The sequence below is a fragment of the Hyaena hyaena genome, unplaced genomic scaffold (genome assembly GCF_003009895.1).
Source record: "Hyaena hyaena isolate Hyena2069 unplaced genomic scaffold, ASM300989v1 scaffold_16, whole genome shotgun sequence".
In the NCBI taxonomy this organism is placed as follows: Eukaryota; Metazoa; Chordata; class Mammalia; order Carnivora; family Hyaenidae; genus Hyaena; species Hyaena hyaena.
Genome location: NW_024080650.1, coordinates 4,477,734 through 4,621,912, shown reverse-complemented (window position 1 = coordinate 4,621,912; position 144,179 = coordinate 4,477,734). Strand labels below are relative to the sequence as shown.

At 38.0% G+C, this 144,179-nt stretch overlaps 2 protein-coding genes across 2 annotated transcripts in view; both read left to right on the top strand.

Moving 5' to 3' along the window:
- TMX4 (thioredoxin related transmembrane protein 4) overlaps positions 1-18,473 on the top strand; it is a 43,280-nt gene extending 24,807 nt beyond the window's left edge. The window contains exons 5-8 of the mRNA XM_039224368.1: positions 558-603; positions 9,900-10,001; positions 13,644-13,707; positions 14,928-18,473. Of these exons, the coding sequence (XP_039080299.1) occupies positions 558-603; positions 9,900-10,001; positions 13,644-13,707; positions 14,928-15,286 (571 nt within the window). The 3' untranslated portion in view covers positions 15,287-18,473. The remainder of the gene's footprint in view (positions 1-557; positions 604-9,899; positions 10,002-13,643; positions 13,708-14,927) is intronic.
- A 36,688-nt stretch (positions 18,474-55,161) lies between these two features.
- On the top strand, positions 55,162-109,106 carry HAO1 (hydroxyacid oxidase 1). Its single transcript, XM_039224598.1, has 8 exons — positions 55,162-55,298; positions 61,626-61,777; positions 78,963-79,218; positions 93,438-93,613; positions 99,644-99,735; positions 106,247-106,405; positions 106,509-106,578; positions 108,432-109,106. Exons 1-8 carry the CDS (start codon positions 55,162-55,164, stop codon positions 108,500-108,502), a joined length of 1,113 nt encoding a protein of 370 aa, XP_039080529.1. The 3' UTR covers positions 108,503-109,106.
- The last annotated feature ends 35,073 nt before the right edge of the window (positions 109,107-144,179 follow it).

The following is a 144,179-nucleotide window of genomic DNA, read 5'->3' as shown; positions in this document are numbered from 1 at the left end:
AGAGCAGATAGGCTTTCTCTGCCGTAACAGGAGGAGGTGGATCAGGTATAACCAGGCTCAGATTTGATGGTGGGACGATGAGAGAGCTCACATAATGGTTTCTGATTTCTCAGTGACATACAAGGAGTATTTGTTAGCTGAGTATGCATGTGAAGGGGAGGGTGTGGAAGGTCTGGAGAGAGGGAAAAGACATCACCTATCATCTCAGGTAGAACCTAAAACATGCAGTATTGAGTGCTTCCTGAGGTTTGTGACTGGGAAGGGAGAGCAGCCAGTCGGTCATGTGGTTTTCCCCAGAGACATGCAGCTGCCCAGTGTTGGTTTTTTTGCCAGACATGTACAATGGCGGGAGAAAGGGCCAGAGGGGGTTGAATGTATTTATAGCAGAGAATTGACATGAAGGCTATGAAATCTAAGCTTTATGAGAATGGAAATGAATCCAAGAGAGAGAACAACATATTGCAAAAAGTGGAGGGGCAGATCCTTATGACCTGAGCTTTGTTTTGGTTTATTTTTTCGTAGTATACATCACCAGTGGCTCTTCTTCTCTTCTTTAGGATGTCTGGAATGGCTGGTCTTTTTAGCATCTCTGGCAAGATATGGGTGAGTAATCTTAAATATACCTTTTGGGATTATCTTTGCAGAGAGATTCTTAAAGAGTAAGAATGTAGCTTCTAAGCAATAGGAAAGTACACACTTATAAGCACTTCTATAATTTCACTTTTCCTCTTAAGCCACACAATTGCTTTCATGTGGGGTCCCCAGTAGAAATGTGTCTCTGTGTAGAAGGGCATAAATTGAACAAAGACCTGTAACTACTGTGTCAAAATCCTATTTTCTTAGATCAGTGATGAATCCCTTTATCAAAGCTGAAAGGGCTTATGTGGTTTTACTTCATCTTATTTTTGCATTGTCATAATCTCCTTACAGATCAAAGATTATCTATGCCTGAAAGTGATTCTGGTTTTCAGGGATCAGCAAACTGTATCTTGGGGGCTGGCCACCTGTTTTTATAAGTTTTATTGGAACACATTCATGTTCATTCATTACCTGCCATCTAGAACTGCCTTCATGCTACAATGGTAGAGTTGAGTAGTTGTGACAGAGACCTTGGCCCACAAGCCTAAGATATTTACTCTCTGGCCCTTTAAGAAAAACTTTTGAGTGTCCCCTCTATATGTGATTTTATCATTTCCCTGAGTCATTTCAATGAGTTAGAACTGTTATTTAGGTTAAAATTTGAACAATTATATAATCTTGAATGTGTTAGTAATCTTTTACTTCCATTTATGTGTGGGATGGGCTAAATCTTGCCAAATTTAACAAATTTGCTGTAGAATTAAATATATATCCTTAGAGTATTTTAAAAAACCTCTAGGAGTGTCCTTATATTTGTCTTTTCAGAGCTATGATTCTAAGTCATAATGTCATATTTGGAACTTTACATTCAAGGATTTCATGAAGACTCTTCTGTTTCTCATGCACATTGGTGTGTGTTTAGGAACTTTAAGAAGAACCTTTTGCATCCCAGTTTTTCAGTTATATTTTATTTTCTGCCTTGTGAGATAGAATAGTAACTGCAAGATTTTTTAAAAACAGAAACTAAGTTTGTCACTTGGATTCAGTATTTCTTAGTTAATGTTTGTTAATTATTTTTTTTGGCATTTGTGTATGATATTAAATAATAACTTGGATTTTCCATCTCTACAGATAGAATGAGTTTTATATGGTTTCCTTCTACTGTTTTCTTAACACTGGTGAGAAGTTTATTCAGGGTTTGAGAATTATGAATTGCCAACTGAGAGTTGAGAGTAAGGATTTCGCCTTTTGCAGTATGTTGACACTAAAGGTTGACAGAGTCATATATTCTGATAGCCATCTGAGAACCTTGTAGCCTTACAACATCTAATTCAACAGTGTATACATAATGGATGGATGTCAGAAGTCATGAGAGTAAGATCTTGGCATAGTACCTATACTAAGGGCAGGTCAAGAGATGAATTTGTTTAGTTGTTTAAGAAAAACTTAGAGGAAGTTGGTCATCACTTTAATACATTGTAAAAGAGGTGCATTTTCAAATACAGTGTTTGGGAAGAAAAACAATTGCTTTGACTTCATATAATTTGGCATTTTGTGCTTTGATAAGCAAGAGTTCAGGTAAAGAGTTACAATTTTTCATTTTATCATGCAAATAATTACGATGTGTGGCATTGCTGTGTCAAGGCCAGGAGTGGGTATTGTATCTTCATACACACAGCACTCCAGCCCTGGGCAGCACGGACAGATGCTGTGTGGATGTGTCAGGCTGCAAAAAAAAGGGCAGTTTGGAGAATAGAATATGACCTGTCTCGAATAACCAATTAAGATGTTCTTCTTAGTGATTGAGAAGTAGAGTATATATGATATTTATATACACATGTATATTTAGAATATATTTTCCAATATTTAACAGGAGGGCAAAAGAAGATAGTTTTATAGAATAAACCGTTAAATTTGACACACAGTTATATTTTACAGTCTACAGAGTTACTTTTATCTAATATTAATACCATATTTTTTTTCTTTTTCATCAGTATTTGCCTGGAATGTTTTTCCACTTTCAACCTTTTTAATTGTTTTTCTGTTTTAAACGAGTCTTGCAAAATGAATATAGCAACAAGTAATTCTTTTAAATGATAAATTTAGACCATTAATGTTTATTGGCATCACTAATGTATTTGCCCAGACTATACAGTGTGTGTGTGTGTGTGTGTGTGTGTGTGTGCAGGGGGATAACGTGACTAAGAGAACATAAATGGTAGGTCTGTAGATTATTTGATTTCTTCATGTGTATGTATTCATTACCTTAAAAATCTGTGATAGAAATCAGGTATCGCCCTCTGTATCAGTATCTAGGTTTCCAAGCCTCTTGATAACTTTTGTAGTTTCTTCTTTTCTTATAAATAAGAAATACCAGACTTGAATGAAATCTCTGGGAAGGGCTTTCCCAACCTGTTTCCAGAATAGAGCCCTGGCCCTCTTATTCACAGAGGGTATGATTTCCAGCCTGGTGAGGCCCAATCCTTAGCTTTCTGTTAAGTTCCCACTTCAACCTTCAGGTGTAATCTTGCCTTTTTGCACCCAAAGAACCACCTACTGAGCCAGTCCTCCTACCTGATTACCCAGCCCACTCAGCATATTTAGCCAGCCCATCTCCCTTGCCCAAGATCCTTTCATCAGTATTGAATGTGTAATCGTGGGGAGCATAATCTGTTTAGACAATATAAAACTATAGTGCAATCATATTAACAGTGAACAAGAAAAACGCAGCATGGAAAGACAGGAGAGCAGAGAGAAGAAGAAGAACAGAGAGAGAGAAAGAGAGGGAATGGAGAGACCTAAATGAGTATTAAGTCTTCAAGAAAGAAAATCAAAAGAAAATCAAACTAGGGAAGAAAGAAAGACACAGAGAGGCTAATACCAATGAGATAAGGTTGTTGATGCCCACCCACAATCTCTTATCCTACTGAGATGTTGTGGATACACAGATGATGTCTGGTTATGTGTAATACTTTTGAGGAGAGGGGGTGCAGCAACTGGATGGCTCACTTGGTTTAGCCTCCAACTCAGCTTAGGTCATAATCTCACAGTTAGTGAGTTTGAGACTCACATCAGGCTCTGTGCTAACAGTGTGGAGCCTGCTTGGGATTTTCTCTCTCCCTCCCTCTGTGGTCCTTCCCTGCTCACGCTCACGTGCCAGTACTTTTTCACTCTCTCTCTCTTTCCAAATAAATTATATAAACATCAAAATAATACTTCTCTAGGGAAAATTGCATGTTATTAAGTGGGGGAAAATAACAAAACAGTTTGTGTAATGTTATATTCATATGGAGTTTTTATGTGTATACAGGAAAATGCCTGGAAGGAGATTAATTAGATATCAACAATATCTATCTCTGATACTGAAATTATGGCTGTTTTTTTTAAAAGTCTGTTATCTTGCTCTGTATGTGTATTTTTCTGTAATGAAAAAGATAAAATAAAAAGAAGAGCAACATCTATAAGGTCAGAGCCTACTGAACTAATCCTTAAGTCCTTGAGTTTTGCTCTAGTAGTGACGCCAGCCTGCTGGGTCTGGCAATTTGGAAAGAAGAGCTTGTCCTCAGGATGTCAAAATTGCTTGGTGAGGAGACACCCACACAGCCGATTTCCTATGAACTCAGGGGTTGTGTTGGGTTCTACATTTGGCTTTCTTAACTCTACACCAACCTCCCATATGTTCTTGCTTGAATAAACCCTTGGTGAAGAAGTTCCTTGAATAATATTATAAGCCAGATCCTGTGAGCTTCCTGCTGTCCCCTGGAGTCTGAGGGATCCTTGGTGGGTAATTTGTGGGGAAAGGAGGGGGAATAATCTCAACTGTTCTGTCCAATCACTAAAATTCAGATTGTCTTCCCAATCCAGTGGTGATGGTATCCACCTATGTATTTTAATTTTTATATAAACTCCAAGCAGTCACCACCACTTTAGCTATAACACCTATCCTCATATGTAGTCTTGACATTTGTCTACCTCATAAGAGTCCCTGAAGCCTGGAAGATGTACAACTCCAGGAATTTCTCAAAGAATGGATAGACATCTTCTAGATACGGAATTGGTACTGAATATATTTGAAAATTTAAAATTTTCAAAGAAATTTTATTGAACTTATAAAAAGTCACTCAACTTAGTGAAAAATGTTAATAATATAAAGGATAGTACAAGGTGAGGCTAATGTCATGAAGGCAAGAGATTGAACTTGGGAAGCACTGTTGCTGAGTCTGAGGCCACAGTCAGGGGTTTGGAATCCTGAAGCGGGGATGTGGTCTGTGGCACATGTGTGAAGAGACTTTCCAGTCTTTCTTTCTTTCTTTTTTTTTTTTTTAATGTTTTATTTATTTCTAGGAGAGAGAGAGAGAGACAGGGTGAGCAGGGGAGGGTCAGAGAGAGAGGGAGTCACAGACTGAAACAGACTCCAGGCTCTGAGCTGGCAGTCAGCACAGAGCCCGACGCAGGGCCCGAACCCAGGAACCGCAAGATCATGACCTAAGCGAAAGTCGGACGCTTAACCGACTAAGCCCCCCAGGCGCCCCCCAGTCTTTCTGACTTCTCATCTCTTTTCACAGCTGGTGACAGTGGTTCAGGGAGGTATTATCTTTCTGTCTTCCAGAGACAACACATTGTTCTCCACCTTGTGTGTGTATCTCTGAACCCATTAGTTTTCCCTGCTATAAACTGTTGTCACTAGAATACTTTGAGTGCTTAGCATAGAACCTAGTAACTAATCAGTACTTTGTAACTGTTTCCTGTTAGTTGTGTTCATTAATTATTTGTCGTCATGATTTTACTTTTTACCTCTGACTAATCAATAAGGAATACTTTATCTTTTTATTCATTTATGTTTTAATCCAGGCTGATAGCAAGATTAAAATAGGGTTGTATGCCAGTTGTACAATGTGTACGCTTGTGAACTAGTTTAGCATTTACATGCATTTCAGTATTTATTTGATTTGGTGAATTTTTGCTGCTTGCTGAGCTAACATAGTATGTAACTTACTTCAGTGTTATGGTTGTTATGCAAAGATGCGGGCAGTAAGGTATGCTGTCCAATCTATGATGGAGAAGATTTAATGCTTTATAAATACCTCACAATGAGAATTAAAGGCCATGAGTATTTATACTGGAGAATGACGAGAGTGGTTTTCTTCAAAGTGGGAATACGTTTCGAAATTTTAATTCTAGTGTAATTAACAAATAGTACTATATTAGTTTCAAGTGTGCAATATAGTCATTCAGCCTTTCTATATGTTACTCAGTGCTCATCATGATAAGTGAACTCTTAATCCTCTTCACCTATTTCACTTATCCCCCATGAACCTCCCCTCTGATAACCATCAATTTGTTCTCTACAGTTAAGAGCCTGTTTTATGGTTTGTGTCTTTTTTTCTTTGGTTTTGTTTCTTAAATTCCACATGAGTGAATCATATGAATTTGTCTTTGATAACTTATTTTACTTAGCATTCTACACTCTAGATCCATCCATGTTGTTGCAAATGGCAAGATTTCAGTTTTTATGGCTGAGTAATATTCCATTGTACATGTGGAATTGTACCAGATTGTACCACATCTTCTTTATCTACTCATCTATTGATGAAACTCAGGTTGCTTCCATAATTTAGCTCCTGTAAATAATGCTGTAAAAAACAGGGGTACATGTAGCTTATCCAATTCGTGTTTTCACATTCTTTGGGTAAATACCCAGTAGTAGAATTAACTGGATCACATGATAGTTCTATTTTTAACTTTTTGAGGAAACTCCTTACTGTTTTCCACAGTGGCTGCACCAGTTTGCATTCATACCAGCAGTGCATGAGGGTTCTTTTTCTCCACATCCACACCAACATTTAACAAGAGTATATTTTAAAGCTCTCAAAACATTTCTCTGTGTTTTAGATAATGGCATCTCACCTCTTACTGTTTTGAGGGTGTTTTTCCTGGTAAAATGATCTAGAACCATATTACAGTGAGATGGTGTAAACCCACAAAGTACTTCTCTTAATGGCTATAAGAGGCTATGAGGTTGTGTCTTGTTGCAAGTGTGAGAGTAAAACATTGAAGGTGAAGTGAACGCTTGGCCATTACTAGAGAAAGTCTTTCTGAGCTGCTCCCATGCAGGGCAGATGTTTTGAGGATTCTGATCTGTGTTTGAAAGGGGTCTTGGATTTGTCCCCAAACTCCTCAGAGTATATCCTGTGACATTGAAGGGATCTAAATCCAAAAGGTTCTCTATAATTCAGGCCCAGCCTAGCTCTAATGAGACTGTGCAACACTAGGCTTCATGGGTGCCCTTGGGAAGCATCTAACCTGACCTGCAGTAGTTCTGATCCCAGATCAGTTACAGATCTCTCTATAGAGATAAGGCTCTGTCTCTGATCCATGGATGCCTTGGCCTTACTCTATTACTTAATCCATCTGACCACTGGGTAGAATGTTCTTCTCACTTATTCTACTGTAATGGTGTCTTCATTTAGTCCTCTCAAATCTGTATCCAGCCAAAAATTGGCTCTAATTCAGTTATCTATTATAATAGTATGGTATAATTCATCAGGCCCATTAGGTGATATTTATGTGCTTCTTTAGGAAACAGAGTAAGATGCTTCCTTATAGTGAGATATAATATTGAGCAAGATTAGTATTTTCCACAAGTGAAAACTGTCACTTTGGTGATTAAAGAGACAGAAATACAGGAATCCAAAACTGAGTTATATCAGTTTGAATCAGTTATTACTTAAAAACATATATGTAACAAAACTTCAAGTACCCAGTACCACAAACCCCAGCACTCTTAAGGTGTTCTAAAACTATTGTGGACTCAGACAAAGTAAGCAGATAAGGATTTATGTTTGCAGTTGTAAAAACACAACTTGGTTAATGAGGCTTTAATATTAATCAACTAAAAGACCACAAGATGGCAGGGTTTCTCTAAGAGGTTCAAAGAAATCCTTTAAAGAGTAAGGAAGCTCAAATAAATCCTTTAAAGAGTAAGCTGATACCAGAAAATTGAAGCAGAGCTTGCTACAATAAGAAGATATTTTGAATGCACTAAGAAATGTCTGACTCAGAATGCAATAATTCAAAGGCAAATAATTTACTGAATTCTAGAAAATAACTTAGGAAAATTCTTTAAAGTTACTTTAATCATTTATTTTGCAGAAAGGGCCTAAGACACTGTCCGGAAGGACTAATAACTGGACATTATTCTTTCTAGCCATATAGACAGATATTTATAGAGCAAGCTCCAGAATACATACTTCTTTTTTTTTTAATGTTTTTTATTTATTTCTAGGAGAGAGAGAGAGAGACAACGTGAGCAGGGGAGGGTCAGAGAGAGAGGGAGTCACAGACTGAAACAGGCTCCAGGCTCCGAGCTGGCAGTCAGCGCAGAGCCCGACGCAGGGCTCGAACCCACGAACCGCGAGATCATGACCTGAGCGAAAGTCGGACGCTTAACCTACTAAGCCACCCGGGCGCCCCCCAGAATATGTACTTCTATGGGTCAGCACAAAGCCAGACTTGCTTTCCATATTTTTTAATTCTTTGGCACATTTCAGAGTTTAATCCTGTTAGTGGTACTGAGTCATCAGGAAAAGCATAAACTATGAATACACAGAATTTGTATGATACATTTTAGAACTTACACTGAACAGAATTTGAATAAAGCAAACTTTTGCTATTCCAAATACCTCTTTTGCCTACTGGGCAGCACAATGTTAGATTGTTCTCTCCTTTTTTTTTTTTTTTTTTATGTTTATTTTTGAGAGAGAGAGAGAAAGAGCAGGGGAGGGGCAGAGAGAGAGGGAGATAAAGAATCCCACGCAGGCTTGAGCTCTGAGCTGTCAGCACAGAGCCTGATGCGGGGCTCGCACTTGCAGACTGTGAGATCATGACCTGAACTGAAGTCTGATGCTTAACCAACTAAGCCACCCAGGCACCCCAGATTATTCTTAAAAAACAATTGCCTTGGCTAAAGTAGAATGATGACCAGTTCTATCAACAGAGGATAGATGATAGCTTTACAAATCACAAGTTTTTTGCATTTCCTGTGAATAACTAAAGGATTTGCTAGTATCTTTTTTTATTCAATAATAATAATTATTGAACATTTTGCATGTATCAGTATGTAAAATGCTTCCTGGGTCTTTAGATCTATCTTTTCTAATGAATGAGAAATTGGGAGAGAGGAGATCTCAGATTCTTCTAGACCAATTAGATTTTTGTTTGTTGGTTTATCATTCAGAATTAAGCCAGAATAAAGTATATTATTTAATTGTATTGGCATTTATAAATGGAGAAGCCAACAGGAGATACTTGAGTAATTTGGATTTTGAGAAATATTAAAATAGAAACTAGGACTCATTGTCATAAACTTCATCAGTTCTAGGCAAGTCATTCAGTTGTTATCTCTGCTTGCTTGTGGCATTTAGCTTGGAGCCATTTTGTCATATGCCCAATAATTACTTGGATTGTAGTGAATGACTGTTTTGGAGCTGTAAGAAGCCTAACACAGCTGTAAGGGCTTCACTAAGCCATCATGGTGAAGCATGGCTCCTAAACGTCCACATTTAAATGGGCCTTGACTCCAAACTAGTAGGTTCATATCTATATGGCTTAGCATATAAATAATTTCTAGCAAAGATGGTATCTTTTCACTCATTTTTTAAGATGACTGACATCAAATAGGGTCCGAGGGAACAGTAAGCATGAAGGGATGTGATATCTACTCAAAAGACTGATGGAATCTCATTTGTTTGTAATGAATTAACTGGAAAAACTTTCTTCTGTGTAATATTATATTTTCAGTTTTATGGTGAGTTAGGAAGGTTGTCGAGGATGGGTGGAGTAGAGTGATGGTCTGATTAGAAAAAGGAAGTATTGAGACATTTTAAATGGTTGATGCTCTGTAAGTAGCAATTTAGTTCTACTTAAAAATTGGCAAAGGCCTAAGAAGTTTAATTTTTTATGGATGCCACATGATAAGTAAAAGTTGAGGTATAGAATTATTACGGGAGAATGACCATAAAGAATCTATCATGATGAAAGGAGGGGCTAGAAAAACAATTCTGCCAGAGTTGTACCCGATCATGAACGAAGAAATAGAACTCAAGAACAGAGGTCAAGATATGACCTTGATAATTACTCTTAGGTTTTCAGTGTTGTAAAAGTTGACTTGTTCTTGAAGAATCATATAGATGCAGGCTGGATGACCTTTGTGGGAACTCATACATGAAGAAATAATTTGCAGACTTGAGTTATAGCTAGAGGGGGAGATTCAAACATGTTTGGTAATAAGTAAAGATTTTATTTTTTTCTTCTGATTACAGCATCTTCACAACTATTTCACAGTGACCCTTGGAATTCCTGCTTGGTGCTCTTATGTCTTTTTCATCATGGCCACTCTGATTTTTGGCCTTCTCATGGGTCTGGTAAGGGATAATGCCATTTTCCCCCTTTCTGTAAAGCCACATGGATTTTATGCAAAACTAGAAAGCAGCCATGAAAGAAAAGATGCATAAACAAATGCCATTTTGTGTATAATCTAAGAAGTTAAGTAGCATTTACTTGTTTGATATTACTTTCAGTGGTAATCTGAGATATAATGGAAAATTCATTAAATTATTATCTCCTAATCCTGAAATATCTTGAAGATGTGTGCTACCCAGAATATAGCGGTAATAAAAGAATTGGAGACCTTACATGAATTCATAGTCAGTTTCCAAGACAACCGAGTCAGCTGTGATTTCACACATTGCCTACTTGATTAGAACACTGTGGTGATAAGGCCAAACCTGTGAATTTGTTCCTTGAGTGAACAAGATGATTTTTTTTCTTGTTCATATCCTCCAATTGAATCTCTAATCCTGACCAGCTGCTTATACAAGGATTCTGGTTATCCCAAGGTGGATTTTGTAAGATAATGTAGATAAAAAATACAGTCATTATTATGGGAAAAAATAATATGCAAAGCACATTACCATGTCTTCTTTTGGTGTGAAAAGTAGTATCTAGTAGGCATCTGTGCATTTTCTTCCTAGATGTTTTAAGTAAGAATTGAAATAATAAATGTATTTACTTAAGGTAAGTCTGTCCTTACATTGTATAATACATTTCAGGTCTTTAGCAAGTTCTTTTTATTTATTTCTTTTTTACTATATTTAAATTAGCAAGTTCTTTTTAAAAAAATAAGCTTAAAATGTTAGCAGTTGCTTTTATACATATTGATATATAACAGGGTGACAAAGTCATACTCCAAGAAGCTGAGGAGGCTTTTATTTGATTCGATGTGGTTTTGCCGCAGACATGTTTATTTCATTCTATGGCTTATATTTGAGATCTGACTACTGGTGTTAGCTTCACAGATGGGGATGGAACTCAGATATGTCATTCATTAGCTTGCATTAATCTTAGAACTAACATGTCCCTGATGGTCTGGCCTCAATGTATTTCACTTTGGATCTAAATTTGACTGGATATAAATATGCTTCTCCCATGTATGGTCTAGTGCTGGATTGTTCTAGTGGTGTCTTTTAGGGCCACATGAGTGTGAGGCTTTTGTAGGAGGAACACCATGAGATCCTGGGTGATTCTCAAGTGGAGTTACAGAGAATGTAGGTTGAGTGTGAGCCTATTGGAAAACCATTGGAAACTCTTCTCAGCATAAAGGGTTTTTGAATTTTATCTTTGATGTCAACTTTAAATTCAAGAAATGAAGTCACACCTGCCTACGTCCTAAGTTCATTTGGAAACTTAGATTCAAATAATCAGCCTGAAGAAACAAGAGAGTTGATTCTAGTCTGTTCAAGTGATTAAATAATATAGAATTTTGTTTCTTCATAAGAAATTGGGAGAATAAGGTTATTTAACAAAATAATAATAATTTCAAAGCAGTAGTAGACTCAGAAATTTTCTGGTAATTCATTTCCATAAAATACCAAACACATATCTCTGATTCCTTTTCTACAACTGAAATACATACTAAAAGCAGCACACAACAGCCAGAATTGTTGCCTTCAGGGAGGTCTGCAGGTGTGCAGTTCAGTCTTGTGTGTCACTTTTGCCACTAACTGAGGGCTGAAAGCAGAGCCCAGGCATGCAGTCATGTGAGGTTTGGTCCTATTGAACGTGGAAGTTCTTCCCTGTATGAATCTTTATGGAGTTTAATTTCTACAGTGGCCAGGAGGGCAGGATGTTTTCCATAGAGAAGTGAGTTCCTGATCAAGTCATTGTTTGCCATAAGCTTATTATATTTTCTGCTTTTTCCTAATTTTAAAAGATGGGAAGTCAAAAACAAGGCTGCTGGTTTAAATTTTTGTTTGTTTTCTTAATTGAGCCTCAAGATGGCAGAAATATTATACTAAGTGTTATTTTGCACATGTCAGCAAAGGGCCCAGTTTTAGAAATCAAGTATATACTCTATTCCTAGCCCTCTAATTGGCCCAGGGAGCTGTTCCTCTCCAATCCACAGAGCCTTGTGCATCCCACTGTCCTACCACATCGGTCTCCCCAGCCTTGCATTCAGGGCTTTCTCTGGATCTAGTAGCCCCCATGGTCTAGTTTGATGTAACTTAGACAAGCCAGGCAGCTGGTACTACCCATCTGCTCTGGACTATGCCCAGGTCCTTAAATTCTGTCTCCTTAAAGTGGTCATTCTTTTTTTTTTTTTTAATTTTTAATGTTTTTTGTTTTTGAGAGAGAGAGAAAGAGAGAGCGAGCATGAGCAGGGAGGGGTAGAGAGAGGGAGACACAGAATCCGAAGCAGGTTCCAGACTCTAAGCTGTCAACACAGAGCTGGATACAGGGCTCAAACTCACAGACCAAGAGATCATGACCTGAGCTGAAGTCGGACACTTAACTGACTGAGCCAACCACCCCTCAAATGGTCATTGTTTGTTGATCCTTCCCATGACTGGTTGTAATATCTGTATCTTTGAAATATCTGTCAAAGTGCTTTATTCATTTTTCTTATGAAGTTCATGTTCCATATTGTTTTATATTTAAACTGCTATTTTTTGCCCATTTTTTGAACTTGTCCTCATAGAAGTTAACATGATACCTTGAACCCAATGAACCAAATTTTGAGTAAAGTGATAAATGAATATATAGATGGTGATAATCCTGAACACAAAGTAGGGTACTCATATGATGATTATGAAATTGAATCAAAAGGACTATGATATTAGGTTCTTTAACATTTTAGAACACTTTAAAACACTAATGTATGAAGTATTATTACTATCTTATTAAGACTGGGCAATTATTCAAAGTAAGCCCCAGTCGGGAGGCAGCTATATATAAGACATACACTGCCCTTCTGAATGGGCTACTTCTTCCTGGTTGGATCTTTATGTTGTGTGGTGCTTCAGGGGAAAGTGTGAAGAATGGCAGCAGCTTATTCTGGGTCCAGCTAAGTGTACCCCACATCCCATAGCTTCATCCCTGTGACCCATGCTGGGCTGGACATGGAACAGAGATTGGGATGAACCTGCCCCTAAGGTGCCTGTAGTTTATCAAGGGAGAGGGATGTTTCTAGTAAGTAGAAAATGATTCATTCATGCTGCAGTATGGTCAGAGATGAACCCAAGTCCATCACTGTCTAAAATAGGGTATAGTTCATATCATTGATGACTTTTCTTGCAATTTATATCTGTAGAAATTTCTTATGGTACTCTTAACAGTTCTACACCCTGAAATAGCCTTTTACTCAGTCATTGGTGAGAGGCAGCCCTATATAGACTAGTTTTGTTTGTCCAGAGGAGTGTTTTTAAAAAGGCCATTTTAGACTTGGCCATTTTCTTATACCTGTTTGATTTACCGATTTTTGGTGGGCTCTCTATAGACATTTGACTTTGTGACCCCTGACTCCTGTTATAAATCAATAATATTTTCCTACATTGTTACATTTGAAAAATTGGATATTCTTAACTGTACCCTTGTCCTTTTTGAGGACTTTTGACCAACTGTTAAATATTTGTCTGTGAATATCTGATTATAGATCCAAGAACTAAATTTGAGGTTCTTTGGTAATAAATGTCATATCTATTCACTGTAAAATCACTTTTTCCCTTTAGGTCTTGGTGGTAATATCAGAATGTTTCTATGTACCACTTCCAAAGCATTTATCTGAGTGCACTGGTAAGTATGATAAACTCATGTGATAGAGTATATTTAGAATGCTGTGATAAGCCCTTTTTGTGCTCAGATAAACACTGGACTTTTTCCCCCTGGCTTGCTAGGTGACTGAACCATCACCACTACCGAATTCTTTGAAATATGTTCTCTGCAGGTCAGATTTGAACAAAAATTATTTTATTCTTCCCCTAAATAAGGAAATACTTCATGTTGGCAATTGTTTTTTTCCCCTTAGGTATATGCCCTTCATTAATTAGCTGACACCCTTTCCTTCATTCACACTGGAGAGTGAGGGAGAAGAACTCACATTTAGCGAGTCTCAACCATTTACCAGTAGCTATCCTAAATCCTATAAGAACAGTCTCCCCAAATCCTTGCACTGCTCCACACTGTGGGACTAAACAGTGCTGGGTTTCCATGTTTTTATTCCTAGTTTTGAGACTTTGCACGAAGACTTTTATGAGACCTTATAATTGGTTAATTTTGTGTGGAAGTTTAACTAAACTTTTTTTTTTTTTTTTTTAGTGTAACTAAACTTTTATTTCTTTTCAGTTCTTGAAGTTTTCAAGACTTGGAGACTTCCAGAGATAATTAGAAAATTATTAGAATAATAATAATTAGAATTAGAATAAAAATAATTAGAACATTATATACTGTTCCTTAGAAGTCTAAAAAACACCATAAACCCAGTTTAAAGTAACTTAGGAAAAAGGGGAAATTTTATTAATTCAGATAACTAAAAAAATCTAGGGATGTTCTGGTTGCAAGCTCAGCCCAAGGGATGTTAGGTTTCTGTTTCTATGTGGCTGATTCAGTGGCTGTCAACAGCCCTGACTCACATTTTATCAGTTTGACAATTCCTGTAGAAAGAGAGAAGGCTTTTCTTCTCCACTCTGGCCAAAGACTCCTGGGAAGTCCTGTGATTGGCTTGGCTTAAGGCACATTTCTGAACCAATCATCATGACTAGTGAGTGGGTCACTGAGTAAGCAGGAAGGAACCTTGTGCTCTACCAGGCAACACAGTCAGCGAACTCTCCAGAGAGGAGAAGCCCTGAATGGAGGCAGGGCACCGGCAGCCAGAGATCTGTGCTGTGTGGTAACATCCCTGCAGATTGGAGAAAACGGTCACGTGCCCCACCCTTCCGTTTCACAGCTAAGCACACTCAGCTGACTGCGGAACGACCACTTTATCCAGAGGACGTTCCCCTCTCTTCCCTCCACAGAGCAGACTCGGAGGTCAGAGGAGGCTGACAAAGCTGAACGCTTGCAGGATGCAGAGGAGGAAAAAGATGATTCAAATGAAGAAGAAAACAAGGACAGCCTCGTAGATGACGAAGAAGAGAAGGAAGACCTTGGTGACGAGGACGAAGCGGAGGACGACGACGAGGAGGACAGCGCGGCCGCTCGCGCGGATGAGGAGAGGAAAGACGCCCGCCACCGCGGGCCCCTGAGGGAGGTCCGGGAGGACGGCGCGCCCGAGCCTGCAGAAGACGCGCCTGCGCAGCCCGGCCCAGCCGATGCCGAGGTCGCGGAAGACTCCCTGAGGCAGCGCAGAAGTCAGCATGCCCATAAGGGACCGTAGGTCTAACGATGGTGTTTCCGAGAAGTCAGACCGAAGGACTGCGTCCGCTTCCCTCTGGTCTGCAGTGTAAATCAAATCCGTACTTTTTCCTGAATGAACAACATTCTCTTAAAAAACGGTCTCTAGTCATGTAGTGTCGTGGCATTAAGCCTCATGTATATTAATGAGGGTCTTTCAGGCATGACAATCAGGAAACAGAAAAATAAACATGGTGTTAGGATCTGTTTGAACACTTGGCATGGGCACAAATTCATTTGCTGGGGGCTAGAGAGTTTTGACCTTAAGCACCCCGCAGGCGCCATAAAATGAAGGCAGAGCAACTTGAGCGTCCTCACACGTGCAGACCCTTGTGGAAGTCTTGTGTGAAGTATTCGTTTTTGTCAAATATAAGAAACCTCAGCCACCACAGTGGAGGGACACTTTTTTAGAGGTAGAAAATGAGAGGGCCCTGGATATTATGGTAGAAAAGAGCTTGGACGTCATCCCAACTCTCCAAATCTCCTTTGTTATGATTTCTTACCTTTAGTATCTCCAACCTTCCCACCGTGGGCCTGCAGGCGCCCCACACGCTTCACAAAACTTCCTCAGTGATGGGCCGCAGACAGCGGCGGGTTGACGTCAGCTGCGTTCGTTCTTGACTTGAGGGTTTACATAATCCGGAACCAAAGCCCATGGAGCCGTGACTGCCAAGCATGTTGAATGAAGTGGTGTAACCTTTGGAGATTCAAAAGGAAGTAGGAGTTTTACAGGAGAGATTTTTGGTTTTGTTTTTTGCCAAAATGTAGTAATTATTTTTTTTTTAAGTTCCTTCAGCAATATTCCTTTTGAAGCCAGAAGTGCCCTAAGTGTTGCCAGTACAAGGTAGTCTTGTGAAGAAACTTGAATACTTTGTTGTTTTGCTTCCATCTCAAGGGGTTCCCTGGCTCTTGAACCACTTTATTATTAACTGCAAAACCATTTCTGGTTTTCTTTCACTGATGTCCTTTTGGTGAAAGAATTAATGAAAGTGAATATCTGGAAATGAAAGATTTGGTTTCGTTTCCTTCTTCCTTAATCTTGTAAAGAATTTTATCCCTGTAAATCTCTCAATACTCAATCTAGTAAAAGTACCCAGGGGGCCTGATTTCTTTTAAAGAATCCATCCATCTACTTCTGTCTTACCTGATTTATGTCTTAGAATAAATTCATAAAATTAGATTCCAAGCTTATGAAAGATGTCTAAAGTTGATCCTACACCCCTTGGGGCCAGACAGAAAAACAAATAGTACACGTTTATGAAATTCAAAAAGTTTCTGTCATCTTTATAAGGAAATATGCAGTATACTCCTACCTGGCTGTTTAGATGACCCTTACCTCATATTAACTTTGAACAGGGGCTCACTGAAGGAGGGGGAGGTGCTGAAACTTTCTACCCTCTGGTAGATGGATGGGTCTATTGCAAGCCTCACACAAAGGAGGTTTTTATTCTGACAGAAGCTAATTTTTAGAGATGGAAAGCTCTTTCATCTTTCCAACTCAGTTACCTGACAGGCTCATCCTCGAGTACAGTGAGGTTCATTAACAGTCTCCGATAGATTTTCTCTTCAGACAGCAATAGCGTCTTGAGTTTGAAGCCATCACAGAACTGAGAGACTGGGAAAACCTTGACTTTGGCTCTTCCTACTCCTCCTGCCATGTTCATCTCTGACACATCCTTACCCCACGCACCATGGTTCTGATGGGGCAGTTATGTCTCCCTAATACTGGGAAGCTTTTCTCGATCATTGCTGAGTGGGGCCTACCCTTCTGTCACTGGATTTCTTTCTCTGAAACAAAGTTTTCAAAGATCATTAAGTTCAAGTTCAGAGGTATAGAATAAAAAAGATTTCATCATTTGGGTTTTTTGCTTAAACCTCCCCCTTTCCCACCCACATATATTAAAACTTTTTTTTTTAAGTGGAATGTTTGACCAGAAGGGAAGGAATGAAGAAATAAAATCCACTTTGATTGTTTATAAATGTAAGGCCAATTTCCAATTGGGCCCGAAATAGTATTTAATTATATAATAGGAAAAATATACATTCTTTTTCAACAGTACTTTTAAAAATTTGGAGGAAGAGGAGAAAACAGTTTGGTAAAGAAGGTCCATTAAAAGTTGGAGCATCTGTGGCTACAGTAAACATTTTTTTTTTTTTAAACATCCTGGCAAAAGATGGGGTTTTTACTCAATGGACTGATAAGTACACATCTAATTTAATCTCTTTCCACTTAAGTCCTTTAGGTTTGTTTTCAGTATTTACTGAATATAAAACTAAAGGAAAAACATCAACCTAAAATAATTTAAAATTAGGTTAACATCTCAGTAGGATTTTATGGATTTTTCCTGTAGATAATATATTTAATCTAGAAGTTAAATCATGGAAACACGATTTTGATTTAAAAAATAAAAAAATAATCATGCTTCCTTATGTTGCTATATCAGTTTAACTAAATAATAGTGTTTTATATAAGTCAAAATCAGGAAAATTAAATAAAAGTGACTCTAGATTTTGGAATAGAAGTGCATTGCTTTATGTGGGAGCAGTTGGAGCGGGGTGCCTTTTCACTGATTAGAAACTTCTACCTTCTTCTTAGTTTCTTCATCATTCATCGCTTGCTAGACCTGCTAAACCACCCCAACTTGCTTAGAGCTCTGCTCCTGTAGCAATGAGTAGGCAATCCCACTTCTTTCTTTCCCTTTGAAGTGTAAGCACTGAATGGGGTCACAGGCAGGACTCGTCCACTTTACTGGTCCCTGCACCACATGAGTGCATACTTACAACCTGAACTGGTGCCTATGAGCCCTGTTAGCTACAAAACTCTTTAACTACAAAAAGAAATCCAAAATAATGACTGTAATAAAAAGTAAACAAGGTTTAGCCAGGTTGGCTTTTGACTGTAGAGAAAGCCAAATTTTGACTTTTTTATGGACCAAATCCTCACTGAGAGCTATGGCATTGCTACATGATTTGAGTGTTTGTAAGCCTGCAAAGCCTACAATGTGTAACGTCTTTGGGGAAGGATGATAAAAAATGTCTTCTGAGGTGAGCACTTAGCATATGACTTTTTATGATCAAGTATTTAAGAGTGGAGCCTATGTGCTGCTTTATTGGATGGCAAATGTTAAAGAGTCCAAAAAAAAAAAAAAAATAGAAACAATAGGGTACACCTAAGATTTCAGTATAAAATGTTAAATTAAGATTGGTGCTTTTGCTACTGTGTACCAACTTATCTCTGTCCACCTCAGTGTTGCAGTGTTATTTCTGCCAGTATTATAAATCTATAATTGACCCATCCCATCAAATATAACAACATTTTGAAAAGTATTCATGTAAATCTTTTGTGCCAACAGAAAACTTCCTTTTTGTTTAGTATCTTTACCTCAGTCCTACGTTTTGATCCTTTTCAGAAGATTAGTTTGTCTTGAAAACCCAAACACGGAGTCATCAAGTCTGATAACCCTTGATGGGGCAGCTTTTTGAGCAGCTTTTCCAAACCAGGAGGTTTGGTTGAAAGGCCTTTGGTAGTTTCAGACCAGGGCATGGCCTTCAGATGGCTGCTTCTTGCTCAAGTTTCATGTAAATTGTGCCATTCTATTTGTGTTACTTAGACCATTTTAACATGTTTCTGATGTAGTGTGATTGTATTTGTTCCTAATTAGTTCCTTTGTGCAAATGCAGTTTTTACACAAAAAAATACTGTTATTTGTATTGTAATACATTATAAATTTGTTATTTATATTTTTTGTAATAGTCTTAATTATTTAGCTCAGTGATATTTAACTATTTTTTTCATCATCTATGTGTTCTTTGCTTCCTCAGCATCTGCAGCAACTGGAATGGGAAATCAAGATATAAGTCTCAAGCAGTACATTGCTTGAATTACAAACCACCTTATCACCAAAAAGTATATAATCTTTGATCATATACCTTTTTATTTTATTGTAAACTTCTATTTGTATCCAACCAAATGATAGTAATAACTAAGTAAAAAAAATAGTATATGGCTTTCCATACAAGTATTTTCACAAAAGTCTTTTGCCTAGGGAGTGAAAAATACTGCTTTGTTAAAAAATAACTTTCATCTGTCCATTCTCCATCCAATCTGTTTGTAACCCCCCCCCCCCCCCCGCATTTCTTTCTTTCTTCTTGAGTTGGTGAAATGCAAAACATGCACCTTTTAACTACTCTGGAAAGTGCACAAAATCAAGGACAAGTGCAAAGATCCAGGACTTCGTCTTTGTTAACAGCCATTTTGTTGCCTATAGAAACTCATTATATTCACTTCTCAGGTCTCCCTTGGCCCAGCCCTGAGGTCTGGAGGTGACCAGGGCTGGTGAATATGGCAAAGGCTGCTGCTAATCCTTCAAGACACTGTGGACTGACCTGGTCTCCTATGGCATTCAAAAGGCTCTGGTCTACACCTAATCCTTTTTATCACTATAGAATTGGAAAAGCACAAAGGAGATGAGGTGACTTTTAAATGCCCTTAGGGACTAAACTATGGGTATTAGATTTTTCACTTTTGAAATTTTTTTTTTATGTTTATTTTTGAGAGAGAGAAAGAGACAGACAGAATGAGCAGGGGAGGGGCAGAGGGAGAGGGAGAGACACAGAATCCGAAGAAGGCTCTAGGCTCTGATCTGTCAGCACAGAAAACGCAGGGTTTGGACTCATGAACCATGAGATCATGACCTGAGCTGAAGTAAGATGCTTAACCAACTGAGCCACCAAGGTGGATTTTCCCTGGATTTTTCACTTTTGAAGAATGGTAAGGGGATGTGTAGTTAGAAGAAAATGATTAAATTTCCATACCACCAAGCTACTCCTTCAGAGAAACTGACTCAGAAGGCTCATTTGTCTATATAGAGAAAAATATCCATTATGTGGTGTCTCAGCCTACATGAACTTGGCCATACGTCCTTGGTGGGAGCAAAGCCTGCAGCTTTTGAAGGCAAAAACATTGTATCTTGAAGAATCTAGAACATATTCCACAATAATTGGAACTCTACCTTAGGACATGTGAATTTCTCAAGATTGATAACTGTATTAGTCTTTGTTAACAGACTCCCAAATTTCATAGACTTTAAGAACAAGAATTTTATTTCTGCTTCACTTAGGTCAGATCAGCCAACTCACAAAGTGGTCACTGCTTCATGCAGGTTTTTCTGGAACTCAAGAGAGTTCAAGAGAGGCTTTGCTGTCTAACATGTAGCTTTTAAGGTGGCTATGGTCATTTTCATCCCACCAATCTGAAGGGGGAAGAGCATGGAGGAGTGTTTCTGGGAGATTTTAAAGCCAGGCTGCCAGGAGGCACACACAATTTACTTCTTTTCCTATTCCTGTGAGGGGACTTGGTCATAGGGTCTTCTTAACTGATAGGGAGGCTAAGATGTGTCATCTTGCCACGTACTTAAGAAAAAAGGGAGATTAGAGAGCTGGCCTCTCTGCCACAGTGATGTCATTTTCCTACCTGTGCCACATGAGTGTCTCACAAAGAGCAAGCCCATGTGAAATGTTAGTCACATGAACACTCTGGTGGCAGGAGAGGGAAGAATGCTTGTCTTCCTTCTGGACTATGCTATATTTGGTCTTCAAGATACCAGACTTTTCACACTGTGAGTTGTGTGTTCTCAGAGAGTTTATATTTTATTTGGGAAGATGGACATTAATAAACAGGCTAAGCATTACAATGTGAGTTTATGAAAAAGGAACCCAATCTAGGTGAGAGTTCAGTGGTGCATGTGACCAGGAGGGCATGATCAGGGGTTGTTGAGGCAGAGATGGATTTGGGACCCCTCCAATATACACACAGAATCTTTACACTGCACATGTGGAAAAATAGGACTAGCATTTATCTCAATGAGAGGTTCTTGGCTGAGCTGTTGGGGTAGATTCTGGGCCTCTTTTTCCTTTTGTAGGAGGGGGTGATAAAGAAACAGCTTCTTATTCATCTTTTCATTAGCTTTTTCTCCCATTTTGATATCTTTGATATCTAATCACTAATTTATAAACTTCATAAATCTCCCTGAATGGGATTCTAGTTAATAGACATCTGGTTAATTGTGTTCACCTAAAAATTACACTATAGAAAGATTGATAATCTCAGAATTCTTTGTGTTCTATTGTTGCTGGTGGGGCATATAATTTCTAAAATTACTTATTATAATTAGTTACTTTGGTAGAGTACATAGGATATACCAAGAGCATATTTGTGTCCCAAAGGGGCAACCAGCAAGATTCACAAAATTACACAGCTTCCGCTCTATGGGATTGTCTTTAAATTCTAGCTCTCTATGCAATAAATTCTAAGCATGAGTCTCAGTGTAATAAATAGCATTAGAAGCCTGCAGGTTATGGGTTGGCCATTAGCTTTTGACTATTTTACTAGCAGAAGTTTTGTATAGAATATTCTAAGACTTCTCATATCCTTGACCACTCCATAGTATGGCATCAAGTCACTCAGCCATCCTTCAGAGCCTTTACTCTATTGATACTAGAAAAAGTAAGGATTACCTCTTAACAGAGAAATGTGTTCCATTAAACTGTATAGAAGAGGATGATTTCTTTTTTCTTCTATCATTTTAACGCTTATGAATAGTATTGGTATTTGTTTTAAAATGACAGTTCTGTTCTCATGCTATAGTAGAAAGACAGCCCCCCTGTCCCATCATTTCAACACATTCCTAATGACAGGTTAAAGTAGTGGCCTCGAGAAACAGTTAAGCCCATCAGAACTCTTGAGCAGGGAGAACTGCCTCATTTATAATATGCAAACAAAATGATGATTTAGGGGCAAACCCACCAAGAGAGATCTTAGTGTACATTGTTCCAAAAAGGGTTAAATTGTTGGCTTTTAACAGGCTAATGATGTGACTCCCCACGGAGTTTAATCTAGCATTTCCAAGATTTACTTAACAAGCAGTGTTGTGGAACAGAAAATTTGAAAACCCTCCCATTTTAAAAACTCAATATGTTGGCTAAAATCTAACTGATCTATTTTTAAAGGCAGAGCTGACTGCAAAAGAAAGACTTCACAGGGACTGAAAACCATGAGGTAAATAAACGTGATGTGGTCCTGGGACTGCCTCAGTAGGTGATGGTGGTGGTGGTGATGGTGGTGGCGGTGGAGGTAGAGAGCTGTAGTTCTAGGTAATCATGGAGCATGTTATTTTCCTGGCCACATAGGTATAGGATAAAAGGTCTTGACTATAGCAATGGTTGTAAGTTGAAACTGAAACTACATAAACTTCCTAGAGCTACATCCTCAGTGAAACAAAAAAATCTGCTCACTTGCACATGGAAACTACAATAAAGCTTCCTGTCTGAGCCTGGTCTGTGTGTTCAAAACTTGCTTCCCGGACAAAGCGTAGCCATGGGCCTAACCTTTACATATTGAAGTTTGAATTTACACTAGTTCATCATTTCACCAGGCCCCAAACCAAGAAATTCTAGTAAAAAGGCTAATGGGGGAAGGAGACATACTGGCAGAAGCAAGCACAAAACTAAGTGCTCTTGAAAACACCCTCAACTTGGCATTAAGATTTCCATAGACAAAGCCCCACTTAAGATGAACTCACAATCTAAAATTACAAAGTGCTCAGGGAAGCCATTAGTCAGCAGAATTAGATTTCCCCTAATCCTTGAAATCAGATAAAAAAATTCAAACTTTTAAAAAGGATTAAAAACATAAAAGAAGTAACATAAAACACAAAAGAATAAGGCCCCTTTTTTCCTCAGAACAGTATATTTTAGGTTCATTTGTGCTGCATGTATCAGTATTTCAATCCCTTTTACTGGTGTATAGTATCTCATTGTATATTATTTGTCCATGCAGAGCATTTCCAGATTTTAGCTAGCCCTTTGAATCTTCTGATTATGAGGCATTCCCAGACCTGCTTTCTTTTTTTTTTTTTTTTAATGTTTTATTTATTTCTAGGAGAGAGAGAGAGAGAGAGAGAGACAGCGTGAGCAGGGGAGGGTCAGAGAGAGAGGGAGATACAGAATCTGAAACAGGCTCCAGGCTCTGAGCTGGCAGTCAGCACAGAGCCCGACGCGGGGCTCGAACCCACGAACCGCGAGATCATGACCTAAGCGAAAGTCGGACACTTAACCGACTAAGCCACCCAGGTGCCCCCCAGACCTGCTTTCTAATAAGCTTTGGTAGAAATACTGGAATGAATCTTAGAAATCTATTCCTCAGGATTTTCCAAGATTTGCTCTTGTGTCACCAGAAAGCAGTTACATCACCCTTGCAGAGAACAGATGCTTGAGAAAATAGATGATGGTGCAGGTCTTTCTGGGCTGAATCCCAGGTCCACCATTTGCCAGTGGTGTGAGCTTGAGCAAATTACCTAACTTCTCTGTGCCTCATCTTTACAGTGGGATAATAAGGACTTCCACATCCATTAATAAAGTTCTAGACAATTTTAACCAATCCTCCTAATTAAGGCAACTAGAAAAACCTCTCTAAAATATACATGTATATGTGTATGTTAAGATATGAATGTAAATTTTAGACACACACACACACACACACACACACACACACACACACACACACACACACAGTGCTTGAAGGCATCAGAGTTTACAAGACAGTGAAGGATTACCAGGCCGGGATCTAGGGGAGATGGAAAGGTCAGGGATGCCATGCTGCTGTGTTCTGGGCTGCTTTTCTGGAGGCATTTGGTGTTTCTAGGAGCAGGGACAGAGAGTATGCCAAGGGGCTGAGTGTTACTTTTGACAACTTTGTCTGGTTGAGGGAACAGGGATTGGCTGAGGCTAGGAGGGCCTATGAAGCTCCTTGTTTGGGAGCTCCTTGTTTGGTGAGACCCAACCCACACTAGGAATAAGGATGAACCAGAAGTAGACAGGCCTCACAGCTCCACAACGATCTTCCCAACAACTGAAAACAGGATGAGGTGACCCTGAAAGCAAGCGCAAATGCTAGGAGGAATGAATTTGGTAATGACTGAGTTCTTAAGTTAACTGGTGGGTCCTCTTGCGTCTTTTACTTTTCTATGAGGTAGGATTACAAGGTCTAAATAAATCATGGGGCTTATCTAGCCTTGTTTTTGTGTGCAAAAAATCATAATCTAGCAACCCAAAATAAACATTGATTTCTTTATGTTATTTTCATTACCTGACTCTTCATCCCCAAAGCAATCCCTTCCCCAAGCCAGCACTATCCCTCCTTTTATGTCTTATATATCCCTGAAAATTTTGGTATCCCCAAAATATGGGTATTAATTGCTGTCTTTCCCCCTCCGTTTTCCACTTACCTCCTACCTCTCCATTTTTACCCTTTCTGGACAAAGACCTTTCTTCCATGGATCCTTTCTAATACAGATAAGCCATCTTGGCTTACAAGTTTCTTTCACTGCACAATTAGACCACAGAACTCTAGGAAAGTAGAAAATACCAAAATGACATTGCCAGAAATCTCCTTGATTGGGAGAAGAGATGGGAGGGAGGCCATGAATGCCCATGCGTATGTGCATATTAAATTTTCCATCTGTTGCCCCCAACTTCTCTGGTTTATTCTGGGCAGATCAAAATCCCTGTCAGGTATCTCTGACAGGAGGAACTGTCAGGTTCAGCTGCCTCTGCCAAAATTAATTACTGTCCTTTCCCAAACATTGGAGGCATAATGGGAAAACTCTGATGGCCAACATGCCAGATTTAGTATTTAATCCCTTCCTTCCTCCCCCAGGAATCTCCCCTCCTCCCTTCCAGTTCTCATTCCTCATATAATGAAAGATTACTCATCTAATAGACACCTTGAGGTAGAGGCTGCCATGAAAAGTTCCTCTTCTCCACAACAGAAGCAAATATTGGCTACTTCCAGTACTCTAAGTTTGACCAGGCCAAGAGGCTAAGAGGGATCCTTACCTACATGGACTCATCCATGCTGAATTCTTTCAAATCTCCTTTAGTCATAGGAAATCTACCTGCACTGGAGCAATTTGGTGCCAAATCTGTAAGAAGAGCTGTCTCTCAGGGCCCCTGAGATTGGGACTTTGGACCCTATTTATTCTCTCTTGGGAAATTTCAATAGGATGGAGTATCCTTGCTATAAGTCCTAGTTTCCTAAATTTGCTCAACGCCTCTGCTGCCAGACCCATTAGGTGATCCTGAAGGCCCTTAAAATTCATTCTTTATCCTCCTCAACCTAGGTCTGCTTCACCAGTGGTGAGAATTCAAGAGGTTCTTGCTTTGTGATTAAAACCCAGCAAACCATGACTCACTCACCTTCTTGCTCCAACCAGTAGATTTGCCAAGCCTCTTTTCATCTCTCCTGGCAGACAGTCCACTTTAGGAATTCTTCCAGCTACTTGCTTATTACAGGCACATCCTTTCAAAATCATCCATAACATTAATGGCAGCATTTTTAGCTTTGACTTCATAAATCACCCCTGGTGTAGAATGTTAGATGCTAGCATCTCTTTATTTTTGTGTCTGTGCATCTTTGTATCATTTTGGTGGATGATCAAACCACAATTCATAGCTTTTTATTTGGCCCTTTCTTGGCATGGTATTTCCTATAATTTTCTCCAGTTTCTGGGAGCTATTGTTCTGTTCCAGTGGTTCCAAACCCTCCTTGAAGTTGACTTCCACAGAAGTAGCCAGATCCTCCTGGAATGAATCTGTTCACCACCAGTGGAGCAGGGCAGCTTTCGACCACTCCAAGCAGGATTGAAATAGGCCTTCTTTCTCTGTTGAGAAAGGAATATAATTTCTTAAGAAGTTAGATGGCCATTGAATCTGTCTTAAAACTAACGTCCAGTTTACAATTTTATAAGGGAAGTTTTCTTTTTTTAAGATAATGTCAATTTAATTCATTATATATCCTTCACAAATCTGATTTCCAAGTTGGAGCTATTTTTCCTTCTTCCCCTTCCAATTGGAGTTCTCATTTCAGCAAAGCCTGAATCACATTGTTCTGGCTCTCTGGAGTTATTTCAAAAACCACTCTCCAGTTCCCACTTCTTTATTTCATTGTTCCAAGAGTTTGGCCTTCAGACCAAAATGCACCATTGACACAAGTGATTATTTAAATCAAGGTGCACTTGGAGATCACATCAGAAAATTCAAAGATTTGGAGATTCACTCCCCAAATGTAACCCGTCTAAATTAAGTAACTCTACATCATTCAGTCTTTCTAGCCAACACAATTCAGCCGAGAAGCCGAAAACATAAATGATCCTATCTCTGGAAAAATACTAAGAAGAATCCAGTTCATTATCCATAAGAACATTTTTAAAAAGCCACATCCCATCTCTTTGTTTTGGCTACCCTTCAATTTCCACCCCTTCACTCATTCTTCATTCTTTGCCCTACAAACTTTTCCCTGGACTCTTTTTATATAAGCTCTCATTTTTCCCCTCCTCTTTCCCTTTTCTTTCCATGTCTCTTTTTTTTCTTATTTCTACAAATCTCTTCTTTTTTCTGCTACAATCTTTTTATATTCTATTTTCCTTTGGCCCACTCTTTACCTAAATGCTTTGAATTTGTATAGTAGGGTTTAGGTGGGAAAAGGAAGGCAAAGGAAAAAATAGGATATAACTAAGCTGTTCCTCATTGAGAAGAAGGGGATATTATCAAATACTCATTAATTAATATGTTGTCTCTATCACATTACAATGAAATGATAATAAATTATAGCTGATATAATTTGTTGCCTCTATGGACCATATTCTCACCCACCACCTCCCCCTACCCTGCTTCCCCTTTTTGCTCTCTGAGTTTGACACTTTGAGTCTTTGTCTAAAACTAGAAATAAAACAATTGTTTTTTCTTTCTTCCACAACATTTACTTATAGCAATTTTCACATTTGAGTGAAAAATGTTCTAACGAGTTCCCGAATTAGCAGCACTAATTCAGTTCTTTTCGTTTGCTCAGAGGTAAATTGGGGTGTAGGAAAAGAAAACTCTCACATTTGCTGCTCCAGCACAAGAAGAATTTTGCCTTTGCCTCTGTGCTTCCCTCTCTGTTGCTGTCAAACCTCCCAAAACAAAGTGTGCAACCACTAATGTTTACATGTTTTTCTGTATGCAATTTAATTTTATATGTAAAAACCTCTCCAGAGAGCTATATTCTTTGCAGCATGACACCACTGTCAACTCAGGGAAACAGGCTTTCCATCAAAGGAAGCATCATTAATTAGTTTCTTTTAGAAAAATAATGCCAACAGGAAATTAGAGTTTATTGTAAAAGTTTGCAAAAAGTTCTCTAGTTTAGGTAAAATTCAACAGACTTCTATTATTGACTTAACTCAGTGAGCACAGAAAGGTGAAGGTTTCTCATAAAAGCATCTCAACCATACATCACAGCCTCATATGAAAAAAGGAAAACAATTAGACTGAAAGACTGGATATGTTTCAATTTACATTAACAGCCATGAAATACTAATGAAGCCTTCTCAAATATAATTCCTAACCCAACCAGTATTTCCCAATACACACTTAACTAGAAGATTTACAGATACAGTTCATATGTGCGTGACAATTTCAAAATCCTCAGAATCATTCCTATAATTTACTTTTAGATTTCAAAATATTATCTTCTTAGTGATGAAAAGTTTATACTTTGAGATTTTGTTATAAAACCTAATTGGAAGTAGTTATTTTATAATTTCCTCGAAGTTTAATACCTATTACAGCAGATACTGTCTTTGAAATACATTTTGTGAGAATTCTGAGTGTAACTTGAGAGGTTTTGAGTAAATGGTTGTACCTCCCATGTGTTCTACAGAATTGCTTCATTAAGCAAACACCTATTAAATGCATCTATATCAGTTTCCTACTGCTGCTGTAGGTAACAAATTACTACAAATTTAGTGGCTTAAAACAACATAGGTTTATTCTCTTACAGTTCTGGAAGTCAAAAATTCAAAATAGGTCTCAAGGAGTTAAAATCTAGGTGTCAGTGGGGATGCTTCCTTCTGGAGGCTCCTGGAGAAAATCCATTTCCCTGACTCTTCCAGCTTCTAAAAGCTGTCAGCATTCTTTAGTTTCTGGCCACATCATTCCAATCTGTGCTTTTGCCATCACATCACTACCTTCTCTTCTATTGGCCTTGTTACCTCTCTCTTGTAAAAACTCATGATTACATATAGGACCCACACAGATAATCCATACTACACTTCCCATTTTAAGATCCTTAATTTAACCACACCTGTAAAGTCCCTTTGCCATGCAAGGTAACATATTCACAGTTTCCAGGGACAAGGATGTGAACACCTTGCAGAGAATGGGAGGAGTCATTCAGCCTACCATAGCATCCTATATGGCACACTCCATTCTGTACACTGGAGACACAACTGTGGAAAGGAGAGATGAGCCTGTGACTTCAAGGAGTTTACATCCTAGTGGGGGCACCAATATAAATAAATAAATAAATAAATAAATAAATAAATAAATAAATAAATAGGAAAAGACTTAATTTCAGATTCTCTTAAGTGCTATGAAGAAAATAAAGCAGGATAACAGGTGAGGTTAGGGAAGGAGGATGCAATTTTAAATAGGGTCCAAGGAAGGCCATTCTGAAAAGGTACCATTTGAATAATTTCTTGAATAAGGAGAAGGAGCCAACTATAGAAGAATCTAGAAGAGAATTGTTTCTTGGAAAATAAGAGTGATTACAAAGGCTCTGGTACTAGAATACGTATGATATTTTCAAGTAAAAGTAAACAAAGGGTGAACAGTTGGAGATGAAGCATTCAGTGTATGTGTGGCAGGAGGGGGCAAATCCTGTAACACTTTGAAGGCCACCTGGCAAGAAGTATAGATCTTATTCCAAGTGTGATGAAAAGTCATTGCAAGGTTGAAAGCTGATGAGTGACATGATTTGACTTGTTTTGAAGTTCATCTTCAGGTCATCAGCTCAGTGAGAGAAAATAGTAGCTTAGGCCATAGTGATTGAAACACAATTGTTCATTAGTGATGGGAATTTGGATACAATTTAATGTGAAGCCAATAAGGCTTTGCCACTAAATTGGATGTGGAAGGTGAAAAGGAAAGAGAAGAATTAATAATGTTTCCTAGGTTTTCACCCTGAGCACCTGAGTGAATGATTCATGAAAGATGAAATCATTGGATTAAGCTACAATTATGGACTGAATGTTAATGTCCACCCCAAACTCATATGCTGAAGCCCTAATATCCAGTGTGAATGTATTTGGAGATAGGACTTGTAAGGAGGTAATAAGGTTAGATAAATTCATAAAGGCTGGATCTTAATTTGACAGAGCCAGTGTCCTTAGAGAAAGAGGAAAATACACCAGAGTGCTCCTCACTTTCCTCTCTTTGCCATGTGAAGACACAGTAAAGAGTTGGCCATTTGCAGACCAGGAGAGCTCTCCAAGGAACCAAAGCAGCTGGCACCTTGATCTTAAAATCCCTAGCCTCCACAACCATGAGAAAATAAATTTCTTGTGTTTAAGCCACCAATCTGTGATATTTTATTATAACACCCCAAGCTATCTAAGATATCTCACAAACATTAACAGTGAAGACAACTCCATCTCTTACTTCCAGAGTGCTTCCTGTTAACTTATATGTTAGAGGCAAATCTAAAGATATGAAACAAATGCCTCTTACATTTATGAACTTGTAGAGAAATTCAAAGACCTTATTTTAGCAGTTGCTTATGCTTTAATATGTTGATCAACTGTTTACATTATCAGTAAGGCTTCTGGTCTACAGTAGGCTATTAGTAGTTAAGTTTTTAGAGTCAAACATTATCCTCAGATTTTCAACTATTCAGGGGGATCAGCTCCCCTAACCCCTGCATTGTTCAGTGGTCAACTGTATTGTCATTTTATAAAACTTCTTGAAGTAGATCAATAGTGATGGAGTGGCTTGCTTTAGGAAAGCTGATACCCAAAAATCTATACAGACAAACACCTTAATGGGGGATGCTCATTCAAAATTAATTACTGCTCATTTTCTTGAAGTAGTAATTTATAGTGGGGCATTTGAAAAAGGGACTGATTTCTAAAATCTCAGACCAAGCTCAATATTTCTGAGGTGCAATATTTCATCAACATACAGGCATCCCCACCTTACTTCCTTCTGGAAGTCCACCTTTCTGGAAGTCCATCTTAAGCCACTTGGCTTTTATGGAAGATCTACATTAATACATGTTTTCTCTAACCAAAAGAAATTTGAAGAGGATTGTTGCTTTTATGAAAAAATGTGAAAAGAGAAAATAGCTTCTAGTGTTTGTTTTACAGCAAGCCCTTATGGAGACAGAGCACTCTCCAAGAACTGAGTGGCCCCACCAAGTTCCTTCTGTGGGGCCTACCCTCAGCATCTCAGCACGAAGCCTTTATAGCTTTGAACCGTGTCTGTGATCATCTGTGCTTGACTGATTTTGTACATCCCTCAGTCAAGTGTGTCCTAAGGTCTCAGAAAAGCCCAAGAGAGGTTATTTTTTGATTCTTAAAACAATCAAAATTTCTTGCATATAAAATGGTAATTGCTTCTTTGCTTTATGCCATTTTGGATCTTGAAGGTTTCATAGACACACTCTACTTTTGGATAGTGGAGGAAACCTGTATCCCCAAAAGTGCAACCTCAAACAGTATAGCAGAGATAAACACGTGTTAGATATTCTGTCTCCCTTTGCGAAAGAAGTGTTGTTCAGGGGCAGAAGATTCATTGCCAAAAAGTTGCAATTTGAACTGAATATAACTTCATATGTGATGACTTAGAGGAATTTTTGTTAGGTTTTATTTATGATAATGGTATTGTGAATATGACTTTTTAAAAAGAGCCTTTATCTTTTAGAGATAGACAAAATGGTATGATGTCTAGAATTTGCTTCAAAATAATCCCACAGGAAGCTGTGGAGAGAGAATGGAAGAGATAAGATTGGCCATGAATTGGCAATTGGGTAGTGGTTAAGTGGAGGGAACGTCATTATACTATTCTCTTTGGTCTCAAATCTGTTTTAATTTTTCCACAAGAGAAGTTTAAAAGATCACCATCCCATTGTTAATGGCTGTCTGGGTAGGGACTCGGGTCTCAGAGTCTCAGCTCAGTGCCCTGTCCTCATTACCAGCCTTTCCCAAACTTGTGGTATCTTTTCTAAAAAAATATATTCACATGTTAAAAGATAATTTTCACCAAGAAGTAAAATAATTGACATAGAGATATAAAAATGAATATATGTTAAAGATTTTATTTAACTCATAATCAGTGAAAGAACCAGACAGAAAAGGTTGACACATTTCTAGATCAGGAGCAGTAAGACAAATGTGCAAATTGAAGCAATACTGATGTTTCTACAAGACAGGAAGGGAAGTCTGTTGATCTTCTACAGCATGGAACTAAATATGCTTGTCTCTAGATGAGAATGATACTGCATTTCCATCAGATGTCTATGACTTACAGAGTCGTAAAATAGCTCAAAGACAATGAGAGACTAAAATCAGATAACCTGGAAGGTTGTCATCCAAACACTTATAGTTTTCATTGAAACACATATTTGTTCTTAGGTGTATTTCTGTCAGGGAAACTCCATCAGGGATAAACAGAACCCACTTTGGGAAATGACTTTAGAAGCTGCTTCCTTTCTGTGTGTTGATCACAGAAAATGGGAAAAGGCATATACAAGATATATTGTCTCATTAGTTGAACTTGAATTCCAGGTACTGCCCATTTTATATGTATCCAAACATATTGAGAACTTAGGTATTATTCTATGGGCAGAAATTATTTAACATTATCAGATACCTATCAGATACTGATTTTGGGAGCAGTAGGGAGTGACTCCATATTGGAAAAAAATAATAAAAATACATTTCATCACTATCGAGAAGCAATGACCAAAAATAAATAACCTGCCCACATGACCATAATTTTAAATCCATCATTTTATATTTCCTGTGCTTTTTGAATTTGAGAAATTGTTTCCTGCATATTGAAAATGATGCCATCTCCTTTCTGGAAAATGTTGATTGTCAATACTGAAATCTCATTAACAGACACTTTCTTGCTACTGAGAGCTGAAAAGGCAGAATAATTTGTATGATCCATATCCACATGACTTCTCAGAAATCCCATTAAGATAAAGAGCTGAGAATTATGGAGCTGGCCTGGTTCCCACTGTTGTCTCACCGAGCTGCAGGGATGGATGTGGATACTAAGAGGAGAAAAGGGGTGTTCTGAGGGCTTGTGGTGAGAAAATACCACAGGCTCATTTATCATTATTGTCTTCAGAAGTGACATAAGTGCTCATTGGGGACAACTTTGAAAGCCACTTGATAGAGAAAATGTGAGATGGATTTTTCCAATTGTCATTCTGTTGTATATTCACCATATTCTTTTCAACAATTCCTACCTTTTTTTATTTTTAAAGTTTTTTTAAGTGTTTTTTGAGGAGAAGGAGGGGCAGAGAGAGAGGGAGACAGAGAGTCCCAAGCAGGCTTCACATTCAGTGTGGAGCCCCATGCAGGGCTTGATCTCACAACTCTGGGGTCATGACTTGAGCCAAATCAAGAGTCAGAGGCTTAACCAACTGAGCCTCCCAGGTGCCCCAACAATTCTTACCTTTTTTGTGATGTTTCTCTCAAACGAAGAGTAACAATAGGATTCTTAACCACATATATATTAAATTTCAAGAAATATTCCTTCTGTTGGTAAAGCATGGCTCAGGGAAAAGAAAGCTGCAGGTTTCATTATAATATTATTTCATTCTAGCTTAGGAAGAAACCAGCCATAAAAAACAAACAAACAAACAAACAAACAAAAACACCTGTGACTTGTCTTTTTGCTCAAGGGACTGAACATCTTGGACACCTGAGAAATTGTCTGTTTTTACTTTCTATAATGAGCTGACTGGTAGATTTTACTCAGGTGGTGCAAAGAGGTTGAAAGTGGCCTTTGTTTTCTTGATTGGCATGAGGTAAATTTATAATAACCCAGAGAACCTTGGGAGCATTCTGTTATTTATTACTGAGAAGGGAACTGAGATAGTAAAGGTCTCCTTTTGCAGATTGAAAAAATCTCTGAGCTTGAACACTGCTGGAAGGGTTCATTAAAAAACATGGGCCATTGTTCAGGAAAAATCCCATTAGCAATACCTTGCCTCAGCTATCAGAGTTAATGTCCATCTAGGGTGTTGGGGTTCAGGGTTAGAATATATGTCTTTTATCTATCTTCCTGAACAGAGCAAAACATTTCTTCCATTGGGATTTCTAAAAGCTGAGTACCCTGGCTTGCTGGTTGTTTAGATATTTTATCTGTTTCCACCATAAGAAAAGACCCTCCAGATTTGGGGCACAAAGCTTTTTATTTAAAACAAATTTTTAATTTATTTTTTAAGTTTATATACAAGTAATTTAGCATATAGTGCAACAGTGATTTCAGGAGTAGATTCCTCAATGTCCTTTGCCCCTTTAGACCATCCCTCCTCCCACATCCTCTCCAGTAACCCTCTGTTAGTTCTCCATATTTAGGAGTCTCTTATGTTTTGTCCCCCTGCCTGTTTTTATATTATTTCGTTTCCCTTCCCTTATGTTCATCTGTTTTGTATCTTAAATTCCTCATATGAGTAAAGTCATATGATATTTGTCTTTCTCTGACTGACTAATTACGCTTAGCATAATACCCTCTAGTTCCATCCACATACTTGTAAATGGCAAGATTTCATTCTTTTTTATTGTTGAATAATACTCCATTGTATGTATATATATACATATATATATACATCTTTATGTATATATATACACATATATATGTATATATTTATATGTATATATTTATATACATCTTTATGTATATATATACATATATACGTATATATTTATGTGTGTGTGTGTGTGTGTATATATATATATATATATATATATATATATACACATCTTTATCCATTCATCCATTGCTGGACATTTGGGCTCTTTCCTCTTTCCATGCTTTGGCTATTGTTGATAGAGCTGCTATAAACATTGTGGTGCATGTATTCCTTTGAAACAGCACATGTGTGGTTGATTTTGAGTTTCATAGCGTTGTGGTCTGAAAATATGCACGGTATGATCTCGATCATTTTGTACTTATTGAAGGCTGATTTGTGTCCCAATATGTGAACTATTCTGGAGAACATGTGCACTGGAGAAGAATGTATATTCCATTGCTTTAGGATAAAATGCTCTGAATATATCTGTTAAGTGCATCTTTTCCAGTGTGTCATTCAAAGCCATTGTTTTCTTGTTGATATAGATGATCTTGTTTTCTTATCTATTCTGTTACTCTACATCTTTTGGTTGGATCATTTAGCCCATTGATGTTTAGCATGAGTACTGAAAGGGAGTTTCTGGTAGTGGTCTCTGGTCCTTTCTAGTCTTTGTTGCTTTTGGGTTTTTTTGTTTTTTTTTTTTTTTTGGCTTTTCTCCCCTCATATAGTCCCCATTAAAATTTCTTGAAGGGCTGGTTTAGTGGTCACAAACTCCTTTAATTTGTGTTTGTCTGGGAAACTTTTTATCTGTCCTTCTATTTTGAATGACAGCCTTGCAGGATGAAGAATTCTCACCTGCATATTTTTCTGGTTCAATACATTGAGTATATCCTATCAGTCCTTTCTGGCCTGCCACGTTTCTGTGGATAGGTCTGCTGTAAACCTGATACGTCTTCCCTTGTAGGTTAAGGCCTTTTTTCCCCTTGCTGCTTTCATGATTTTTTACTTGCTTAAGTATTTTGTGAATTTGACTATGATATGCCTTGTTGATGGTCGGTTTTTGTTGAACCTAGTGCGAGTCCTCTGTACTTCCTGGATTTTGATGTCTGTGTCTTTCCTCAGGTTAGGAAAGTTTTCTGTTATGATTTGCTTACATAAATTTTCTACACATTTTTCTCTCTCTTCGTCTTCTGGGACCCCTATTATTCTGATGTTATTCCTTTTTAATGAGTCACTGATATCTCTAATTCTTAAATGGTACTCTTTTACCTTAGTCTCCCTCTTTTTTTCTGCTTCATTATTCTCGATAAGTTTGTCCTCTATAACACTGATTCCCTGCTCTATCTCATCCATCCTTGCCACTGTGGCATCCATTTGAGATTGCAGCTCAGTTATAGCATTTTTTATTTCATCCTGACTAGCTTTTACTTCTTTTATCTCCACATAAAAGGATTCTATTTTCAACCCCAGCTAGTATTCTTATTATTGTGATTCTAAATTCTGGTTCAGGCATCTTGCTTGCATCTGTATTGATTAAGTCCTTGACTGTCATTTTTTCCTGTTCTTTCTTTTGGGGTGAATTCCTTCATTTTGTCATTTTGAAGGAAGAAAAGGAATTAATAAGGTAAAAAAATTAAAATTAAAAAATTAAAACAACACACAAACAAAAATCAAATAAATGATGCTAGATCCTACATGTGTTTTGGTCTGGTGTTGAAAGAAACCTGATAGATTAGAGAAGAAAGGGAGATGAAAAGAAAAGTAAAACTTCTGAAAATTTGAAAAAAAAAAGAATACAATGAAATAGAATGAAATGAAATGATGGAAGAAAAACAGAATTTGAAATATTTACAAAAAACAGTAGAAATGAATTAAAGAAAAATATTTTAATAAAAATTGAAGATAAAAATAAATTTTTCTCTTTCTGTATTCAAGAAAAAGAAAAGAAACGGAAAAGAAAAGAAAAAAGAAAATTGAATAGATGGACCCACAAACAGACTGAAATACGATTGAAATTACATCATTTTCCCCTAGAAGATGAACTATGAAGCACTTTATAGTCCATAAACTAAGCAGGCAGAGAGACTTGTGGTGTTCCTGAAGAGTGAGTTGGCCCACTTGGGCAGGGCCTAGTGTAACAGCTCCATTCTCCACTAGATGGCACTGCTTAGATTACTGGGGTAGATTGTTGTGGCGCTTGTAGGTGTGTATGTGCATGCACTGGAGGGGTGAAAATGGAGTCACCCAGCTACCCAGTCTCTAATATCAGAATTCTGTTCTCCCCAATCAGCAATCGTGAACCCTTCCTTTGTCTTTAGCTTCTGTCCACTCCCTGCTTTTACACTTTCTATGATCAAGCCGTCAGGTTCCCAGGTGGCACCTCCCTCCTGAATTTTATTTCAGATGAGGCTGTGTTTCCCAACCCTTCACTTCTGAGGGACCGTGGCTTTGACTCTCTCAGACCTTCTGAGCGAGGGTCTCACCGTGCAATGGCAGGGTGCCAGCTGCACCCAGGAACATTCGCAGGATCATGCTGCTGCCAATGTCCAGAGACTGTGGCTGCGTGCCAGCCTGCCCCAGAAAAAGTTCATGCGATCATGGAGCAGCAGCATTTCCGGGACTATGGAAAAGCACAACACATATCTGGCACCAGGCTTCACCATTAGCATCTTTGTTCCAAGCAGAGAATGTGGTTGTTCTCTGGGGTCTGCTGGGACCCATGCCTGTGTGGTGGCTGCACAGCCTCTACCAAATGTCCTTCCAGCAGGGGAACCGCCTCTCCCCATGTGGCCCAAATACCCCCTGGACCTCACTCTGCTCCTGGGGATTCCCCCCTCTCACCAGAGCACTACCAGGCATTGAGCTGCAGAGTTTCAGTCTCTGAGCTTTCTCTGTTTATAGAGTCTTAATGGAATTTAAACCCTCTCCTTTCTCCTTTCTCCTTTTTCAGTTCAGTCCCTGTGGCTGTTTCCACTTTTCCACTATCTGCTGATTTAGGGGAAGGGGTGCTTTTCCTGTACTCTCCCCCCAACTCTGTCCTCTCTCTCCAAGCAAACACAGCTCCCTGACCTCTGTGGCTTCTCTCTCCCCCAGCTCACCTCTCCGTGCCATGTACCTGCTGAGTTCTGTGATTCAGGTTGTGCGGATTGTTGTGTTAATCCTCACATCAGTTTTCCAGGTGTTCAGGATAGTTTAGTGTTCATCTGGCTATATTTCATGGATGCAAGACACACACAAAACAAAACAAAAAAAAAACAAAGTTTTTTAAAAAGTAGTTTAAAAGAGCACTAGAGAGGAATCAATCATTCTACTCTTGTGGCATCAGAAGTTATAGTTGAGACCTATGAATGTTCTCATAGTTTCTTTCATGCTCTCATTGATAGTGTTTGATTATATTGGAAAACTTCAGTTGATAAGGTCTAAAACAGAATCCTCTAATTCAGATTTTTCTATTAAGTTGAGGGTCAAAATCACAACGCATGTGCGTGCGCACACACACACACACACACACACTTTTGTTCCAACAAATTTGTAGAAAAGAAAATAACAATAACTGACATTTTAATGAGTGATTATGGGATTATTCTCAGTAAAACTAATTGCAATGACTTCTAATATCTTGAATTCGGTAGATTATCTATTGTTACTTTTAATCCTCAATTAACTGTAAATAATAGCTAATCTTGCATATATAAGGTAAAGTGCAGCTTCATGTATTTGTGTATATATATATAAAGTTGTATATATATGTATATATAGTTTATATAGTATATGTGTGTATGTATTTGTATTTATAACAGTTATACATCTTATTTGTAACTTACTGCAACCTTTCCTGGGCATTCTGAGAAACTTATTTGTACCTTATTGCAACCTTTCCTGGGTATTCTGGTAAGTAAGGAGCTGTGTTTTGATTCTAGCAAAAGTTACTCTGTGTACAAAGAACTAATATAAAGTGTTACGTTCTATTGTGTGAAGGAAATTGGGAGGCAGGTGGTTTGGAGTTGGTATGGTGGCTTTGTGGGCCTCAGGACACAGGACTTTGTCTCTTTCTGTCCCACTACCTTTAGCTCTGGTCTTCATTCTTGGGTCACCTCATTATCCCAAGATGACTGCTGGAGCATTCTAAGCAGAAAGAGGAGAAAATGTGGAAGCAGCAAGGAGTGGGCCCAGCAGCTGAGTTATCCTCCATAGAGGAGTATTTAAAAGGGAAGGCCGTGGGGAAGGTGAAAGACAGTAGGTTTTTCTTTTAACACATAAAGCACGTACCAGTTGGGCAGCATAGTGTATTGATAGCAAATTTAACCATTGTTTCTGTTTCCTAGCACCTGATCATATAAATCTTGATAAGAAAGTCACAAACACTTGAAAGTTCCCTGTGGCACCTATATTTAATATTCATTAAAAAAAATACTTCTTAGTGATATACTAATACTGGAGTTACACAGTGGAGGATGTTGCTAAATCACTCTCTACAGACAAATGTGTAATACCTTTGGTTTTGCACAACTGAGAAAAGGGGGTCTCATTTATTTTGTCCATCTCATTCACACCTGGACCCAGCGTTTCTAGGGAAGTGACCACCACAAATTGCCTCTAATAAGTAATAAGTAATAATTAATTTTTTCCAATTTTGCCTAGCCTAAGACTTGTATAACTTTTGATCAAGTTTATTATAATATATTAAAAAACAGATTAGGCATGCTAAGACAGTACATGATATATAGTATGTGTCAATATAGTATTATATCAAACAAATGTATTTACAATGAAAAGCAAAGAGACTATGCTATTGTATCTTATAAAAATGGGTAAACACATGACTTCCATTAGTCTAAAAAAGCAGAGAATCAATTCTCACGTAACTAACCTATGTTGGACTGAAACCTCACACTGAACTGTTCATTACCACTGGTCCCAAAGCAGGTAAAAGAAACCCCATTCCTGCCAAACTATTCCCTCAACAGTAATAATAAGTTAGAAGTTAAACGTTCTTTCTTCCTATGTTATCCTTTGTGGATGGGCAACTACCTTGCCACAAGGGATATTGTTGCAGACATGAGTTGACTATCACATTGAGTCAAAGTATCAAACTATAAAAAAGCATTTAAAAAAAACTGGGTCATAATTATTAGTTTTTAAAATCTATCACCCTTACCACTGTCAACAAAACAAGGGAGAAGTGATGAAAATTCATTCAGTCTACTCCTTCCTCCAAGTCCCTTTGCTTTTAATAATTTTGCATGGTTCCCACACACAATTCTCATAAAAATATTCTCTTATTTTAGCAATTTCCAAGATGAGCTGACCCCAGTAATTTTCCAGTTTTCAACAGGAGTTTTTCATTTGACATGTACATGGATATGTGACTTGGCCTTTGGTGATAGGGAATGATTTACAAGAAACATGATTAATTAATATTCATCTGTACATCTCAGGAGTCATACAGTTGAATATGTGCAGGAAGACTACATACATCTCTGTCTCCCCATCTAAGGTGCCTATGGATGAGAATCTATACCGGGATGCATGTCTAAGTGTAGCAATTGCCTTTCAACATCAGCTTTTAGGTAGAGTTTTCTTTCCTGGCTAGTTTCCAATGATCTCCTCAGAGAAATTACCTCTTGTTTTCAATACCCAGAACTTTTCCTCCTAGAACAAGATTATAGATTAAACAAAACTGCACTGGTGAAGGTCATTTAAGTTCTGATTCTTAATCTCTAAAATCAAAGAGCATGGGGGGCACCTGGGTGGCATAGTCAGTTAAGCCACTGACTCCTGATCTTGGCTCAGGTCATGATCTTGTAGTTCATGAGATAAAGCCCTGGCATAGGGTTCTGTGCTTATGGTGGGGAGCCTGCTTGGGATTCTTCCTCTCCTTTTCTCTCTGTTTCTCCCCTGCTTGTGCACTTTCTCCCTCTCTCTCTCTCTCTCTCCCTCTCCTCTCTCTCTCTCTTCCCTTCCCCTCAAAAAAGAAAGCTAAACATGAAAAATTTTTAAAAATAAAATAAAATCAGAGACCATGACATCTCATTATTGGCCAGTAGGCTCTCCCTCACTGTCCGCACATGCAGCTGTGTTTTAAGAACATTTTAAGAACAGTGCCCCCTGGAGATTGCTGGCTTACCAAAGGCAGGAACTGGATATACTTGTTAAATCAGATATTTGGCCCAATGTGCTTCCTTCAAGTAAAATGAACTCATTTCTTCCCCATTAGACAGCAACAGAAAATCCTACTCAATAATTGCGTTCAGTTCAGAGTCCAGGCTCTCCACCCTGTGATGGGTGGGAGTTCTGACATCAGAGTTTATGTGTAGAAATGTCTGCATTCGGTTGGAATGTGGCTTCTCTATATCTGGAGACTTACGACCTTAAAAAAAAAAAAAAAAAGGTTTCCTAGCTTGTATAGAAGAAGTCTTCAATTTGTGGACCAGCATGATCAAATATTTGAAATGTAAATTCTCAGATCACACACCAGACCTGCTAAATCAGAAATACGAGAGGTGAGCCTAGTTGTTTATGCTTAATCCCCAGATGAGTCTCATAAAAGGTTGTTAGGCACTGTCCTACACCATGCACAGCAACAAAACGGACAGAATAACCACCATAAAGGGGAAGGAATGAGAGGCTTCAGTGGGCATTTGTCTATGGCAATTCTAAAGTCCTCTCTTGCTTTTTAATAAAACACATTTTGGTTCTTAAGATTCACAATTAAAACATACATATAATTTCAATTGTTTAGTTGGACAATTTTCAGAAGTCAAAATGTATATTTATATCCCCCATATGCAACTGAACATTTTAAACAAAATTATGCAGGTAAAAGTCTTGCATCACATTCTGATTACAATTTGTAAAAGGGCAGAAACACATGCAGATGTTTTGAAAGGTGTGTTTAGGGTCTTCTGGGATGTATGACCTTGTTAGTGAGTACAAAGTAATTGTATGTTAACCACCTTTAAGTTGTTTGATCATCAGGAAATGGTGTTTGTTTTGTTTTGTTTTGTTTTGAGGCAGAGAGAGAGAGAGAAGGAGAGCAAACACAAGTGGAGGAGGGGGAGAGAAAGAGGGAGAGAAAGAGAATCCTAAGCAGACCTCATGCTCTCAGTACGGACCCCTACATGGGAGCCTAGAACCAACAGTGAGATCATGACCTGAGCCAAAACCAAACATGGGACACAACCAACTGAGCCACCCAGGCACCACCATCAGGAAATGATGTTTTAAGTAAGCATTTTATATCCTGACATATAGTTTAGAACTTACACGTAGATGTTCTACTTTATTTTGGCTCTGTTTTTAAGACATTGGTTGAGGAGTGAATGTTAGCATTTAATGTATTATAATTTTCCTCATTTAAATAATAGGAAGTAGGCTTCCAATTTTTATTTTCATGTAGAATTTCTGATTTTCAAGAAGGGATTCCTAAATAGTTAAGGGGAAGTATTTCTCTACTTTCTTCCCCTGTGCTATTCTGTCTCTTTTTTTTTTTTTTTTTTTTTTAACCTCAGTGGGTATACGTTGGTTTTAAAAGTGACCATCAGTTCTTAGACACTCAATTCATTAAGAATTGGGATTTTCATCTCCTTCCCTTTGGTCTGGGTGACCTTGAGACTGCTTTAACCAAAAGGTGACTTCTGATGCTGCTCATAAAAAACCATGTAGCTTATGCATTGTTTGCTGGAACATTCAGTCTTAGTGTGCTAAGCCATCATGTAAGAAGTTCAAGCACCTGAAGCTACCATACTGAGGAAGTTCTAGCAACATGAAGAAACTTCATATAGTGGATGTTCTAGATGAGAGTCTCAGCTGATCCTAGCCTTTGAAACATCTGAGCCAGGGTGCTGGATATGTGAGCGATTAGACTTCTGATGATTCTAGCCTCTATCCATTCATGTAATACTATCTGAGGTCCCACATCACAGCACAGAGTAAAGCCATCCTTGCTTGCTTTGTCTAGATTCCTCACACACAGAATACATGAGCATAACAAAATGGATCTTGCTTTATGTCACTAATTTGGAATGGTTTGTCATGCAGCATTGGATATCTAGAACAGCGTTATCTTGTGTATATCAGCTACATGTTTTTATTTTCTTCCCCAAGCTCTCTTGTTCCTTAAAAAGGATTTATTGAACATCATATTATTATTTGGGTCTTGCTCTGAAATGGTTTCACTTATTCAGTAGTGTTAACAAGGAATGTGAGACCTTTGTCCTAGATTTGATCCTTGCACATAACTGAATTTGAAATGGCCCTTATCACTCAAACATCTTTTAAATTTTATATTTTATTGACAGAGTTTGGGAACCACTAGTTTCTCCAAGCTTTTCAAATCCCAACATTTCTGACCTTTCTCTTTGGAGAATCTTTTGCATTTCTCCATTGGAGAATCCAGCCAAGTCTTTGTGAGCTTATTTATTTTTCTTGTAATAATTCACTCAGTGAAGTCAATAGCAGCCAACTCATGCTGCATATTTTGCTTCCCAGCTCCTTCCCTTAATGGTACATGTTTATTAATTACATAATCTGTCTCCAAGTTATTTCAAATGACATGAATAATAATGGTTTTGCTACTGTGTGACATGCATTTTTATCTTTTTTCCCTTCAACAGTTTTCCTGTCACTCATCCCCTAATCAAATACTTAACATTTCCCCTTTTTTTGTTACTCCTTCTCTAATACTATGTTTTAAATTTTTCAGAGAGTGCTGGATTAGACTGAAGCAATAAAACTTCAATATTTCAGAGTCTTAAAACAACAAAAGTTTGTTCTTGCTCACACTATGTAGACATTTTGGTATGGCTAGAGGTTATGTTCTATGATACTCACATTTGGGAAATCAGTCTGATGAAATAGCCACTATTTGGAATATTAGTAGTTATTGTGGCAGAGGAAAAGGTAGCCCCAGATGGCCTCAGTTGGCGATTAAATTTTCAGTTGACAAACTATACTTCCACCTGTGATTCCATGGCCAGAACAGGTCTTATGGCCCAACTGTACCACAAGCAATTCAGGATATGCAATCCCAAGATGGGCTTAGAAGACAAAGAGACCTATTTGCCGAAGAGTAGTAATGACAGATTCAGTGCACAAAGATCAGTTCCAGACGGAAGAAAATACAGGAGAATGCTTTTATGACCCTTAGAGATCCTTCTAAATAAGACTAAAGAGCCCAAATCATCAGTAAAACTAATTTAAAAATTGATTGCATTATAAAATTTATATTTCTGTACAATAAAAGATTCATAACTAAAGAAAAAGCCCACATACTCCAGCTTTTGAAAACAATATACATTAGGTTTACTAAAAAAAAGTCTTTCACAAAACACCTACAGATGTGAGAAAAATATTGAAAGCATATTTTACAATGTGTTGCTGAAATGGCAAAAAGGTAATGTATATTCTCAAGATGCCAAATAAGTAAATGAATAAACATACCAAAAACAAATACACACACACACACACACACACACACAAAACTCAAAGCTAAGCAAAACCCCAACAGGCTGGTAAATGACATGGAAGCTGAGGGTTGTCCAAAGGACATCTGGGAAGCCCTGTCCACTGAGAGTCTGGGTGTGTGGGGTGAAGAGACAAAACCATGGAGACTCCTGGATAAAGAAAGGAAGTAAAAGGGCCACACCCTCAGTGAAAAGATAGTGGTAATGAATATGAGCATGAGGGACATCTCTTCCTACAAGGGGATACTTAGAGGAAAATGACCTGTTTCCACAACCTAGACCTGGGAAAGTGGGAAAAACAAAACTGAACTAATAATTCATGACTCTCAGTTAGTAGTTGTTACCCATGTTCATACTAACTATGAGTGATCGTTAAGATAGTTTAGAGTGATCTAAAACATGTCAATACAATTATCCTGCTGAAGATAATTTATAGCTATTTTAAATATAACACACATATTTCTAAACACATTAAAATGTTCATAAAATAGTTAAGGAATAAAGAAAGTAAAAATTGGGTGAGAGCAAGAGGTCACAGAAGTAAGCAGAGAGACTTATCTTCCAAGGGTATGTGTTGATTCCAGTATTGGAGCTCTATTTTAAGAGACTCATGGACCCTGGGGAACATCTTTTAAAGGACAAACCATGCCACTTTAAATGCAGACAGGTTAGTGGAGAAATGCTAGTAAACTCTTTACACCCCTCATCTCCATCTTCAGAACACCCCCAGGTGACTGCTTACAAAGTCAGCCCTGCTGCACAGCATGAAAGAGGAAAAGTTTCCAGAAGTTTGTAATGATTGCATACCCTTTCATCCAAGCTCAAAGCCAGGACCCCAAAGGGCAACACATTTAGTGGATGAACCAGAAAAAAAAAAATCCACCTAGCTCAAGGCAACTTGCCTGTCCAGGACTTGGCTCTAATTAGAACAAGGTGGGAAAAATAAAGAGGGATAATAATTAGAGAAGGAAAAGAAGGAGGAAAGGAAGAGGAGGAGAAGGAGAAGGGGAAGAAGGAGGGAGAGGAGAACGAGGGGGAAGGGGATGAAGAGGAGGGGGAGAGGGACGAAGAGGAAAAGGAGGAGAAGGAAGAGAAGAGGAGGAGGAGAAGAAAGGAGATAATGACAAAGGACAAACTAAATGAAAGGTGACACAGAGAAAGAGAAGAGAGAAAGGAAGGGTGTGGAGAGAGAAAGTAAAAAAGGAAGAAAAAGAAAGGGAATGGAGAATATCCAACCACATGCTATCCCACAGCTTTGAGGCTGACATTAACATTTTTCCTGTGTGAAAAAAGTCAAGACTTAGGAAATATGTATCTTCTATACATATACTTACAAAGGATCTGTCTCCAAATTTTATAAAGAAATTTTGTCACTCGATCACAATAACAAATCTAATATAAAAAATTGCCAAAGACACAAGCAAGTGTTTCACAAAGTGGGAAAATAAAAAGCCAATAAATGAACTCATAAAAGATCATCAAACTCGTTAGTAAGCAGGAGAATGCGAAGAACCACCACCATAAAATAGTTTTTATCCTTGTGAGAGGCACTCTTTCCAGCTGTCCTGATAGGTTGGTGTCTTGCTAGCATTGGTGCCTAGAACACTATAAACACAGCCCCTCCTAGAGCCTAGAAAAAGTGGAGTGACTGAGATTCCACCAACCCTACACCTCATTGAAGATGAAAAGCCTCTAAAAAGGATAAAAGCAGGAAATAAGACATTCTCTAAGCAATAGTCTAAATCACACCTTAAGGCAAATAAGAGTGGAGGCAAATAAGGTGAGGATATGGAATTCTCTACCAGCTCAGGCTCGAGCTGTTCTTGAAATGAAGACAGAACGGTTCCCAATGGGTTGGAAAGTATCTAAGGGTTATGGAGATGGTTAGGCATTATTCTTCTGAACATTTTATTGGGATATTAGGAAGGGCTGGAAGATTTCACTGAGTCTAGCATAAGAAAAAAAAAATCCCTACTCTTTGGCCACTGTGAATGAGAGTCCTCAGATTCAGTAGGTGACATCACACTGCAATATACAGTACTGATCCCAGACTTGGGGCTGAGGAGGGGTGTGTCAGGTGGGCAAGTGCAGCCTGTAGCAGCTTGAACAAGGCTTGAACTTGTTTCGTCACCTTCCACCCTCAGCATCTCACTTCACAGAAGCCTAGAGAGGAGTGTATGTCTCCGAAAGAATGTGAGGTATTTAAACAATGTAATTATCACAAATTAAGGAAAGCTTTCGAAACTCCAACCACTTCTTTCTACCAAGAGATTAATTAAGCAACGTGATAACTCTATTTTAATTTATTCCCGAAAATGGTTCTCCAAAATGAGCTGTTTGCTGCCACTGTACAGAGTGAAAGTAGTTTTTTTTTTTATTCAAGTCTTTAAAAAAATCTTTGTTACTCTCCATCTTGCCAAAGCAGTGATTCTCAAACGATATTATAGGTCAGAATCACTTGGAAGGCTTGTTAAGGAACAATAGCTATAGAATTTCTGATTTAGCAGGATTGGAATGGGGCCTGAGAATTTGCATTTCTTCTTTTTTTAAAAAAAATGTTTATTTATTGAGACAGAGAATGAGAGAGAGAGAGAGCGAGAGAGAGCGAGCAAGCAGGGGAAGGGTAGAGACAGAGGGAGAGAGAAAGAATCCCAAGCAGGCTCCACACTGTCAGTACAGAGCCCAATGTGGGGCTTGATCCCACCAACCACGAGATCATGACCTGAGCCAAAACTGAGAGTTGAACACCCAGGCACCCTGAGAATTTGAATTTCTATCAAGTTCCCAGGTGAGGCTAACACTGTTGGTCCTGATGGTTTAGAGCCACACTTTGAGAAGCACTGGGCCTTCTCTTCCTTAGTTTCACCAGAACTTGGCCTGCTTAAGGTTCACTCTAGAATATTAAGTTGCCTATGGCCAAAATTACATTAGTTGCAAGGTGCTTACAGTTTTACTCTTATATCTTTTAATTTACATCCAAGTTAGTTAGCATATGGTGCAACAATAATTTCAGGAGTAGATTCCTTAATGCCTTTTACCCATTTAGCCCATCCCCCCTCCCACAACCCCTCCAGCAACCCTCTGTTCTCTATATTTAAGAGTCTTTTATGTTTTGTACCCCTCCGTTTTTATATTATTTTTGCTTCCCTTATGTTCATCTGTTTTGTATCTTAAATTCCTCATATGAGTGAAGTCATATGATATTTGTCTTTCTCCCACTAATTTCAGTTAGCATAATACCCTCCATTTCCATCCATGTAGTTGCAAATGGCAAGATTTCATTAATTTTGATTGCCAAGTAATACTCCATTGTGTATATATACACCACATCTTCTTTATCCATTCATCTGTCAATGGACACTTGGGCTCTTTCCATATATTGGCTGTTGTCGATAGTGCTGCTATAAACATCAGGGTGCATATGCCCCTTCAAAATAGCACAAAATGTATCCCTTGGATAAATTCCCAGTAGTGCAATTGGTGGGTCATAGAGTAGTTCTATTTTTAGCTTTTTGAGGAACCTCCATACTCTTTTCCAGAGTGGTTGTACCAGTTTGCATTCCCACCAGCAGTGCAAAAGAGATCCTCTTTCTCCACATCCTTGCCAACATCTATTGTTGCCTGAGTTGTTCATTTTAGCTGTTCTGACAAGTATCAGGAGGTATCTCATCGTTGTTTTGATTTGTATTTCCCTGATGATGAGTGATGTTGAGCATTTTTTTCATGTGTCTTTCAGCCATCTGGATGTCTTCTTTGGAGAAGTGTCTATTCTGGTCTTTTTCCCATTTCTTCACCTAATTATTTGTTTTTTGGGTGTTGAGTTTGATAAGTTCTTTCTAGATTTTGGATACTAACCCTTTATCGGATATGTCATTTGCAAATGTCTTCTCCCATTCTGTTGGTTGCCTTTTAGTTTTGCTGACTGTTTCCTCCACTATGCAGAAGCTTTTTATTTTGATGAGATCTCAATAGTTCATTTTTGGTTTTGTTTCCCTTGCCTCCAGAGACATGGTGAGTGAGAGGTTGCTGTGGCTGAGGTCAAAGAGGTTTTTGCCTCTAGGATTTTTATGGCTTCCTGTCTTACATTTAGGTCTTTCATCCATTTTGAGTTCATTTTTGTGTATAGTGTAATAAAGTGGTCCAGGTTCATTTTTTTTTTTTTTTGCATTGCATTGTCCAGTTTTCCCAGCACCACTTGCTGAAGAGATTATCTTTATTCCATCGAATATTCTTTCCTGCTGTGTCAAAGATTAGTTGGCCATACGTTTGTGGGTCTGTTTCTGGGTTCTCTATTCTGTTCCATTGATCTAAGTGTCTGTTGTTGTGCCAGTACCATACTGTCTGGATGATTACAGCTTTGTAATATGTCTTGAAGTAATGGAGTGTGATGCCTCCACTTTTGATTTCCTTTTTTTAAGATTGCTTTGGCTATTCGTGGTCTTTTCTGGTTCCATACAAATTTTAGGATTGTTTGTTCTAGCTGTGTGAAGAATGTTGGTGCTATTTCCATAGGTATTGCGTTGAATATGTAGATTGCTGTGGGTAGTATTATCGACATTATAACTATGCTTGTTCTTCCTTTCCAGGGGCATGAAATATTTGTACATTTTTTTGTGTCTTTTTAAATTGTCTTCATTAGCTTTCTATACTTTTCAGTGTAGAGATTTTTTTACCTCTTTGGTTATGTTTATTCCTAGGTATTTTATAGTTTTTGTTGCAATTGTAAATGGGATCGATCCCTCGATTTCTCTTTCTGCTGCTTCATTATTGTTGTATAGAAATGCAACGATTTCTGTGCACTGATTTTATATCCTGCGACTTTGTTGAATTCATGGATCAGTTCTAGCAGTTTTTTGGTGCAGCCTTTTGGGTTTTCGATGTAAAGTATCATGTCATCTTTGAAGAGTGAAAATTTGACTTCTTCCTGGCTGATTTGGATGCCTATTATTCCTTTGTGTTGTCTGATTGCTGAGGCCAAGACTTCCAAAACTATGTTGAATAACAGTGGTGGGAGTGGACATCCTTGTCATTCCTGACCTTAGGAGGAAAGCTCTCAGCTTTTCCCCATTGAGGATGATATTAGCAGTGGGTCTTTCATATATGGCTTTTATGGTCTTAAGTTATGATCCTCCTACCCCTACTTTCTTGATATTTTTATCAATAAAAAATGCTGTATTTTGTCAAATGCTTTCTTTGCACTTTTGGGAAGATCATCTGGTTCTTGTCTTTTCTTTTCTTGAGTGTTTTTGTGGATATTGAACCAGCCTTGCATTCCAGATATAAATCGCACTTGGTCATCGTGAATAATCCCTTTAATGTATTGTTGGATCCAGTTGGCTAGTATCTTGTTGAGGTTTCTTTGCATGCAGGGTCATCATGGTCTGTAGTTCTCCTTTTTAGTAGGGTCATTCTCTGGTTTTGGAATCAAGGTAATGCAGGCTTCACAGAAAGAGTTTGGAAGTTTTCCTTCCATTTCTGTTCTTTGGAACAGCTTCAAGAGAATAGGTGTTAACTCTTCTTTAAATGTTTGGTAGAATTCCCCTGTAAAGCCCTCTGTCCCTGAACTCTTGTTTTTTGGTAGATTTTTTGATTATTAATTCTATTTTCTTACTATTTTTAGGTTTGCTCAAATTTTCTATTTCTTCCTGTTTCAGTTTTGGTAGTTTATATGTTTCTAGGAATTTCTCCATTTCTTCCAGATTGCCCATTTTATTGGTGTATAATTGCTCATAATATTTTCTTATTGTTCTTTGTAATTTCTGCAGTGTTGTATGTGATCTCTCCTCTTTCATTCTTGATTTTATTTATTTGGGTCCTTTCCTTTTTCTTTATGGTCAAATTGGCTAGGGGTTTATCAATTTAGTTAATTCTTTCAAGGAATCAGCTCCTGGTTTCATTGATCTGTTCTACTGCTTTTTTGGTTTCAATAACATTGATTTCTGCTCTAATCTTTATTTCCTGTCTTCTGCTGGTTTGAGGTTTTATTTGCTGTTCTTTTTCCAGCTCTTTGAGGTGTAAGGTTAGGTTGTGTATATGAGACCTTTCTTCCTTCTTTAGGAAGGCCTGGATTGCTATATACTTCCCTCTTATGACCATCTATGCTGCATCCCAGAGGTTTTGGGCTATGGTGTTATCCTTTTCATTGGCTTTCATGTACTTCTTAATTTCCTCTTTAATGTCTTGGCTAGCCCATTCATTCTTTAGTAGGATGTTCTTTAGTCTCCAAGTATTTGTTATCTTTCGAAAAAATTTCTTATGGTTGATTTCGAGTTTCATAGTATTGTGGTCTGAAAATATGCACGGTATGATCTCAATCTTTTGTGCTTGTTGAGGGTTGATTTGTGTCCCAGTATGTGATCTATTCTGGAGAATGTTCCATGTGCACTCAAGAAGAATGTGTATTCCACTGCTTTAGGATGAAATGTTCTGAATATATCTGTTAAGTCCATCTGGTCCACTGTGTCATTAAAACCATTGTTTCCTTCGTGATTTTCTGTTTAGATCATCTGTTCATTGCTGTAAGTGGGGTGTTGAAGTCTCCTACTATTATGGTATTATTATCAATGAGTATCTTTATGTTTGTGATTAATTGATTTATATATTTGGGTGCTATCACGTTTGGAGCATAGATGTTTACAACTCTAGATCTTCTTGGTGGAGAGACCCTTTAGTTATGATCTACTTCCCCTTTTTATCTCTTGTTACAGTCTTTATTTTAAAATCTAGATTGTCTGATATAAGTATATGGCTACTCTGGCTTTCTTTTGTGACCATTAGCATGATAGATGTTTCTCAATTCCCTTATTTTCAATCTGAAGGTGTCTTTAGGCATAAAATGGGGTCCCTTGTAAAAAGCATATAGATGGGCCTCATTTTCTTATCCATTCTGTTATCCTATGTCTTTTGATTGGAGCATTTAGACCATTGACATTTAGAATGAGTACTGAAAGATATGAATTTATTGCCATTAGGTCACCTATAGAGTTGGAGTTTCTGGTAGTGTTTTCTGGTCCTTTCTGGTCTTGTTGCTTTTGGTCTTTTGGGTTTTTTTTTTTTCTTCATCTTCTCTCCCCTCAGGGAGTCCCCCTTAAAATTTCTTGCAGGGCTGGTTTAGTGGTCACAAAGTCTTTTAATTTTTGTTTGTCTGGGAAACTTTTTTTAACTCTCCTTGTATTTTGAATGAGAGCCTTGATGAATAAAGAATTCTTAGCTGCGTATTTTTCTGATTCAGCATATTGAATATATCCTACCACTCCTTTCTGGACTGCCACGTTTCTGTGGATAGGTCTGTTGTAAGCCTGATACATTTTCCCTTGTAGGTTAAGGCCTTTTTTCCCTTGCTGCTTTCATGATATTTTCCATGCCTGAGTATTTTGGGAATTTGACTATGATATGTTCATGGTCGGGTTTTTTTTTTTTTTAATCTAATGGGTGTACTTCCTGGATTTTGAGGCCTGTGTCTTTCCCTGGGTTAGGAAAGTTTGCTGCTCTGATTTGCTCACATAACCCTTCTACTCCTTTTCCTCTTTCTTCATTTTCTGGGACATCTATGATTCTGATGTTCCTTTTTAATGAGTCACTGAGTTCTCTAGTTCTTAAATGGTGCTCTTTTGCCTTCATCTTCCTCTTTTTTTTTTTTTTTTTGTTTCATTATTCTCCATAAGTTTGTCCTTTATATTGTTGGTTCCTTGCTCTGCCTCATCCATCCTTGCCACCATGGCATCCATTCAAGATTGCAGCTCAGTTATAGCATTTATTTCATCCTGACTAGCTTTTACTTCTTTTATCTCCACAGAAAGGGATTCTCATCTATTTTCAACCCCAGTTAGTATTCTAAATTCTGGTTCAGACATCTTGAATGTATCTGTGTTGATTAAGTCCTTGACTGTCATTTCTTCCTGTTCTTTCTTTTGGGGTGAATTCCTTCATTTTGTCATTTTGAAGGAAGAAAAGGAATTAATAAGGTAAAAAAATTACAATTAAAAAATTTTAAACCACACAAAGTGATCAAATAAGGAATGCCAGATACTAGGTGTGTTTTGCTCTGGTTGCTGAAAGAAATTTGACAGAATAGATAAAAAAGGGAAAGATAAGAAAAGAAAAAAAGAAAGGAAAAAGCAAAAAGGAAAATGTTTGAAAATTTGAAAAGTGCATAAAATAAAATAGAATAAAATGAAATGATGAAAGTAAAATAGAATTTTAAAAAATTATAAAAAAGTAAAAAATATAGTAGAAAAACATTAGAGAAAAATATAATAATAATGGAAAATAAAAATAGATTTTCTCTTTCTATATTCAAGAATAAGGGAAGAAAAAGAAAAAAATTTAATAAATGGACCAGCAAACAGAATGAGGTACAATTGAAACTATATCTGGTTTCCCATAGAAGTCAAGCTATGAAGCACTTTATAGTCAGTAAACTAAATAGGTGGAGAGACTTGAGTTTGTCAAGAGTTCTGTTGGCCCAGTTGGGCAGGGTTTAGTGTAATGGCTCCATTCTCCACTAGATGGAGCTGCTTAGCTGACTGGAGTGGATTGCTATGGCCTGTGTAGGCAAGAATGTGCATGTGCAAGAGGGGTGAAAATGTCCTTAGGCAGCTACCCAGTCCCTAGTATAAGAACTTTGTTCTCTCCATGACTGGCAATCAAGCATCCCTCCTCTGTCTCTGGCTTCCCTCCACTCCCCACTTCTAGACTGTCTGTGACTAAGCCGTCAGGTTGCCAGGCAGCACTTCCTTCCTGAGTTTTTTTTTCAAATGGGGCTGTGTTTCCCAAACCCTCACTTTAGGAGGACTGTGGCTTTGACCCACTCAGACCTGAGGGAGGGTCTCACTGAGCAATGACCCAGTGCTGGCCCACCCTTAGGAACGTTCATGAGACCTCAATGCTGCTAATGCCAAGAGACTGTGGCTGGGTGCCCGCCCACCCCAGAAAAAGTTTGAGCAATCTTGTAAGAGCAGCGTTTCAGTGTTTATGGAAAAGCACAACATGCATCTGGCATGACGCTTCACCCTTAATGTCCTTGTTTTAATATCAGTGAATGTGGTTGTTCTCTGGGGTCTGCTGGGACCTATGCCTGTGGGGTGGCCACATGGCCTCTACCAAATGTCCTCCCAGCAGGGGAATCGCCTCTTCCTATGTGGCCTGTGGAGCCCTCTGGACTCCACTCTGTTCCTGGGGATTTGCCCTGCCCACCATGTATAGAGCTGCAGAGTTTCAGACTCTGAGCTCTTCCTGTTTATAGAGTCTTAATGGAATTGAAATCCTCTGTTTTCTTCTTTCTCCCTTTTTTGTTCAGTCCCTGTGGGTATTTCCACTTTTCTACTTTCTCTCCAGCTGCTATGGGGTGGGGGGTGATTTTCCTGTACTCTGCCCCCCCATTTCTGTCTTCTCTCTGCAAGCAAAAACAGCTCCCTGCCTCTGCAGCTTCTCTCTCCCCTAGTTCACCTCTCCGTGCTGCATCCCTGCTGAGTTCTGTGGTTCAGATTGTGCAGATTGTTGTGTTAACCCTCAGATCAGTTTTCTAGGTGTCCAAGATGGTTTAGTGTTGATCTGGCTGCGTTTCAGGGATGAGAGATGAAAAAAAAAAAAAAAGCAAGGTGCTTACAACTTTAACAATTATTAAAATTGCAAATGAAAATGTCATGTTTTAATCTGCAAATTTTGAATTAGTTCTTAGCAGAATTAAAGATCAACTTTCTCAGTAATTTCAGTAACTAGAAATTTAAGTTATGTGTTTTAGGACTCCCTTATCATATTAACAGATATTTATGTTCCAATAGCAATTTAAAAAATTCTTTTTAATGTTTATTGTTTTTGAGAGAGAGAGACAGAGCATGAGTGAGGGAGGTGCAGAGATAGAGAGAGAGAGAGAGGGAAACACAGAATCCAAAACAGGCACCAGACTCTGAGCTGTCAGCACAAAGCCCAGTGTGGGGTTCGATCTCAGGAATGGCAAGATCATAACCTAAGCCCAAGACAGACACTTAACTGACTGAGCCATCCAGGCACCCCCATTACAATAGCAATTTTAATGTCATTTTACCTATTTCCACACTGATATAAAAAGGAAGCATTTGTGAACTTTGGGAATGAACTTATGTTTAATTCAATGCCAATCTTGACAGCTTAAAGCTTTCTGATTAATTTAAGGGGTAGGAAATTGAGATTGGAAGGGATGGCCAGCCCACAGGGAGATTTATCAGCCAACTAATACTGTGGGTGACTGAAAGCTGCAATAAAGAAAATACATCAAGGAAGGGTATTTATAGGGAATTTATGCACCAGCTCCCTTGAGTCTTTCACTTGAAGTCTTTGATTTGAGTCTGGGTCTTTGACTGAAGACTTGATGGAGGATTGTCCCTTAGAGCACTGACTCCATAGCACTGTGGCATTCCAAGTGGATGGAAAAGTTGGGTCCACATTGAAGATAACATTCTCATGCAGAGATAGGCAGTTGGAATTCATCTGCTGAATGGCTGGTGAACAACTTAAAGTGGAGACTCCTGGACTGACCCAGGTCAGACTGATGTCAAAGCCATTGCTTTATGAATCATGTCTGATTAATAGAAATCTTCTCCCAAGTGTTCCATGATTTAGTGAAATTTTAGATGGATACTACATGGTCTCCGAATGGCACCTTCCTACATCGTCCCCAGAGTGAGACAAGACTCTTTTTTTTTTTTAAATATAATCCTTTTTTATTTTTTAACATTTATTTATTTTTGAAAGATAGAGAGAGACAGATCATGAGCAGGAGAGGGGCAGAGAGAGAGAGGGGCACACAGAATCGGAAGCTGGCTCCAGGCTCTGAGCTGTCAGCACAGATCCCAACACGGGGCTCGAACTCATGAACTGTGAGATCATGACCTGAGCTGAAGTCGAACGCTCAACTGACTGAACCACCCAGGCGCACCAAGACAAGACTCATGAAGAATTAGCTGTAGGGGCGACTGGGTGGCTCAGTCTATTAAGCATCCAGCTTTTGATTTCAGCTCAGGTTGTGATCTCGAGTTTCATGGGATTGAGCCCCACATCAGGCTCTGTGCTCATGGCATGGAGCCTGCTTGGGATTTTCTCTCTCCTTTTTCTCTCTGTCCTTCCCCCACTCACTTGTACATATTCTCTCTCAAAATAAGTAAATAAATAAATATTTTTAAAAGAATTAGCTGTTAAATGTGGGCTCAATGTTCTTTGTGAAAGCCAAATTTTTATAATCAGCTGAATTTCATTTCATGTAGAGACCCTATTTTTACAGATGGCTCATTCATTCCACAAGCTCTTTGTCAGATGATATGTTCATGGTCCAAGTGTGGAAGAAAAACGAGTGGGCAGCCCATTCTGAGTTCCAAGCAAAGAGCAAACACACACATTGTGTAGAAGAAGCAGCCTTAGCCAGAACTGAGCAAAGAGGGGTTCATGCAAGTACTTTTCTAGGTCCTTAATTTTTGATAAGACAAACAACTAATCCCTTTCTGCTGCTCCCCACCCCCACATTCCCATGGCTTAGGTGTGGCTGTTCTTTGGCACAGCTGTAAGTGAAATTGCAAAATCTAAGCATATATTTGCTCACTTAATGTAAGTAACAGAGAAATAAATCTGAACTTTGGAAAAAGTCTATTAATAATTGACCAATAGTGGAATTATCAGGATGTAGAAGGCTATGCAGGAAAAAAAAAATCCCAAATCTTGGGTTTGTGATAATCTGTGAAAATGTTTACCCGATTAGTTTGTATCAATGATTATGAACAACATGCTAAATCAGTACTTCAGAAGTCTATATATGACTATTACAGGTCTGGGGCAAATGATCAGGAAACATTGGCTGATAACGTTGCAGCATTTTCCAGGTAAGAACATTTATTTATTTTTAAATCATGTTTTGTGTAATTACACAAAGACGTTCTACCAAAATAGGACCTCAGGTTTTAGTGGTGATGTGAAATTATCCGTCTAGATAGATGCTTAGTAGAGAGGAGAAAATTCTTGGGGCTGTAAGAAATCTTGGGCTATTAAATTGTTTTAAAATATCCCAAGCCTGGAAATATCAAACCATTGACTGAAAAAGCCAATCCTAATTTTCCTCAGGTGAAATTATGTGGATAATTAATTTAACTACATACAAAAATACTGATACATTCTGAAGACTCTTTTATTTTTCTCTGAGTTTGACAGTGAGGGTCTACGCATGTGATGTAGGAAGCAGTTAGTGTTAGATGAAAGATAGCCATCTTATCTGGTTGAACCAGATCGGATTGTTTCCTCAAATGTTCCTGTCCTGCTGGCTTTCCGTTATCATTCATTTTGATTACTGTTGTCTCAACTTTCACTTTAGATTTCAACCTGTCTATATAGCATTAATCTTTCAACTTTGTTGTTTCATCCCTGGTCCAAAGTGCTTCACCTGCCTCTATTCCCAAATTAGTTTTCCCTTGCCTTTCATATTTCAAAGCACAAGATGGTGGGTGTCATGGCTTATGTTTTCTGTTTGTAATAAAAACAAGAAACAATATAACTTTAAAGGAGTGTTTTTCACTCAGCAGTTACAAAATGGTTTATTTGCTGGAGTGGTGATGAGAGGTCTCGATACATTATACTCTCTCAGGCTCATTCATCTTACATTATAGCCTTTAGTAAAGCCAGTGATTATTGTGGGTGTTCATTGATGGTGATAAATTAAAGAAAAAAAGGTAGAAAATATCCAGAAGAAAGAATCTACCTTCCTGCTTGGCTTCTTCTGTCTAGAACAAAATCACTCAAAAATCACTTTTATATGTGTAAATTAGGAAACATTGAGATGATTCTAACCAAGCTGGTCCCTGGCAAGCAGCAGCAACATACTCTCAGGAGCCCAAGAATAGGGTGAAGAATGGGGCCTCCCCTCCAAATTTCCATAAGCCTTGACTTTGTCTCAGATCTTCCCTGGAACCCACATGAGCTCCACTAATGCCAGAAGAGCCACAGAAAGGGAAAATTTGGCTTAGAGTAGAGGGGCTTAAAATTCTGTATGATCTTTTTCAATCATTTAACATTTCTGGGCCTCTTTAAAGATTTTTGTTCCTGGAAGATGTCCCTTCCTGGGCCCATAGCAGCCTCTGTTCACCAGGTTAAACAGCTTACCTCCTCGCAGTCTTCTGAAAACAGCACTTTAACCCAAATAGGTTATTTTAACCAAGGAAATTTCAGGCTCTTGACAGGCATATGGAGTTGGTGTCTTCTTGCATTTTAATGTCATAATGCTCAGGTGACCATCTATTTCTTGAAACACCCTTTAACCCCATTCTACTCATGCTGCTCAATTAATGGACTCACACTTATTAGCAATCTCTATGGGCTAGAATTATACTGTACACTGAGGATAGAGCAGTGAACCAAAGTTTCTCTTCACAAGAGCTTACATTCCAATGGATGCACATTGAACTTTGACATTGAACCTCAATAATGCTGGTGGGTTGAACTGATGTAAAATGTACCTGAAACAACTGGCCTAGTAGAGGCCTTAAAGAGGGAGCAAAGAGGTGCAGCATATACAGACACCTCTGCAACCCTAGAAATTCTAGGAGCTTTGTCAGACATGGAAGGCAGTGTTGATTTCCAAGTTGTGGACTAGAGGAGTGCCTCATGCTTGTGTAGGTTACATTGTACTCCAGTAAGTATTCCCAGCCTGTGCAAGTACTCAGTAACTTTAGGACAAAGCACAGATAACAAGAAAGAGTGTGTAATGCCATCCTCTCCGTGAACCTTGATCTTTCCCTTTTGTTCAGCTTAAAAGGGGAAACACATGGATTAATCCACTTTCTCTGGAGGTTGGCTGATGCTATTTTATGATCAACCGCTTGAGGAGTTTTTATATTGCAACAATGTTAGGGGCCATTGCCTATCTAACACCTCAATTCTTCTTTTGTTGTGTAACTTTCTGGCTGACCCTTCATTCTTTACCTTGTATCATTGAGCTGATCATGTGGAACTGAGAATAGATTTTCCTCCATAGTTGTGGTGGCTTTGGGTTGATGGGATGAAGGAGATCAATCTGAACACTCTCATTCTGATTCAAATGAAGACTGGAAAACAACCAAGCCTTGGATAACCTGTTGTGACACAATGTCAGGGCATGAAATGTGTACACATCCCCTCCCATGGCATAACAAAGGTCATTCACAGTGACAGCTCTTTTCTCTCTGCACTCAGCTCTGACAACCACATTTTGGAGTTTTGGGGACATGGCTCACTTATGTGACCTAGCAGTTGCTTGTAAACATTTCTTGGGTAAGACTTGCGACTCTAATGTTATTGTGGCTAAAAAGTAATAAAATAATAAAATAAAATTTAAAAAAATACAAAATGACTCATAACGTCAAATAGATGGAACCATACTGAAGAAGAGTTTCCTTTTGCAGACACTCTGAAAACCAGCGAGTGTCAGCTTGCAACATTTCACATGGCCGACCTGATTGGAGTTAACTTAAAAAGTAACAAAATAGAAAACCAGTATGTCATTTCCCTTACACATTAACTCAGTGTATCCTCCTCAAGCATGATCTGCACTTTGTGGCTTCTGGTGAAATTATCACTGGTGGAAACTCACTTCTACAATTTGGGTGTCTAGAAGTCTTGGTGTACTTAGAAAATGAAGCTCCTTTCTTTTCTGTTGTGTCACATATTGACACTGAAAATGGGGTAATTTTCTTTTAAATAACAGATGATATAGTGACATCATTATTCCTTTACTGCAATGCCTCACAGGTTGATAGTGATCCAGTTAAATGTTTTAAAGATCTCACAATATTAAGAATGAAGGGTAAAAAATAAGATTACAGGGTCACCAGGGTGGCTCAACAGGTTAAGTGTCTGACTCTTGATTTCAGCTTGGGTCATGATCTCATGGTTTGTGAGTTTGAGCCCCAAACTGGGCTTTGCACTGACAGTGTGGAGCCTGCTTGGGATTCTCTCTCTGCCCCTCTCCTGCTCTCTCTCTCTCTAAAAAATAAATTTAAAAATATTTAAAAATAAGATTACAAAATTTGTGCTGTTTTGTATATGTATTTACATGCATTTTATTTGTTTTAAATAGTTTACAGTAAAAAGTTAATGTACAGAAATTGGAGTGCAATATCATCATCTTACAGGACTTATAAAACATTCATTTGCTGTGTTCAATTGATGAGATCCAGTGACAGCACATGGTTTTACAGCTGGATGATAAGTGTCTTCCTTCAAATACAGTATCCCATCTTGGGGAGTGTGTACATCACCAGATTTTTTTTTTTTTTTTTTTGTAAATTAAATGTGAAGCTTTGTTGGATGTGAAGTGTGGGTCAAAAGCTCTGTGAAAAGACCTCACCTTTATTCCTTACTTTCTTTACTCAGTTTATTTTTCATCCTTCAGAAGAGGTATATTATTTAATTAGTTCAATTGTTTTACTCATCTTCGTATCCTTTTTCCAAAGTGGAGGTCTCATAAGAACACAGTTCAAGGTTCCAGTCAGCTAGTATTTTATGTAAGACTATGGAAAAAATCACTTCTATCCCATTTCTATCCCACCTGGGGTCAGTTGGGACTTGGAAAGCTATTAGAACTACCTGACAAGGTTAGTTGAAAACATCAAAATATAGAAAACTTTTTGAGAACATACACTTCCCACTCCACTGAGCTTATCTAATTTTGACTGAAACTTACATTTTATGCACTGGTTGGTTAGTCTCCGTAATGTCACCATCGGAACAGAAAATAGTGTGTATGGGGAAGCAAGAACACAGTTATTAAAGGGACTGCGCCACCACGTGGACAAGCATAAAGCTTCTGTCTGGAGATAGAAGGATTGAGCCTTGCCTTCTAGTAGGAAATGAACATTTAACAATGCCCTTTCTGACACACACACACACACGCACGCACACACGCACACACACACACACACACACGATGCCCAACAACTCTGTGTGCGCTCTTCATAAAAGCTTTCATTGTTTCTTCAGCTCTAAGTAAATATTAATGCCTTCCAAGGCCAGCATGCCAACGGCTGCTATTAAAATCGTTTTCTCTCATTCTCATAATACACTTAGAGATGATTGGTAATAAAAACTCTTTTCAAGGCTTCTGCCTTTCCCCCTTCAAAATGGAGATCAAAGAAGCATGCTGTGAGGGTCAGTCCAAAAGAAAAGACTTTCAGCAGCAAAGCATGTGGTGTGACAGAAAATAATGACAATTATGATGTTCAAAGGCATTACAGAGAAATCGCACAGTAAAACTTCTTTATTATGCTTTTCAAGGGCTGGATGTTTTTACTTTATTCTGAGAGTAAGGGTTAGATTACAGACCCAAAGCAATATGAAGGCAGAATTTCTTCTTCCACTACAGGAAGTAGGCTTCAGTTAAGACCTTGGAGGTTCGATTTATTTTGGTTACTACATTTCTAAATCACACTTCACTATATTAACTAAAAATCTTGATCTCTCTGGAAGCAGAGTTAATATAGGTAATGAAAGGTAAGTGCTGGTTAGGTATGTATGTATGTGTTACATGCATGTTTGTTTCTTAGTGCTCATTAGAAAGACGGCTGTATTTTCTTCGGTTCTAATGAGTTCTAATAATCCTGAACAAATAGGACATACAAATTTCGCCAAGAGGAAAGAGAACTTGTTCTTCTGTAAATTTTACTAGTAAAGTTTTTGATCCTTGGTTTACTGGTATATTTATTACAACACAAAAGAATTGTAGGATCATTTAAGATCATGTTCAGGAGTCAAAAATTCTTCCAGCCAAAAGTCCAGTTTCTGCCAAATAACCTTTTAGAAAAAAAAGCACAATTAAACTAAAAAGAATTATCTTCCCTAATCACCATACTTTAGTGGATACTGACTTCCATTTAAGAATTTTGAAGAAACCACATTATAATTTTATTTTTTAAGATTTTTAAATGTTTACTTATTTTTGAGAGAGAGAGGGTGAGAGAAAGTGAGTGGAGGATGGGCAGAGAGAGAGGGAGACACAGAAGCAGACTCCAGGATCTGAGCTGTCAGCACAGAACTCAATGTAAGGCTTGAACTCATGAATCATGAGGTCATGACCTGAGCCAACGTCAGACGCTTAACTGACTGAGCCATCTAGGTGCTCCACCACATAATTTTAAAAGTAATTACTTGAAGTTACTGTCTGTTATGTTAAAAGAAAGGACAAACTGGAAATAATATATCTTCTTTTTTTAATTTTTAATTTTTTTTTGAGAGTGAGTGCACAAGTTGGAAAGAGGGGCAAAAGGCGAGACAGAGATTGAGAGAGAGAGAGAGAGAGAGAGAGAGAGAATCCTAAGCAGGCTTTATTCTCGGTGAGGAGCCTGACTCGGGGGCTGTATCCCATAACCTTGGGATCATGACCTGAGCCAAAATCAAGAGTCGGACACTTAACCAACTGAGCCACCCAGGGGCCCCTCTTTTTAACTTACAACCTAACTTCCATGTTTTTGTATACCATCTTCAAAATGACTTGGAGGAAGTGAGATGAAAGCTATGTTCACATAAAAATGTTTACATGAATTTTTATAGTGGCTTTATTTACAATTGCTTCAAACTGGAAATGTTCCAGATGTCTCTTAGCTGGGGAATGTGCAAACAAATTGTGGTGCTTCCGTACAGCAGAATACTATTCATCAACCAAAAGGACAAATTATAGACGCACGTGGCAACATGGATGAATTTCAAATGCACTATGCTAAGTGAAAGAAGTCTACTCAAGAGGCTTCATACTTTATGATTCCATTTATATGTTCTTGCAAAGTAAAACCATATGGACAGAAAAAATATCAGTGGTTGTTAGAGGGTTGGTGGGAGAGAAAGTTTCACTGCAAAGGGAAATGGGACATTTTTCAAGATGGTGAACTGTTCTTGATTGTCTTAGCAATTATACAACTGCATGCATTTGACAAAAATTGCAAAACTGGACACTCTCATGGGTGAATCCTACCATATGTTAACTACACCTCACTAAGAACAGTAGCTTGTAAAATTCATTATTATCTTATTGCTAACTTGTCACTTTAACGAGCATTAAAATTGCCCTTCTCTTTCAATTTTGTAATTTGCCAGGTGGGAAAAATACAAGAATATATTTTTAAAAACTAAAATATAATGTCAAAGGCTTGGTTACGATTTTACAATCTAAAATTCTTTTTTAAAAATTCTAGATGGAAGCTATATCCACGGATGCTCCGGAATGTTGCTGAAATAGATCTGTCGACTTCTGTTTTGGGACAGAGGGTCAGCATGCCGATATGCTTTGGGGCTACTGCCATGCAGTGCATGGCTCATGTGGATGGGGAGCTTGCAACTGTGCGAGGTAGGAAGAAAGTCCTTACTCAAAGGATAGAAGAGCACTGACATTTAGTGACTCTTTTCTCTGTATGCATCAAGCAAATACTTCCTGGATATTTTTACACTTAGAAAAATTAAACTCATTGACTCTGCTATTAATATACCTGTCTTTGCACCTCTGCACCTCTATTTTCTAGCTGTATGACTCTGGGCAAGCTACTCATTATACCTTAGTTTTATCTGCTGTAAAATGGGGATAAAAATAGTACCCACCTCCTCAATTTACTGTCAGGATTAAATGAGTTTGCACTTAAAATAGTGCCTTACAGAGAGTAGTGGTTCAATAACTTTTAGTTATATTGTGTGATTAATATCCATATTTCAGAAAATAGAAGTCTGAGAAATTGACTTGGCTCACCCAAGGTAGGTAGTGGCAGAGATGAGATTCCACCTCATGGCTACCTTATTTCAAAGCCCTTCTGGCTTCCCCAAACCATGTGCTTCTCACAGGGAAACAGCAAATGCAGTGACCTGGTTGGTTGCATTTTCTGCCATGGTTTTGGACCATGATTCTGCTTTATGAATGGGTTAGGTTTCCCAATAGAGCATTTCTAACTGCCTTAGGATAGAGAGATGAGAAATTCAAATATGATGTAAAGAAATTCCTTATTAGGGCTAATTTATTAACTTTCCGTCCGCTAGAGATCATAAATATTTGAAAACGTATGCACAGTGGTAAATCTCCCCACCCTGCTTCAGAAACTCCTATAAAAGTCCTATCTGACATCTTTTGATACTAAGCAGGGCAGGGAATTCAGGCCCAAAGAACAAGAACTAAATACTATTTTAAAGCATTTTAGTTCTAAGTATTACAGATTTACTTCCCTCCTTGAAATGTCTACCATAGAATTCTTCCAGAGACATCAGCATGACACAGTGAGATTGTGTTGGACAGAGTTAGGTTAGAGTCTAGAACTTTTTTTTAATTCTAGGACCACACACAGAGAAGTGGCCTTAAGACCCAGTCCTTTGTCTATGATAATCCTGAAATATGGGCAGGCAGAAGGGGGAGGGGAGGAGAAGGAAACCAATATCTGTCTATTTACAGTTGGGATAAAAAAAGACTTTCCAAGTCTGTCTTAGACAACAACCATTAAAACAAAAGCCAATAAATCAACACACACACACACACACACAAAACCCAGAAACTTCTATGCTGTCAAAGTTCTACAAAAAATGATAAAACAAGTGGCAAACAAAATAAATTGAAATTATGAGGCTGCAAAGCATTAATGACCTTTCTGTGTGAAGAGCCCCTATACTTGAATGATATAACATCTAACCCAAAATAGACGAAAAGATGTACGTGGAAAAAGACATATAGGAGATTCATAAATGGACACATGAAAATGGTCAATAAACATATGAAAACTATATAATTTCCTTAATTATCAAATACTTAAAATTATAACTGTTTTATTTTCTGAATATCAAATTATCATTCTCAGGTTTTACAGTGTGATGAGGTTGGAAGGAAAACGTGCATTTTCAAATATTGACAAAAAGAGTGTAAGATAGAATCATATTTCTAGAAAGTTGTTTGATAATTGTTTATCAAAGTTTAAAAGTTTAAATCCCATGTGATGCTGTAAGTCCTCTTCTAGGAATTCCAAGGAAATAATTATGACTTTGAAGAATGATATCTCTGCATGTATTCTCCTGCCTTGATATTTTTAATAGGAGAAAAGTTAGAAAAAAAAAAAAAACAAACAAACCCAAATGTCCCCATAATTGGAGACTGGTTGTAAAGAAAATAGGGCACATTAAAAAACGGAATGAATTTTTTTAATCATATGAGAGAAAGAATGTGGTGGGATGGAAAAATGTTGTGGCATATTTTTTAAAAAACAGTTACAAACAATAGTCAGACCCTAAAATACATTTGCTTTTTAAGACAAAGAATGCATACTACATTTTACACGTGTTTCTTTATGACTGATGGGATTACTCTTGACTTAATATTCTTCTTATTTTGGGTCCATAGTTATAAAATTTCCTTTGAACTGTTTTATAAGACAGGAACAATGAAAACTAAGTGAAAGATGGAGTAGGGACCATGAAGAGAATAAAAATTAAGGAGAGGAAGTAAAAGAAGGCAATAAGCACAGCTCACTTGGTTAAAACAACAACAATAACACCTGGAGATTGCAAATTGTGTGTGTGTGTATATGTACATATAAAATATATGATATTTGACAGATACCACTGTGTTCATTCTGTGGGTGAAGAGGTAGAGTTCCAGAGAAAGCAGTTTTCTTTACTAATAATGGGATTACTCTCCACCTTCCTTCTGATGGTTCCAAGATCAGTTCTCCTTATTTGTGGTGGGGGTGGGGTGAAAAGAAAAATGAGAAGAAAGCTTAGTTACAAACTATAATTTGATGGCCTAGATGGGAAGATTTTGAGCAACATTATTTCCTCCCAGCACTAACCATGAAGTATTATTAAATACCTGTTGGGAATTCCTTTAGATTAATTTATCAAACACAATACAATTACCATGTTCCAGGCACTACTCTAAATACGTTACAGGTTTATAGCAGCACTATCAGCAATAGCCAAATTATGGAAAGGGCCGAACCTCATTGACTGATGAATGGATAAAGAAGATGTGGTGCATTTATACAACGGAATATACTCTTGGTGATCAAAAAGAATGAAATCTTGCCATTTGCACCAACATGGATGCAACTAGAGTGTATTGTGCTAAGCGAAATAAGTCAGAGAATGATAAATATATTATTTTGTTCATATGTGAATTTTAGAAACAGATGAACAAGTATTAAAGAATCCATCCTCGGAGCAGCCCTAAGAAATGGTACTATATTAAGCCCATTTTACACATGGGAAACTGAGGCACCCAGCAGATGAATAACTTGCTCAGAATCACACAACTCATAAATGATAGAAACAGGATTCAGACCTAGACAATCTAGCTCCAGAGTCATGGTTCCTAACCACCTTATGCTGCTTTTAATTTCCAAAAAAATCTCATAAAATGTCATGAGAAGAAGCTTATTTATCTGTCAAATACAGTCCCCTAAAAGTAACTAATTTATTGCTTTAGGCACAAAGCGGGCCCTCCCAGGAGGGTGAGATACATGACAGACATTGGAACAGGGTGGGACAGTAAGAATGAAGAGGATGGGGTGACACTGAGGACACAAAAGAACTAACAATGACATGTTACACACAATGCCCTCGAGAATCTAAGACCCTGGATCAGGTTCCTGAGAGGGCAGTGGTATCACAGTTTATATCTAGATTTGTAGTGGAAATCTCAGGATTTCAACATTCCTCAGGTTTTCTTCTATGGCCCAATTACCATCTATAGATTGATGGTTTATTTAATATTTAAATTAACCTTGGGGGTACCTGGGTGGCTCAGTCAGTTAAGTGTCAAACTACAGCTGAGGTCATGATCTCATGGTTGGTGAGTTCGAGCCCCGTGTAGGGCTCTGCGCAGACAGCTCAGAGCCTGGAGCCTATTTCAGATTCTGTGTCTCCTTCTCTCTCTGCCCCTCACCTGCTTATGCTCTCTCTCAGAAATAAATAAATAGACTTTAAAAAAAGCTTAAAAATTAAAAGTAAAAATATATCCTTAAATTAACCCTAAAAGATGATAGTGATCAGCCATAACTAAGAGAACTCCTTGGATGATATGTTTGGGTTGTGAGATGGATAGTTACTTGGAAGGAAAGAAAGTATGTGTACCTGGAGCAGATGCTGCCGATGCTCAGGATGTATCCCCTTGTTATCATTTCTATCAGAACTTGCAACTTTCATCTGTGTTTTCTCTGGCAACAGGAGCTGATGGATGGGTGGGTTGGGAGTTACCTGCCCATTAACACACTCTTCCTTGACTGCCTTCCCATCTCTCTTTCACTTTCCTACTTCTTCAACTCACTTTGTGATTATTCCCAAATAAAAGACTTGCACTCATATCTTTGCCTTATTGTTGGCTTCTGGAAGAGTGCAAATCAAGGTGAGTGCCATTCAAATCCCCAGGGAATGATCAGGCTTGAGTAATTAGAACGGACATCCAGAAAGTTCTCGAAGCTGCCATAGTACCACAATCTTGCCTTCTCGATGGGCTCTCCAGACTTCACAAAACCTTGCTTCAAGGGTCTTTTGGGCTTTCTTTTCACCACTGCAGAACATATCCTTTCATGAACTAGGCCTGAGAACAGAGTTCTATTTTCTTACACAGCTTTGTGGTTGTAAGGTTACCAATGGAGCTACTCTTTCTTCTTTCTCAAAATGGTAGTGAATATAAGGTTGCCAAGTGAAATGTATGGAGCCAGTTGCATTTGAATTTCAGATAAAAAAACAAATAATTTGTAACTGAGTTGTCCTATATGTTTATTTGCTGTATCTGGCAACCTTGGTTGAATAAGAGCTCTTACTTCTAAGGGTCCTTTGAAAATTACATGAGAATAATGCTAGGAAAAGCTTCCCCAAATGGGGTACACCTTTTATTTGCCCCTCAGAGTCCTAAAAATGTGTTCTACGTATTAAAAACTCACTTTCAGAAAAGTATACTCCTGGAGTGCCTGGGTGGCTCAGTCAGTTAAGTGTCCAACTCCTGATTTTGGCTCAGGTCATGATCTCAGGGTTTATGAGTTTGAGCCCCACATTGGGCTCTGCTCTGACAGCATGGAAGCTGCTTGGGATTCTGTCTCCCTCTCTCTCTGCCCCTCCCTTGCTTGCTCTCTCTCTCAAAATAAATAAATTAAAAAAAAAAAACATAAAAACAGAGGGGAGCCTGGGTGGCTCAGTCAGTTAAGCATTTGACTTTGGCTCAGGTCATGATCTCATGGTTTGTGGGTTCCAGCCCTGTGTCAGGCTCTGTGCTGACAGCCAGCTCAGAGCCTGAACCCTGTTTCAGATTCTGTATCTCCCTCTCTCTCTGACCCTCTCCTGCTCATGCTGTCTCTATTGCTCTCTCAAAAATAAATAAAACATTAAACAATTTTTTTAACTTAAAAAAAGAAAAGTATACTTGGTTTACACTTTCGTGGGAGTGAAAGTCACTCTTTTTACTTTGCTAAGATATTTTTATTTTAAGCTTCATGCAGGGACCTCAGAAATGACTTTAAGGGTCTGATTGGTAGCATAAATACCCAAAAAGGGATGGAGTTAGGAAAACAACAATGCAGGTTCAATGGTGGAGACTGTAGCAAACCTGAGACTGCAGGTTCCATAGAGAGGGGCAGACACATTTTAGTGCTAAAAAACTGCTGCCCCAAGAGATTAAAGATGTGGGGTTGCCAAATCTTCAAAAATTTTAAGAGAAGCCAGAAACCTTGATTTTTATGTTTAATCTCCTGGTTTTAAATGTTGGTGAGTAAATCAAAAATTCTCTAAAACGCTGTTTGGGGCAATAATGTGTGGGCCAAAGCAAATACTTTTGCGGGTTACAACTGTCCCCTGGGCTGTCAGTCTGGGACATCTGATTTATGTGGAAATTCACCACTAAATAGTTTCATTTCTGTGGCAGGTCATTTTCACTCTCTAGGAGAATTACGTTTCCTCACTGATAAAGTCAGCTGCTTAAGCAAGATCCGTGGTTTGCTTACCATATCCCAAGGAGGTTGGGATTGTTCCCAAGAGTCTTGGGGAAGTGAGGTGTGTCACTGAGTGTGGAGCTACTTGTGTTGCATGTTAGGGTTCGAAAAGATAGTTTTTTTTTAAATAAAGAGTTCTGCTGTGAAGGCAAGCATGAAGATAAAATCTCTACAATGAGAACATTCAAAAACCCAAAGCAGAAAATTCCTAACAGGAAGATGATCTTTACCATTTTTTTTTCCAGGATAAAAATGAATGGTTCAGTCACCATTTAACGTTTCATGGACTAGAGAAACTATTCAAGGTAGAGGACTGCCCTTCTGAAATCCCAACCTTTTCCTCTACCGCCTTCCTCCTGTGCCAGCTCTGGAGGGTGTAGACAGTGGAGTGATCATGTATATGTGTTTGCTTTTCATTTCTTGTAGCTGATTCTTGGAATAGAGGAAAGCAAGCAGACATATTTATTTACAGATCTTGCTGAAAACACAAATAGATGTTTAATAAATGCCACACAAATTAACTGTTGTAAAAATGATGATAGCCAACATTTATTTGGCAATTGATGTATGCCAGGCAATTTGCATTTATTAATTCACCTACGTCTTACCCATTTTGAAACATGAGTCCAAACCTCTAAAGATCTTGGGTTGTTGTTGTTTTTTTAGTGTTTATTTATTTATTCTGAGAGAGAGAAATAAAGAAGTGAGCAAGGGAGGGGCCAAGAGACAGGGAAACAGAATCCCAAGCAGGCTCTGCACCGTAAGCACAGAGCCCGATTTGAGGCTCAAACTTACTCACAGAGAGATCATGACCTGAGCTGAAATCAAGAGTCAGATGCTTAACCAACTGAGCCACCAAGGAGTCCCAAAACTAAGGATCTTTTTCCAATTCCTGTGATAGTGGAAACTGAGGCTTGCAGACATTAAATACCTTGTTCAAGGTTATTAATCACTTTTACAATGCTGTTTATAAGATCCTGGTCAATGACTGATATTTCCAAGTATCATTAACTACAGTAAGAAGCCTAAGGCAAACTCTATTTTATAGTCTTAGAATATTAACTGCAAATATTCTATGTTTATATAGTTTTATCCCTTTAGTTTTGAGAGGATGGAATAAGCCACCGAATATGAAACTCATTAGAAAACATGAACCTTGAGCAAAACTCAGGAGCATATATAAAGGGGCTTGAATTTAAAACAAAAATTAAAGCTCCTACAAGTCTTTTAAGATGGAATGAAACTAACTGAGAAACATTGAGTGGAGAGTAGTTTGCCATGGTTTGTGTTATGAATAAGGGATTTATTGCAGTAGGTGATTTAGTTAACATTTTAATAATTGACAGTTGTTATAATATTTAAGGAACCACATAAACACCTCTACTTATAAATGGTGCATCCATTTGAAGCCCTATTAGATTGGTTTTTGATTTACATTTTATTCTTCTTATGAGCTTCAGGGATTATTACAGAATCATTTCTACAAAAATTTAAAGTAGTAAAGGAAATATCAATGATAAACATAAATGCTAGTGTACTATAAACAGGTAGTATCATTAGGTGAAATTTCCATCTTGCAAGAGAAGTAAAACATCTCTGACTTCTCACAGAACAAATTAATAAAATGCTTACTATACCACAGAGGCTTTTAGATCATAGAAATCTCTCTGATTTTATGCACAGTGGTTGTAATGAAATTTCATTTCAGCCTCCATGGAACTGTATTAGCTCTTTTGCTTCATTTAAACATGAGAAATCAAGAGGAAGGAGGAGACTGAGTACTAATTCATCCCTTTGCTTCTGACTGTTATATTCACAAGTGCCACATGAGGGAGTGCCAGGACCTTAAATAGAGAAAAATTTAAACCACCTAAGGTGTTCTAGGAATGCTCAGCATATTAGCAAATTCTCAGTAAACTGTCAAAAAAAAAAAAAGATTTTAAAAGAAATTCTTGCCCTTGGATGCAATTAGAGGATACCACACAGGATTTAGTAGGCCGCAATGCCATTAAATCTAAACATTTTCTTTTTGAGCCTAAAAGGCCAGAACATTCCAAAGTGAAGTTTTGGGACTCAGCTAGGACTTGACCACCTATTAAGATGCAGGTGGAAGAGATTGCAGAGTAACACAAAGAGCCATACAGACCCCGAAGAACTGAATCAGGGTATAGGTGAGAGTTTTCGCTGTTGAATTTTCTGGATTTTCCGAGATTAAGTGATCGACTTTGACATTGAGTGAAAGACCATTCAGCAAGAAAAATTGTCATTTCCTTTGCTCTGGACCCAAATGATGTATTTTTGAAAGCTTTATATATATATATATATTTATGTATTGTACTAGGTGACCGAGTAGATATACATTTCAGCATACCTATAAGGAAAATATCCCCATTATTCTCAATTTTACCTAAATCCAGGAAAGCACGAGGTTTGCCTTATGAAACTTTTTTTTTTGTCTGAAGTGAGTGCCTTTTATGCACCAGATACTGGACTTTACATCCCCATCATTAATCCTCACAATAGACCTATGATGTAATTATTGTTTATCATTCCCCTCATTTGACAGTGGAGGACAAGGACCCCCTTTACCAAAGTCCAGGGCTGGTGCATGATCAAGATGGGGCTTTAATCAAGATCTGTTTCCCTTAGAGTTTGATCCAGTTATTTGTCTTAATCCAATAACAAAAGTAAAGAGGAATAAGAAGAAAGGACAGTTCACTAAAACTTTGTCCAAATTGTATCATTAAACATTTGGAAGAGAGTACCTTTTTGCTTCATTGTAGTAAAAATAAATCAATTCTTTCCTTTATTTTCAACCTATTTCAGCTCCATTTTAGGTTTTGGATATTCTTTCTGACAATCAAAATTCAGTGGACATACTCATTCTGCATTCACTACTCACACATAGTACATAAGCATAGACATACACACATACACATATACGTATATATGTACACATGTATTAAAATATTATGGACCTTCTTTATATATATGCATAGATACACAAAAATATATAAAATGTATACATATATATGCATAGATATATCAAAATTTTATATCTAAAAATTTTCCAAGAAATGGTAGATTCAGTGTTGAAAGCACTTTGCAGTAAGACAAACTTCATCAATCAAAAACAGCTCGTAAAAAATTAGCCTTTGACTACATTAAAGACCAGCATCAAGTGGTATGATTGCTAGTATCTTGCACCAGAATTTAAGCTAGCAGGAAGCTTTCTTGAGAGCATGAGATTTCTTCTTCTCAAATTCTAAATGTGCCTGATGACATTAAAACATGACAGCCAGAAGTCAGAGGCTCACGTGTGTGTCTCAACACCACAGTTGTTATACTGAGGGAGGTTGATTGAGGTCAAGTGCAGGTTTGATCTGCCTTGAAACCATCATGAAAGGCATCTCTCTATGGTGTGGTCTCCATGTTATCTGCCAGTTATATGCCAGGACCTGACAACTTAATAAAATGACAGAATAATAATCTGGGGATCATTACAGTAAAGCTAATGTTTTAGTCTAATGCAGAGTTCTGCCCCAGAGACACAGTGGAAGCAAGAAAGGGAGGGAACAGATGTCATTGGGACTAGTTGTTTCTTGGAAATCTTTCCATACAGACAAAAAGAGCTCTCAAAGTTAGTGACAGTATGATCACTCAAAGTTAAACTGCTCCAGATTCAGACAATGGATCATCTTGAAAGCACTGGAAAGATGAAGTCTGGTTTCCTGGCCTTTCTTGGCAGTGTTGAAATTGCTTAAGTTCCCTAAATCATAAATTAAGATTTGTTTTGACCACTTCTAAGTATTTCACGCATAATTATAGTGGAAGTTTCAAAACATTATTTTTCTAAGTAATCTCAATAGTAATTTTAGATGTGAGACAATAAATAATTTTCACTCGTCTTTCACAGATCTGTAAATGGCAATTCCTGCGTGAAGAAAGGCAGGCATACCCAGTGGATGTTAAGGTCCACACTTATGCAAACACCTTAGTGTGTCAGACCCTGAGTCTCGAACCACACAACTGCTTGGTACTTTGTCATTGCATATTTTCCCCATTGCACAATGACTTCCTGTGCAGAGGACAGAATGGGTTTTCTCAACATTTTCAGCACAGCTGTCTTGGTGACTAAGTTTTACAGGAGCTTTTTAATCAAATGCACCTAAAAATAACTTTAGACACTTTAATCATGTTACCCTTTTTCCTTTAAACACACAATTTTGGAAACATAACTCACCTTTCCCATAAAAGACAGCTATTTTCAAAGAAATAATTTGGACCCAAAGCAGCACATTGCTTAACCATTCTGCTCTAATCTGGGAATAGGATTTGACCCGCATGAATTAATGTTTCAAATAATAGACATTTGCTGCCATTGATAACTAATAGTTTACAATTGTCTCTGTTGTGGTGGTGGTGGTGGTAACTGTGGATCAACGTCATCCTCAAATCTATTATAATTATAATAATTATAATCAAGCCTAGCATGATAAACTTTCATTTTACTTGGTTATTCAACATCCTATCTATATGTGTAAGATTTGGATGTTATTTTATAATTGGTAAACTATCTCAGCTTTCAGTAACTTCCCTCTCCCTCATCTTCTGATATTTTATTTTTATTTTGTTGTTTATTTTTGATTATGACCTAAAATCTAGGAAGCTGGGCAAGTCCTAGATAAACAAAGTTCTAAAATATGTCTGATAATGGGGCGGTTGGGTGGCTCAATTAGTTGAGCATCAACTCTTGATTTCGGCTCAGGTCATGATCCCAGGGTCATGGGATGGAACCCCAAGTTGGACTCCATGCTAAGCATGGAGTCTGCCTAAGATTCTCTCTCTCCACCCCTCCCCCTGCACCTCTCCTCTGCCCGAGTGCTCTCTTGCTCTTGCTCCCTCTCTCTCCATATATACATACATATATGTATGTATGTATATATATGTATATATATGTGAGATAATGTTTAAAAGTGACAAGGGACTGTTACTGTAATGCAATTTATTCCTTGATTTTAAAACAAGGGATGAATGCATAAGAAATAAGAAAACATGGCAAATTTACCTGTGCCCTCCTCAAAGGGACAACAATGCAGAAGACAGATTCATTGGCAAGATGTTGCCAACTGGCAAGCTGGGAGCCAGACACTACCTACCCTACCACCGCTGGTCAGTTTGCTATAAGGTCCTAGCTTTACTCATGTCATCAGTTATGTCCAATGAACTTGAAGGAGTCCTTGGGAAAGAAAATATCCACCTCATTGTTCTCAAAGTATAGTCCACAAAACAAAAGCATTAGTATCACTTGGGAGCTTGTTGGAAATGCCAGATTTCAGTTCCCAACCCAGAACTACTGAGCCAGAATCTAAATTTTATCAACATCCTCATATGATTTCTATGTACATCAAAGCTTGAGAAGCACTGGACAGAGCCTAGAATGAAAGGCTTTGGTAGCTCCCAGCCAATGACATAGTTTAAATCCTTGAAGGTGAAACAGTGTTGGATGTAGCATGAATATTATTCCCACCTGAAGACTCTATAAGATCTTCTGAAAGCCTGTTGATGTCAGGGTGACTCAAAACCAAGGAGAGAAATGTGTACAAAGTGGTTTTTGATTAAAGAACTTGGACAGACAGGCTTAGTGTCCCCTAAAATTTAAGTCTTCAGTAGGCTTCCTGTCTTCTCTCCTCTACATCCAGATTACCTAGATAAGAAATAACCATTTTCATTAAGGCTTGCTTGACAGAAATACCAAAATGTGCAAGCGCAATTACATTTCTTATCCATACAAAGAATTCTGCCAGTTTATGCCACTTTTCAAAGCTAGTTACTTATTTTAGCCCAATTAAATCACTATACATTGGAGCTTAAGATTTGTATCAACTCCGAAAGTAGTTGCACTGATATGTAAGATGAGTTGATGTAAATAAACCTCAGTAGTTGATTACAGGTTCCATAGTGCAGGAAATTTAGTTAGCTCTACTGAATGGCAGTTTGAGGAGGCAGAACTACATTTGACTAAGGTCACATCTTATACCAGATTATTGAAAACCCTTGTAGGGGCGCCTGGGTGGCTTAGTCGGTTAAGCGTCCGACTTTCGCTTAGGTCATGATCTCGCGGTTCGTGGGTTCGAGCCCCGCGTCGGGCTCTGTGCTGACTGCTAGCTCTGAGCTTGGAGCCTGTTTCAGTCTGTGACTCCCTCTCTCTCTCTGACCCTCCCCTGCTCACGCTGTCTCTCTCTCTCTCTCCTGGAAATAAATAAAACATTAAAAAAAATTAAAAAAAAAAAAAGAAAAAAAAAAAAGAAAACCCTTGTAGCATTTCCCCAGCATAGAGCATGAGATTTCACTCCAATAAGAAACTTTGTTGTGGGTGGGTTCCAGGATAACTTTTATTCTGTTACGCAGAATGCACCAATGTTTTCCATTAGCCCATAGCCAGTGTGGGAGGGATGGGGTTGTGGGTGATAGTAAACAATGATATTAAATGCATTTATTTCCATATTATTATACTTACAGTTTTATTGCAAATAAAGCAGGGGAAAATGTAGTGAGAATTTTAAAACTCTTCTTCCAGTTATTATTATTGTTGGCTTACTAAGCAAATGCTGACAATTACTCTGCAGATCCTCCTTGGAAATCTGTAGACAGCTAAGGGATAGAGATGGGGAGTGGGGAAAGGCATGTTTTTGTTTCACCTCTTGGATTATTTGCTGTTGTGTTGTCCCTGGCTTTCCAAAGGAATGTACACTCTGGGAATGTAGGAGTTATCTGCTTTGATATTCTCTTCCTATATCAGCCCTATCATAGAGTTCCTTGTCCTGGAAAAGATTCCTCTCTCCTTTGAGAGCTTTCTTGTTTAAGGGAGTGAGAATTCAACACTGTCTCTGCAAGGAGGAATGGAATGGTGTCTTCATCATCAAAACCAATGCTGAGAAAAGCTCGGTATGGAGAAGATTATGAATAATGATAAGAAATCCAGGTCCTTGGCAAAATTTGGAATTTATAAGGATACCTAGGACTTCTTTTCCCAGATAGTGTTAGGCATTCTCTCACTTAACCCTTGAAAATCACATGGCTTCAAAGTTTACACAGAAAATGTTCACAAACCTTGCAGATGAAGTGTGCCTCATGGACGGCCAGCCTAGGACAGTAGCCCAGGTTTGTGTTTCTCAATCTATTATATTCTGTTGTCTTTTCAAGAAATACATATTATTACCTAGGTCATTTCTGGCACTTTATCTTCAATACTTTTTAGTTTTTTAAGTGTTTATTTTTGAGAGAGAGAGAGAGACAGAGACAGAGGCAGAGCATGAGTGGGGAAGAGACAGAGAGAGAGGGAGACACAAGGGAGACATAAAACTTGAAGTAGGATCCAGGCTCCATGCTGTCAGCACAGACCCTGATGAGTGCTTGAACCCACAAACTGGGGGATCATGACCTGAGCCGTAGTTGGACGCTTAACCAACTGAGCCACTCTGGTCCCCTTATCTTTGATGTTTTAATGTCCACAATCTTACTAATGTCTGTTTTTGTGATGTGGGTGTGTGTATTTTTTATGCATTTTTATAGCAATGGCATAATGTATTACTGCTGCCTCTAAATAAAAAAGAGGGGGAAAAAATAAAAATCTGAATACATCCAGAGCATTAAAAGTTTAGGTGTTTATTCTTGAAAACATATCTTAGGGATGATAAAAGAGGGAGTGAGTGGAGGTAAGGAAACAGAGTCGTGGGATGTCATATGGGATCAGTGTTTACTTGATTGTGTATCCTCCTGGATATTGTATCTCTAGGATATGCTGACTGTCATGATAGCCAAGATTTTTAGACTTGGATCAACATTAGGGACTTTCATCTTGGGCAAGGGCCAGGCCTTGTCTTTACCACCTCAGATGTGATCTCCACTTTGCGAGGAGTTATGAAACTGCAACATACACTGGAGTCTTCTGTTGCTACACCACAAGCTGGATACAGGGCCCCGTGCAAGAGGACCACTGTCCCTTGTAAAGTGATATCTGACAGTTGCAGCTCTTGAGAGCAGGTCAGAGTTTCATTGTGGAAAATGAATATGGAGAGAAAATGGGCTTCAGAAACATTTATGCTTTCAAGCACTAGACTAGGATAACTCTAATTAGAATTTTATAACAAAGTCTGACTATGCCAAGTGGTTTATAAAATTAAAAAGCTTGTAGTTTTTGTCCCCAAAGAGCAATTGCACTAGAAGGGTATTTTCTTTATTTATCAGGTAAAAAAATGACATTTGAAACATTTAGCAACCAGTACAACGAAAGACTTTAACCGATTAGAAAAGATGCTCAGATGCTGGTTTTTAGTGATCTAACAACATTATGGGTGCCCCCCAGCTCTGCCAGGCATTAACATTTAAATTTCTAGCTTGTAAGGGTGGGAGTCCAGAGATTCCTTGAGGAGAGAAAAGAATGATGCCACAATGAAGGGACTCAAGAAGAAGGGTCATTTCCTTCAGAGCCATGGCTATTTGCCAATTGAAATGGAAGTGTTTCAATATTTTAACAGGCAAAGTTGTGATTGTCTCTCTGAATGGTCCTTGCAAAATCCCAGGGTGCCCTATCTCTTTCAAACATAAAACTGTGTTGAAAACCATGGATGTAATTAATCAATAATAGTCCTTTTTTTTTTTTTTTTTTTCATGATCACAAGTGAATGGGGATGACAGTGGGCAGTAATATATGTTCTAAGGAGCATGAAACCTTCCAAGTTTTGCTCCTGTTCTCTCCTGGGAGTAACATCTTAGCTTCAATTCATAGTATGTCAGCATAGGCTCTGAAATTCTCTCTGTACCCAGGAGACTCTCTTGGAGTAAATTCATTAAGTCACCAAATATTTATTAAATGCCTACAGCATTGGTGACTTTGAATTTTAAAGGTCCCTAATTCAAAATTTCAGCCCGATATGATTAATCATTGAAAAATAAACATTGAACACCAGTAACATCAGGAGCCATTAGTATCACAGCAGTAGACTCAGGAAATGAAAAGCATGAACTGGCCTCACTTTTCTCTGGACATGCCTACCCAAGGGAAGAAGACAAAGTGTTTGTGAAGGTTGACACCTCTTGCAAGTTCGATAGCTCAATGATTTTAATGGTCTTTGTGGAGTGTCTATAGATTTTTTTTTATGAATTCAAGGAGATCCTTTTTGAGGATTTTTGATCCTTGTTGACAGAAGAGCTGCTTATCTACATGATGCCTTTGTATAAACTACAAAAAGATGTTCTATCATTTGATGGTTTTCTTGGCTGAACCCCTTTGTGTAGCCAGACCCTGTACTGGCAGTTTGTGTCAGGCCCTATCCCTGGTTTCCATTTTCACACCTTCAGGGCTGTTGGCATGATAGTAGCCTTAAGGTATATGGCAAACCTGCTCCTGTTGGGGATGATGGTCCTGAAGGATGGGGGAATGCATTTATCTATGCTTAATATCAGAGAGTCTTTTGGGCATCTGAGAATTGTATCTAGAAAGATCCTTGCCATGTAGAAGTAGTCAGACATGCTGGGTTCTCATCCCACTCAGCTCTCCACTTCTGTGTGACCTTAGTTAGATCACATCCTCTTCAGAACATAGTTTCTCTGTGATAAATTGATGGTTAGGGGATTCTGACCCAGTCAATGTTCCCTGGTGTTCCTTCCGAACAGCAGTGGGTGACCTGGAGCTATTTTCCATATTTATAAATCTTAATGAAAATCAGTGATCTAGATGTTCCTATGTGTTAGATGTTCATATGTGTTATTACTTAATAAGATGTGGGTTGTGACAATGTTTTGCAAGACATGAGCCTCTTGAGAGAGAAATTCTTAAGTCACACTTGGAGAGAACAGATTAGCTACCCACAGACAAGATAATCTCCAGTTTAGGTCTTCTTTATCTGAACAACAGGAATGAAGCACCTTAAAAGGCATAGGAAAAGTAACATTTATCCAAAACAAAATCCATTTTATTACCATGTGACCTTAGAATTTTACTATCAAATGATACTGCTACTACTTAAATTTCAAAAAGTGTGGTACAGGGGACTGGTAACTTCAGCACCTTTGAGAACTGCTTGGAAAGGCAAATTCTCAGGCCCCATCTCAGACCTACTGAACTAGAAATTCTGGGGGAGTGTTTACACACTATGTTTTCACAAACACTGAAGGGGAATTTGAAAATGCACGGAAGCATTTTAGCTTCTCAAAGTAGTGTCTTGAACAGCACATCACTTGACCTCAGCATCACCCAAGGAGAGTCACTTGGACAACTACTTTTACTGCCATTTGATATATGTCAAGCACACAGATAAATTGAATGACCCAGGGTCATATGGTCAGTTTTACGTATTATTATCTCTTGCCATGTTTTATATTTGGCATACATTGTTATCAGTTTCTCCTCTGCTAAAGCTGACCCCAATTCTCCTGTCTTTTACCTGTTTTTTTGGTGAAAAGCTTATCCCCCATGTATTTCCAGTTCTCTAAGATTATTGGTTAGGTGAATCTATCTAATTTATTACTTATTTTTTACTTTCACTGTGCTCATTTCTTGATATGTTGCTCAAAAGTTTGTGAGGGAGCCGCTATGTACTTGGGATGTCTAGCATATGTATTTTATAATACTAAAAAGTACAACATAAATGGTAAAATACACCTTTAACAAAATCTTTGAAGATAAAATTTAAAAAGTTAAAAAGGAAGAAAAATTAAACTTACCTGTAGTTCTCAAACCTATCATTAGCCATTAGTTTGTTTAGGTTTATAGACGAATAATCACACTTGTACAAATGTGAAATTATGTTATATGTGTCATTTTGTAGATTTTTAAAAAATATATCCTGAAATTCTTTCTGTTTCCACAAATAATATTATTCTTTTAAAACTGCAATAGAAACAGAATATGTACATAGAGAGAGAGACGAAGGTAGGGGGATTGATTTAGGGAACTGAGTCATGCACTGTGGACACTGGCAAGTCTAAAACCTAAAGGGTAAGCTGTCAGCTTGGAGACCAGGAAGGAGTTAATGTTGCAGTATGGGTGTGAAGGCAGTCTGCTAACAGAATCCTCAGGGAAAGCCTTCAATTGATTAGATGATCTTTATTCACATTATGGAGAGTAATCTACCTTACTCAAAATCTACTTATTTGAATGTTAGTCTCCTTAAAACATATCTTCACAGCAACATCTAGATATATTTGAGCAAATTCTGGAACCATCACTTAGCCAAGTTGACACACAAAATTAACCACCATGAACATATTACCTTTAGTGGGTATGTACCTTTCATTTTATATATGTACTACAGTGTATCCAATTCCCTAAGGTTGGAGATTCAGGTTGTTCCCAATTTTTTCATCCCTGCCTATAGTACATCTTTGGCTATTTGACTCATTTTTTGTCTTCAAGATCAATTCAGAGTGTAGAAAAGAAAACGTATTTCTAACTATTTAAAGAATTGACTTCTTATTGCCAAATTGCTCTTGTAGATGCCTCTACTCCTTGAGCCACAACCTGAAGGCTTTGGAATGGGAGGAAATGCTGGGCTTGCCTTTATTTTCTTTCTTTCTCAGCCTGCAGGTCACTGGGAACCGGGATGATGCTGAGTTCCTGGTCCACTTCCTCAATTGAAGAAGTGGCAGAAGCCAGTCCAGAGGCACTCCGCTGGCTGCAACTGTACATCTACAAGGACCGTGAGGTCACCAAACAGCTAGTGCAGCGGGCAGAACAAAGAGGTTACAAGGCCATATTTCTGACGGTGGACACTCCTTACCTCGGGAACCGCTTTGATGATGTGCGTAATAGGTTCAAGCTGCCACCTCAACTCAGGTAACTATGGGTCTCTGATCACCTGGGCCCCTGAGCTGGTCTTCTAATTCTCATCACTTTTGTCATGTACCAGCTCCAAAGGATTTTTTTCCCCAGTTTCTGTGTGGGTGGCCTAGGGAATGAGACCTTCACAAAACATTGGTCTCAAAGTATGGTTGATAGTGATCTTGCTTAGGAGTGATAGGCTCTGGATTCTAGAGGTAAGTGCATTTCTCTGTCTGTTGAAATCAAAAAGCCACCTGTTAATTTTATTTTTAATTGTATTTGGAACAACTATGTCTAGTAAGATTAAAGAAAGCTAAAAGAATGGAGACCAAAGAAGCTACATGTTTGATCCCCCATCTCCTACTGCATTCAGCAATGTTCCTCTTTCATTGTGGTTCATCCATGGGTCAAGATTCATTCATTCATTCACTCACTCACTCACTCACTCATCTAGGCAAAAACAATCTATCTAGTAATCTAAAACTGAACTGTGATGGTTTTATCAGGTCATTTAGCCTGTCTGTTAGCAAGGAATTGTCCTTTTCCTTGTGATATTTTCGGACTAGACTTATCTTCTGTCAAAGCTAGGAACTCCTGGAGTTTACTAAGAAAGAACCCTCACCTCTCTAACCTGGAGAGCTTTTTTCCCCTTTGTTTTTTCCTTACCCCTGTTCCTACAAAAATCTGCTCTTAGGTTTTTCATACCAGTACATGACTGATAGCTTTTAAGGATAAAGTTATTCGAAAAGGAATCAAAAGATTTATCTTAATGGAAGACAGTTTGGTGATGGGATTTCAAAGCATCCATCAGAGTATGTGAAAAGATAAAGGATGCCTTCCTAAGATCCTAGACATCATTTTACAAGGGGGCGTTGCTAACTCTGTCTATATATGAAGTGAACACCTCTAAAAGATCTAAATCCAAAAGATTCAAAATCAAATCAGCATTCCATATAAGGACAAGAAGATTGCTAGAACGTAAGAATTCTGTATATATTATACAATGACATGTATCTCAACCACCACATAAGTCCGTTTACAGTCTTATATGAGTGTCACAGAACTATTATATAGCTCTGCTGTGTATATACGTATTTAAGTATAAACTACTGTGCATAAATCTTGCCATCATTGAGCCATATATAAATTAGCTGTGTGGTGCTATCTCTGTGATACTTGAAGGCAGATTTAGGATATTACTTGTGTATGTGGTACCTTCAATAGCCCAATGACAAAAAGAGAAAGTACTCTCCTTGACAGAGCTGTCAATAAACCCATTCCATGTATCCCAGACTCTGGGTTACCCAAACACTCTGTCTTTCTAAGAGAACAGAAACAAAAACAAAAGTCCTGACATATTCCCACTTCTTGCCAAACTCATCAGAAGTAGATGGCTTCAAATTTCCCTAACATGAAATCTGTATTCACCTGACTTCTCTATTTTGGTTACCTTATTTATTAGACTTTCTAAAATAGTTCATTTCACACTCTTTAGGCTTCTGACAGGAAACATTCTTCATTATTTTCCCTTTGAGCATTTTAAAGAGAATTTGCTATTCCTTTCCCTCCTCCCCTTTCAACTACTACTACTGACAACAACAATAATAAATAATACAGTAGGGTGTTTTGCTGCTTAAGAAGCACTTTCTTGTTCCGGATAAAATGGGTAACAAAACAAGTGTCACAGTGGTATCCACTCAGACAGGGGAGATGACACAGTTGTTAATTAATTCTGGCTGATATCGAGTGCTTCTTCAGTGCCAGAGCCACTCAGTGAGGAGCAGGAGGGCTGATTTGCTTTTTCCTCCCTTTTCCTTTGCTCCCCGGTTCCTGCCCAGATGACGAGAAGGACCATGAGACAAAGGCCCTTTATAGCTGTCCATGTGCTCAGGAGTGGCCACGACTCTCCAGCTTGTCACATCTCCCATCTGAAGATGATCAAATAATGAGCAATCCAGGTTACAGGGAACACAGGAAACACCCCACAGCCTGGTGCCCCGGACCCCTGGAGTGCACACTGGCTTCGTTTGTCCTCGTGGGCTTCAGGGCAGGCCAGCGCTCTGGTCCGCTCCTCGGCAGCTCTCATTCAGCAGTCGAAGGCAGAGTGCACTAATGGGAGGCCCAGGCTTCCGCCCGAGGCCACATACAACCAAAAAGCTCATCCGTTACAGCCTGATATGAAATCAGGTTTTTTTCCGCAGCTGACCTGACTCATAGAAGGTGAAGCCGGGCTTTTCAGAAGTGAGGTTTGGCAGGCGGGGGAGGCAGGAAATCCAGAGAAGAATGAGTCTGTAAAACAGAGGCTCTTTCCAGCTCAAGCTACTTCCTCTGTTGGGGAGGAGTAGGGGGAGGGTAAACAGGGAGGAGGGGGGGTTCTGACTCTTGGCATCTGAGACCAGCCAGAGTTCAGGAGTTTGGTAGTCTCTGCGTGGTCTATATGCAAAACACATGTATGTGTGTATTATGAACTGCCTGGAACTTCCTGAAACTGAGGGAGAATAAGGGGAATTCTCATCTGTTCTCGGAAGAAGGAAAAAAGAATGAAGACAGTTCACTAGACTGATTGCTCAGGCTTTGGGGCAGGGGTCCTTTCCTCTCTTTCTACCTATGGAGATGGTACATTTACCTGTAAAAATTTGGCTCTTTAGTGTAGCACCAAGGCAGTAGAAAGAAAAGAAAAGAAATTTCCAGTCATTGACTAAGATCAAGGTAAATGGACACCTACTCCTTTGGTGATTTGCTTATAGCCCTACAGACCTGAATGACTTATTAATCACACCAGGCAAATCACACAGAAGATCAAACTGCCATGGTCTTCCCAGGTCTCTCACAATAAAAATGGCCTCCGGGGCTTCCCATGAGCAGGACCCCATTATGTCTCTTACCTTATCACCTGGCACCCTCACCTTCATTCACTGTTCTCTCAACATGCCAGGCCTGCTGGTGCCTTACAGCCTCAGAACTGACTCTGTCTCTTCCTTTAATGTCTTTCCTCAAATCTATGCACAACTAACTTCCTCGCTTCTTTTACACGTTGATATCAGGGATGATTCTACATGTCTTTCTAGTGGGAAACTAAAATCAAAACAAACAGTAGAGAACAGAATAGAGATACAGTATGTGTGGGAATCCTGGGTGGGGTTGAGGGGAGAGTAAGATTTGCAGAGGAGAACTTGATACAGGGCCAGCAGCCTTTATATTCTTTGGTTAGGAAAATATTCACAATACAACCATGTTAAACAAAATGACAAACTCCAAAAACATTCATGTCCGAATCCCTGGAAATTCTGAATATATATTACAAATGGCAAAATCGACTTTGCATGTGTGATTAAGTTAAGGGCCTTGAGATGGGAAGATTATCCTGAATTATTCTAGTAGACTTAATGTAATTAAAAGGGTCCTTATACAAGGGAAGCAGGAATGTCAAAAGTCAGAGGAGATATGATGATACAAGTAGAAATTGGAAGGATATCATCAGAAGTCAGGGCATTACTGTAGGTATCTACGAGCTGGAAAAAGCAAGGAAATGATTTTTCTCTAGAGTCTCTGGAAGGAAAATAACCCTATCAACACCTTGAATTTAGTCCAGTGAGATACATTTTGGATTTCTGACCTCCATAACTGTAGTATAATAAATCTGTAATTTTAAAGGTTTGCAGTCATTTGTGATAGCAGCAACAGGCAACAATACAATAACAATCTTCTGCTAATTTCCTCTACTAGGTAGCTTCTCAGTGAGGCCAAATCTGATTATGATATATAAACTTTCAAGTTAAGTCTCTACCAGCTCACATCCTCTTATTTTGCTTTACATTTTAAAATTTTACATAGCACTTATGTTCTAACATGTTCCATAAATTACTTATCGATTATGTTCATTTTCTGTCTTCCCTTGTTAGAATGTCAACTCTAAATAGCCAGGTATTTTTGGTTGTTTTACTTACTGGTATATCCTAACATCTAAAACCCTGGCACATAGTAGGTGCTCAGTAAGTAATGTTGAATCTATCAATGAAATTATACTAGACTATAATAAATTATAATTATGTAATAAGTTATATATAAAATATATATAGTTTTATATATTTTATAAAGTCTAGTATAATTGGGTGAGATTTACCCAATAAAACATGACTACTAAGATGTTGAACAAGAATTTGAGCTCAAACTTAAAATCCTGCCCTGAACATTTCTTCTAACTGCCCAGCACATTGAGGAAGAAATTGGCAGGGTTACATTCTCAATACAAATGTTTTCCTAGCCAGCATTAAAAGCTGGTGACCCATGCACAAATTTCTATATGTATTATGAATCTCTCTTTAATACTGTGTAGATATCATGGGCTCTACTGGTTATAGTTTTATATTTTGTTTCCCACCATGGAGACACATAGCTTTGTCTTTAATGTCACATCATCAATACTTGCAGTATAGACAGAAGGAGGCAAGATGGCAGAGAAGTAGGGAGCTCCATATATTTCCCTTGCCTCCATCTCTCAAACAGAGAAGGCCTGAAGCCATAAGACACTGAACTGCAGGAGTCGGGGAGAAAAAGAGACAAAGTCCACTCATAGGTGCGTGAGTGCAAACTGGGGAAGATAAAAACTGGCAGAGACCTGGAGACACTGAGGGAGGGGTGGGAGTCCACTTTGAGGGGAGCTGCGGAGAATCAAGGGAAAGAGAAACAGCCTTGAAACTATGCATAGAACTGTCCCTGGAGAAGAGAAAAACCTTGGATAAGGATGGAAAGTGATCCAATTTCTAGCTGTGGTGCTGACTTTAGGCTGGGTGCCCTAGTCCCGGGTGGCGCCAGGAGAAACTGCTCCACAACTCTCCCAGCTCAGTCCCCGGCTGGGAAGCAGCCTGGTCTGTGGAATTATATTTCAGGCGGGATCAATAAAGTGCATGGACTAAGACTTGGAAATGAGGCGGGGCTTGGGGCACAGAACACGGGCTACTTTGGCTATGCCTGTGGCATATGGAGATTGGACCCAAAAGAGTGATTTGCAATGCTTTGTTTGAGAAGGGACTGGGGCACCGCCATTTTTCTCTCCACAACCACCAAGGCAGGACCTCAGGGAGCAACCCGTGGGACCACAGTGGGGGCTAAACCTGCCTACACCAAACCACACCCATTCCCGCTAGAGAGCTGCTTTTTTTTTTTTTTTTTTTTTTTTTACCGAGGTTATGGCAAGACCAATATGGATGCAATGCTGTGATTAATTCTAGATCAATTCTTTCTATTCAGATAGAAAGTCCCTTGTCTCATTCATATCCCTCCCTTCTGCTGGATTGGACACTCTGGTCATTGATTTGCTTAAACAGTCACATTTAATCCATTCTCTAGATGTATATTCTACACTTTCACCACTACCTTTCTATCTCTCTCAATCTGAAGTAATCAGACTATATAGTTTCTCTGAGTAACATTACCTTTCTTTCTTTCTCGTCACCTCCTACCATATTCTCCTCTTTCTCTTTCTGAATTAAGCCTCTTAGTCTCTCTGCCTTGTCACTGTCCAATTTCACTTTCTCCCTGCCTGTGATTTCTCTCTTTGTATATGCTCTTCCATCAGCACTGCATACACCCTGCTCTTTATTTGTAGCTGGGAATTCTGGTTTTATGCTTTTAGGCTGTCCTTTGTCTTTTTTTTTTTTTTTTTTCTTCCATCAGCACTGCATACACCCTGCTCTTTATTTGTAGCTGGGAATTCTGGTTTTATGCTTTTAGGCTGTCCTTTGTCTTTTTTTTTTTTCTTTTCCCTTTCCTTTCTTTTTTAATTTTTTTCTCTTTTTCTTTTCCTTTCGGTTTGCTTGTTTGTTGGATTTGTCTCTGCGTTTGTGTGCCTTTGTTCCTTGTGTGTTTGTCTGTCTGTTTTCCTTTCCAGGGCTACTTCAAGAAACAAGCCAAAGTACACATGGTGGAGAGTCCCAAATACCACTACAAGTAGGGAAATAAAATAACCAAAGTCTCAACAAGAGAGACCAAGAGACACCATTTAAAGAACACTTCCTGAATGGACAGGCCCTGGACACTCAATGAACCTTCTTTAATATAGCAGTAGTCGCAGGTGCAGAGCGCATAACAAGCTTTTAAAACTAACAAGAGACAGAGAGCTAGCCAAAATGATGAAACAGAAGAACTCTCCTCTAAAGAAATTCCAGGAAAAAAATGACAGCTGAAGAACTGCTCAAAACAGATATAAGCAACATAACTGAACAAGAATTTAGAACAAGAGTCATAAAATTAATTGCTGGGCTTGAAAAAGGCATGGAAGGCATTAGAGAAGCTATTGCTACAAAGACTATGGAGCTTAAAAATAGTTGTGATGAATTTTAAAAATGCTATAAATGAGGTGCATAATAAAATGGAGGTGTCCAATGTATGGATTGAAGGGGCAGAGAGGAGAATAGGTGAATTAGAAGACACAATTATAGAAAAAGAGAAAGCCAAGAAAAAGAGAGATAAACTGATCCAGGAGCACAAAAGGAGAGTTCAAGAACTGAGTGATACAATCAAACGGAACAATATCCATATCAGCAATTCCAGAAGTGGAAGAGAGAAGAAAAGGCGCTGATGCAGTCCTTGAACAAATTATAGCTGAGAACTTCCCCAATCTGGGGAAGGAAATAAACATTGAAATCCAAGAGGCACAGATAACTCCTCTCAGATGTAACTTGAATCGATCTTCTGCATGACATATCATAGTGAAACTCGAAAAATATAAGGACAAAGAGAGAATTCTGAAAGCAGCTAGGGATAAAAGGGCCCTAATATACAAAGGGAAACCTATCAGAGTGGCTACAGACCTATCTACTGAAACTTGGAAGGCAAGAAAGGAAAGGCAGGAAATCTTCAATGTGATGAAGAGAAAAATATGCAGCCAAGAATCCTCCATCCACCAAACCTGTCATTTAGAATAGAAGGAGAGATAAAAGTCTTCCCAAATGACAAAAATTGAAAGAATTCATCACCACTAAACAACCCTACAAAATTCTCAAGGGTACTCTATGATGGAAATGTAAGGAACGCAAGGTACCAGAGACACCACTACAAACATGAATCCTACAAAGAACACAATGACTCTAAACCTATATTTTTCAATAATAACACTGAATGTAAATGGACTAAGATCCAATCAAAAGACATAGGGTAGCAGAATGTATAAAACAACAAAATCCATCTATTTGCTGTCTAAAAGAGACTCATTTCAGACCTGAGAACACCTTCAGATTGAAAGTAAGGGGATGGAGAAATATCTATCATGCTACTGGAAGTCAAAAGAAAGCTGGAGTAGGCATACTTATGTCAGACAAACTGGATTTTAAAGTAAAGGCAGTAACAAGAGATGAAGAAGGGCATTCTATAAAAATTACAGGGTCTATCCATCAGGAAGAGCTAACAATTATAAATGTCTATGCACTGAATATGGAAGCACCCAAATATGTAAGACAATTTATCACAAACAGAAAAAATCTTATGGACAAGAATGTGCTAATAGCAGGGGACTTTAATACTCCACTTACAGCAATGGATAGATCAACTAGACAGAAAATCACTAAAGAAACAATGGACTTGAATGACACATTGGACCAGATGGATTTGACAGATATATTTAGAACTCTACACCCTGAGGCTATGGAATTCGCTTTCTTCACAAGTGCTCATGGCACATTCTCCAAGATAGATCAGATACAGGCTCATAAAGCAGTCTTCAATAAATGTAAAAGAATTGAGATCATACCATGCACACTCTCAGATCACAATGCTATGAAACTTGAAATCAATCACAGGAAAAGACCTGGAAAACCTCCAAAAACATGGAAGTTAAAGAACACCCTACTAAAGAACAAATGGGCCAATCAGGCAATTAGAGAAAACATTTAAAAATATACGGAAACAAAGTAAAATGAAAATAAAACAATCCAAACTCTATGGGATGCGGCAAAGGCAGTCCTAAGAGGAAAGTGCAATGCACTCCAGGCCTATTGGAAAAAATTAGAAAAAGCGCAAATACAAAATCTAACAGCGCACCCAAAGGAACTAGAAGAGGAGCAACAAGAGCACCCCAAACATAGTAGAAGAAGAGAAATAATAAAAATTAATGCAGAAATATACAATATGGAATCCAGAAAAAAAGATATAATAGATCAATGAAACCAAGAGTTGGTTTTTTGAAAAAATAAACAAAATTGACAAACCTCTTGCCAGGCTTCTTAAAAAGAAAAGGGAGAGCACCCAAAGAGACAAAATCATGAATGAAAATGGATTTATAATAACCAATCCCTCAGAAATACAAGCAATTATCAGGGAATGCTATGAAAAATTACATGCCAACAAAGTGGACAACTTAGAAGAAATGGACAAATTCCTAAACACACACACACTACCAAAATAGACATGGGAAGAGATAGAAAATCTGAACAGACCCATAACTAGGGAAGAAATTGAATCAGTTATCAAAAATCTCCCAACAAATAAGAGCTCTGGGCCAGATGGCTTCCCTGGAGGATTCTACCAGACATTTAAAACAGAGTTAATACCCATTCTTCTCAAGTTATTCCAAAAAATAGAAATCAAAGGAAAACTTCTGGACTCATTCTATGAAGCCAGTATCACTTGATTCCCAAGCCAGACAGAGACCCAGCAAAAAAAGAGAACTACAAGCCAATATCCTTGATGAATACAGATGCAAAAATACTCAACAAGATACTTGCAGCATAAAACAGTGCATGAAAAGAATTATCCACCATGATCAAGTGGGGCTCATGTTGGGTGACAGGGCTGGTTCAATATTCACAAATCAATCAATGTGATACATCACATTAACAAAAGAAAAGATAAAAACCATATGATCCTGTCAATAGATACAGAAAAAACATTTGACAAAATACAGCATCCCTTATTAATAAAGACCCTTTAGAAAGTCAGGATAGAAGGAACTTATTTAAACAACATAAAATCCATTTATGAGAAGCCCTCAGCTAACATCATCCTCAATGGGGAAAAACTGAGAGCTTTCCCCCTGAGATCAGGAACATGACATAACATAGTGCTGGAAGTCCTGGCATCAGCAATCAAACAACGAAAGGAAATAAAAAACATAAGAATTGGCAAAGAAGTCAAACTTTCACTTTTTGCAGATGACATGATACTCTACATAGAAAACCTGACAGACTCCACCAGAAGCCTACTAGAACTGATCCATGAATTCAGCAAAGTCGCAGGGTACAAAATCAACGTACAGAAATCAGTTGCATTTTTAAACACCAATAATGAAGCAACAGAAAGAGAAATCAAGAAACAGATCCCATTCACAACTGCACAAAAAACCATAAAGTACCTAGGAATAAACCTAACTAAAGATATAAGAGATCTGTATGATCAGAACTGTAGAAAACTTATGAAGGAAATTGAAGAAGATGCAAAGAAATGGAAAAATATTCCATGCTCATGCATTGGAAGAGTAAATATTGTTAAAATGTCATTATTACCCGAAGCTATCTACACATTCAATGCAATCCCAATCAAAATTGCACCAGCATTCTTCTCAAAGCTAGAACAAACTATCCTAAAATTTGTATGGAACTACAAAAGACCCCGAATAGCTAAAGTAATATTGAAGAAGAAAACCAAAATGGGAGGCATCACCATCTCACACTTTAGCCTCTACTACAAAGCTGTCATCATCAAGTCAGTATGGTATTGGCACAAAAACAGACACATAGACCAGTGGAATAGAATAGAGAACTCAGAATTAGACCCATAAATGTATGGCCAACTAATCTTTGACAAAGCGGGAAAGAGTATCCAATGGAAAAAAGACAGCCTCTTTAACAGATGGTGCTGGGAGAACTGGACAGCAACATACAGAAGAATGAAACTAGATCATTTTCTCACACCATACACAAAAATAAACTCAAAATGGATAAAGGACCTGAATGTGAGACAGGAAGCCATCAAAACCCAGAGGAGCAAGCAGGAAACAACCTCCTTGACCTAAACTGCAACAATTTCTTACTTGACACATCCCCAAAGGTAAGGGAATCAAAAGCAAAAATGAACTATTGGGATCTCATCAAGATAAAAAGCTTCTGCCTGGCAAAGGAAACAATCAATAAAACTAATAGGCAACTGACGGAATGGGAAAAGATAGTTGCAAATGACATATCAGATAAAGGGCTAGTATCCAAAATCTATAAGGAGTTCACCAACTCCACACCTGAAAAACAAATAATCCAGTGAAGAAATGGGCAGAAGACATGAACAGACACTTCTCCAAAGAGGACATCCAGATGGCCAACAGACACATGAAACGATGCTCAGCGTCCCTCATCATCAGGAAAATGCAGATCAAAACCACACAGAGATATCACCTCACGCTGGCCAGAGTAGCTAAAATGAACAAATCAGGAGACTATAGATGCTGGCAAGGTTGTGGAGAAATTGGCACCCTCCTACACTGTTGGTGGGAATGTAAACTGGTACAGCCCCTCTGGAAAACAGTGTGGAGGTTCCTCAAAAAACTAACAATAGAACTCCCCTAGAACCCAGCAATAGCACTGCTAGGAATTTACCCAAGGGATACAGGAGTGCTAATGCATAGGGGCTCATGGACCCCAATGTTCATAGCAGCACTCTCAACATTAGCCAAATCAAGGAAACAGCCTAATGTCCATCAACTGATGAATGGATCAAGAAGATGTGGTTTATCTATACGATGGAATACTACATGGCTATGAGAAAGAATGAAGTCTGGCCATGTGTAGCAACTTGGATGGAAGTTGAGGGTGTTCTGCTGAGCGAAATAAGTCAGGCAGAGAAGGTTAGACACAATATGTTTTCACTTTATAGGTGGATTAGGAGGAACTTAATGGAGGACCATGGGGGAGGAGAAGGAGAAAAATAATTGGGGAGGGTGAGGGAGGCAAACCATGACAGACTCTTGAATACTGAGAACAAACTGAGGGCTTATTGGGGTGGGCGAGAGGGGAAGGGAGGTGATGGGCATGGAGAAGGGCACTGGGATGAGCACTGGGTGTTATATAGAAATCAATTTGACCATAAACTATGAAAGAAAGAAAAAAAACAATAAAACAATAAAAAATACTTACAGAATATATTTACATGCTTATAGTATGTATTTCTCAATAATATTCATTATCGTTAGTGTTAATTGATTTTCAATGGCTTGTTTAACTTTCTTTAGTAGTTTTTATGATTGTCATAATGCTAACTTACTAAAAGCTAAAATGATTTTTACATTACATCGAAAACTACATTTAGGGGCCATTCAAGGCACAATCATTTTCTTACACAGTCAGTTCTTTCCTTTGCTTTTGGGTTATTAAACAGGTTGGGATTTGGAGATTTGAGTCCTAAGTAATTGTGTTCTTATTTTGATGTTGCTCCTTTCCTTCCCTAAGAAATGGAACACTGTGGTTATCAGCAGCCACTTTTAGTGTTTCTTGTGTATATGTCATAATTCGAATAAAAATAGTATTCACGGAGGTTTCCTTCAGAAGCACTGGTAAAACACTCCATCGTGGGTCTCTGTCAAGATATCTGAAAACTTTTTCTTGGCTTCTGGCTTTGAACAACGTTTTAGAGTAACAACAAGGCTTCATTGTGCACTGAAATTTCTGTAAGGCAACATTCATTCAAGTGTTGATCTGCATTTCACCATCCAAGAATAACAACAGTTATTTATATAATTTTATCCATGTTTCTGTTTTTTCCTATCCATTTCACCCTTCTACCCCGCCCCTGCTGAAACACTGTAGCTTGTTTGGGATGGGGGTGGGGTGCTATGCAGAGTATATATACATACAGATGTTTTTCTTCTTTTCCCCCATGGTCTTGCTGTGGAATAGACAGACGTAACCTTTTTCTTATTAACAATATTATTTAAAAGTTTGGAATTTAATATCACTTAATATCATTTCTAGGTAGTATTCTGGAATAGGTTTTCATAATAAGGGTATGTTTATAGACCAAAAGCTTAGCTTAATTCAAATTAAGATGAGTACATTTTATCACCAAAGGCTGTTATAAAATGTCCAACCCTGTATGGTTTGATAAAAAGAAATACCTAGGTGTTTCCGCTAAATTCCGAACCAAATCTCAACAAATAGATGGGTACCAGTAAGACTCTCATGAAGTCGGAATTTTCTGTGATCTTTAATGGTCAACTGAGTCAATGAAACTATAGGAGAAACTGTTCAATCCTTATTGAGAAAACGTTGCCAATGGCTTGAATAGAGTGAGATGGGATATGAATGGTCATGTCCTCATGAGAATGTATGCCACTCGAGCTACACAACGAGCTATTTTAGCTGGAAGTGTACCAAAAATATTAAGCCTAGTTTGTACTAAAGGAGTCTTATGATTCTTTTTAAAAATTAAAAATAGTGTGCCTATGTATTTCTAGCTTTATATAAAAATTGTTATAGTCATTGGTCCAAAATCCTTTATATATTCAATGGCAGAACTAGCAGGAGGAAAGAAAGTACTTAATACAGTTGTATTTAATCCAAATTGGAGATTGGCTAGCAAGGTAATTTATAATGTGCAGAAAAGCAAGGTGAATCCAGGTCACTGTCATCATTCAAAGACAACCTTGTGGAGAGATGAAGTTTGCAATTGGATTTGGGTCTGTAGGCAGCTAAGTCACAGGAGGGATGCCATTGTGTATCCAGATGGTCATCTATCCAGTTAGTGATCAGAGGTGCAGGCAGAAAAAACTTTGTCCCTGCTTCAGGGAACTGCCAAACTCTAGTCAGGATATCAGGATGTTAAGCCAAGAGAAAAGACTTCAGGTATAGAATGAGCCAGTAGCAGAGTCTTGCAAATATGTTAGAGAATCCTGGTCTAAATTGGGTCAACAAAATTAGACACAGGGAAAGGCAGCAACTCAGTGGGGTTGTGTCTCAATTTGGGTTCCCCTAGGAGGAGACTGTCAGCCAGTGATTTAAATGCAAATAGTTTCTTTGGAAGATTAAATGAATACTGAGAGGGGAAGTGGTGTGAGGAAAAGGAGGCAGCAAACAAGGGGCATGTTACCAAAACAGCTCCAACTGCAGCAACTGAAGCTCAATCCTGATTGGAAATTCTGAGATATGTGGAACCTATCTCAGATTTTGCCTGCTTAGGGGTAAAGAAGCTGGGGTATTTATATGCCAACATTCCTGACATTTCAGGTCTCCTGTGTGTGTGGTTACTAGGGCTCCAGGAGCAGGAGAAAGTCACAGGTACTAGATTCTCCAGAGAAAAATAACCAGTAGGACACACACACACACACACACACACACACACACATTATGAGGGAATGACCCACATAATTATGGAGTCTGAGAAGTCCCACAATCTCATCTGTCTATGAGCTAGAGACCCAGGAAAATCAGTGGTATACTTCCAATCCAAACCAGAAGACCTGAGAACGAGGGGAGCCAATGGTTAAAGTCCCCATCTGAATCTGAAGGCCCAAGGACCAGGGGATGATAGTGTAAGTTCTGGCCTGAATCTGAAGGCTTGACAACCAGATGGTTCAATGTCCAAGGGCAGATGATGATGGATGTTCCAGCCTCAAGCACAGAGAACAAACTTGTCTTCTTTCCACTTTCTTGTTTTATTCAGGACTTGAATAGATTGTATGATGCTCACTCACATCAAGAGGGTTATCATCTTCACTCAGTCTACTGATTTAAGTGCTAATCTCTTCCAGAAACATCCTCACAGACACATCCAGAAATAATTTTTACCAGCTATCTAGGTATCCTTTAGCACAATCAGTTGACACATATTTTAGTGGTCATACCACAGGCAAAGAAATGAAGATCTTGGTAATTGGAAAACTCATGCTCTGGTCAGGATTGTCTGAAAGATTGGTAAGTTGAGTCAGTAGGCAGACAGCTTCAGAGAATACAATTAATGGAAGAGGAAGAAACAAGAGCTGACAATTCACGGGCTGGGAAATACTTCCCCCTACTCCCTGTGTCCACCATCACCACCAGCAGCATAATAGTAGGGCAGGAGAAAGAGTCTATAGTGATTATCACACGTAGTCTGGAATCTTACTTCAAAACATGGGAAATATGCATGCAACCAACCTACAGATGGTTGAGGAACATCTAATTGATTTGAGAGGCTGACATTTCATTTTTCGTTGAATGAGTCTTTGTAATAGTATCTCTAACTTTGGGAAATTCTCATTTTATGTATCTCTATTTCAGAATGAAAAATTTTGAAACCAATGATTTAGCATTTTCTCCAAAGGAAAATTTTGGAGACAACAGTGGACTTGCTACATATGTAGCTAAAGCAATAGACCCATCCATCAGCTGGAAGGATATTAAGTGGCTGAGGGGACTGACATCACTGCCAATTGTTGCAAAAGGCATATTAAGAGGTTTGTGTATTTCTCATACTTATCTCATGATTCTTTGTAGATATAATCATGATATTTTTAAGAGAAAATAACCAGGAAAAATTAACATGGAAATCTAAGGAGACATTCCATCTCTCAGTTCTCCATGTTGATGTTTGTGAGTAAATATTTCCTCGTTCTTAGGTAATACACTGAAGACCTTGGCTCTCATGAAGTAAGAAGTTACCCTTTTTTTAAAGCATTGGATTTCTATTGCTTTATCTCGGAGCCATCACTAAATCATGGAGCTTGACAAGGTCTAGGCAAAATGTCTTGAGTTCATTGCTTTGGCTGAAAGCTACAACAAGCTGCTCCTAGACCAAGAAGAAACCCAAGGTTGATATTATGACAGACCGTTTTAAAAACCTTTTCTGTTTTTCTCCTGTTCTTTGCAAATTCCAATGACTAGAACTTATTTTTGAGTGTGGTGAATCCCACATCACCTCCCTATAAAGAATTATTGACTGCAACATTAAAATCTTCAAATATCAAGCCGCAGGTATTAAGAAACCTGACTGCTTCCCTAGTATCCACATATATTCAAATCTCACAGGGAAGTACCAATGACTTCAATAATTTGGAGTATAAATGTATTCACCCACAAAAATGTTTTCCTGCCTTTGAAAACATTTTTCTAGTTAATTATATAGAAAACTGCCAAAACCTTATTATTTTAAATTTGAATGTTTGAGTAAGTGGCTCTGAGATGAGAGATTCTATTAACTTATCTCAGGGTTAGCAACAACTTCTATTTTTTTCCAACAACTTCTAATCAAAATATTTTCATCAGATTTACTTGAATATGTGAGTTACATGGTCCCTGTTTATAAAGCTGTTGGCATGCCCCTGGCTTTATCTATTTGACCTTAAGCATGCAGAAATAAAGTTAATAAAAGTAAAAGAATGGGTGCAGCAAAACTTTTAAATAGTGGAGATACATTTAAATCCAGATCTATCATCATTTGTGCTTTTAAAAATATTGTTATATTCTTTCCTATTGATCATTGTACTAGTTCAAACTTTCTGTGGATTACACATCAAAGAAGAGTTCCTAGTGTTACAGATATCTTTAAACAACAGTTTCACTTACTTAACTGGCATACATATTGTCATCCATGATTGTTAGCACTACTTCCTATACCTACATTCAACTGTAGATACTAAAGAACATCAACCTGAAGTTTCTACCCCATTCATTCATGCATCCATTCAGTTATTCACTCATGAAGGTATTCATTGTATAAATATGTATCATGAATATTACGTGCTGAAGTTAAAAATAATAGTAACTTGAGGTCCTTGGCCAAGAGGAGATCCAATTCTTGTAGGAGACAGACACAAAAACAAGAATTTGGAGGCAATAGGATGTTAGAGGTGCTGAGATACAAATCTATGCAGTGTTAGGGTGCGGTTTAAAACAGGGCATGGACACTTATAAAAGTGGGTTAGAGAAGGTTCCATTTTAGAATGACAGATAATGTTTGATTTTTTGCCATGATATCAAAACTCTCAGACTGAAATGATGGCAAAATAAAGCAGTTTTGAGTACCAATTTATAAAACATATTTGAGAACCACTAGGATTCTTGATCAAGGAAGCAACCTCATCAGATGAGCATTTTAGGAAAATCAAGCATTATATAATGGGCCTAATGGATGGAGGTGGCAAGATTTGGGGCGGGGGGGACATTTAAGAAACTATCGTTCCCTGAGCAAGAGATCATTGTGGCTGACCTCAGGAAACTGAGAAGGTGGAATTGAATTAGAAAATGAATGCAGTTTCAAGTATTAAATCATTCTCATCACAATTATGGCCCAGGGCAAATGTCTTAAAATACCAAAGAAGAACGAAGTTTTATTATAGTTCCATATTTGTCTAAGTTAAATAGAGAACATATATAAGAATGAGATTATTTAAATTTTTAATCAACTTTTCAATTTAGGACTCCCAATATATATCATTTTCTTCAACTCTGTCCTCTGAAATATGCTCTACATCTATTTAATTAGACTTTACTATCATGTTGAAAAATACTATGGCTTCTAGAACTTCCTTCTGTTGTCATCTTACCTAGGACCAACACCCCCACCATCACCTCTTTCATATGAATCATATCATTTCTTTCACACAGAAATGTTTTACATAGTAGATAATGTTTTATAATGTTTTATACATAGTAGATAGCCAAAATGTTTATTGACTAAAATCCTTAGTGAAAACTATGAGTCTATATAATTAGAGAGAGTTCAAAGCAAGAGAAAGAGATGGAGCATTTGGCATTTGAAAGGAAATAGCTTATTTACACATGTACAGTTTACATTGTCTAGTTTCTCTGTAACTATTTATTTCATTTATTTAACAAACAAGAATTGTCTCCATGACAACTACTGCATCAAGTAGTGCATAAGCTCAATCTTGATGGGGGTAAGTGGGGGAGGCAGTTCTGGGAAATCCAGTTCTGTTTCAGAAATCTTCATCCAGAAGTCACATGGATAGACTGAGCATCACCCATTCTCTTTCACTTTCATTTTATAAGAAAGGTATAGATTATGTTTGTGGTTGTATGAATTCATGCATGCTGGAAAGATCTCAATGAAACTTCCCCCCTTACCACCATTTTAAGAATTGCATCTTAACGAATGCAAATTGAAGTGCAAGATGTAATCTCTTGCTGTGGTTAAACTCTGCCCTTGGAAAACTTCAACACAAACTCTAAACATGTATTTGAGACAGGATCTGGTCTTTGCCAAAACTCATGCTAATAAACAAACGGCTTTATGAGAAAAGGCATAATGCTTTTCAGAGTTGTATTAAAATTTAAAAAAAAATTAAACTATTCTGTGGTATTTCCATAGTGGCTTTTTTGTTTCTCAAAACTGTAACTAGCTCTTTTCCTATACACATTTTTTTCACAACACTCTCAAAACTAGTCACTTAGTGTTTCTAGATTATGCTCAAAACTGCTGCCATGCATCTAGGATTTATTTACTAAATACCTACAAGATAGCAGAATCCTGATTAAAAAACTCAATGGGCTTGAGGGTAAATCTTGAGTATTTAATTACATATAAAAATAATACATCATAAAGATAACAAACAGTGCTATTCTCCACTGACTATTGTATTTGTCAATCAATTAATGTATTAATTGACAAATTAACATATGTGGAATGTCATAGCAGTAAACTTTAAGGATTAATGAAAATATCAAAGATTCATGAACTTTTTACAAAGTCAGAACATTTCTCACCCTCCTATTAAGACAACATTGTTTTTTCTCTCTGAATTAAAATAAAATGTGAAACTTTGGAAGGCTTCATAAGCAGCTAATGAAAGGGGTTAATATCTGGTCATAAATTATCCTTACTTTGCTTCTGCAGACACTCATGATCTTATCTTCTGAGTAAACTATTTTATCATGTCCCCCTACATTCCCAGCACTGCCTAGAAGAACCTGGAAAACCACTTGAAATGATAGGAGATAATAAACTGTTACTTAAGCAGTGCTTACTTCAAATGAAAGCCTCTTTATAATTATAATCCTGACCAGGATGAAAATTTATTGTTATAAACAAAACTCAAACAGACTTGCCAAAGGCATCCAGCAAATGAATTTTCCTCCACTTACTCATCTGAGTTTATACTTCCTGCACCATCAGATGAAATTAATAATAACAGTTAATTTTATCTGAGTGTTCAACATGTGTCAGGCACTTTCTAAACACTCATTCAACTGCTTTAATTTACAAGCCAATCTTACATGAATTACTATCCCTATTTTATGACTTAGGTACCCTGATGCACAGAGAAGTTAAGAAGCTTGCTACTTACATAGCAGGCAAGTAGCAGATACAAGATTCAAACTTAAGTAGTCTGACTATTAATCTTAAACAGTTAATAATTTTTTTCATACCTTTTTCATACTATATAGTTTACTGACAATGTTCAATTTCTGGAACATAGTTTGTAATTACATATATTTTGATATATATATATATATATATTTTTTTACTTTTGATGTTTGGTATCATGCACACAGTTAGATACCCAAAGCAAACCTTCCCAATTCCACATACACTTTACATTGTATTAAGGCCATGTTTTTAGAGAACCATTTACCCAAACATGTTTTAAATGACAACATATTGGGCTTCTGGTTCCAAATGATGGAGTGAATAGATATGTACCCTCTCATCAAACCCATAATGCCACTGAAATTAAAGTACAGAAATACAAAACTATATAAGTCTTATGATAGCAAAGCAAAGAAAGATGAGGGACACAGACAATAGAGGAACTTCAAGAGATTTATGAGAGAAACAAAATGTAAGGGAACATATTGATAGGAAAATGCAAAGAAAACTCCCCCTCAAGATAGAACCAGAGGGAGCCCTGGAGGAGGCAGGAAATTCTGTAATGATTGCCTGAGAGGTACCCAGTGTCTAATCTGCAAGTGTGAGAAAGATGGGGGATGAGAGGTGGAGAAGAAAGCCAGGAGATTCATGGGAGTTCTGCTTGTGAAACTCTTACAGCAGCCAGCCATCCTATCTTCCTCCCTCATCACTTGTGCAACAGCGGGTCACTCGACATAGCAGCTCCATCCTTTCTAAAGAAATGAATAAATAGCTGAGACAGCAATGGGTGGTTGTCAACCTACAACACTGACAATATGATATGTTGCTGTTCTCAACTCTGACACTTGAGGAGCTCACAGTCCAGTAGGCCCTTAGTTAACTTAGTAAAGTTTCGCTATGATCTCACATGACCTGTTTATTGGATGAGTGGAGATTGGGTGGGCAAGTAAGTTCTCTGATCTTATAAGGGCACCGATACCCTCATGAAAATCCCACTCTCATGAACTCATCTAACTTTAATCACTTTCCAAAGGCACCATCTCTAGATACTATCATATTGGAGGTTAGGGTTTCAACATACAGCCTCTGGAGGGACACAAACATTCAGTCCATGAACATGAGCTTAACATTTTCATGTACCTATAGTTTTAGAAGAAAAATACTACTAGTATCATTTATTTGAATGGAAATAGTTAAAAACTAGCATTCAATAAAACACAGGTTTGAAAACGATGGTTTCACATGTAATTTAAAAATAGTCAGAATTACAGATTCTTTTATGAATCTTTTTTCATTATTCTTAGGTCTGTCCTTGATCTCCGTTGTTGAATTAATGAATGTATACAATGTTTGGTATCCATTTGCTTACATTTCCTAAATATGTTTTTCACTATAGTCTTAGGGCAACTATTTTTGAGTGTTAAAATTAAATACCAGTGTTACTTTCCTGATTCTATTAGCAAATGTGTTGTTGTTGGGAACATACTGAAAATAATAGTTTGAAATATAAAATATAAAAAGTGTGCTGGAAATTGATTTGAGAGAATATTAACCTATTTTAAAACTATATTTTTGGAAATTGATATATTTTGAAGCATGATTAGAGACATAGCATATAATTTTAAATTTTGTACATTTTCATATTCTTCAATGGGTGAAGTACATTTAATCATAGAACAATACAACTTAAGATAGTTACTGAGGACATAACTTTGTATTAAAGAATGTTTTTGGAATAGACTTGTTCCTTTACTGTTACACATAAGGTGCTTTCCACTGATGTATTCTTCTATGCCATGCGAATTGCAAAAGAGTAATTCTGCTAAATGCTAAATGCTATTATCTTATTAAAAATAATAAAAATGCTTAGTAGGAGTGCTTCCTTGTGAGACTAAATAAATTTTAAGTGCATATCAATTTGCTACCTATTGAAAATTTTATACCATCATTAAATTGTTGTCAATGCTAACATTTTGGTCAAGGAAACTATTACTACTATTCTAGACCTAACCCTTGGTGTATTTCTATGCCAAAGGTTCTGAGAAAGGTACAGATATATGAGGTCAAGCTCCCTTTGACTGGGACCTTTCCATTTCTAAACCCAAGGCTTCTGTTAAATTGCTCTTTTCATATACAATGACTGTCTTGCTCTTTCCAGGTGATGATGCCAGGGAGGCAGTTAAACATGGTTTGGATGGGATCTTGGTGTCAAATCATGGGGCTCGACAACTTGATGGGGTGCCAGCCACTGTGAGTTTCAGCAAATGCTCAGATTTCCCTTTGGAGTTTGCATTTCTATCATAGCTTTGACTATCTTTGTGTTTGCCTCTTCCTTGTGTATTTTGTGTGTGTGAACACTCAAGGTAAAATATGTGTGAATACATGAGATCTTTGATTTTAGATGTAGTGGTGTATAACTACCTAAATTTGATCATTAATTACTCCAGTACAGTTATTTGTAAACTTTTAAAAGTCACCGTCAAAAAATAACTCATTTATGGGCAGGGATTATTCTTGTATTCATAGATACACTGAGAGGTATAACATAAATTAGAGTATAAAAGAAATGATTATGTCATGAGAGTTCAAGGAAGAGGAGCTAACAGACCATTGTAATTATAAAAGACTTGGGTGGAGTTTGAGATTACTGGTACAGGAAGTCAGGAGGATGGAAAGACTGAAATTTCCTGTGGCTATGGGGGTTGAGCAGCTGCAGAGAGAGGGTAGGTGGGTGGGGAAAGGAATAGAAATTCTACAGCTGAGGTGAGAGGAGGTCAGCTGCAAATGGGCTACTCTCCTTGAGCTGTGCATGACCTTGGCTACATATTAGAATCACCTGGGGAACTTTAAAGACTCCTGATGCACAGGCTGCACAATACATCAATTCATCAGAATATCTGGGGCCAGGGGGCATAGGCACCGGTATTTTTTAAAGCTACCCACGAGATTCCAATGTGCATCTATTGTTTTTTAATACACTGTACACACTGTGCCAGGCAAATCAGAATCCAGAATCTAGATATGAAGTAAACCAGGGCTCCTGGGTGTCTCAGTTGTTAAGCATCTGACTTCCACTCAGGTCATGATCTCACAGGTTTGTGAGTTCAAGTCCCACATCAGGTGAGCTCAAGCCCCACTTTGGGTGAACACGAGCCCTTCTTTAGGTGGGCCCCACTCTCTTCCTTTCTGTCCCTAGTGGGATTCTCTCTCTCTCTGCCCCTCACTCATTTGTGCCCTCTTTCTCAAAAACAATAAATAAATAAAAACATAAAAGTTAGCCAAATTGGCTTGAAAAGCTGTGGGACTGAGTTAAGACTGTGAAGGAGAGCAATGAGCCCCAAGAAGTCCAAAAGCATTTGACCCCTGTTATCAGAGTCATTTAGTCACGATTATTATATGGATGGCTTTAGTAGTAGTGGATTAGTCTTCCCTGAACTATCAGGTTGATTTAGATAAATCCATAGACCAGTTATGAGTTTTAGGACAGACTAAATGACTATGGGGGAATATTGGATATCTTCCATTTTTGTACTCACAGTTTTTCCTAAAGCACTAATGGTAGAAAAGAACTTCATCTTTGCACACTGTAGGATCACAGAATCAAGAATCAAATCACAAAACTGGAAGTTTTCAGTTCTTTCTAATTCAGCTTTACTTATAGAGACCAGTCTTCTTAAATGGTGCCTGCAGGGAAAGGGAGGTTGAGAATGAAGACCCCCTCTGGGCAGGGAGGAGAAGCTGGTCACAGCTCAAGGCTCTTTTGCAGATTTATGCCTCTCTTGTGTATGAAGACATAGACTTAGTGTGCAGACCAAAGTAAGTTTGTTTTCTAAAAATAAAATCTAAATCTACTGAAATCAAATCTAACTAGATTTTAAGGGGAAAATATCTAAATGGTGTGGTTTATTTCGCTCTGGCTGAGGGGATATGGAAACTTATCTAAAAGGGCTTTTTGAGCTGTGGTCTCTGAGACTGTTTTAAAAAAACAATGACACTCCCCTTCACATGCTGTGTGTAAGAGAGGAGATGCTTGCTTGACTTTTGCCTCATACTTTAGAGCAAATTTAAGGCTCATGATGGTGAGAGAAATGTGAGATTAGATTCAGCTTACAGTGAAGATGTTTTTCCCTCCATGTATAGGGTTTGAGATGAAGAGCAAGCAGTTACAAATTAGGTTCATGTCAATGTCCTTACACTCAAGGTAGTAATGTGGACAACAGCACTCTTGAAGAGGAGCACCTGGCTGACTCAGTTCGTAGACCATGTGACTCTTGATCCTGGGGTCATGAATTCAAACCATACATTGGGTGTAGAGCTTACATTAAAAGAAAAAAAAAAAGATTGCTCTTGAAATAGAGATCAAAATGACAGTATCAAATCCATTGTTCTGGAACATCTCAAACTGGGGTCCAAAGACAGATTCTCCGGAGTCTTTGAACTCTAGAAGCATTTTTTTCCTTCAAATTTTCTTTTCTTTTCTTTTCTTTTCTTTTCTTTTCTTTTCTTTTCTTTTCTTTTCTTTTCTTTCCTTTTTTTTTTTTTTATGCTAACTGGACCCAAACTACCTTAAGCTTAAAAATATTCTTGGGGCACCTGGATGGCTCAGTTGGTTGAGAGTCCAGTGCTTCATTTGGGCTCAGTCAGGTCTTGATCTCAGGGTCGGGAGATTGAGCCCTGAGTCAGGCTCCATAACGAGAATGGAACATGCTTGGGATTCTCTCTCTCCTTCCCTCTGCCCCTCTCCCTCCTCTCTCTCTCTTTCTCCCAAATTATATGTATGTATATATGTATATATATATCTTACACACAGCATGTGAAGGGGAGTGTCATTGTTTTTTTAAAACAGATGTATATAATGTATATATACATCTATATATGACACTCTTTTCTAGTGAAAGTGTTCATCTATAAAAAATCATCATAAAATAATATATAATATTTGGGTTGTTAAGTCAAGGATTTACAAAATTGAGTCCTTGGGCATGTTCTATGAGATTTAAGAGATTTTATTTTTCCTTTTTTTTAATGTTTATTTTTGAGAGAGAGAGAGACACAGAGCATGAGCAAGGGAGGAGCAGAGAGAGAGGGAGACACAGAATCTGAAGCAGGTTCCAGGCTCTGAGCTGTCAGCACAGAGCCTGATGGGGGGCTTGAACTCACAAACCATGATATCATGATCAGAGCTGAAGTCGGAAGCTTAACCCACTGAGCCACCAGATACCTCTTATTTTTCCTTTTAAAACGGATCCATGTAATTCTACCTTTGAGATACACTGATGTATCAGTTAGCCTTTTTTGTGTAACAACCACTCTAAAAGTTACTGACCAAAATTCAATAGCTATTCATTCATGTCACAATTTTGTGAGTTGGCCATTTGGGCTGATATTGGCTAGGAGTTTTTTCTGGGCTTTTTGGCGGGGGTCACTCATATGCATGTGGTCAGCTGCTGAGTTGACTAGGACAGGCTAGTGTGGGGTGGCCTCAGTAGGGACAGCTCTGCATTGTCTCACATTAGGTAGGCTGGCTCTCAAGGTGGCAGGTTTTCTAGAGGGTAATTGCAAACACGTAAGGCCTCTTGAGATTGAAGCTTAGAATAGGCACACTGTAGCTTCTCTCTATTCTATTCTCTCTACATCCTATTGGTAAAAGTAGGTCACAAGGGTACTTCAGATGCAAGGGATGGGAAAATAGACTCTTCTACTCCTGTTTCCCCCCTCCCTCCTACCCCATGATGGGAGGGATCATCACATTGCAAGGAAATGAAGATAGGGAGGAAAATAATTACAGTCATTCTTGCAATAGCAAATAGTCAAGCCTATAGGAACCACTGGTTTTCTAAGCATGCTCAGTAGAAACCCCACCAAGGGCTTCCTGGTAAAGTATGAGCAGAGTGGGGTAAAGGGTTAGGGGCTCTGACTCTTGCTTTTCACTAAATCAGCTCTGGTTTTATCTGTTTTTGTCTATGTTCAATTGCTTTGGTTTGAGACCTTTAAACAGTTCCATACCCAAAATGTCAGCAATCAGGAGTGTATCAATGGATGCTATAGGAAGATAGAAAGGTGAGAGCTCCCTGTGAGTAGACGTTTTGTGGGACAGGGAACATCCTGGAAGAATGTGATGTCAAGCAAGAATGGGAAAAAGTCTCATTGCGAGTGACAACCCTGTGGGATTCTTTTTGGCTCACTTAGACTGTCTGCATACTGGTTTGAGTAAAGCAGGTCCTCAATAAAGTGTTTAATAAGTCTGTGAATGAATGGATGAGTTAGCAAGTATATTGGGATCTTACCACATTTTCCCGTAGATTAACCCCACTAGAGGTGAGCCCAAAATTAGTTGTCTAAAGAACCACTAAGGAAAGAAAAGCCAAAATGAATGGTCTCTGAGATGTGTAATAAGCTGAAAAAAGGAAACATAACAGTCATAAAATAGTGGATTTGTCTACTGTATTTATTTATTTAATCTCCTCTGATCAGAATTATTCTCTGAGATGTATACACAGTAGAACTGCAGCTACTGAAAGAAAAAAGGGGGAAGACAGAAATGCTCAGCAGTGGACAGAACATCCTTGTCCACAGACACACAAAACACCAATCTGGGTTCTGTTTTATAGCCCAGAATTCACATTTTAAGTATCCTTATTAGTTTCCTTTTAGGCCAGGTTGGGCATTGGAAATAACGTAAACAGACTTGATTTGCGTGACTTTGAAAATGTGTATTGAACCCAAGCTAGCTAATATTTTTCTTTGGTTTTGGTTTCAAATGGGGAAATACGCTTAATTATAGCTTGCATCATCTCTTGGAAATAGTAGCATTTATATGTTGATGTAACTTGCCTGACTGTAAAAGGAGGACTATGTATAGGTAAAGGGACATATGTAAATGGATCCAAAGCATGTTTGGCAAGGCAGAAAAGCCAAAAGGAAAAGGGGAAAATCACATTACCTGCCAAACACTTAGGGGCTGCATGCCAAAAGTTGCCTTCACTTCCTCCAAATCCGTAACCAGGTTTAGTCTTCAGCCCTTTACATAAAACTCTATTTAAGTTTAGCCTCTAAAATTTCAGGGGAGAAGTGGGAAAGCCTTTGAGTGATTTCAGCACAATTATGTTTAGAAAAACTGCACTCGAATGCATCGTAGCTTCTTCAGCATACATTTTAAATGGGGACTGGACTTAATTTTATACTTAAATCTTTTGGAATGAATGTGGGTTATTTCTACAGATTTTGGCCTACAGGTCACCTTGTGAATTGTTTCCATTCTCAAGTGCAAAGATTTATATAAAAATAGACAACTCTATCAGCTATTAGCTATTAACTGTATTGGCTATTAGCCAACTGTATTAGCTATTACCGCATGATACTATGAGACAACAGACTCCAAAGTCAGTGGCTTAAATCTGCAGTCATTATTCCTATAAAACTTTGTGTCAACTGGTGGGGACCAGGGACAGGCTGCTGATCTGGACTTGATACTGGTTAGCTGGCTGTGCTCCAAATTTCATGTCCAGCTCGGCTTAGCTGGGCTAGCTTTACTTCCTGAATTCCTGAATATCTAGTCTGGGGCCCCAGGAAAGAGAGAGCATTGCCCAGGGGGTACTCCTCCCATGGCAAGTGTCACAGGTGCCAGAGAAAGTTGAAATGTATGAGGTCGTTTAAGGTCTATGTCCAGGAATGGCACTCTACCACCTCTGCTCACATGTTATTGGCCAAAGTAAGTTGCAAGGCCAAGGCCAATGTCAAGGAGCAGACAAGCGTACACTGTTTCCTTTAGCAGGAATGCTGTAAAGTTACCTTGGAAATGGAGTGGTTTCAGAGTGGTGTGAAGGATTAGGAATAATACTGCAAATCTACCAGATCAAACTCTGTGAGTCTCTTGTGTTCTTTGGTGCTGATATAAACCCATCATCCATTGCCAATCCAGATGAGGACCTTCAAGGTGCCTGTGGCCGTAACAAAAAGGGGTGCTGGGTGGCTCAGTCGGTTAGGCATCTAACTTTGGCTCAGTTCATGATCTCATGGTTCATGAATTCAAGCCCCATGTTGGGCTCAGTGCTGCCAACTCAGAGCTGAAGTCTGCTTGGGATTCTATCTCCCTCTCTTTGTGCCCCTCCCCCACTTGTGCCCTATCTTTCTCTTCCTCTCTCAAAAATAAATAAGCATTAAAAAAATAATAATAAAAACATATAAATAAAAATAAAAAATAAAGCAAGAAAAATATTTTCATAGAAAGTTCCCTAATATATAGCTAGATGCAAAATACATTGGATGAGGAAATCAGAGACTAAAGTTTTCATTACTAGCCCTGCTTGCAATTTTATGTACCACTGCTTCCACGATCAGTTAAGTATTAATTTAATAATTGATTTTTCAGTGAGTAAATAATATAGAATAATTTACATGAGCAAAATATTTAATATATTTTTCTGCAATTTGTAAAGCATAGCTATATAAGGTCATTACATGTATTAAAATTATGCTTATATTTTATTAAGTCACGATCTTTAAATTTCAACATCTGGAACAGAAAAAAAGTCTTCAACTTTGAAATAAAAATAAGCCACTCAACTGAAAACTTAGTTGGTTTTTACTAACTACCATTTGCACCCTTCTCTTTTAGGAGGGAAAATTTTTAGTGTTGATTCCAAACCTGCTTAGCTTCTTTAACACTAAACCCTTGTCAGATGGTCAATGGCTGTGGAGATTGAGTTGGGTAACAATTTACCATGCATACCGTGACATTATTGACCTTTTCTCCCTGCAGATTGATGCTTTGCCAGAAATTGTGGAAGCTGTAGAAGGGAAGGTGGAAGTCTTCCTGGATGGAGGTGTTCGGAAAGGCACTGATGTCCTGAAAGCTCTAGCCCTGGGAGCCAAGGCTGTGTTTGTGGGGAGGCCGATCATTTGGGGCTTGGCTTCCCAGGTAATTGGAAGATAAAGAAATAAATATATAAAACAGAACGATGGTGAAATAAATGCATAAATCAAGTCATATCCCAAAGATCTGTATCTTTTTACTTGCTTAGGGAGAGAAAGGTGTTCAAGACGTCCTTGAGATATTGAAAGAAGAATTCCGATTGGCCATGGCTCTGAGTGGTAAGACTGGCCATTCTCCTTTCCAACTTTCTTTTCTACTCATGGGTTTTAAGCCAAGCTCCTTGGTGGAGAGAAGTAAACTTGAGGGGGAAGAAGATGGAATCGTTTGGGTTATAATTAAATTTGAAGTTGGATCCATGTTTACATCTCTAGTGCAGAGCACTCTGAACAGAGAAGTCCACAGTGTACTCAGCCAATAACAGTTGCTAATCCTCTATCTTTGACAGTCTCACCAGGAATATGTTGGCAAGTGTGAGAATCTGAAGGGTGAATGCTACACTGTACTCCTCCTCATATCATAACACATGAACAAAAAACTCTAACTGGCTAGTCAACACCTCCATCGAGTTGTCTAAGTGTTATCCCAAACTCTACCCATCCAAAGTGAAACTGCACACTTTTCCCACTGAACCTGCTCCACCTGCAGACCCTCCAGTCTCAGTTCACGTTAATACTATTGTTTCAAAAACCTTGAGTTATTTTTGACTCCTCATTTCCCTCACACCCTCACATCCGCAAGAACTCTATCTGCAAAATGTGATCAAAACTTGACCTGACTCACTATTGCAATAGTTCCTCTGTGTTTCTTTCTAATCCGTACCCCTCTCCCCTTGATATTGCAGGTCTGTCTGTCTATCCTTGCCTACCTCACCCTCCCAGCCTGATCACAGCAGTCAGAATGTTCTCTTTACACATTAATTCAGAACATGACACTGTTTTGATAAGAACCTTCCAGTGGCTCTTGGTTTGTTTACTCAGTATAAACGCCAAGGTCCTTACAATGGTCTACAAGACCTTTATGTGACTTGACCTCTGTCACCTCTCTGACCTCGACTCCTCCTGCGTCACCCTTGCTTATTTTGCCCAGGGCACATTTACCTCCTGCTGTTTCCTGACTATGTCAGACATGTTTCAGCCTTAAGGCTCTTGCACTGACTGTTCCATCTGCCTGGATGCTCTTCCCCAGTTATCTACATGGCTAACAGCCTCACATCCTTCAAGTCTTCATTTAAATCGTATTTTCTCAAAGGGTGCCATCCTGACCACCCTATTTAAAATGGCAATCCTTCCTCCACTCACCTACTCAGCTTCCAGTTTTCTTTCCCTGTTATTTCATTCTTCTCCCACAGCACCTATCACCTTCTATAAATCATCTATCATTTCATTTGCTTTTTAAATCACTTGCATCATTATTATCTTTAGCTCTATAGAATACAAGAAGCATGAGGCAGGGATCTTTGTTGCCTCCAATTCAGTATCCCCAGTGTTTAGAGCAGCGCCTGGTACATAAATAATATTTGCTGAAGAAACAAGTAAAAACAAGCACCATTATTACTAGTGGCTGTTTTGAATTTGACTCAGAATGAACCTCGAGATGCAAAGAATGATGTTAAGCCCAATTATCAACTTCTGAAGGTACAGAGAGTTTCCTTTTCTGTGATCCATATCACCCAGATTGTCCTTATGGATAGAATTCTTGAGATCAGTGATCTACCCTACTGTGCTGAGCCTGTGTGGACACAACCTCAGTGAAGAGCATGCCATTCTGTGAATCCTCACTCTGCATTTTAATTTGCTGCAGACATATCCTAAAAGAGAGCTTTCAGCCACTGACTCTCTATTAAATGTGGCAGAAAGAATATACTCTTTGTGTTAATAAAAATATGTGCCAGTCATTTTGTGTTAAGGACTGTTTAGGTAATAAAAATGGTCTCGTGCCACATAAGATTTGGCAAGCCTACCTTGAATCATAAACCTTACATTTGTCAAGTTTTACATTCCTTGGGAAAACGATTACCTGCCTGATTATTATTGCATTCATGTCATATTAAATGTATGCATTATTTTCTCAGGGTGCCAGAACGTGAAAGTCATCGACAAGACATTGGTGAGGAAAAATCCTTTGGCCGTTTCCAAGATCTGACAGTGCACAATATTTTCCCATCTGTATTATTTTTTTCTTAGGCATGTATTACTTGACAAAGAGACACTGTGCAGAGGGTGACCACAGTCTGCAATCCCCTACTTCAATACAAAGGGTGTCGTTCTTCTCCAACAAAATAGCAATCCCTTTGAGCTCATTGCTTTTGACTTTTCAATGGGTGTCCTAGGAACCTTTTAGAAAGAAATGGACTTGCATCCTGGAAATATATTAACTGTTAAAAAGAAAACATTGAAAATGTGTTTAGACAACGTCATCGCCTGGCAGGCTGAAGTGCTGAGAAACAAAAGATATCCTTTGGTAAAATTGGAGGTAGCTACCACTGAGGTAAAAAGATAATGATCTTACTGTTTATTAACCTGCATTGTGTTTAGGTATCCTTAAAGCAATGTTCTTAAGTTGTAAGCTCAGGTTCAAAAGGTTGGAAAATGCCAGGAGAAACGGGAGATTTAGATTCCTAACACAGAGGAGGTAGCCCTTGATAGAATTGGGACAAGCTGGTGGTAATTTGTGACTTACTAGATACTATTTAACACCCTGACTTATGCTACTTCTTTGAATGTAGATTTCTGTTCACATCTTTAGTGTCCACATATATCTGAATATTTTATGATATATATATTGCTTCTTAATCACAAACAAATAAAGCATTTTTGAAAAGAGAATTTCTGGTCTATTCATAGCAATATGAAATTCAACCATTTCATCTCTGAACCCTAGTAACTGCCCTGTTCTCCCATTAATTCTCTTACATCTTCTAGCTCTTCTTTATTCTTTTTGCTTCTTTTCCACTTACAGTCATAAGCAGGTCCAGTTGTATAATTTATGAAGATCATGTCAGATGAAAATGTTATTTCCTTGTTCAAAAAAGCAGGAAAAAGTCCTTTCTTTCCTTCCACAGTTTTTCTCTTAACCTGTCATGGTATCTTTTATTTGCTATTTAATGTCCCGTTTCCTTGGGCATGAAGTTACTCTCAGAGCAAGTGTGGACCCTCACAGGTGCCTGAACACTGCCCTGTGATATGCTCTGACTCTTTAATGCTCATTCCCAGAACCCTGTCAGAGTTGGACAGTGGCAGTGTCACTGGCAGGTGGATGAACCAGCCACTAAGGACTCATTTAGGGGAGGTGGGCAGATGGCAGGTGATGGGACATTGTGTGATTCTAGGCTCCAAGCCCCTAGCGCATGTTTCACCGTCCCAATGACTTTTACTTGTAAGACACAAACTCAAAGGTAAATTACCAAGAATTTCAATCCAACAACCACAGAGTGTTAAACCCAAGTGTGAGGCCCCCTTCTGAGTATGGAATCCTATGCAACTGTACTGGCCATGTGCTCACAAAGCACTGGTCATGTGAGTTTTAAATTTACTCCCCGAACTGGGCATTTGACAGATTAGAGGTAGCCAAAGTAATTTTGAAATATAACTTTGCCATCTCCCTGGTTGTTCAACCATTGTGAAATATTAAATGAAACAATGGAGAAAATCACTAGCTAAAATATGATTTTTATGTTATGTTGTATCACTTTGTTTTATTATTCTCAAGTCTCTCTCTTCCCCTCCCTCCTCCCTTCCTTTAAATGCCAGGCCATACCTAATAACTATGATGGACACAAACATAGCTCTTTCTTTCTAAAATTATTGATTTAGTCTGATAAAAAAAAAAGAATCATTTAATCTGATAAAAAGGAATAGTTACTCCTTAATATTTTCTCCAAATGCAAAGAAGGAATATTATTGTCATATCATGTAACTGTTTAATGCCTGTATAATTAATGTTAATACGTATGTAATAAGCACCTCTTTGATTCCCACAGCTGATTTTGAAATGCCTTTGCTGTCAGAAAAGAATGTCCTCTTTGACTACATCATAGTATGTGGTTGAGTGGTGAAAACAAAAAATTGATAACTTTCCCAACAAATGGAGATCCACACATGGTGTGCTATGAAAGTTTTATGCAAGTTATATGAAAATGGGGATTTGTGGTCTTAATTTGTGAGTTTCTGGACACTTTTATGACCCCCACAGCCATGCTACCTACTTGAATATAGATTTTCATCTTTTCTTCTGAGTTATATCACGGGGCCTTTATGATAGATATTATTTCCATAATCAGAAAGAGACCAAGTTACTTTTACTTTTCTTTGAGCATATCTCCAGTCCCTTTGTAATAATACTAAAACCAAAGCTATCTGATGGCTGAGACAGAAATGGGGCATGTTGGTTGCAGGTCTCCTGCTGAGAATGTGTTTCATGAACTTGATAGAAGTTTTCTGAAGAAGCCAAATGACCTTTCTGTTCCTAAGTTTTCTGAAATATGGTGGGGAAGGGGTCAAAGGGAATGGATAGACCATTTTTAAGATAAGCCAACCCTGCTTTCCTCGCATGTCACCAATTTAATGTGTGTAGTGCTCTAGAGTAGTATTTCTCAAACTACAGAGCGTATCACAATCACCTGGAGCACTGGTTAAAACAGAGCGCCAGGCCTCATGACCATGGATTCTGATGCAGCAGGTCTGGGGAGGGGCTGGAAATCTGTATTTCTAACACGCTTCCAGGTGAGGCTGATACAGCTTGTCTGGGCAATACACCTTGAGAACCACCCATCTAGTCGAGAGCAAGAAGCATCAAGTCAGATTTGCCAGGCAAATCATGTAATGAGCCAGTTGTTGGATGTGGACCATGCCCCACCTATAAAGGGCAGCTTCTTCTTAGCCAATTGACTCTTTTTGTTGAATCTTATTTCTTATTGAGGTATAAAGTGCTTCCAGTGAGGTGTGTAAAGGGTTGAAACCTAAGTGCCTAGGTGAATGCATTTTACATGCATACCCCCGTGACCACCACCACCACCACCCAGATCAAAATACAGAATGTTTCCATCATCCCCAAAAGTAACTGCTCTGCCAGAAGTAAACTAATTCTAACTTCCAACACCACAAATTAGTTGTTCTTAACTTCATATACGTGAAACCATACAGTATATGGCTTTTGTTTTGGTTTCTTTTGCACAATGTATATAGAGTCCAGTTGTATTGTTGAGTATATCAGCTGTTAGTTCTATTTATGGCCCTATAGTAAATCCAGTGTAGAAAATACCACAATTTGTGTATCCATTTTCTTATAGCTACATGGTTGGGTTATTTGCAGTTTTTCTGCTGAAAGCCAATTCCTGCTGATTTTTGTGAAAATATATGCACAGTATTATTTTCTGATTTTTCAAGAAAAGAGCTGGATATCTCTATGTTGTTACATAAACATTTTAAATGGTGGTGAATATTTAACATTTTGAACATTGAGCAGGTCATGTTAAACATGGTTGTGGCCCATGTCTGGCCCATGAGTCACAGGTTCTCAATGCCTGTAATGTCTTGTCTTCACAGACGTCTCCCTCATTGCTAAAATGCCTCTTATGCCCATGTACAGAGTCATGCCTGAGACATGTAGCACGGATGGGTGCCTGCCAGCAGAATTTCTCAAAATCTCTTTTGTTTAAGCTTGCATAGAATCTGCTCCCTGGAAGATTGTGGGTGTGAAATAAACTTCCTTCTCTCCACTGGGCTTGGGGAGCCCAGGCTCATGGTCCTATAGGAATGAATCAAATGGTATTGATGCTTTTTAGCGTGCAGTTTGCAAAGTATGTCTGTGTCATTGCTGTGTTATTCATTCATTTATTTATCTTGCCAAAACATTAGCATTTGTGAAACAGCTTTAGAAGGTTGTGGTGTATTAGTACAGCATGAAAGGAAGTTGTGGCTTGTCCTCAAACAGGGAGAAAAGACTTTTCATTGTAAAATTCATAACCTATTTACTGTCTGATGGACTGTATTGCATGGCAGTTGCATAGCAACAAAACAAAGTTTGTCTGTTTAGGAAAATCTGAAGGTTTCCTGTAACATAAAGATAGAGGATGCTTTCTGAACTTATATTGCTTCAACAAGCACTCTGTCACATGCCAATAATAGAACAACATCATAATGAGAGTTTATTTTAGGTAATATAAATGTTAACCCAAATGATGCAAGGCTATTATTATATGTTTATGTGATGGGAAATCTTATCTATTTTAAAAGATGCAATTTCCTGTCTTTATCCAAATCTAACTTGAGCAATAGTTATCTTTTTTTCTCCCTAATGTGGTTGCCCATAGTTGGTTGGGGGAAATAAGAAGTGCTTATTTTTATCCAGTTATCTCTTCGTTTCTTTACTGATATTTTTCCCCTAAATATCATTTTAGATAATGAGTATAGGTTCAACTGAAGATTTTCCAGGATCTTCTACAAACCAGAATTGTGTCACCCTGAATAATGCCAAAACAAGGGCTGAATTTAAGCAAACAGTAAATTTGATTTTGTTTGTTCATTTGATTCAGCATCACTGGGGAAGAGATTGTGGCTTCGTTTCTCAGCTGTATTCTCTGTTTAGATCATCCACCTTGAAAGCTGACTTATTTTCCATTACAGTCAAATTCCTCAGTCTTTTTCTAACAGGGCGATCTTCTTATTGATAGAATCGTTTATGGTAATATGCTTCACATTATATGTTAGAGCTTCATTATTAACTTCACTAAATAAAGGTCAGGGCCACCTGCCCAAAAACACTGGATTAGGATCCTGAAGATCTGAGTGACCTAGCAGAATGAAAGAAACATTATTTAATCTTAAGACTCCCAGATTTTTAGCTGTGAAATAAAGACATAGCATGGTGAACTCTATGTGAGAACAGATCATGGATTATAAATTGACATTCAAAGTCTGATTAATAATTATTATTATCAGAAGAGATAACATAACAAGTTTTGATATATACTTAGAATAGGACAAACAAAAAATTTTACATTTAAGTAAAATATCCAATTTAGTTGTACCTGAATTTAGTAGAAGAGAAAGTGAAATTGAAAAGAATTCTTCAAATTCAGTTAAATGTTGGGGCACCTGGGTGGCTCAGTCAGTTGAGTGTCTGACTTCAGCTCAGGTCATGATCTCACATCTCATGAGTCTAAGCCCTGCGTTGGGCTCTGTGCTAACAGCTAAGAGCTTGGATCCTGCTTTGAATTCTGTGTCTCCCTCTCTCTCTGTGCCTCCCTTGATCATGCTTTGTCTGTCTCTCTCTCAAAATAAATAAGCATTGAAAAATTTTAAGGTAAATGCTTCTCTCAAAAAATAAATACAGCATCAAAGTGCCTGTTCATCATATTTTTTTTAATTATGAAAAACTTAATAAGTTGGAGTAATTTTTTGTTTCTGGCATTATATGTTTCAATTGTTGACAGTATCAGTTAACTCATTGCTATAAAAAATGAAGAAACTAGCCTCTTAAACCTACTATCCTCTTTTTTCTCTCCCTTGTCTCTAGTGTTCTTAATATAGTATTACTTTTACACCATCAAAACAGAAAGCATCCTCCTAAGTAACAATAATTTCCAAAATTGTTCAATATCAGTTTTCATTGAAATAGATTCAATACTACAATCTTCAGACCTTCCCCATTCCCTGGTTCTTGACTTTGATGCACATCTTCTTGGTTTCCTGCATTTTTTTGGTAAATTGTATTTTCAAGAATAGCTGTATTCCTTGAGTTTGTGTGTGCTTAAAACTCTGCTGCATGCTTTTACATTTGAATTGCATATGAATATATTTTGGGGTCACACTTCCTTTTTGCAGACATTTTGGATTGCTATCTGGCATTGAATTTGATGTGGAGAAATGGACACTGGCTGGCTTTCTTCCCCTTGTTGTTAACTGTGCCCTCCCCCCCAAAACAAAACAAAATAAAACAGAACCTGATGTCTGTAAAACTATTTTTTGATCTATGAATTTTAATAGTTTCAGGTGAGGTAATGTTAAATATCACATGACTCACAGTTTAAAAACAGAATTATGCCAGGACACCTGGGTAGCTCAGTCAGTTGAGCATCTGACTTTTCTTTTTGGCTCAGATGATGATCCCGGGGTTGTGGAGCCTGCTTTAAATTCTCACTTAGGATTCTCTCCTTCCTTCTCCCTCTGCTCCTCTCCCATTCTCTCTCTCTCTGTCTTTAAAACAAAACAAAACTGTGTCTAGCAAGCTGTGTTTTATTTTTAATTTAAATGCAAAAAAGCCAACTCAACCAATATCAATTATTAACATATTTTTATAGTACTGCCCTCTATCTTTCTGTTAGCTTGACCAATAATGTTATAGCAACATTAATATTAGTGGTTATTATAAATGTTTGGACATTTGTTCCCTTAAAATAAAGTTATAAAGTTATTTAGTGATTCTTATTCTCTAGTCCAGTGCTACTCCATGAATGCCCAGTGAGGATGAAAAAGTTTTATATCTGTGTTGTTCAATATAATAGCTATTTGTTACATGTGGCTAGCCAATCACATTGGGCACTTGAAATATACCCAATATTAAATGCTTCAGCTTTCTTTAATTTTGATTAATTTAAATTTAAGTAGTCACATGTGGCCTATTGGTTCCATACAGGATTGAATACATCTAGACATTCAAAACAACCTGAAGCACCAAAGAAACTTTGTCTAATAGACTCAGGACCCAACTTGCTACCTTGTTATTGTGGGAAAATGACATAAGGACTTTTCAATGCAGCTTTCCCAATTAAAACATAAACTATAAAAGTAGCTTTTATGGCAGGTGCATCAATTGTAATAATAAATGTAGCACTTTTAAATTATTTTAAAGGAATATACTTTCTTGATCTTAAGAAGCTTTGCGTTTCGTTTTTCTTATTAATCTTTTCAGTTGTTTATGAAAGATCCTATAGAGTTTTGCTTTGAAGTTTTCAATTTATGACCCAACCCAGCCACTAGTGAGCATATCTTGAGAAAATAATGCTGAATGTTAATTTTCATCCTATAGATGGAATAGTAATATCACTAGTCAATAAGATGTAATAATGAATAGTGATGACCTTTTAAACTGTAATAAATGATATGATGTGTAAGTCATTGTAAAAATAATAGTAATAATAAATGCCTTGCAGTGTAATGACTGACATCTTGGAAATCTGAAAAGAATGAGCAAAGTTTGTTAGACATAATGAATTATGTCCTGTAGAGTAGACAAAATCCTGTATCCTAAGCAGCCAACCAGCACCAATAAGGAGTCTTTCTCTAAGCAAATTTCTCATCTTCTTGATCCAGGAGCACAAATTTCTTTGCCATATGAACAAGTAGCATTGCCAAAGTCAAGAACACACCTTGGTTCTGATTTTCCTTTAGTGTTGTTGATAACCAAATTATCTGGTTTTAATATTAATGAGCAAACCTCTCAGATTTTGGAAAATTTCTGAATAATAGTAGACAATAGGTTTAACATATTCCAGAATATGGTTTTGATTTCATTATTAATTAACATTATAGCCATGCTACTTATTTTAAATATTAATGAGCAATATGACTTAAATTTTTGAGAATTTCTAAATAGCAGAAATTTAATACGTGTCATAATGTGAACATCCCTGTTTTAAGTAGTGATGTTTTATTTTCCTATCTTTTATTTATTTTTTTTTAGTGTTTATTTATTTTGAGAGAGAGAGACAGCACAAGTGAAGGAGGGGCAGAGAGAGGGAGACACAGAATCCGAAACAGGCTCCAGGCTGAGGTGTCAGCACAGAGCCCAATTTGGGACTCAAACCCATGACTATGAGATCATGACCTGAGCCTAAGTCAGACACTTAACTGAATGAGCCACCCAGGCACCCTAAGGAGTAATTTTTTTTTTAATGCACTAAAAAAGCAGTCAGGAAGAAACTGTTTTAAAATATTCTTCAATAATCTAACCGAATAAAGTTAACATTCACTATTTCCAACATTCCAACCACACACACACACACACACGAAAAAAAAATACAACAACCTTATATATCAACGAAATATTAGAAGATTCAGGCATTAGTAAACAGTCAATCTACAAAAGAGAAAAATGTTTTAATTTGTGCAACTATTAAATATCCACGATTATGGCAGGGCAGTGTATATGAAAGCCAGAATCCATAAATTTGAAAATGGAATCGTTGGATCAACTGGTGGTTTTGTCTGCACAACTGCATAAACAATTTGCCTACTTTCCACTAAATTGACCAGATGCTTTGTTGTCATGTAAACACAATCTAAATGAAATCCACAGATTTTTCCCCAAACCTTATTTTAGCTAGATGTTTCTTGGCCAATCTTATTCCGGGTCTGTTAACAATTTATCCAGCATGATTTGATTGGCTTTCAATTCTTTTGCCACCTCTTCTCCATCCTTTATTGATGCAGTGTAAGTAAATAAACATAGAAAGAAAGGTCTTTGGAAAGCCTGACACTCCTTGTTGGCTCTTTCACAGGAGTGACATGGTTAAAAGGGCATGGGAGGTTCATGTCCAAACTGCCTCCACATTTGAGATGCCTACTCTAAGGAGCCCCTCTCTGCCTCTAAATATCTTCTCTGTTAGCACCCCTACTTCCAAAATGCTTCAAAGACTTCAGGTAAGTTAAAAGTAGCAACACATACAGGGCACCTGGGTGGCTTAGTCGGTTAAGCATCCGACTTTCGCTTAGGTCATGATCTCTCCGTTCGTGGGTTCGAACCCCGCGTCGGGCTCTGTGCTGACAGCCAGCTCAGAGCCTGGAGGCTGTTTCAGAGTCTGTGACTCCCTCTCTCTCTGATCCTCCCCTGCTCACACTGTCTCTCTCTCTCTCTCTCTCTTTCCTAGAAGTAAATAAAACATTAAAATTTTTTTTTAAAAATAGCAACACATAATTTTTAAAGTTAATCAAAAATGATATACAATGCATTAATTAAGAGTATGAGTCTCTAGTAATTTTCATAAATGTTCACATTCTTGTTGCTTATCCAAACCTTCCCAAGGAGGAAGGTTCACATGGTCCTGGGATATTTTTTATCTTGCCCAATAGACGGGCATGAGAGATGATAGTGCTGCAACAACAATAATAAGATTCACATCATGCAAGGATCCAATTCTCCATATCAATTTCAATTTATTTTATGTACTGCTGACCCTTCTGAGTCTTTATTCTCATTCAGAAATAAAGCATACATCAGGTTTTCTCAGTGGTCCAATCCAATATAAGAGACAATATTTCCAGTGTAGACTCATTTACATTTTTGCTTCCACCAAACTAAGAATTAAGAATGAACTTGAGAAATATGGGACCCTGTTAGAAAATGCTCATAATCATATCTTTTCTGCACTATTGGAGCTGTTCATAAAATGAATAATTATGTTTGTCACTGGCTATCACATGATAACATATCAGTTACCAAAACAATATATTATTTAAAAAAAAAAACTTTTAAGTACCTTTATGTGGAAGTTGTGAAGGAGTAGGAGAGTGGAGTTTTGTGGACATAACCTTTAATTTTCTAGAGGACCCTAGATGCCATCAGATATTTCTCTGAATATTGAGGTCATGCCATGATGAATACTGGGGTAAGGGATGCCATCCAAATCTCTGGGCCTCAGAGACCTCTTTCTGTAATGGCACAATGCTTTCTGCACTGCTCTTTGGTGCTTTGAGTGCTTATCTCTGAGAGGTCAGAGTTCTATTATCACTCACTATAATACTTATTAACCCTTTTGTATGACAGAAATGCAATGTCAAGAACAATAGACAGTATCTCTTAAATCTGTTCTTTCTACTCATGTAGCATTGTTTCCAGTTCTTGCCACAGTGAGTATGTTCAGGAGAGAGCAAACAACATGGTAAAGATGTCTGGACATCAAGCCATGCTTATGGAAGGTACCACAGTCTTGGAATTGACATGATAATCTTTACTTTCTTACATGCTATTAAGTAAATATGTGGGTAAACTTATACTGTGTTGTTCTAAGAACAAAATAAACACCAATAAGGATAAATTAGAAGGAAATAGTGCTAGAAGCTAGATTTTCATGTCCATGAAAGCAAAGAATCTCTCTGTCTTGTTTTTGGTACAGTATTATCAGCAGACTATCTGAAAAACTGTATTTGATAAATGTGTGTTAAATTAATCGATGTACCAAGCCACAAGAAAAACATGAGTGCAGTTCAGCCTTGAAAAACCTGAGTCCAGGAATTTGAGAGCAACAAGAATTTATTTTGCCTTTTTTCCATTTTGGTTCTCTCAGAATGTTGGCTTTATTGCTTTCTCACTGCAGTTAGGCAACTTCCAGGTGATGGGTCATATGGCTACCTGTAGCTCACTAGATTTACATCTCCTGGCTCTGTTACCAAGAAGAATTCATGTTCTTGTTTCAGGTACAATTCAAGATATTCTGAGAGCAGAATGCTAATTGGGTCACTCATGCATTCCTTGACCAATCAAGCATGGTTCGAGAAAAGGTACAGTAGGAACACAGTGCCACACTGAATCTCAAATGTTGAAGGACAGAGAAGAGGGAAGAAAAGAAGTGTTGCTGTTTCCAGAGTAAGGAAGTTTAATTGGGAACAAAACAGTAAGTGTTCCTCTTAGGAACAACAAATTCTTGCTTAGTATAAATATCTCCCATGCAATATTTGATGCATACTTATCTCAAAAGATTATTTGTTTTTTATCTGATATTTAATTTGAACTTGGCACTTTGTTTTCTTTCTGTGTGTGTGTTTGTGTGTGTGTGTGTGTGTGTGTGTGTGTGCATGTGTGCTGAATTTGTGGGCCTCTTTATAAATTAACAAAGTTTTCTGGTCATATTTTAATTAAAAATAGAAACAGGAAGCATATGAATTATTTGACCTTAATCTTATGACATCTGAAGGGTACACAATCACTTGATAACTGGGAAATTTGATGCTGACCAGAAATTGCCTCGAATCCCACTGTGAGCAGTGTGTTACTTTGTTTGCTTGACCACGCGTCAGTGATCCAGAACCATACTGTCAGTTTAAGAGCACAGAATATTTGATGGAAATTTAACATGTTATTTCAAAGCTTGTGTGTTCAGTCTTGCAAATTTAACTTCTTCTTAATTTCTTTATTGTTGAAGTACATAAATTAATCATGTAAATTTAAAGTTGAGTCTTGTTGTTTAATAAGACACATCTGCCTATTACTGTATCTCAAGTCTTATGTTAAAGAAGTCTAGTTACTTCTAGCTTAGAAGTATTTTCTATCTAGCTAGGTATTTTCCACAAAGACTTTGTGTGTACCTACAATTAATATAATAGATGGGGTGCTTGGGTGGCTCAGTAGGTTAAACGTCCAACTCTTGATTTCAGTTCAAGTCATGAACTCACAGTTTGTGAGATGGAGCCCTGCGTCAGGCTCTGAATTGACAGTGTAGAGTCTGCTTGGGATTCCATCTCTTCCTCTCTCTCTCTGCCTCTCCCACACTAGTTCTCTCTCCGTCTCTCAAAATAAATAAATAAACATTTTGAAAAAGATACATTAAGAACTAAAATTCTGTGGAATGCAGTGTAAGAAAAGCTAAAAATCCAGCCCTTTCATTTTTAGTGTAGAAAATTGGCCCAGAAAGATTACAGCTCATCCAAGGTCAGTCAACTAACAGTAGCCAAGAGCTAGAGATAACTGATAAAGTTTTAATAACAAAATAAATCAAAGTATAATGGCAAGAAATTTAAGAACTTATTTAATGCAAATCTCTGTCAGAATACTTCTCAGCAGTTGAAATAGTAGACTTCAGGTAATTATTACTTCAAAAAATCAATAAACTCTGAAGTGGTGCAATTTTATTTTCCACATCACAATGCTGAAGGAAGTACATGAAGCAAGAGAGATACAGTGATTCTTCAAGATCACCAAATAGTAAAAGGAATTTATCACAGAGGAGATAGAAGTCAGCTGCCATCATGGAGCCCAAACCAATGTGTTGAAGTTGTCATTCCATTAAGGTGTCCTTTTCGAACATCTGTGGACACTGACACTATGAAAGTAGTCCAAGGCCCATTATGTTAATTATCTTGATTCTGCCATTAGGAGCTGAGCATACTTCAGTAGAGAGAACCAACAGTTGGATGTCTAGTATATATCAAGTAGTCTCTCAGAAAAAAAGGGAAATAATCTAATCTTCTCTTTTTCCTTTTTTTTTTCTGAGTTTATTTCTTTATTTTGGGAGAGAGAGAGAGTGAAAAAGAGTGAGAGAGAGAGAGAGAGAGTGAGAATGAGCAAGTGAAGGGCAGTAGAAAAGGAGAGAGAGAATCCCATGCTGTCAGCATAGAGCCTGATGCAGGGCTTGATCTCATGAACTGCAAAATCATGATCTGACCTGAAATCAAGAATCGGATGATAAACCAACTGAGCCATCCAGGTGCCCCTAATCTTCTGTTTTTCTTTAGATAGTACTGGCTCTACATGTTGGAAGAGCACATAGTTGTTCATGTGATATGCCTTAGAAATCATTAAGATCATCAAGGGGAAGACGGAAAGAGGATGGCATCTCCCAAAGCAACCACAGGATAATGCAGGATGAATAAGGTATAGTAGCCAAATAAAGTGGTATTAACTCCCCTATAGGAAAGCAACTCATTATCCAGAAAACAAAAGTGGAGACAGAAGATAAGTAGAGAGAATCAGCTAGAAAACTGCATGCCAGTTTGCCCACAACAGTCCCAATTTTATATTCATTCTCCCAGTGTAAATACTCCATTCACTCCCAGAACCTCTCAGTTTGGATTATAAATTACATGGTCACCTCTAATGGAACAATAAAAACTATATTATAATATACCTCAACTGATCTTAGGTTCTCTTGTATTGTTGAAAATCCTAGCTGTGTGCCTGAACAGATGAAGTATTGATGGGAAAAATGCAGTGTTTCTGGAGAATCCAAAGGGATGAAAGAAAGGCTAGAACCCAGTAAGTCATTTTTAATGCTAAAAGGTCCTTTAAAAACAAAGAAAATAAGTAAACAAAAACCTTTGCTTACTTGTTACCAAGATCAAAACACAGAATCACTTGTACACAAGATTTTATAGGCCACAATTGAATCGGGTTACATTCTGCCCTGATAACATAAGAATAATGAGTATCTAGTTGGAAATCTTTTTGACATTGTAATCTGATATGCTTTGAAAAAAAGACTTTCATGGAGAAAGATAAACATCTAATTCTCTTCTCTGTTACTTCAAGGTCAGAATGCTCAGGATGGGGAATGGATGAGAAGGAGAGGTTTTCCTGCCTGCTCTAACTCATCTGGCCTCCCAAATGTCTCTGGGCAAGTGTGACCATCTATCATTCCTGTCTATCGTCTAGTTTTTCCTACAGAGGGTCATTGCCTTTGATTCCCTCCAACAGCTCCTCAGCAAGTCTTACTCTGGTAAGGGCTGGAGCCAGGGAGAGTACAGTTAAGCACTTGCCTCTGGCTTCTGTTCTGGCCCTGGCCAGGCTAGACTCCAGGATGAAGGCAGAAATAGGAATCCAGCCATGAGTATCTGTTCCAGTCAGATTCTGCCAGACTGGGATCTGGTCCTTATTTGAACACCTGAGATCCTGCTCTATGGTGTGGTGGTTTAGACAATCAATTATTTCCACTGTCAGGTGTGGGTAAGATGGCTGAATGCAGAAAAGTACAGAACTGTGCTTATAGAAGATTTTGGTCTGCAATTGTTATTTAAAATTCAGAAATAGAGAACATTCCCAAGAAGTTTCTTCTAAATATGGCACTCGGAGTAACACTTGTTCAAAATGATCCTCATGTTCTAGAATTACTCAGCTAATGCATATATGTAGGTAACATTTCTATAGAGACAAGGACAGACCAGATGTTGGGTATTGAATGAAATACACTGATGAGCAAAGTCAAAAAAAGAATATTGTACATTGACATGTATATCTATAAAACCATGTTTTATTTATATTTATTAATGACTGGGGCTGATTCATCAGTGGACTATTTACTGCCATTGTCTCTGGTATCATTTACAACTCACTTTCAACTCAGGTGTTATTTGAGTGAGAGAATCTGGAAGATTAAAAAACAACAACAACAGCAGATTCTGAAGTGTGTGAAGTGCTGATTGGTGGGAAATCTGGATTACAGGAAGACCAGCTCCATTCAAGGCTCTATGACGGGAACAATTTTCTCGTTTTTATGTCTCAGCCTCAAAGACCTATTTATAATTGTTTCATTCACAAGTGTTTTCTAACACACATCTCTCCAACACCTGCCCAGGTTGGCTAACAAAGCAGCAGAAACAGATCAAAGCTGTGGTGATTTTCCCTGTTCTTCACACAATACATGCCTCAGGTATCTGTCTGGTATTTAATACAAAAAGGAAAACTGCCACCATCAGTTGATATATATGTTACCAGCATGTTGAGCTTCTAACAAGTTTGTCTGTTATGTCAAGGCATCCAAAAGTTTCAACTTGGCTAAGTAATGTTTTTCTTCTTCTTCTTCTATAGTCCCAAGGTAAACGTTAAGCAGACAGCATTTCTGCTTTGAGCATTAAAGAAAAAAAAAAAAGACTGAATTTGAAAAGCCTACTAGTACACTTTGGGGATTTTGGAAAGTGTCGTTTGGCTGGGAGCTGAGTGGAGAAGCTGCCATTTGGTAGATGGGATAGAAGGGAAGTCGCATGGCCTCATTCATAACTTCACAGCTACTGCAAATATCAGCTGATGAATATTTATGTTATCCCTGGCTGAGACCCGAAAGACAAACAGGGGAAAAAAAAACGAAAGTTAGGAAAAGGTCGTCTGAACTCTGTGGGACTTTTTACCAACACTTTCCATGCGCGAGAAGTAGCCCTGAATGAAGTCATTCTGTCCAGAGGCCCTGCACAGGAAAACAGAGTCTGTTCATTAGTGCTCCGCACTTTGTTTGAACCTTGTACATTCATAGGGTCCTGAAAGGGAAACCCCTTTCCTTAAATCAAACATACAGGATATACAGCTACCTTATTATTAGGTGTTCTTTTTTTTTTCATAAATTGTTGCAAATTACTCCTCATCATATGGTAACTTCGGTGGTTCAAAGAGAAAGCAAATCAGTTAAGGGGAGCCTTTAAATATATATATATATGTTTATATGTACACATATATGTGTGTATATATATATATATATGTATATAAAAGGACATTTCCATACCAGCTTAATATTTTATTTTTTACAGTTTCAGAAAAATATCTCTAGGTATATATAAATATTAACACAATTACAATATGCTACTAGCATTATAGTAGAGAAAATTATTTTCTTAAAATGTGCTGGAGATTTTATTTTTTTCAAGAAAAAGTACTGCTTGAGTTCCACTGTGTAAGAAGTAATCAAATCTTCATCACGTGGGATTTATTATTTAAATTCTGTATCTCTCCTTTTAATTGTGTCTTTGCCCATCCAAGCCAACCTTTATCCCCTGCTCTGGTTTCCACCACCTTTACCACCTATACATTGACCCAAAGAAATAAGAAAAGGAAACTCACCAAGAAGAGAGAACTTTTTCACCTGCTAATATCTCTATTATCAGTTTCTGTTCAGGAGAGGAAGCTCAAAAATTTGGCTAAAAGGAAATTTGTGGCTGCCTTGAGTATTTCAATGACAGATACATCCTGTGATTTTCTTTTCTTATTATTTTTAATCTAAATTCAAGTTAGTTAATATACGCTTTAGTCTTGGCTTCAAGAGTAGAACCCAGTGATTTATCTCTTACATATGACACCCAGTGCTCATCCCAAAAAGTGCCCCCTTAATGCCCACCACGCATTTAACCCATGTGCCCCACCTCCTCTCCAGCAACCCTCACTCCAGAGAACATCCTGTGATTTTCTAACACTCACAGAAAGGCAGATTTCTTCAGAAGGGTTACCCAGAAATATTTCACTGAGATGAGGAGGGGATGCTAGTGGTTTATAAAGAAGTGCTTCCAGGAGACATTTGCAAGTGAAAGAGGAGGAATAAGACATAAAGGGAAAGATACCAGGTAAGGGAAATTCCAGGATCCTGCAAGGAACTCTAGAGCCTAATTATGCCTGAATGTTTGTATCAACTTGAGGCAAGGGACCTGGGCTTTCAAACTGCACTAGTCAGATATTGGCTAAGGACTGCCCACTAGTGGTATTGGGGCTGTACTTGGTGACCAACTATCTCAGTTTGCCTGGGACTTTCTTGCCTTAGGCAATGAAGTTTCCACATCTTGGGAAACAGTCTCAAGCAAACTGGGCCGGTTGGTCACACTTGAAGGATATAAACTCCCAGGCATTTCTGGCTCTCTGAGCAGCCAGGTTGCTCTAGAATTCCAAGGTCAGCCTTCTGAAGGAAGTCACAGGTTCATGCCATGAGAAGCAAGACTCACAGCAGCTTGTGATGAGCATACAGGCAGGGCGTATGAAAGTCAAGGGCCTCTGGGTGGCGTTCAGCTGTGTCTCCAACAGCTGTCACTTCCTATAACCAGTTCTCAAAGCAACGACTACATATTGGTAGAGATAGAGATTATTTTAGATGGGGGATTGAAAGCAGGAACTTCAGGTAAGGTATTTATTTCATCCTCCACATAAAGTTCTTTGTTGTGTGAGACATAAGAGCTGTGGCATGCAGGTTTAGCCTAGTGAAGACTCACAAGCAGAGTCATTGAAGAGAGTATTAACGCTTGAAGGAAATTAGGTACTAACCCACAAATTAGAAATGTACAGAATCCATTTGAACAAAATACCTACAGATGTCATATGGGGAGGGTATATAAGCAGCTGCCCCCCATCAGTGGCTCCCGTTCAACATGCTGCTTCCCACGATGTTGTGGTGTCTAACTCTGAAGCTACATCACATATATGTGGTGAAGACAGGAAGTGAATATTCTCTAGTATTGCCCAAGATTGATGGAATCCTATATCTCTGCTGATTTAACCTCTAAGAGTTAACAATAATTGCTCAAAGTAAATATTGAAAAATCCGCAATATGTATCATTTTCTTGCATTCTTTCCTTAGGTTGTAAACATAAAATTGAAATTATTTTTTTCTTGTGTTCCTCTGGGTTTATGAAAATAAAAATGAGTGAGAGGGTCAGTTTACTAACTAGAGCAGGCATATTTAGTAAATGGCATGAGTGCTTTTGACTTCATGAATTGGCAGGAACAATTGCCTCATGTTTCACACTTGGTTCTTGTGTTATTTTTCTCAACTTTTCAAAACCCTTGTGAAGTAGGCCCACCCTGAGGATTTATTATAGGAGTGCTTCCTTCTTCCTGAGGCAATCCATTATCCATATGAAAGGATGTCTCAGACAACCTACTTTGTATCACTGTTTAGGAGAACCAGGGGCTCTGAGAAATGGTCACCAGCTAAATAGCTATAAAAGCATCTGCCAGAGGGGCGTCTGGGTGGCTCAGTCGACTGAGCAAACGACTCTTGATTTCAGCTCAGATCATGAGCTTGGGGTCCTGGGATTGAGCCCTGCATCGAGCCCCTTGTCAGCCTCCACACTGAGCATAGAGTCTGCTTAAGATCTTCTCTCTCTCTCTCTCTTCTTCTGTCTCTCTTCCCCCGTCATGTGAGCTCTGTCTCTTAAAAAAAAAAAAAAACCCTCTGACAGAATCTTATTAAAAAATGGGCATCCACCATTGCTTTGTTCATTGAGAAAACAATTGAGGGTTTGGCTTCTTGGTAATTCTCAAACTCTTTTTAAATGTCAGCCAGGTTACTGTTTACTCATGAGTTTAAACTATCAGGGCACCCCTTCAAAAATCTTACCTTAGCCTATTGCCAACTTAGCACCAAAATTAAATATCAGAATGCTCTCTGCATAAAGAGGGGAGGAATGAAATCTGATAAAACGAGGATGGGACATAACAATAGCAACAACAAAATGTTATACATGAAAAAATAGGGATATGCTATTTCTGAATGATTTATTATAAATGTTTTGAAAGGGCAAAGACTGATGGTTAAGGATGGACAAATTCACTAAAATTGAGAACCATAAAACTATGGCTAAGCTTTTGAAGCAATAGAGAAGTGAATTTATGGCATGTTAAAGGAATAATATTTATTGAAACTCTATCCTAAAAATGGTACAGATAAAAAAAATGGCTGGGTTTGTGACATTTTAGCTTTCATTTCATTATAGGTCTTGAGGTTTGAGGGAGAGCTTACCTAAGCATTTAAGCCACTGGTTAAGTAATTTTATGTGTATCTTCAGACCTTTGTATGACTTGTGAGAGCAGTTACCCAACTGTATAACCCAAGTGAGGATTCTGGGTCATGGCACGATGTGGGAACCAGGTAAAGATTTGTTGAAGGAATGAATGGATTTTCTATGAACAAGTAACTTTTTATGTCAAGAAACAGTAAGATTAAATGTGTAAAGCACATCTGTTGCAGGAAATTCAAAAAGTAAAAATTACTATCAATTTCTAAAATGACATCCGTCAGAAATCAGTCTGATCACACTGTACCTCCAAGTGTGTATCGTGTCAGAACTAGTAAGGGGATGGACACTGTTCAGTACATTGTGCTTTTTACTCACCTGACAACATTCTATGAGAGCTTAATTGTCTAGCATGAGTCAAGTCTTATGCCAAAATATTTTCGCCAATTAAAAACAAATTAATTATATTATTTGGGGATACAGTTTTCTCTAAGTTAGGTTTGCTCCCTCTGTTCTCACTTAGTGTCAATTGGATTACTTCAATTAGATACCTGCAGATTAGTTCAACAGAGATTTGACTTTTTTTTTAAGTTTTACTGAGTCTTTATATTTTATAAACTTTTCCTTTCCACGTGGGAAAGCTTTAATTACATGACTATATAAAGCTACACAGACTTCTCAGTTTTTAGGGTTTGCTCATACTCTCTTCTCTTACTCCTCTTATCCCCAGTCAACCTGGTCAGTAGGCATCAGATAGGTTAGTGCCCATGCCCTCATAATTTATTTCCTTACAAACCCCACCCCTGCCCCCTGGCCCCTGGTTTGGAGCCTCCTTTGAGGAATCTGCCTTTCCTCCTTTGTATTCCTGGAGATGCCCATCACAACTCGTATCCTACTCTGCCATGATCTCCAACTTTATTATCTATATCCTCCCTAAAACGTTCCTTTGTCTTTCTGTTCACCATTATATCCTTAAGTTTGTTTTCAGTACCATAGAGTACATACAAGGCATGCAAGAAATAGTTGTTAAATAAATTAACTGTAGCTAGCCCAAGAATCATATTGGTAGACAAAGGATATAAAGAGAAGCAGTGATCAAACCACTGATAAAGTGACCACTATTGTGGCAAAATAGTCTTCAGTGTTGTGGAAGTTTTAAGTCTTATTTCTTTCCCCTCCCCCTTTTGTTGACCTTTACTCCTGGCATCATAAATCCAATACAATAACTGTTTTGTCATAGGTGGCAAGCTTTGAATTTTTCTGTTTGTGGCTAAGAAGTCACCTGGGTAGTACCAACAAATGTATGACTCCAAGAAGACAAATTAAAGTGTAATTTGGAGCTTGAAAAGAAAGGCATAGCATTCTGAACTGTGTATTCATTCATTTGTATAATGTAAGCTACCGGAAAGAATTTCTGAAGGCATTTCACACAGATAAATATTCAGGCTCAAATTGTAGTCAAGGATTTCATTAAATGACAGTACACTCCACTCTCCATAGTAAATTTTGATCATTAAAATGCGGATGATGTAACTGTTCATATTATACCAAAAACTGACCAATTCAGATTCTATTGTTTTTAAATGTAGGATATCTTAGGACTTATGATTAGTTTTTATTTACCAAATGCTTTCTATTAAGAATAAGTTGATTTGCTTAAACAAATAATGTGCGAGGATAGAAAATACTTTTAATACAATCCTTTTTCATCATAAGTCATACATTGGATTACAGGTTAGTTACGTTTTCAAAATTCATTTATTTATTTTGAGAGGGGGTGGAGGGGCAGAGAGAGAAGGAAATTATGATCTGAGCAGAAATCAAGAGTCTAATGCTTGGGGTGCATAGGTGGCTCAGTCGGTTAAGTGTCTGACTTCCACTCAGGTCATGATCTCATGGCTTGTGGGTTCGGGTCCCTTATTGGGCTCTGTGCTGACAGCCTGGAGCATGGAACTTGTTTTGGATTCTGTCTCTGTGTCTCTCTTTCTCTCTCAAAAATAAAAATAAATATTAAAATTTTTTAAAAGAGTCTGATGCATAACTGATAGCCACCCAGATGTTCCTATAGGTTAATTACTTTTCATATTTTTTATGAAGTTATAATTTACATAAAATTTATTATTTCAGTTGTGCATTCCAAGAGCTTTGGCACATGCACACAATCTTGGAATCACAACCTCAATTAAAATATAAAACCGTTTACTCCCCCAAAACTTCTCTATGCCCCCTTGCAGTCACCTCTTCTTCCCACCCCAGCAACCAATGACACGTTTTCTGGCCCAAAGGTGTTTCCTTTTATAGGATGTCATAGTTGAGATCATACAGTATATAGTCTTTCCATATCATCTTCTTTCACTCACTTTTACTCACATCTTTTACTGGACATAAGTTTCTTTTTTTTTATTAAAAAAATTTTAATGTTTTATTTATTTCTGAGAGAGAGACAGCATGAGCAGGGGAGGGTCAGAGAGAGAGGGAGACACAGAATCTGAAACAGGCTCCAGGCTCAGAGCTAGCTGTCAGCACAGAGCCTGACACGGGGCTCGAACCCATGAACCGTGAGATCATGACCTGAACCAAAGTCGGATGCTCAACCGACTGAGCCACCCAGGGGCCCCGGGACATAAGCTTCAACTCCTTTGGATAAATACCAAGGAACATGATGGCTGGATCATGTGGTAAGAAAATGTTTGGTTTTTTAAGAAACTGTAAAATTATCCTCTAGAGTAGCTGTACCATTTTGCTTTCCCACCATCAGTGAAGGAGAGTTCCTTTTGCTCTACTTCCATGCCAGCATTTAGTGTTGTCCGTCTTCCAGAACTTGGCATTCTAATAGGTGTGTTGTAGTATCTGTCGTTGTTATCTCTGATAACATGTGGTTTGGACACTCTTTTCTTTCTTTCTTTTTATTTTTTGAACCATATTTTCATATGCCTTTTGTCATTTATATGTCTTCTTTGGTGAGGTGTTTGTTAAGGTCTTTGGCACACTTTCTAATCTGGTTCTTCTTCTTTTTCTCCTCCTCCTTCTCCTCCTCCTTCTTCCTTCCTTCCTCTTCCTCTTCCTTTTCTCTTCCTCCTTCCCCTTCTTCTCCTTCTACCTCTTCTTATCTTTCTCCTCTTCCTTCTCCTTCTCCTTCCTCTGATTGTTTATCTTCTTATTGTTGAACTCTAAGAGTTCTTTGGATATTTTGGATAATAGTCCTTTATCAGAGGTATCATCTGAAGCCATTTTTCTCATTCTGTGACTTGTCTTCTCATTCTCTGGATATTGTCTTTTGCAGATCAGATGTTTTTAATTTTACTAAAGTACAGCTTATTAGTTACTTCTTTCATGGATTGTATCTTTGCTATTTTTCTAAGAAGTGATCACCATTCCCAAAGTCATATAGATTTTCTGCTCTATTGTATTTTAGGAATTTTATAGTTCTGCTTTTTATATTTAGTAAGATCTGTATCTATATTCACTTTTTTAAAATGTGGAAGTCCAGTGTTCTAGAACAATTTTTTGAAGAGACTATCTTTGCTCCTCTGATTGCCTTCACTCATTTGTTAGAGATCAATTGCGTAGGGACATCTGGGTGGCTCAGTTGGTTGAGCTTCTAACTTTGGCTCAGGTCATGATCTCATGGTTCATGAGCCCTGCATCTCCTCCACTCTGACAGTGCAGAGCCTGTTTAGGATTCTCCCTCCTCTCTCTCTGGCCCTCCTCTACTTATGCTTTCTCTCTCTCTCTCTCTCAAAATAAATAAATAAACTTAAGAAATCAGTTGCTTAAATTTATGTGAGTTTATTTATGGCTTCTCCATTCTGTTGCATCAATTGATTTGTTCATTCTTTCACCAAAACCACACCATGTTGATTATTGTTACTTAACAATAAGACTTGAAGTCTGATAGTATTAGTCCTCCAACTTTGCTCTTCTTCCATATCGTGATGGGTAATTTGGGTCTTTTGCCTCTCCATATAAACTCTAGAATCAATTTGTCAATATCCACAAAGTTAATTTGAGTGTATTTTGATTGAGATTTCACTGAATCTGTAGATTCAGAATTAAATCAGAATTAAAAAGAACTGACATCTTGACAATGTTGAGTTTTCCTATCCATGGGCATGGACTATGTCCCTATTTATTTAGTTCTTTGATTTTGTTCACCAGAATTTTGTAATAATCCTGACCTAGACTTGTACATATTTAATCAGATTTATATCAAAGCATTTAAGTTGTAAGGTACTAATGTAAGTGATAATACATGTAACTTTCAAATTTCACTTCTTTACTGCTGGTTTATAGGAAAGCAATTGACTTTTGTATATTAACCTTGTATCTTACAATCTTGATATAATTGCTTAATATTTCCAGAATTTTTTTTTCTTTTAGATTTTCTACACAGGCAACAATGTTATCAGTTAACAATGATGATTTTGTTTATTCCTTCCCAATAAGTATACCTTTTATTTCCTTTTCTTGTCTTGTTGCATTAGTTAAAACTTCCAGTATGATGTTGAAAACAAATAGTGAGATAGGACACTCTTGACTTGTTTCTAATCTTTGTGAGAATGCTTCTAGCTTCTCACCATGAAGTATGATGTTAGCTGTAGGTTTTTGTAAACATTCTTTATCACATGGAGGAAGTTTTCCTCTATTCCTAGTCTCCTGAGAGTTGTTATCAAGAAAAAATGTCAGATTTTGTCAACAGTTTTTTTCTTTATCTATTGATGTGATGGTGTGATTTTATTTATTTATTTATTTATTTATTATAGTCTGTTGATGTGATGGATGGATTACAATCATTGGTTTTCAAATATTTTTGGTCTTGGTCCACTTGTTGTGTAATTCTTTTTACACATTGTTGTATTTTATTTGCTAATATGTTGTTAAATATTTTTCTTTCTATATTTATGAAAGATATGGGACTATGTTTTTCTTGTAATGTTTTTTTCCAGTTTTGGTATTAGGACCTCATAAAATGAGTTAGGAAGTATTCTTTCTGCCTTTACCTTATGAAAGAGATTGTAGAGAGTTGGTGTAATTTCTCCCTTAATTGTAGAATTTGCCAGGGAACCTGTATAGATCTGATGCCTTCTGTTTAAGAGAGTTTTTAATTATTGATTTAACTTCTTTAATAGATATGAGCCTATTGGAGAACTATTATCTAGTTCTCCTTGTGTGAGCTTTGATAAAATTGTGTCTTTCAAGAAATTGGTCTATTTCATCTAGTTTATTAAATTTGTGGGCATAGAGTTGTTCACAATATGTTTTCATTACCCTTTTAATGTCCACAAGATCTATATACATCCCCCATTTAATTTCTGGTTTCCCTTGATTTTCTCTTGCTGAGTAGCGTGCTGTGATAGTTTGTTTATTCATTTACCTATGAGTAATATTTGTGTGTGTTCCAAGTTTTGCTGATTATAAATAAAACACTATAAACATTTGTACACAGTTTTTTTAAAACATAAATTTTTATTTCAATTGGATAAATACCTAGGTGTAGAATTGCTGTTCCATATGGCGAATAAATATTTAGCTCTATAAAGAAATTGCCAAACAGTTGTCCAAATGGCTGTGCAATTTTTTATTCCCACCAGCAATATAAAAGATTTCCTATAACTTTGCACACTTTGGTATTTTCACTTATTTTTAAATTTTAGATATTTTCATAGGTGTGTAGTGGTGTCTCACAGTGGTTTTAATTTTTCTTTTGAAGACTGATGTTAAGCATTTTGTCTACTCAAGTATTGTGGCCAATTTTAAGTTCAGTTGTTTGCTTTCTAATTACTGTGTTTTGAAAGTTCAAATTATATTCTAGGTACAGGTTCTTATCAGATGTGATTTGCAAATATTCTGCCCCAGTCTATGATTTGTCTTTAAAATCTCTTAACAGTGTCTGTCAAAGAGTAGACATTTTTAGTTTTTGATAGTGTCCAGTTTATATTTTTTCCTTAGTGAATGTGTTTGTGGTTTCATATCTAAGATTTCTCTGGTCACAAAGATTTTCTGCTGTTTGTTTCTGGAAGTTTTACAGTTGTAAGGTTTTTTTTTTTTTTTTTTTTCAGATTTATGGTCCATTTATTTAGTTACTTTTTATACAAGATACACAGTGTAGGCTGAGGCTGCATATGTTTTGTGTAATTGTTCCAGCAAAAGTTATTGAAAAGACTATCATTTCTCTACTGAATTGTTTTTGCACCTTTATAGAAAATAATAGACTCAAAGCATAAGTCTATTTCCGGTTTCTTTATTCTGTTTTTTTGATCTATATGTCTATTCATTCTCTAATACCACAACAGGCTAATTATTTTTTAAACCTTGAAAATGTGAAAGTGGCTTTTTTTAAAAAAATAGATGCCTTGAGAGTCTTTTCCATCCTTGCTGAATTCAACTAAACATTCCAGACTCAGATTCTTTATTAATGGAATGAAGAATTGGATTAATAGAAATCTAAAGTCCTTTTCTTTTTTTCCCTTTTTCTCTCTTTTTCTTTCAGTTTTTCCCTTTCCCTCCAATCTTCTCATTCCTTCACAACCTTTTGCTCTCCCCTCTTTTTTCTCTCTCTCCCCTACATTCTTTCACCATGTGGGCAGTAGATGGTGCTGTGCTGCAACACATCTATTTGGTGGGGTCTTAAAATTTTTAAAGATCCTATTATGTCATCTGTTAATTCCATGCCTTATGCTTATACTTTGAGAAACGATTGTTAAATAGTTAATGGAACAACGATGTTCACACCTCTGCCCCTTAAAGAAGCAAAACCCCAGGCATTGGATCAGGTAATCTACACAAGGTATACTGCTTCATTGAAAAAGTTGTCAAGAGATAAAAGCTTTTGATTAAGAAGGATATTTTTTAAAAAGCAGTGGTGGGTAGTGGCCCTGAAAACCCACAGTATGGCTCAGGCTTGTATGACATTTGAGATGGAATTTGTTTATCCAAGAGCAAAAATATGGACGGCTGCTAAGAACATAGGATAGGAAGCCCCTTTGCTCAAAATAAAATCCCAAGGTTAATTTGTTTGTGAATCACTGAGCCAGCTGGCTGTCCTGGCCCAGCTATGACTTTTGTGGTGACAGCTGTTTCTACCAAGATTTGATGGGTGGGAGGGAGGGCCAAGCTGGTGGTTGCAAGATAGGATGGAAGTGGGAGATGGATTGAAAGAATGGACTATGGTTTTTTTTAAAACAGAAACCCATGGGTTTCAGATATTCTCAACTGAACTCCTATTTCCTTTAGCTGTACATCATGCTTTCACTTCCTGGACAAGAAGAGGTGGGTGTGCATGGTCAGTTGTTACTTCATGTCCCCTTAGGTTATGATTTAGTGGTAGGTGTTTAATTTTCCAAAAGTTTAGCAAACTGTGAAGGTTTCCAGAAAGGGCACTCTATTTGCTTCCAAATAACTCAGTCTTTACTTTTTGGCTCCAACACCCTGAGGGGCTATGGACTCTTGTATGTTTTCTATAGCCTGGTTTTCCAAAGGCAAAATAAAAGGCCCTTCTTGGGTTTGATGGCATCGTCCTAGATTTCAGTGTATAAACAGTAATAACGTTCATTTTATGGTGCTTTATGGTTTCACAAAGCAATTTTACAAACATGTGTAATTATCCCTTTCCTTAGAAAATGGAAGTTCATATTAGGGCATTGGAGTTCCAAGCCAGAGAAGGCCAGTGAGAAAGGCATGCGCAGGTTGCTGATGGCCTCTAACCTCACTTAGATCTTCACTTGGGTGTTGCTGTTTTGCAAATCCAAAACAGCTTCTGATCCAGTCTGCTTAATTCCCTGTCTTCTCTGTCTCAGTAATGGCAATGTCATCTTCCCAACTTTGTAGTTGTCCTTGACTCCCCTCCTTTTTACTCATAGCTGATCTACAGGCAAAACCTGTTGGCTCTACCTTAAAAATATATTCAGAATTTGGGGTGCCAGGTGGTTTAGTCAATTAAACATCAGACTCTTGATTTCAGCTCAGGTCATGGTCTTAGGGTTGTGGGATCAAATCCCTTCTGTCCCTCCCTTTGCCCCTCCCCCACTCAATATATATATTCAGAATCTGACCACTTCTCACCACCTCAGTACACCCTGGTCTGACCCATCATTGCCTCTTGCATGAATTAGGACAAAGTTTTCTAACAGATTTCCCTGTTTCAACCCTTGTACGCCCTTTAATCTGATCTCAATATCGTAGCCATCATGACTAGCCATAGTCGCTCCTTTGCACAGAAACTTCCAAAGACTCTCCGTTGTACACTAAAGAAGGGCAAACACCTACAAAAGCCTTATATGATAATCCTTTGTAACTTTGGGACTCTGTTTTGTGCCACTTATCCTCTCTCTCCCTCATAGACTGTTTCTCAAACTTGCCAGGAATTCTCCTGCCTTGGGATGTCTTCACTTTCTCTTTCTCCTTGCCAGATACCGTCTTCACTTTCATTTCCTTCACATCTTTTCAATGTCACCTTCTCACTGTGGCCTTCCCTGGCAGTTCTGTTTAAAATTATACTCCTCTCTAGCCACTTCCTTTTCCTTTCCTGGTTTAATTTCTTCTTTCAGCACTTAATCTGTATTTTAAAAATTTCTTAAATATTTATTTATTTTGGAGAAAGAAAGACAGATTGTGAGTTGGGAAGAGACAGAGAGAGAGGGAGACACAGAATTTGAAGCAGATCCAGGATCTGAGACTGAGTTGTCAGCACAGAGCCAGAGGCTGGGCTGGAACTCACCAACCATGATATCATGACCTAAGCTGAAGTTGGACACTCAACCGACTGAGCCACCCAGGCATCCTACTTAATCTATATTTACTAATCCTGCTTATCATCACCCTCTACATCTTACAGTATAAACTCCATGAAGTCAGGGATTATTGTCCTTTTTATTCCTTATGTATCCCCAAAGCCTAGAATAGTGCTTGACACATAGGAGGCACTCTATAACTATGACTGAATGACTGACTGATTGACTGACTGACTAACATTCCCCAACACATTTCCTGGAAGAACCATGAAAAAGAACTACAGCTAGATTTCCTGGCTTGAAGTATTGGAGCATGGAACTCGATGTCCTATAATCACTTTGTGAATAATCCAGTTTCGTGGTCCTACCCCTGGATATTCCGATCCATGTATACTTTTTACATGTTTATATATTTCTGAGAGAAGGAGAGAGGACGGGAGTGTTAGAGAGAGAGGAAGACAGAGGATCCAAAGCAGACTCTATGCTGACAACAGAGAGCCTAATGTGGGCTTGAACTCATGAACCATAAGATCATGACCTGAGCCGAAGTCAGATGCTTAACCCACTGAGCCACCCAGGACACCCTGATTATCCATATTATTATGTGTTCTCCAAGTAATTTTAATGGTGACCTACTGACCTAGAGAACAGTTTGTCACTAATTCAGCAAATATTTATTGAACATACTCTCTATCCCAGAAATTATACCAAGGGATGACCCCAGCCCAATGCCTCATAAGAGAGACAGATATATAAAAGTATACTTGTAATGTAGTATAATCAATGCTTTGTGAGGCAACTATTACTTGCAGGGGTTGCAGAAGACAAAAGGAGAGACCTGGAGTGCTAGGGAGAGTTCCCAGAGAAAGTAACTCCTGGTAAAGTGGAGATGGCAATGTACGTGAAGGACAGAGCACACCCTGGACAGGGAGGACAGTCTTGGCCTCTGAGTTCAAGGCAATTGCTAAGTTCCTAATACTTGTTTAGAAGAACTCAGAGTCCACAGTTTTTCTTATACCCAGTAAAGAGGGCAAAGTTAGTCAATCTTCCATTTTTCTAAGAGATACCTACATTTCTTTTCAAGGTCTTCTCTTCTAGGTGTCTAGAGTTTTATTTGCCCAGGATTTCATACAAATGTATTTCTTTCTTGTTTATCTCACTTCCTTTTAAAAAGATATATATTAAAGTCTTTCTTAAAACATTTTTTAAAGATTTATTTGTGAAAGGTGGAGAGAAACAGAGCATGAGTTGGGGAGAGGCAGAGAGACAAGGAGACACAGAATCCAAAGCAGGCTCCAGGCTCTGAGCTGTCATCACAGAGCTCGATGAAGGGCTCAAACCCACAAACCACGAGATCATGACCTGAGCAGAAGTTGAACCCTTTACTGACCCTTTACTGACTGAGCCATCCAGGTTCCCCTGTAAACTCTTTCTTAATATAGAGTGATTCATGATTTTTGATACACTTCTCTAGGATGTTTGTATTTCAACAAAAAGAGGCAGATTTTAATAATAAAATGACAGACATTATGTGACAAGCCGGCAGGGAGATATTCTTTTATGACTGAACCTCCAATTTTCCTGAAGTCACATTATATAATGAAGACCTTAGCGTTGGTGCTGGAATTGGTTTCTGGTGATTATATACCAATTATTTCATCTTCATATTGAGAGTGATGGTAATGAGTCCTGTCTTTTCCAAGCTTTGACATGTGCTTGGAACCAATGCTTTTGTTTTTTCTACTGCAATTACCTAAATGTGTAGTATCTTATTTTTACAAGGTACTCTGTTTTTCCTCTTTGTATTTGTTAAGGTAAGTAATTTTGGTGCTGTAGAAAAAAGCCGCAAATCTCAGTACCTGAACACAATAAAGTTTTATTTTATATCCATATCATAGTCCAAAAGAGTGGAGGTAGGCTGTGTTTGGACAGGGGCCTCAACTCCATGCAGTCATTCATGTACCTAACTTTTTCATGATGGGCCCCTGCATAGTCAAATCATGGCTTCAAAATTGCCCTGAGACCTTCTAGCCACCAGATAAGTAGAACAGAAAGTGACATATGCATTCAGGTTTAAGATTCCTTAAATCAAGGGTTGGTGCAAGTTTTCTGTAAAGGGATAGATAATACATATTTTAGGCTCTGCTGGCAACATACTGCCTCTTACAACTACTCAATTCTGTTACAGTGTGAAAGCAACCATAGATTACACATAAATGAATAGAGGTGGCTATGTACAAGAACAAAAACAAAAACAAAACCCTTTATTTACAAAGACTTGGTGAGCCAAATATGGCCTGTGGGCTATAGTTTGCTGATCCCTGTATTAAACCACAAGGGATGCCTTATGTTCATATTTCATTGGCAAGAACCAGTCACATGTCCTGACCTGACAGAGGGTGTTAGGGGGATGTAGTTTGGCTGTGTGCTTAAGAAGAGGAAACTATTTTGTTAGCATCTAGCTTGTCTCTAACATATCACATAACAGGGCTAGAAGGTTCATTGATTTTTTTTGAAACATGAACATGCTATGATCTAGTCCAAACTTGGTGAAGGTCAAGAACACTCCTCTAAAAACATCATCTCATATGTTTTCTGAGTGGGAATAACTTGAAATAATTACGAGAGGTACATGTGTGAATCTTTCCTTCTAGGCAAAGATAAATCTGCTTCCCACTAGATGAATGAAGTAAACCTACTGCCCAATAAGTGGTCATTATTGGACGGCAAGGATAAGGTTAAAGATAAGGACCACTCTGTGTTAACTCAACTTTCAATATCAACTGAGCACTGAAGCTCTTCTGTCAACTATTTTCCCCCTTCTCTCCTTCCAAAGTCCCCAGATACAGTAAAAATCTTGCCCTGCAAGTGCACATCCAAAGATCTAATTATACCAGCAGCAGTTTGGTTTGTGGTAAAGTATTTATTTCTTTGTTTCTCCAAAGGCCTTCCTTTTAATCTACAGTGAAATAAAAAACAAGGGTTCCTTAATCAGCTCTGTGAATTAAGAATGGCAAACATTTGGCTAAAAATAAATTTAGTGATGGCTTCCTCTATAGGAGATACAAATAATCACACAATCCCTGCCCTTAAACCCTCGTACTCTATGTTTATATGATAGAGTTAGTGTAGTAATGGCTCCAAATTCTCTCCTCTCCTTGCATTGGGCTAGCCTTGTGATTTGTTTTGGCCAACAAAAGTGAGACCTGCATACTCCACTTTCTCTCAAAACTCTACTGCTTTTATCTGCAAAATCTAGGCCAGCCAGGTAGAGGATGGGAGAGAACATGAAGTAGAGAACAGCTGTCCTACCTGAGGCCTTCCCAAGCAAAGCCCTACCAAAGAGTACTTGCCAAAAGTCATAAAACTAGAGACTGATGGAGCACGGCTCAAAACTACATCTTCAGATTTCTACCACACCTTGCAAAAATAGAGGCAAGTCCTGCGTTCTCAGAATATCCTGTGCATATCCTCTGTATCGTCCTTATGATGTTGAAATACAGTCATCTCTAGACCTGAAGGTCATATTATTAGTTGGTGAACTTGTGCACATTACTTAACACCTTGAACTTAGTTCTGAAAGAAAGAAAGAAAGAAAGAAAGAAAGAAAGAAAGAAAGAAAGAAAGAAAGAAAGAAAAAAGAAAAAAAGAAAGGAAGAAAGAGAGAGAGAAAGAAAGAGGGAAAGAGGGAAAGAGAGAAAGAGAGAAAGAAGGGAGGGAGGGAGGAAGGAAGGAAGGAAAGAAAGAAAGAAAGAAAGAAAGAAAGAAAGAAAGAAAGAAAGAAAGAAAGAAAGAAAGAAAAGAAAGAAGGCAGGCAGGCAGGCAGGCAGGCAAGAAATGCTGCTAATGGCACCACTCAATTATCCAGAAAAATCACCCTTGATTTACTCTATGTGAGTTTTCCTACCTCTAATAATTTGCAAGAGCCCATTTATTTTACGTCGATAATATCTCACATTTATCCCATTGGTATCAACCAATTTAAGCTTCTATGACCTCTCCAAGGCCTAGTGCAATAACCTAAAAGTTTATCTGTTTCCTAGGGGCTTCTCAAATCCATTCTGCATCTGAATTCTATAAGGTTCTTTCTAAAATTCAGGCCAGCCAAGCACTATGTGGGTTAAGACCCTCTCTCTCTCTCTCTCTCTCTCTCTCTCTCTCTCTCTTTTTTCCTTTTGCACTGCTTCTCCATGTACAGATGTCTGAAAATGACTGCAGACACTTCCTTGACTTGCTCTTCAGGGAGACCCCACATCCACATCTGCCTGAGATATTCTCACTAAGCCTCTTGTCCTGGCGCTCAGTCCAATTTGGCGTTTGTCCCACCCTCCAACCTGAACAAGTATGAATGGTAAACCACATGATCGCTCTCTCTAGTTTTAACTATTTCCTTTTTTGTTTGTTTTGTGGCCTTTATCATTGTTTGCAAGGACTGAGCTATTTTTCTGAAGAACTAAAGCATAACATCTCCCCAGTGAACTTCTCTCTTATAAGACTTAAGTGAAAATGAAATGTGTGTTTGCATGTGGGTAGAGGGCCATGAGCAGTGTTACCTAGTATGCAGGAAACAATTTTAAACTTTTGCCCCACTGAAGGAGACAAGGGGCATAGTTTATTTCTTGTGTAAACTTTGCGATCATCCGGATAGTTATCATTTTGACCGCACATTGCTCCTATTATTATTAGATGTAAGGAAGAGCTTTGTGATTCTTGGCCAGAGGCAGCATGGTGATATGCTTACTTCTTTTTGGGGTTGAAAAAGAAGACAAATTGATAGGTGTAGTGGGAAAGAATGACCAGTCCCAGGTCCCTTTGGGGTGGCAGGCTCTGCAGATTCACCTGAGAGATTTGTATTAGCAGGAGTTTCTCATACCTGTAGAGACAAATCTTCTGGGAAAATCTGTTGTAAGAGCATGAAGAGCATCAAGGAGCAGAGTTCCAGAGATCCTGGGTTGTTAGAACCCTGAGTATGTCTCCCCAGGTGTGCCTGCTGATATCCATGTGTTTGTAGTATTATTAACCCCTGCTATCTTCCTCAAATTCTTCCTCAATATTATGGATTATGGAAGGTTAATCACAGTTTATCATTACACAAGATAAAAAGGCATTCCAAGTTCCAAATAACTGCATCGTATTCATCTCTTAGTAGCGTCTGTCTATCTCAACAGTGGAGTAAAGAAATTTGAGGCCAAGGTATGACAGTCCCCAAGGATGGACTACCTTTGCAGAGGAGGTAGGTGTCCCCACCTGTTGGTAAGCTGGAGACATTTAAAAATTATTACTCTAGGACATATTTGAAAAATTACCAGGAGGAATCAGAATCATATCTGTATTGGAGTTCACCTGGATTAGAACATTAAGCTTGGATGTAAGAAAACCAAGACTAAGTTGCTTGGCCCTTATCTGGTAAGAAATTCCTGCTTTTCCCTACTCCTGCCATCTTTTCTTTTCCTATTTACTGAGTGAAAGGGAAGGTAAATAGATAATCAGAATAATTAATCTGATAATCAAGATAATCAGAAAACAGATATCTAGGAAAGGGGAGTTACCGAAGGGAACAGATGTTTTTCTAATTTTGTAGAAGTATAAAGTTGAAACTTGGCTTTCAAAGGTAGAGATATGCACAGATTACCACCCTGTATGGGTTATGGGCACTTGGGGATTTCTTGTCCATTTAATATTTTTTGAAGTTTAATATCTCAACAGTGAAAGGAAACAGAAGCAGCTAATTCTGAACCTAAGAGTTCTTTCCTGACCTCTTGGTACCTAGGCACAATAGGGTGAGTTCAGGATTGAGTAAAGTCTTAACTCCCTGTTTCCTGTCTTTTGTTAATTTTAATCTGACACTTAAACATGCTTCAATGTGGACTTTTGTGTAGGAATGCCTTTGATGTATTTTTTCCATTACCAAGAAATGCTAGCTAAGACAAAGAGAAAAAATAGAATAAAATTATAATCTTACATAATACGTATCTTAAGAAGCAATGTGTGCTTTTTTTTTTTTAACTTGAGAGCCAGACTGTGACATTGCAATGCCTCTCTCTCCTTCTTTTAGAGGGACTCTGAACTTCAGTCACAGGAAAAGATTTACTCCCAGTTCTTTGAAGCACATCTGCATGAGAAACCCACACTGCACAGGCAATGATATGGCTCCTGGGGCTACATGCTGTCTTTGGGATGGAGGTTGAAACTGGAGTACTTGCATGTGGAAAAGTGAGAGCTGTTAACAATTCCAGGGAATGGTGTGGGAAGCCTTACTAAATGCACATAGCTGACTGGATAGGTATGTTTGGGGTGAAGTCAGGAAGGTCTCTTCCTAAAGGCCCAATGGCATGCTTTACTGGCTTAGTAAAAGCTTCCCTTGAGGTAGCTGACCCAGTTACCTGGTCAGTCATTTCAGTGGGTCATCAGTTGACTATGACTAATGGTTCATTAGATTTGGAACCTTTTGCTTAATGTGGTCTGCTCAGTTGCCATTATGGGGAAAAGCTCCTATTTCCACTTGAATGAGTGGGACCATGTCTGGGAGGGGGGGATGATACATATGTTTTAGTTAGGATGGAAAAGCAAATAACAGACAAGAGTGAGTAATAGTGATTAAAAGAGTTAAGCAACCCTGTTAACATTGTGCCCTTATGACCACATGTTTAATAGAGTGTGATACATACTTGGGATGCAGAAACCTGTAAATTCAGGATTACTGTATGGAAAATATATTGGCTACAATATATCAGTTACATTTTAAGATATTAAGTACATATGTGTTCATATTACATGTGTATTCATACTAGGCAACTATCTGCTTTAAAGGGCTCTATTGTATTATTCGGTTGGTGTTTTCATTTAGTGGTATTATTTTAACAGATATATTCATTTCACTTTCAAATCACCTTACACCTATTATGTTGAGTTGTTAATAGAAAACATTCTGTATATTCCATTAACACACAGTCAGCCTATGCTATTTGGTAGTTTATGCACACATTAAATGAAGATATTTTGTTATAGTGTTAAAGCATGAAGGGCATTCATGGCTTTACTGAAGATACATTGTTTGAGCAAATTTCCTTAGTTGAAATGCTCACCAGCTGGTAAAAGAGGGGAAGTGATGGTTGGAGAATGAAGGGTAGGCTCTCCATCCTACCTAGAAGGAACAGCATATGGAAGGTTCTCAAGTGCAAAAAAGCAAAGCATATTTATGGGAACTGCAAGTACCAATAAAAGAACAGGGTACTTGAATGTGGGGGATGGGACTGGAGATGAAGCCCCTAAAGTGGGTAAGGCAGAATGAACTGATAAATCACATTTAAAGGAGGTAGCTAAATGAATGAACTGATAAATCACAGCTAAAGGAGGTAGAGGATTAATGAATTTTAAGCAGAAAAGGGCTAATAATATCAGTATTTCAGATCACACTCTGAAATAATGTAAGATAGTATCAGGAAAATCAGTTAAAATGTTGTTACAATAGACCAGAGAGGCAGGACCCAGACTCCACTCCCCAACAAGCATTCTAACATTTTGATCAGCCAAATTATTTGTTTGGCTGGTAGATTGGTTGGTTGTTTTTAGAGAAGGGGGCTTCTCCTACTTTTATGCTTCTTTTCATTGCTCCTAATTCTTTCCCTTTCTTCCCCATCACTCTTTCCTTCATGTATCCCTCCCACTACATTTTCCTTCCTCCCTCCTTTCCCTCTTTTTTTGTGACCCTATTTCCCTGAAGTTTAGCGCTTTAGGAAACACCTGTTGCGTGTCTAACGTACTGTGATCCCTCATGTAGACTCGGAATGATTCTGGGAGGTGCTCTGATTTTCAAGACATTTCTGGACAAACACTGACACATACCTACTCTTTTATTCTTCTTTTAAAATCAGTTGCTAAAGCACCATGACATCATCCTAAGCAAGGTAAATAACAACTGCTGTTTTCTGCTTTGTAATTATTACATGCCATTCAGGTTTTCCTAGTCCCTCTCAGGACTGGGAACCCTTGGCTCCCATAGACAAGACATTTGCAGGTCACCTCCCAAGATGGGTTATTTCTGCAGATGGCTAATTTGGTCCATTTGTCTTGACTTGTGCTAATTTCCTCTCTAGGGGGTGAGATTTTTCTGACAATATTAATTTTTTTATAAGTAGTAATTGTGGGGAAAGATAGAGGAAGGGGCTAGAAGAATATTCTTATGTAACTTCTAGCACTCTAAATTTATCACAGTGGCATCAGAACTCCCAATTCATTCAGAAAGTGATTTTTATCCAATGGTTTGGATAAATTTAACCTGATTAAAATAATTCACATTAAAGTGTGAAATGATCAATAACCAACCCATCTAAGCTTGATTTCATTTTCTTTTTCAAAATATTTATTTATTTAGAGAGAGAGAATGAGGGAGGGGCAGAGAGAAAGAGAGAGAGAGAGAGAATCCCTAGCAGTCTCCAGACTGTCAGTGTAGAGCTCAATGCACGGCTCGATCTCATAGACCATAAGATCATTAGCTGAGCCCAAACCAAGAGTTGGACTCCCAACCAACTGAGCCAGTCAGGTGCCCCTTGCTGTTCTTTTCAAAGTAGGAGATTATTAAGCAGAAAGAATCTCAAATTGAGTAAATTGGGGTTATTAAGTAGAAGAAAAGAACTTAAAGCAACTTAAGAATAATATGTTTGATCAATTAATAACACTGCACCATAAAAATGAAGTCATTATTCACCCTATGACAAGATAGGAATAATTCAGGGCTGGTCTAAAACAAGTGACCTCATGGTTCTATTGCAATGATATGGTTTGCCATCTCATACCTGTTAATGGAGTAGGGATAAAGTTGAGCTATGCAAAATTAAAAGGCTTTTATCATATTAGCCTTTCTCAAATGTGACAATAAAAAGAAAGAAAAAAGAAAC

Excerpts from the sequence above, each read along its gene's own strand:
- HAO1 (XM_039224598.1), top strand. The coding sequence starts at position 55,162 with ATGTTTACCCGATTAGTTTGTATCAATGATTATGAACAACATGCTAAA. Across the intron at positions 93,614-99,643 it reads TGCAAAAGGCATATTAAGAG|GTGATGATGCCAGGGAGGCA; the intron begins GTTTGTGTATTT and ends TGCTCTTTCCAG. Across the intron at positions 106,579-108,431 it reads ATTGGCCATGGCTCTGAGTG|GGTGCCAGAACGTGAAAGTC; the intron begins GTAAGACTGGCC and ends TTATTTTCTCAG.